Here is a 128,911-nt window from a genome sequence, read left to right on the forward strand (position 1 = left end):
TGTGGAGTAACTACAACGGTAATCAATCCTCAGTTTTCTATCACAGCCATTCAACTTTGTAACTGTTTTGAAGTCACTATCGGCCTCATTGTGAAATCCCTGAGTGGTTTCCTACCTCTCTGGCAACTGAGTTATGAAGGACGCCTGTATCTTTGTAGCGACTGTGTGTATTGCTACACCATCCAAAGTGTAATTAATAACTTCACCATGCTCAAAGGGATATTCAATGTCTGCTTTTTTTATTTTTACCCATCTACCAATAGGTGCCCTTTGTGAGGCATTGGAAAACCTCCCTGGTCTTTGTGGTTGAATCTGTGTTTGAAATGTTCTGCTCGACTGAGAGACCTTACACCAGGGCTGCCCAACCCTCTTTCTGGAGATCTGCTGTCCTGTAGGTTTTCAGTCCAACCGTAATTTAGCGTATCTGATACAGCTAGTTAAGCTAGTCTTGTTGAGCAGCTAATTAGTAGAATCAGGTATTTTAAATTAGGGTTGGACTGAAACCCCACAGGATGGTAGATCTCCAGGAAGAGGGTTGGGCAGCCCTGCCTTACACTATTATTGCACACAGCGAGTCCATGCAATTTATGTGACTTTTAAGCACATTTTTACTCCTGAATTATTTAGGCTTGCCATAACAAAGGTGTTGAGTACTTATTGACTCAAGACATTTCAGCTTTTCATTTTTAATTAATTTGTATACATTTTGAAAAACACAATTCAGCTTTGACATTATGGGGTATTGTGTGTAGGCCAGTGACAAATCTCAATTTAATCAATTTTAAATTTCGGCTGTAACAACAATGTCAAGTGGTGTGAATACTTTCTGAAGTCTCTTTCTCTCTCTCCTCAGTTTTTTCCTATCATAGCTATTAAGCTCTGTAACTGTAAATAATAATCTTAACTAATGCACAACTTTAACTGAAATTAGTCTTTACAGAGTGAGGTATATTTGTTCCTTGACTAGCACCATTCATTCTCACTGTTGATAATTATGTTGTAACTTCTTATAGTAACTTTATCCACTGGCGCATTGGGAGAGAGTGAGGTGATTGCCATCTAAGCGCCAACATCATTTTTGCGGCAGTGCTGCCTGCCAGCAGTAATCGTCTCTAATTTAATAGAGCGATTTCAAAGAGCTATCATCGTTAACTAACACATAGTAGATAAAAAGACTTGAATATTTACATTCATGCACTTCGAAATGAATTGTACCAGAATTAATTAACTGCACTGCACTCCCACGTCCTATGAAAGAATGTGCCTACCTAATTTAGGGGACACAGTGAACAGTTGCGAGTTGTGGTCAATTTCATTGTGAAATGTTTCCTTGGTGTTAAATACAGTCTTGACATTTTTTAATATGGTTCAGATTACGAGATGCCAAGATCATATTTTTCCATATTCTGTTCCAATTAAAGGGTTGATGAGATTCACTTAGATCTGTGAACCATACTTTTTTAATGGCTAGCTCAGAATATGCGCTTTCCAAAAGTTGTTAATATATTATAAAGATCAGTTCTTTCGGGAGCCCAGAATTTATTTATAAATCCTACATTGGGTGGTTTGGTAGTTGGGTATTTCATGGGACTCCATAAGCTTGCATAGCTGACTTAAGTTGTAAATATAGAAAAAGGGAGTTACCTGGTAATGTCTTTCAAATCTTGGAAGGTTCTCACACCCATGATATTGGCAGGGGTACGAATTCCACAAAAAGCCGCCCTCCAGATAGCAGGGCGTTATTGTGAAAAATGGGCATATTTGTATTTATTAAGGAGCTGCCAAGGCAGAAGCTACTCTTCCTGGGGTCCAAACCCATCAAGGCACTTACATCACACATAAAACAAAATATAAAACAGTATATCATATAACATTACACTACTACATATCTACAATACCAAATGTATAATAGAACAATATTACAATGTGCGTGTATGTGCGTCAATGCATGCTTTAAAATATGTCCAAACGGAGTACGTATTTGAGAAGTGTCCTCCATGCTCCGTTTCGCATACTTTGATTTGGACTCCTACTCCGACCCTCCTGGGCTCCAATTTGCGTGCTCGGAGCACTGTGGTATGCATTTTGAGAAACACCCATTGTCTTATGCTGAGGGCAGCATCATAGCCATAGACTAGGCTGGGTGATTGTGGATGGATAGCATACCTGAATATTAAGCCAGTCATAATGGGGTTATATCTGTTGACTCGTCCCCTTATGTTTTGGGTTTGATGTGATTCTCAAAAGTCTTGAGAACATGTATGCTGTTCTGGAAGGTCAAGAGTTGTTTTTCCGGGCAAATGAAACCGCATCTCAGATCTGGCTTGCGTAGCTGGGATCTCACCTCATTGTAGGTGGCCCTCGCCTTAGCAGTTCTGCACTCAGGTCTGGGTAGACTCTGATCTTTTGCTCCGTCTAGGTCCGAGCTCCCCGATTCTGCTGTAAGCCAAACCATTTGACTTCAAAACTGTGTATTCATACAATCCTACAGCGAGAGCCATTCAGGAGAGGACCAGCTTCTCCTGACCGAACAGGTTTATTATTATTATTATTATTATTTTTAAATGTATTCATTTTATTTAACCTTTTTATTTAACTAGGCAAGTCAGTTATTAAGAACACATTCTTATTTACAATGATGGCCTACCAAAAGGCAAAAGGTCTCCTGCGGCGTCAGGGGCCTGGGATTAAAAAAATTATAAATACAATATAAATATAGGACAAAACACACATCACAACAAGAGACACTACATAAATTGAGACCTAAGACAACAACATAGCAAGGCAGCAACACATAACAACACAGCATGGTAGCAACCCAACATAACAACAACATGGTACAAACATTATTGGGCACAGACAACAGCACAAAGGGCGAGAAGATAGAGACAACAATACATCACACAAAGCAGCCACAACTGTCAGTAAGAGTGTCCATGATTGAGTCTTTGAATGAAGAGATGGAGATAAATGTCCCGTTTGAGTGTTTGTTGCAGCTCGTTCCAGTCGCTAGCTGCAGCACACTGAAAAGAGGCAGCTTTTGGCAGCTGGGGTGAAAGGGGAGCGATTATGATAGAGGAAACCAAGTCTAGATTTAACTTTAGCCTGCAGCTTTCATAAGTGCTTAGAGAAGGACAGTGCACCGTCTAGCCATACTCCCAAGTACTTGTATGCGGTGACTACCTTAAGCTCTAAACCCTCAGAGGTAGTAATCACACCTGTGGGAGGAGGGGCATTCTTCTTCCCAAACCACATTACCTTTTGTTTTGGAGGTGTTCAGAACAAGGTTAAGGGTAGAGAAAGCTTGTTGGACACTAAAAGCTTTGTTGTAGAGCATTTAACACAAAATCCGGGGAGGGGCCAGCTGAGTATACGACTGTATCATCTGCATATAAATGAATGAGAGAACTTCCTGCTGCCTGAGCTATGTTGTTGATGTAAATTGAGAAGAGCGTGGGGCATAGGATCGAGCCTTGGGGTACTCCCTTGGTGACAGGCAGTGGCTGAGACAGGAGATTTTTTGACTTTATACACTGCACTCTTTGAGAGAGGTAGTTAGCAAACCAGCCCAAAGACCCCTCAGAGACACCAATACTCCTTGCCGGTCCACAAGAATGGAATGGTCTACCGTATCAAAATCTTTGGCCAAATCAATAAAGATAGCAGAACATTGCTTAGAATCAAGGGCAATGGTGACATCACTGAGGACCTTTAAGGTTGCAGTGACACATCCATAACCTGAGCGGAAACCAGATTGCATACCAGAGAGAATACTATAGACATCAAGATTGCCAGTCAGTTGATTATTGACAAGTTTTTCCAACACTTTCGATAAACAGGGCAAAATAGAAATAGGCCTATAACAGTTAGGATCAGCTTGATCTCCCCCTTTAAATAAAGGACGAACCGTGGCTGCCTTCCAAGCAATGGGAACCTCCCCAGAAAGGAGAGACAGGCTTGGCGATGATAGGGGCAGCAACCTGAAAGAAGAAAGGGTCTAAACAATCTGAGCCAGATGTTTTTTTGTGGTCAAGTTTAAGGAGCTCCTTTAGCACCTCGGACTCAGTGACTGCCTGCAGGGAGAAACTTTGTAGCGGGGCAGAGGGAAAAGAGGGAGAAGCATCGGGGATAGTCACATTAGAAGGGGAGGGAGATGAGGAAATGTTGTACGGGCAAGGAGGCATGGCTGAGTCAAATAGGAATCCTGACTTAATGAAGTGGTGATTTAAAGAGCTCAGCCATGTGCTTCTTGTCAGTAACAACCACATCATCAACATTAAGGGACATGGGCAGCTGTGAGGATGAGGGTTAATTCTCCAGGTCTATAACCGTTTCTCAGAACTTCTTTGGGTTAGACCCACAGAGAGAGAATTGCTCCTTAAAGTAACTAACTTTGACCTTCCGGATAGCCTGAGTGCACTTATTTCTCATTTTCCTGAACGAGATCCAGTGATCCTGAGCATGCGTGTGCCGAGCCTTTCGCCAAATGCAATTCTTGAGGTGGAGTAACTCTGCAAGATCACGGTCGAACCAGGGGCTGAACCTGTTTTTTAGTTCTCATTTTCTTTATGGGGGGTGTTTGTTAACAATACCACGGAAAATATTTAAAAAAGAAGGTCCAAGCGTCTTGGACAGAGGGGATCAAGCTAATTCTATACCATTTTACAGAGGCCAGTTCATGAAGGAAGGCTTGCTCATTAAATTTTTTTAGCAAGCGTCTATGACAAATCAGGACAGGTTGTTTCATTGAGCAGCCATTACGAACACAGGCTGTAAAACAGTGATCACTAAGGTCATTACAGAAAACACCAGACTGATACCTATCAGGATTATTTGTGAGGATAACATCGAGGAGAGTAGCCTTTTCTGGGTGTTTGGAGTCATACCTTGTGGGATTGGTAATAATCTGAAAAATATTTAGGGAGTCCCATTGCTTTAGGACTTGGTCAGGTGGTTTAAGCATGTCCCAGTTTAGGTAACCAAGCAGGACAAATTCAGACTTAGTGTAAGGGGCCAGAAGAGAGATTAGGACAGGTAGGGTACAGGCCGGTGCTGATGTAGGACGATAGCACCCAGCAACAGTCAACAAAGAGCTATTTGAAAGTTTAAAACCAGCAAATCAAATTGTTTGGGGACAGACTTGGTGGAGACAACCGAGCACTGAAGGTGATCCTTGGTAAAGATTGCCACTCCTCCACCTTTGGAAAATCTGAACACTCTTCATTAACCACGTCTCAGTAATGACCAACACATCTGGATTGGAGCAGTGAACCCACACTTTAAATTGATCCATTTTAGGTAATAAGCTTCTAGTGTTCTAATGTGCAGAAAACCCAGGCATTTACGAGAGCAGAAATGAGTGAAGCGGATATCAGAGCACAAGTCAGAATTGGGGATAGCAACAGTAGATGGGCCAGTGTGTTCATGCACATTTCCAGATATCATCAACAGTAATACAATCAAGACACGGCATAGGACAGGTAGAGCTCTGCAGTGCTGATTTATGACATCTGAATGTGCATCAGATGGCAACAAGATCATATTGTACAGCAATTTCATCAGGTAACATGAATACAAAGCCGGCGAGAGGTGGTTAGAATAGGATGGGAGGCCAAAAGTCCGTGTAACAACAGAGAGTCAGAGTCCCGAGTGTGGAAACAAACCGTCTGTCCCACGTTGGGTAAAGAAAGTTTGTAGTCAACAAAGTATGCAGGAGGCAAATAGCAAAATGCACAAGGAAAAAAATATATATATATACACACACACACACACACACACACACACACACACACACACACACACACACACACAGTTGAAGTCGGACGTTTAGGTTGGAGTCATTAACTCGTTTTTCAACCACTCCACAAATTTCTTGTTCACAAACTATAGTTTTGGGAAGTCGGTTAGGACATCTACTTTGTGCATGACACAAGTCATTTTTCCAACAATTGTTTACAGACAGATCATTTCACTTGTAATTCACTTTATCACAATTCCAGTGGGTCAGAAGTTTACATACACTAAGTTGACTGTGCCTTTAAACAGCGTGGAAAATTCCAGAAAATGTCATGGCTTTAGAAGCTTCTGATAGGCTAATTGACATCATTTGAGTCAATTGGAGGTGTACCTGTGGATGTATTTCAAAGCCTACCTTCAAACTCAGTGCCTCTTTGCTTGACATCATGGGAAAATCCCCAAAATATCTGCCAAGACCTCAGAAAAACAATTGTAGACCTCCACAAGTCTGGTTCATCCTTGGGAGCAATTTCCAAACGCCTGAAGGTACCACGTTCATCTGTACAAACAATAGTACACAAGTATAAACACCATGGGACCGCGCAGCCGTCATACCGCTCAGGAAGGAGACGCGTTCTGTCTTCTAGAGATGAACATACTTTTGTGCGAAAAGTACAAATCAATCCCAGAACAACATCAAAGGACCTTGTGAAGATGCTGGAGGAAACCGGTACAAAAGTATCTATATCCACAGTAAAACGAGTCCTATATCGGCATAACCTGAAAGGCCGCTCAGCAAGGAAGAAGCCACTGCTCCAAATTCGCCATAAAAAAAGCCAGATTACGGCTTGCAACTGCACATGGGGACAAAGATCGTACTTTTTGAGGAAATGTACTCTGGTCTGATGAAATAAATATAGAACTGTTTGGCCATAATGACCATCGTTATGTTTGGAGGAAAAAGGTGGATGCTTGCAAGCCGAAGAACACCATCCCAACCGTGAAGCACGGGGGTGGTAGCATTATGTTGTGGGGGTGCTTTGCTGCAGGAGGGACTGGTGCACTTCACAAAATAGATGGAATCATGAGGTAGGAAAATGATGTGGATATATTGAAGAAACATCTCAACACATCAGTCAGGAAGTTAAAGCTTGGGTCTTTAACTTTAAGTTTAACTTTAACTTAACAAATGGGTCTTCCAAATGGACAATGACCCCAAGCATACTTTCAAAGTTGTGGCAAAATGGCTTAAGGACAACAAAGTCAAGGTATTGGAGTGGCCATCACAAAGCCCTGACCTCAATCCTGTATAAAATGTGTGGGCAGAACTGAAAAAGCGTGTGCGAGCAAAGAGGCCTACAAACCTGACTCAGTTAAACCAGCTCTGTCAGGAGGAATTGGCCAAAATTCACCCAACTTATTGTGGGAAGCTAGTGGAAGGCTACCCGAAATGTTTGACCCAAGTTAAACAATTTAAAGGCAATGCTACCAAATACTAATTGAGTGTATGTAAACTTCTGACCCACTGGGAATCTGATGAAAGAAATAAAAGCTGTAATAATTATTTCTCTCTCCTATTATTCTGACATTTCACATTCTTAAAATAAAGTGGTGATCCTAACTGACCTAAGACAGGGAATTTTTACTAGGTTTAAATGTCAGGAATTGTGAAAAACTGAGTTTAAATATTTTTGGTTAAGGTGTATGTCAACTTCTGACTTCAACTGTATATATGGCTGATTTATAAAGCCAGGCACATTTAACAGTTAGGCTGTTGATTATAGACCTAATTAAGTTGGTTTCCTCTCTCATGTTTCTCAGACATTGAAGTCAAGGGCTGTTTTCTCATCTCGTAACTCCACTGCTGCCTCTGAATTGTTCTCAACACCAATATGCTGGGTAACATGGCTTTTATGCACATAGCAACATGGTTTAAGAAAAGGCGGCAATTCAACAGCACAATGTTTCAGAACCGCGGACAGCGACCACTATCCAATGCGGGAGAAAGCGCATTTGTTATAAACTCAGTAAAAAAAGAAACGTCCTTTTTCAGGACCCTCTTTCAAAGATAATTCGTAAAAATCCAAATAACTTCACAGATCTTCATTGTAAAGGGTTTAAACACTGTTTCCCATGCTTGTTCAATGAACCATAAACAATTAATGAACATGTACCTGTGGAATGGTCATTAAGACAAAAAACGCTTACAGACGGTAGGCAATTAAGGTCACAGTTATGAAAGCTTAGGACGCTAAAGAGGCCTTTCTACTGACTCTGGAAAAACACAAAAAGAAAGATGCCCAGGGTCCCTGCTCATCTGCGTGAACGTGCCTTAGGTATGCTGCAAGGAGGCATGAGGACGGCAGATGTGGCCAGGGAAATAAATTGCAATGTCAGCTGAGTGGCAGATCACGTGTAACAGCACCTGCACAGGATCGGTACATCCGAACATCACACCTGCGGGACAGGTACAGGATGTCAACAACGACTGCCTGAGTTATACCAGGAACGCACAATCCCTCCATCAGTGCTCAGACTGTCCTCAATAGGCTGAGAGAGGCTGGACTGAGGGCTTGCACAAACCCACCGTCGCTGGACCAGACAGGACTAGCAAAAAGTGCTCTTCACTGACAAGTAGCGGTTTTGTCTCATCAGGGGCGATGGTTGTATTCGTGTTTATCGTCTAAGGAATGAGCGTTACACCAAGGCCTGTACTCTGGAGCGGGATCGATTTGGAGGTGGAGGGTCCGTCATGGTCTGGGGAGGTGTGTCACAGCATCATTGGACTGAGCTTGTTGTCATTGCAGGCAATCTCAACGCTGTACGTTACAGGGAAGACATCCTCCTCCCTCATGTGGTACCCTTCCTGCAGGCTCATCCTGACATGACCCTCCAGCATGACAATGCCACCAGCCATACTGCTCGTTCTGTGCATGATTTCCTGCAAACCAGGAATATCAGTGTTCTGCCATGGCCAGGGAAGAGCCTGGATCTCTATCCCATTGAGCACGTCTGGGACCTGTTGGATCGGAGGGTGAGGTCTAGGGCCATATCCCCCAGAAATGTCCGGGAACTTGCAGGTGCCTTGGTGGAAGAGTGGGCTAACATCTCACAGCAAGACCTGGCAAATCTGGTGCAGTCCATGAGGAGGAGATGCACTGCAGTACTTAGTATCTGGTGTGGCCACCAGCTGCATTGACTGTTACTTTTGATTTTGACCCCCCCCCCCCCCCTTTTGTTCAGGAACACATTATTCCATTTCTGTTAGTCACATGTCTGTTGAACTTGTTCAGTTTGTCTGTTGGATCTTGTTTTGTTCATACAAATATTTACACATGTTAAGTTTGCTGAAAATGAACACAGTTGACAGTGAGGGGACGTTTTTTTGTTGTTGCTGAGTTTAAAATATTTATATTAGTGTTGCACCGTTTGTTCTTATGTAATGTAACATATACAATTTGAGCAGCACATGTCTTAAGCCCCGTTTCCATTGGCACTTTGAAGTCAACCCAGGTTGGGCTGGCCTTGGTGGGCTAGCTCAAATTGAATTTCCACTGCCCCCAGAAATGAGAAATGATGCTAGGTAGCCAATATGTGACTGCAGCTGGCTTCGCCAATGTTGCTAGCTAGCAAGATGTGGAATTTATTTCGCCCCATAGTCCTGCCAGTGCCATCCAGACTCAGAGCCATGTATTTAGCTTGCTGACGTTAGCTAGCTAAACGGTTAGCATCACTGCTAGCATAACAGGCTAGCTAGCTTAATTCCTACCTTGCTTACCATGGCATTAGCTATTAGCGAGCCGACCAAGCAAACCAGACAGGTTTGATATGATCTAGCTTTCAATATGACTGGCCAGCTGAAATTCCTGCTGGCTCACATTAGCTAGCTAGCTTGTTTCAACTCTGATTTGCTAGCTAGCATTCGAGGGCTGACTTCTCATAAAAGTTTTTTTTGTGTAGTACAAAAATGAACGAAGGATCCAGCTATGGTGGTAATTTGTGTCATGTCTGACTAATGCTGTACCGCTTGTCCATTTGTTAGCTAACAGTAACAAGCCAAGACAAGCTAGCTAACGTTGTGTTAGCATCCAGCAATGGTCAGCTGGGTGGTTGCATAGTAACTGCGTCACCACCCCAAATTCTAATTGAGCTGGCACCAGTTGTGAAACTGGGCTGCGTTGGCCCGGGTTTCCCTTGATCCAGCTCAAATTTGAGAATTCCATTTGAGCCAACTCTAATTTGGCCCAAATTTGCCCTAATTTTAAGTGAATGATGGACTGTGCCAACCCCACGACCTCCACAATGGATTAGTCCACTCAGACCGTCTTTAATCAGACAGGTGTCTTGTACACCATGGACAATTTTTTTTGTGGGGGTGGGATACTGCTCGACCTAAAGAATTCTTGGTCGACCAAACAATCGACCAGTTGACTAAATGGGGTCAGGCCTATAAAAGACACAAGAATGAAGCTATACTGTATATACAAGGAGTACCATTATCTTATCAATGTGAAGGGATATGTGGTAATAGAGGTAGATGTGTACATGTAGGCAGATGTAAAGTGACTCGGCATCAGGATGCATAATACTAAGAGTACAACAACAACAAAAAGTAGCTGCTGTGTGTGTGTGTGTAGACGTTTGAGTGCATATAGCCAGTGCAGGTAGAGTCAATGCAAATAGTCCATACAGTCTGAGTTGCTATTGATTAGCTAAGTCTTAATTGCTTGGAGATGGATGCTGTCTCTGAGCCTGTTGGTCCAAGTCCTGATGCTCTGGTACCGGTTGCCTGACAGTAGCATAGAGAACAGTCTGTGGCTGGTTGTGGCATTTTACATGTTAAAACTCATACATTTCTTTCTTCTCCAGTACCTTCCTGTACCTGAAGTTCCTGGTGGTGTGGGCACTGGTGCTACTGGCAGACTTTGTGCTCGAGTTCAGGTTTGAGTACCTGTGGCCCTTCTGGCTGTTCATCAGAAGTGTGTATGACTCCTTCAGATACCAGGGGCTGGTGAGTTTGTCTGGCTGTGTTCTGGGTTGGCCTGACCGATCTGTGGTATAGACAAGGAGAGCAGGTCTATGGAGCCTCTGCAGAACAAGATCTGAGTCCTGCACTAGTGCGGCTATGTTTTCAAAATATTTACATAATGTTATTCCCCTCCAATTCTCTAGAGGTGACTCTACTAAGTCATTGATTGGGCTTTGATGTCTTTTGCAGATATGTTGTTGCATTTAATTGCCAATTTAATCATCACACAATGAAAAATTGTGATATGTGACCCACATCTCTCTGGTTGTTTGGAGCAATGTGTTTTTCTGCCTTTTTGCAGAGCTCCTACTAACCCCACTCGTGTCTCCACTCTTCCAGGCGTTTTCAGTGTTCTTTGTGTGTGTGGCGTTTACCTCCGACATCATATGCCTGCTCTTCATCCCCGTACAATGGCTGTTCTTTGCTGCCAGTACCTACGTGTGGGTGCAGTATGTGTGGCATACAGGTAAGCTCTCCTCCTATTCACCTGCCTTTTAACAAGGAAAATACCTTAGTGATTACAGTGAATTAGTGTGTGGTTATGATCCAGCGGAGGCTGCTGAGTAACGGATTAAATGGAATGGCATTTGATTTGATTGATATTTGATACCATTCCGATCCAGCCATTATCACGAGCCCCTCCTCCCCAATTAAGGTGCCACCAACCTCTTTTGGTATGATCCCTGTATTGCACTATTTAAGCCTAGCTGTAAAGAAATGAGACTGGTGACCAGAGTTTCACAGGAGGGTGACTCTTCAGGAGGGTGACTCTCCTGTGTCATTTGGAGGAAGGATTAATGACATATTTGACATTTAAATCTTAAAGCATAAATTAGAAATAATACATTATTTTGTCATTGGAGTATTAAAGCTGCAATATGTAACTTTTTGGGCGACCCACCAAATTCACATAAATGTGTGTTATGCATGTCATTCTCATTGAACGCAGAGCTAAGAAGCTGCAAATCTGTTCTTTGTGTGCCATTTCAATGCTTCTCGTTTTTTGTATTTCTTACTTTCCGTTTTGTACACCAGCTTCAAACAGTTGAAAATACAATATTTTTGGTTATTGAAAATATATTTCACAGCGGTTTAGATGGTACAATGATTCTCTACACCATACTTGCCTTTTTGTCACATCAATTGAAATTAGGTGAACTATTAGAATTTTTACAGCCATGAAATGGTGGAGTGATTTCTGCATAGTGCATCTTTAATACACATTCATTATTCCCTACCCTGTGTTGGTGAATGGTTTGTGGTTATATCTGCCCAGGAGACAATGGACAGGGGATATCTATTCTCTATCCACTGATTCTGTTTGTCCTGCTGCTGATGTAATTATAGTTGACCCGGGACTTTTCCATGAAGCCAGTGGGTTGTTTGAATAAACTATGAGGGATCAGACATGGTAAAGGGGGCTGACTTGCTGTCTCAGCCAACAATCACACATTGAGTCATGTTAGCTCTGGGGAGCTCTTTGTTGTTTTGTATGCCTCACTGAAAAGCTGTCCTTTTGTGGTTGTGTGTGTGTCTCTCACTTTGTACTTGTCACTCAAAAGCTGATCTACCCTGTTGCTGTTGTGATGTTTGTGTTCTTGTGGGAGGCTGCTTTGCTGACCACAATGTAAAACCTTGTTTCATGTTTGGAGGAAGTAGGTCTGCATGGATATTTTTCATGAAGACGTGGTTATCATGACCATGTACCATACATTCAGAAAGTATTCACACTCCTTGACTTTTCCCACATTTTGTTGTGTTACAAAGTGGGATTAAAATTGATGTAATTTTCATTTTTTGTCAATGATCTACTCAAAATACTCTGTCAAAGTGGAAGAAATTGTAACATTTTGTAAAAAATGGATGCTAAATAAAACGCTAATAGCTGTATCTTGATTCGATAAGTTTTCAACCCCGAGTCAATACATGTTAGAATCACCTTTGGCAGCGAATACAGCTTTGAGTCTTTCTGGGTAAGTCTCAAAGCGCTTTCCACAACTGGATTGTGCTACATTTGCCAAATCTGCCAAATTCTTCAAGCTCTGTCGAATTGGTTATTAATCATTAATAGACAACCGTTATCAGGTCTGGCAATAGATTTAAGCAGATTTAGGTCAAAACTGTTACTCAACCATTCAGGAACATTGACTGTCTTCTTGGTAAGCAACTTCAGTGTAGATTTGGCCTTGTGTTTTAGGTTATTGTCCTGCTGAAAGGTGAATTCATATCCCAGTGTCTGGTGGAAAGCAGACTGAACCACGTTTTCAATGTGCTTCGCTCATTGTTTCTTTAAAAAAAATCCTGAACCTCCCCAGTCCTTAACAATCACTCTGTCAATTAGTTAGTATTGTGGAGTAACTACAATGTTGTTCATCCATCCTCAGTTTTCTCCTATCACAGCCATTAAACTCTAACTGTTTTAAAGTCACCATTGTCCTCATGGTGAAATTCCTGAGCGGTTTCCCGTCTCTCCGGCAACTGAGTTAGAAAGGACAGCTGTATCTTTGTAGTGAACCTGTGTATCGATACAGCATCCAAAGTGTTAATAACTTCACCAACCTCAAAGGGATATTCAATGTCTGTGTAACAGTATAACTTTAGACCGTCCCCTCGCCCCGACCCGGACTCGAACCAGGGACCCTCTGCACACATCAACAACGGTCGCCCACGAAGCATCGTTACCCATCGCTCCACAAAGGCCGCGACCCTTGCAGAGCAAGGGGAACCACTACTTCTAGGTTTCAGAGCAAGTGACGTAACCGACTGAAAGGCTGCTAGCGCGCACCACCGCTAACTAGCTAGCCATTTCACATCCGTTACATCTGCACCAATAGGTGCCCTAATTTGCTGGGCATTGGGAAAACCTCCCTGGTCTTTGTGTTTGAAATTCACTGCCCGACTGAGGGACCTTACAATTATCTGTATGTGTGGTGTACAGAGCAGCAGAGATGAGGTAGTCATGCAATAATTATTGCAAACAGTTAGTCCATGCAACTTATGTTTTTTACTCCTGAACTTATTTAGGCTTCCCATAACAAAGGGGTTGAATACTTATTGACTCAAGACGCTTCAGCTTTTAATTTTTAATTAATTTGTAAAAATGTATAAAACCTTATTCCACTTTGACATGATGGGGTATTGTGTGTGTAGGCCAGTGACAAAAAAATCTGAATTGAATCCATTTTCAATTCTGGCTGTAACGCAACAAAAAATGGAAAAAGTCAAGGGATGTGAATACATTCTGAAGGGACTGTATATTGACGCATGTAGTTGTGTGGTTATCGTGACCAGTAGTCTATTTTCTGTTCTCACACCTCCTTTTTTTGCTTTCACAGAGAGAGGGGTCTGTCTCCCCACAGTGTCTCTTTGGATACTATTTGTGTACATAGAGGCAGCCATCAGATTCAAAGACCTGAAGAACTTCCATGTCGACTTGTGTCGCCCATTTGCTGCACATTGGTAAGTTGTTAAAGGAAATCTCCACCCAAAAATAATATTTTGTTATTTGTTTCATTAGTCCATTGTTGATATAGTCCCAACATGTTTGCATGTCAGCAATTAAGATTTCAAGATATGTAGCTTTCAAAATACAGAAATCTGGGTCAGATTGGTGGAATTTTCCTTTAAGTCAAGTTTTTGTCCAAGCTCTGGAGGCAGGTCTGTGTATAGGCTATCTGTGAGGAAGAATCCTTCTTAGACCCACAGGCCAAGCAGGGGATGGGATTGTTCTGCCCCATTGACTCTCAGAAAACAATATTTCTGCTTGTTAGGCATAATGTACAAGTAATGACTGCTGGATATCCCCCAAGCTCAAAAAGAGAACACGATTACATGCTGGTTTCATTCAGTGTGTAGAATTATGAAGAATCTGATCTTCTAAGATTGGGTTTAGGGAATATTTCTGTCCCAGATCTGTAAGGTCATACACACCATTTATAATCAAAGTACTCTTAAAGACCTCTAAGTGGATTTAGATAGCATGTATTATGCGCTGTTATGTAGTAATGCAGGATATTAAGGCCTGTAATTCCTCTAGCTTTACATACGGCAGTGATGTTCATCTCAAGGCTTTTTTTCATAGTACCTATGCTTGTCTCAACTTGTGAACCAGTTTGTCTTGGATACATCAGGCAGGATGAGTTGTCTGAACTTTGTTCTCGATCGATCTCTCTGTAGCATTGGCTACCCGGTGGTGACGCTGGGCTTTGGCTTCAAGAGCTACGTCAGCTATAAAATGCGCTTAAGAAAGCAGAAGGAGGTGCAGAAGGAGAATGAGTTCTACATGCAGCTCCTGCAACAGGCCCTGCCCCCAGAGCAACAGATGCTACAGAGACAAGAGAGGGAAGCGGAGGAAGGTGAGGTGCACGTATGCCTTGCAACAGATGCTCCAGATACCATTAGAAAAGGATGTGGTATAGTGATGATCCAAGTGATTGTCCAATTCCTAATAAATATGCACAGTTGAAGTCGGACGTTTACATACACTTAGGTTGGAGTCATTAAAACTAGTTTTTCAACCACTCCACAAATTTCTTGCTAACAAACTATATTTTTGGCAAGTCAGTTAGGACATCTACTTTTTGCATGATACAAGTCATTTTTCCAGCAGATGTTTACAGACAGATTATTTCACTTATAATTCACTGTATCACAATTCCAGTGGTTCAGAAGCTTACATACACTAAGTTGACTGTGCCTTTTAAACAGCTTGGAAAATTCCAGAAAATTATATCATGGCTTTAGAAGCTTCTGATAGGCTAATTGACATCATTTGAGTCAATTGGAGGTGTACCTGTGGATGTATTTCAAGGCCTACCTTCAAGCTCCGTGCCTCTTTGTTTGACATCATGGGAAAATCAAAAGAAATCAGCCAAGACCTCAGAAAAACAATTGTAGACCTCCACAAGTCTGGTTCATCCTTGGGAGCAATTTCCAAACGCCTGAAGGTACCACGTTCATCTGTACAAACAATAGTACGCAAGTATAAACACCATGGGACCACACAGCCGTTATACCGCTCAGGAAGGAGCGGTATATTCCTAGAGATGAACATACTTTTGTGTGAAAAGTTCAAATCAATCCCAAAAACAACAGCAAAGGACCTTGTGAAGATGCTGGAGGAAACAGGTACAAAAGTATCTATATCCACAGTAAAACGACTCCTATATCGACAACCTGAGAGGGTGCTCCGCAAGGAAGAAGCCATTGCTCCAAAACCGCCATAAAAAAGCCAGACTACGGTTTGCAACTGCACATAGGGACAAAGTTCGTACTTTTTGGAGAAATGTCCTCTGGCCTGATGAAACAAAAATAGAACTGTTTTGCCATAATGACCATCGTTATGTTTGGAGGAAAAAGGGGGATGCTTGCAAGCCGACGAACACCATCCCAACCGTGAAGCACGGGGGTGGCAGCATCATGTTGTGTGGGTGCTTTGCTGCAGGATGGACTGGTGCACTTCACAAAATAGATGGCATCATGAGGGAGAAAAATGATGTGGATATATTGAAGCAACATCTCAAGACATCAGTCAGGAAGTTAAATGGGTCTTCCAAATGGACAATGACCCCAAGCATACTTCCAAAGTTGTGGAAAAATGGCTTAAGGACAACAAAGTCAAGGTATTGGAGTGGCCATCACAAAGCCCTGACCTCAATCCTGTAGAAAATGTGTGTGCGAGCAAATAGGCCTACAAACCTGACTCAGTTACACCAGCTCTGTCAGGAGGAATGGGCCAACATTCAGCATACTTATTGTGGGAAGCTTGTGGAAGGCTACCCAATACGTTTGACCCAAGTTAAACAATTTCAAGGCAATGCTACCAAATACTAATTGAGTTTATGTAAACTTCTGACACACTGGGAATGTGATGAAATAAATAAAAGCTGAAATAAATCAATCATTCTCAACTATTATTGTAACATTTCACATTCTTAAAATAAATTGTTGATCCTAACTGACCTAAAACAGGGAATTTTTACTAGGATTAAATGTCAGGAATTGTGAAAAACTGAGTTTAAATGTATTTGGCTAAGGTGTATGTAAACTTCCGACTTCAACTGTACTTAATCTCTCTCCTTTTTGACTTTCACCCTCCATTCAGCTGCAGCAGCTAAAGGGATATCCGAGGTGGACTCCGCCCCAGTCTCACAGAATGGAGCACTTGTCGGTAAAAAGACGCCAGCACCGCTACCGGAGCTGGAGTACAGAGAAAAAGGGAAAGAGGGCCGTGACGCCAAAAAGCAACACAATAGCATCCTGCCGTCATCGGTAGACTCTAAACTCCAGGAGATGGAGTACATGGAGAACCATATGAACAACAAGAGACTGTCCACAGAACTGGTGGGCAGCACGGAGAACCTGCTGCTGAAGGAGGAGAACTCTTCTTCCTCCTGCTCCTCCTCCTCATCCTCCTCCTCGAAAAACTACAAGAACGCTAGTGGCAACACTGCAATTAACTCCTCGCCCCGCGGACACAGTGCCACCAACGGCAGCATCCCCTTGGCCGCCCCTTCCTCCTCTTCCTCTGGGAAGAAGCAGAAGTGTGCAGTGGGGAAGGGTCCAGCAGCGGGCTCCCACAGGGACCCAACAGACAACTGCATCCCCAACAATCAGCTGAGCAAGCCTGAGGCGCTCGTACGGTAAGAGCACTAATATGCAGATGCATATACTGTATGCATCTGGTTGAGCTGGCTGAAGGTGCTCTTATGATAAGAGCACATTATATACACAGCACAGTATGTACAGCACACGCACCTGGTTAAACAAGTTTAACACGCACCCATTAGAGAAGCCTACGGCACTAGTACAGTAGAGAGAACACATCATCCATACACAAACAGCTGTGCTTGCTTGAGGCTACTCACACACACTCATACTCATACTCATTAAGGCGTCCACGTGCTTCCCAGCCGGAACAGTTCATGCATATATTATGACATTTTAGTTTGTTTTGGTCTTCGGCAAGGGTTTCTTCTGTTGTTCGTGCACATGCCATTTTTTTAATCAAGGCAATCTAAAGTTGGTAGCCAAATTCTATGCCCCTTCGTCTGTGATTGGTCAACAGTAGGGATTCTTCAATGAAGTGTTCAATGAGAGACTAATTCATTCGTTTTCATGCAAATGCTTTCACTTGAAAAATACTATTGTACTATTGCTGTGTTTTTCTTGTTTTTCAAGTGAAGGACTTTTTAAGGGAGTATGCGAGCACACTCGTTTGGTTCGTCTAGCCAAAGCATGTTGAATGTCACATCTGGATGTCACAGTTCTCATATTCTCAAAGTTTTAGTAACTTACTGATACATGATGGCTGCATGGGATGCTTCCCCTTACCAGATGTCATGTGAGTGTGGAGCCAGTCCCTGACACCTCAAACTAACCCTGCTGCAGTGCAGGCTCCAGATAGATAGGTGTTAAGTAGAGCTGTTTCCACTGTGTGGGCTGGGGTGTGAGAAACTTGGACTGTTAAAATCTATGGTTTGCCACAAAATGATGCTGGCTGAAAAGGAGAACCTTGAGTTTAAGATGGCTGTGTCAGCCTGTTTGTGTCTGTAGTTGTTCAGCTGGGTATAGAATGTGAGAAGAAAGTCAAATTTGGTGTGGCAAGTTGTCATGGTGTTCAGGGTAATACACATTCATATGTACCCTGCATTTGCCACACTCTGACAAGTGGATTCCCTGGCTTACATTATTGGTACACTGTGTTTTTGTTGTATACAAATATGGCTGAATAGACACTTGGCTAGCAGATGTTTCTTATTGGTCAGTTGTTGCTTTTTGCATTGATTGTACACTCATAATGATAACAAATCTGTGGATGTCTAGTATTTTTAGCCTTTGTTTTAAAGAACTTCTGACTCCAAAAGCAAAAGTAAACCGACCAAAGAACTGTAGGTTAAAGAAAAGCAAGCCATTTTGAAGCTGAAAGTGAGAACTTAAAGCAAGAACCGTAGTAAAGAAAACAGTTACAGTTAAAACAACAATTTGGAACATATTGAAAAAGAGAAACCACCAGTGACAATCAATAGGCAACGATCTGATCGGCCAAGGAAAACCACTGACAAATGACCGAAACCCTAAAACATCTGTCAGTGTGCCTGTTGGCCATTTCAATCTACCATCATCATCAGGAGGCTTTGACAGCAGAATAACAGGCTACAGTCACAGCCAAATGCAAACCATTCAGCAGCAGCAGAACATAAGACAGGTTAGAAATTAGCTAAGAGGTACAAAGATTGCCCTACTGAAACAAAGTATTATGAGCAGATGAAACCAAGGTAAACCTTTACCAAAGACTGGAGAAATAAAGGAACTGTGGATGATACAAAGCTACTATATGCACTATGCAGAAACATCATGTCCCGGGTGGCAGTAGCGTCGAGGTGAGAGTAGCGGGCCAGCAACTTGAGGGTTGCCAGTTTGAATCCCAGCTTTAGCAGGGCAGAAGTTTTACGAACTCACTTGTTCGAAAGGTGGTATCCTATGATGGTTCTACGTTGAAAGTCACTGAGCTCTTCAGTAAGGCCATACTTTTGTGTGTGTCAGAGGGGTTGGGAGGGGAAAGCAGAAGAGACATTTCCATCTCATATGGACTAATAAAGTACATCTTATTTTCTTAGTGTTTCTCCATAAAATTGTTTAACTCCTCTCTCCTCCCTTTCCCCTCCGCTTCTCTCTTCCTCATCATCCCTTCTTTCTCCATTTATTTCCTTCTACCTTCCAACCCTGCAGGCTGGAGCAGGATGTGAAGAAGCTGAAGGCGGACCTGCAGGCCAGCAGACAGGTGGAGCAGGACTTGCGCAGTCAGATCGGCTCCCTGAGCAGCGCTGAGCGCTCCATCCGCTCTGAGCTGGGCCAGCTGCGACAAGAGAACGAGCTGCTGCAGAACAAGTGAGTGGCACAGGTCAAAGGTCATACATGACTGGATCTGATCACCTGCTGGGACTAGGACCAGGAGCTTTTCCTTGTCAGGTCACGTAGTCAGGAAAAACTAGCTGGGACCAAAGGTCTTAAGGGTTATCATACAGCTTTTTTCATGTAAGATCAAGAGGCTAAAAACACCTGGTTTAGCTTGGAATGCCCTCGTCGAAATGACTTTGTCCAGGGTCAGGAAGAGCTAGTTTGAAATTTAGTGATAACTCTGTGCTAAGACATTCAGGAGTGGGGGAGGACTGACAGGATGGATTTTCTTAAATCATAAATAATAGTGAAGGTTACCGATGAGGATCCAGTCTACTGCTCGTCTCTGTGCATGCTTGTGAAAGCTTCAGTCTGGCAGGCTTCAAATCACAGCAGTCCAGACTGGAGCAGAGGGAGCACTTAGGCATCTGGCTGCTTTAATTGTCCAATTAAGTCATTATTGACCAAATGGGATTCCTGGGTGTCCTAGGTGCAGAATCGCATTATTGGAAACCAAGACTGTTCTCAGGGCTTGCTTGGTTGTAGCTAGATATTTTCGAGTCACGTCGGGGACAATTCTATAATTTTAGCTAACTATTTTCCTAACCTTTATTATCCTAACCTGCTACAAAAGTCACTTCTGCTCGTCAAAACCGGCAGACCTGCCCTGAGAGCAATGTGAGTATCCACTAATGTGATACAGCTTCGTAAGTGAGGACCACCCTAATAGGGCAGTTATCATGTACTTACAGACACAAACTCCAGTTGTTATGGCCAGTTAATCATGTGACGCAATTAAAGGGGAGGTGACAGCCTACCCCTAATGACCAGCTGATTCCTATTCAATCTCATCAGAGCCTGATTCACTCACTCATTCATTCTGTCTGTTGGTAGAGACTGGAGCACAAGGCTCTGTTGGATTATGTTAGTCTAAGGATTACTGAAGTACTGCGAAATGGTTGGACTGTTGGCTTGGTTACCGAACTTACCAGCCAACCTGTCATCTAACTGACCATATTCCACAATGCATAGACTCAGTGGTTACTTACACTCATGAACATGGCTAGCTTTTAGCACTATTGTTCTCACATAGAAATACACACACACACCCTGGGGTGGGATGGAGTCCCGCTGGCTCACATGGTCTGTGGCTGCTGTGTGTGTGCAGGCTCCATAACGCTGTCCAGGCCAAGCAGAAGGACAAACAGGCTGTGGGCCAACTGGAGAAGAGGCTGAAGGTTGAGCAGGAGGCCCGCACCAATGCAGAGAAACAGCTTTCAGATGAGAAGAAACGCAAAAAGCTGGAAGAGGCCACCACAGCTAGAGCCGTCGCACTAGCAGCAGCATCCAGGTAAAAGTTCCCCATAAATAAATAATCTGCTATCAGTTGTTAGCCAGTTTCAAGCTATTCCCTGCTGTTAGTATAGGTGCGATCCCTCTCTCTGTCTGCTCCACAGGGGGGAGTGCACAGATACGCTGAGGAGGCGGATCACGGAACTGGAGACTGAGTGTAAGAAGCTGACCATGGATATCAAGCTCAAAGAAGACCAGATCAGAGAGCTGGAGATGAAAGTACAGGTGAGGATCACTGTTCAGTTAAGACTCGGGTATGCAACAGTTTTGGTTAAAGTAACGCAAAATGTTAACTCATGCACACCTGCTGTACACTGGCACACAGACAATGCCACTCGTACTGATGTTCTCTCCCTCTCTCAGGAGCTCCACAAGTATAAAGAGAATGAGAAGGACACAGAAGTGCTGATGTCAGCGCTGTCGGCCATGCAGGATAAGACCCAGCACCTGGAGAACAGCCTGTCTGCAGAGACCCGCATCAAACTGGACCTGTTCTCAGCACTGGGTGACGCTAAGAGACAGCTGGAGATCGCACAAGGTCAGTGTTCAGCCTGGGTCCAGCACCTTTGCAATACTGCCTCATTCCCACATATCTCCTACTGAATGTGATTGATGTAGAATAGATTGCATGACATTATGAATGTCTAATCTGAAAGTTTCATGCTGGGTGTGTCTGTCTCCTAGGTCAGATCCTGCAGAAGGACCAGGAGATCAAGGACCTGAAGCAGAAGATAGCTGAGGTGATGGCTGTCATGCCCAGCATCTCCTACACAGCTGACAGCAGCAACATGACTCCTGTGGTCCCCCACTACTCCTCCAAGTTCATGGACACCAGTCCCTCCGGCCTGGACCCCAACGCCTCTGTCTACCAGCCCCTCAAAAAGTGAACGCTCCTTCCATCCTCTTCAGTTTTTTTTTTCAAGCCCACCTCCAGATTTGCTTGTCATGTCTGCGGCTGAGAACTTAATTTTTTTTGGGGGGGGTCTGAAGGATGTTGTATTGTGACTGTATTTGTTGTAGTTAAAACAAAAAAAGGTCTATGGGACATCTCATGTCGACTAGGAATTCCCAGTTATTTTTCTTCTTGTAAATGTCTAGTGAAACCTCACAGAATTGGGCGTGTATCTTATCTAGGGCGTTTCAGCCCCCCCCCCCCCCCATCTACTCCACCTGCTACCAGTTACTTGGTCTCTGGCCTTGGGATTGGGTAATTCCGGTGTCGATTTCATTTATTTTAAAGCTGGGATGTGGATCTCTGGTAGCAGGAGTGCTCACCCTTATTTCTATGTAATAAATTCTGATCGCTGAGCACAGATATCAGTTTATTTTTAAGGTAAGAAGGTACCATCAGTATGCCCAGAGGAATGTAGCGCAACATTGGCATAGACTCTAGCCCTGTTTTGTCAATTATTATTTTTCATTTGTGAATATGAGACCAAATTGAAACTTCCATTGGGTGTTCTTGGGTTTGTGGTATTGTTTTTTTTTATGTTAGAAAGTGGATTGTGTGGTCTCCTTTTTCACTTGTTTCACAAAAAGTTCACACAAAAAAATCACTTTGAGATGAGAACAGAGCTGTACCAAGACGTTATTTGTTTCAATAACAAGAGATGTCAAAGTAAACGATCCACAACAACCCCTAAATGTTGAGTATCAACTGCAAAATTACATTTATTTCCCTCAAAGCCCACTAATTTCCACGATCCTGTCGAAAAGAGTGTTAAGCAAAGACCGTATTGCGAAGTTCATGTATAATATGCCTCCTCTTTAAACCCAGAATAGTCTCTCACAAATTGTCATGATCACAGTGCCTTGAGACAGGGCCTCAGTGGTGGGAGTCAGTATCTGGCTATGCCAGAAAGGACTGAATTACAGGGGTTTCCAACCACAAATACAATTTTACCCCTAACCTGGACCCTAACCTTAGGTTCAGAACAGATAGCCCATCTACTTGCTCAACAGTTCTGACGATATGGCCATTTTGTCTTTTCTAGCATGGCCATGTTACTCCTTTACAGTGCGTTGATATGGTAATGTTAGCCACTACGAAGTCTACTGCAAACAAGTCCCAGGCTCCCAAAATGGCCTCTCCCCTGCATCCAACTATAACACATCTCTCTGCTGTAAACTCTGGTTCTGTTGGTTGAACTATTGTCCCTACTTATGTTTTTTATTGATTTGACTTAAATTGCACTGTTGAAAAAAAACTGTTTGACAGGGAAAACTGTTGATGGATTTTGTGCAATGTGTACAAGAAACAAGACTCTGGAAATGCCAAAACTAGAGACATCATTTATTCCCAATGAATTTTGCATAGAAAATTCTTCATCAGACTCCTTTTATTGCTGAATACTCAACTTCAGCCCATGTGCCAAGAAAGGATTGCTTGTTTTCTAGTAATATGTGCTATCCAGGAATGTACTGCAAATACATTGGCTGACGTGTTTGACAAACGTCCTCTTACTGACTTGTCTGAAGTATGTCAAGCAGGTGGGAAAACTGCTCACCTGTTTGTAGTAGACTGCTTACGTAGTTGAAAGTAAGGGACTTTATTTTTGTGAATGTTACAGTATTGGCAACTGCCTGGGCCATGGGTGTTAAGAACCGTCTACAGTTTCCTTACTCCTCTTTTTGGTATTGTTATATCCTGCAGGGAGGAATAGCTTGAGTCTGATGTGGTTTTGCGGTCATCTGAAATGGTGATTTTGTGTGTGTGGTTATGACCAACTGGATATGGAAAACGTTTTGCTCAGTGCTACGTATGTCATTGGCTCAACTGATGTTGAAAGTATAAAACGTTTTTGTTTTCTATGCCCGCCCGCAGTCACTGCTCTGTTTCTCCCCAGGTCTGACCGTGGCTCCGCTCTCGCTCTTTGAGGTTTACAAGGAATAAATTATTTTCTTGCAAATTTTCTCAGTCTGGACTTTCTTTGTCCTTTATGACATACAGTTGAAGTCGGAAGTTTACATACACTTAGGTTGGAGTCATTTAAAAAACATTTTTCAACCACTCCACAAATTTCTTGAATGATGTCATAGCTTTAGAAGCTTCTGATAGGCTAATTAACATAATTTGAGTCAATTGGAGGTGTACCTGTGGATGTATTTCAAGGCCTACCTTCAAGCTCCGTGCCTCTTTGCTTGACATCATGGGAAAATCAAAAGAAATCAGCCAAGACCTCAAATTGTAGACCTCCACAAGTCTGGTTCATCCTTGGGAGCAATTTCCAAATGCCTGAAGGTAGCACGTTCATGTGTACAAACAATAGTACGTAAGTATAAACACCATGGGACCACGCAGCTGTCATACCGCTCAGGATGGAGATGCGTTCTGTCTCCTAGAGATGAATGTACTTTGGTGCAAAAAGTGCAAATCAATCCCAGAACAGCAGCAAAGGACCTTATGAAGATGCTGGAGGAAACGGGTACAACAGTATCTATATCCACAGTAAAACGAGTCCTATATCGACATAACCTGAAAGGCCGCTCAGCAAGGAAGAAGCCACTGCTCCAAAACCGCCATAAAAAGCCAGACTACGGTTTTCAACTGCACATGGGGACAAAGATTGTACTTTTTGGAGAAATGTCCTCTGGTCTGATGAAACAAAAATAGAACTGTTTTGCCATAATGACCATCGTTATGTTTGGAGGAAAAAGGGGGATGCTTGCAAGCCGAAGAACACCATCCCAACCGTGAAGCACGGGGGTGGCAGCATCATGTTGTGGGGGTGCTTTTCTGCAGGAGGGACTGGTGCACTTCACAAAATAGATGGCATCGTGAGGTAGGAAAATGATGTGGATATATTGAAGCAACATCTCAAGACATCAGTCAGGAAGTCAAAGCTTGGTCGCAAATGGGTCTTCCAAATGGACAATGACCCCAAGCATACTTCCAAAGTTGTGGCAACATGGTTTAAGGACAACAGAATCAAGGTATTGGAGTGGCCATCACAAAGTCCTGACCTCAATCTATTAAAAATGTGTGGGCAGAACTGAAAAAGCGTGTGCAAGCAATGATACTGATATTTTACATTCTTAAAATAAAGTGGTGATCCTAACTGACCTAAAACAGGGAATATTTACTAGGATTAAATGTCAGGAATTGTGAAAACTGAGTTTAAATGTATTTGATTAAGGAGTATGTAAACTTCCGACTTCAACTGTACATAAACATCATCAGGCAGTAGAGTGATCTGTGACGTTTGAAAGGGCAATTAAATGTTACTGTAATCTCACCCCCACTAGGAGGCAGTGTCCATCTCTTTAGTGTTCAAAAGCTTCTGTAACCTCAACTCACATGTTCAGCTGAGAGGTTTCTCTATCTTAAACATGCATCAGTGTGTTTTTATTTTTACTTTTTTCCCCTACAATATATCTGAGATGAAATCAAATCACTTTAAATCATAGCTAATAAACTAGCTGCCTCTGTGCAATAGGCTGTTTAGCCAGGCTTGGTAGACATAAGGTAATTAGTGAAGGACGCAAGGCTAATATATTGATGGCCTTAATCCTCAGACCAGTCTGGGCACTTAAGCCCACCACCACTTTTATTCTGTCACCGACCCCTCTATGTATTCTCTATCCACATCTTTGGCTGTCTGAGAGCCACAGATAAATAGATGAGGCTTTAGAACAACCTCAAGGCCAATGATTTCTAAGTGATGGAACTCTAAATGGAAACAAATTATGTGCTGGCTGCATATTTTCATTTTGATCATTCATATGCATTGGGGAAAATGTAAGAGAAGAGAAGGGAGTAGCTTTGCCAGTGACAGTCTTCCAATGGTAGAAAACAAGCTTGTGTGGCAAGTATCGGGTGCATTGCATTACTGGTTCTTCAAAATTATACTCTAAATTAACCCTTTTAACATGATGCATTAAAGCACTTTACAAAGAGTTTCTTCACATGCTTTATATGCAACTATTTTTATGTGAGTATTGTTGCGGCTGTTTCTATACACCTGATCTGCATGGGCATTCCTCACTGTAAGGAATAGAGGCCTCAAACCATGCATATTTGACCACCTCACATAGAGGAACCTTATCAGGAATAAAACTGCAGCATTCTAAGAATTAATTGCATGTCATATTTAATCATGAGTGCGTTATAGCACTTGTTCCAAGTTAACATCTCCATTTGGCACATCTACCTATTCGGATTTGACACAGTAGATTATAATGGGTCTTTTCAAGCAATCCTAATCTGGCAAAGTATGCAGTAAACAAAGCATGAAGCCATTATGCAATGTAAATTTAGTCTCATCAGCATTTTGATTTGTTTAGATTATTTTGTCTGCTATGGCCAGACTGTGGAAATAAAGTTGAGGAATGACAGCATTACATTTTCTGTCTTTCGCTCTGCCTACCTAATAAACATATGCCAAAAAAGAAATTACCAGATTAAAAATACGCTCTCGGTTGCTCTGGTCATAAAATGTTGCCTTTGGAAATGAGAGCAATGCGAAACAATTACATCGATATCCTCTACTGTGCTGCCAATGATGTGAAATAGTAGAGGCCATTGGTGTGAATAATGTGGGCAGACCCAGCGGAAGAAGGGTAGATCTATTTCTCCATGAGGGGACAACCAGTACTCTTGTGGATAGACTTGCTGCTCACAACATATTAAGACAATGGCAGAGTTATGCTGTCAAACTGTATATATTAAACAAACAGGGTAAGTAGTAACTACATTATACGTGAATGCCATTACACATGAATAATTATATTTTACAGTCCCCCCTGCCAGCAGAGCAGGATTTGGCTACATTAGCATCTTATATCAAATATCTGCCTTCAGTGACTGCCTACCTACTCACCTGAACCTGTCCTGATCCACTGTGTCTCTCTCTTTCTGCTCAATTCATTGATTCTGAAAAATATAAATTCCATTCATCTTTTTGCTAGGTGTTTCTGCTATACTCAAACTTTGAACAGGGTCTTTCTCTGGAGTTGAGATTTATTGGCAGTACAAAGAACTTTTAGAACATTCCAGGCTTTCATCAAATGATGGGTTTAAGCGCAAATCATGAAACTGTTCATCTGAAGGAGATGTATGTGTTATTGCAAGAGATATATCTATTGAATCTGGGTTTTGATTTGGTTTAGTCATCACCAGAGTGAACAGAGTCCCTTGGTATTAGATGCTAGTTTTATTGATCATACAGGGGTAAAGCTTGGTTTGTTCTGTAGCATGTGATTCATGTCAAATGAGCTCTTTGTCATTTGTACTGTACTGTACATACTGTAACTCAGCTATGCTTATGCACTTAGGAAAACAATACATTGTAGTACTCTTACTATATCTGTGGCCTGTCATCTCTCCTAGAAATCTGGAAGTGCCAGATTTTTTACATTCCAAACCCCTGAGTGCACAATGTGAATAGACAATGACTGTTGATTTAAACTCAAGGAAATCCAATGTGGAAAGTTCACCTTGTGCTGAGGTACAACCTAAGGATGTTATCTATTATGGATGTTGGTTGATGAAAGATATTAGAAAAATGGAAACAGTCATCATATACTCATGTGTGGGAATCACAGTTTCATTACTCAGATTTAACTACAACCAACATTTAAATATGTATATTGAGGAAAAACAGTCACCTTTCCTTCATGAATCTAGGGAAGAAGAAAGAGTTATGGCCTGGGAGGGAGATGTATGAGTGAATGTGACACCCATGAGTCCTATCTACATAGCTCTGCCTCCAGACTGGTGAACATGTCACCCAGAGCATGCCAGGGAGGGACAGAGTAGTCTGGAGGGACCAGCTGAGGTGAGCTGGGGTCTATGGTGATGGAGCAGAGGCCCACTGACACTGTCCTGAGGAACTGGTTTGACTGTTTTTTTCACCAGCGGCTGTGGAGCTTGGGCAGAATGGGGCTTGAGTTACACAAGGGGAGGGAAGAGGGACCCGGGTAGAAATGTATATTAAATAAATGTCTAACTTGAGAGAAAATCTAAAGATTTGAAATATGTATCAAATTAATGTGTAACTTGAGATGAAATCCATCACCTATGTGCAGTGCACATCATCTCTTGATGACAAATATTGTAGCCCATCTATGATCTTTCTCCATGACAGGAGTCATGTCAATTCAGTCTTTAATAAATAAATAGAATTGATAACAAAATAATATAAGGCGACTGGGAATTCATTAATCTAGTCTACATATTCATCATGTCCATAACCTCATTATTTAACCACACTTCGTTAATGCAAATTATATTAACCCATGAAAACACATACATTTATATATTTCCCCCTAAATTCTGTTCCACGGAACATAATTTGTTGATATTTTGACAAACTATCCGTTTTAAAAGAATAACTAGGAATATTATTTCAGATGTATACATTTCATTCACTGTGAAGGCTTCGCCTGTGCAAGCCACGAGGGCAGCGACCTCGCTCGTGCGATACCACAAATACACGTCATATACATTATCCGGTTAATTTACATATAACACCGCCCAGAGTGGGGACGAACATCATAATCCATTTATTCTGGGCTGTCTCTGAAGTAGAAGACAAAAAACAGCTGGAAAAGTTTGGGAGAGTGTGTGACAAACAGGGCCAAGTGCTTCGAGAGACAAGAACCGAAGCTTGTTGGGCTCTTTGCCCCAATTTTGGATTACGGTATGGACGCTTTGAAGTCGGCTGGAAGGGCAATAATTCGGAGCCCCAGTCTCGCTAAACAGTCATGGGGTGTAGGCAGACATAAAAGTAAGTATTGGAAGCGAGTTGACTAGCTAGCAAGTGGATAAAAGGTTAGCGAAAATGGCTGATGACTAGTCTTTTCTATGTAGCTACTATTAATGCTAATAACCTAGGATCCACCTAGCTAACGTTATATACTAACGTTACTCCGTTTCCTGTACCCCCCCTCTGTAAAGTTAAGTACGTTACCTACTTGATCGTGGGAATCGTAGCTAACAGACGACTGAATGTATGTTATGCATTGCCGTTTTCCATGACTGCCAATTGATAATTTGTTAGGAAATGTGTTTAAACGTGACAATTTTTGTCAGGGAGCGTCTCCGGTGTTGGCTTGTCAAGAACCTGACACACCGTCAAATGCGTTGCCAAAATGGCCATGCATGCCAACTTTGTGTACCGGTGTTACGATACTGTTTGGTAGTAACTAACTAACAAGCTCAATATCTGACTTCGAAACACTAGTAATTTGATATTCAACTGATGATGGCAGATTATGTAATAGTCATGTAAACACCTTACTCTGCGTATCTTAATCGTCAAAATTGAAGTAAACATACGCTGGTTAAAACACCTGGTTTTCTGAACAATCTTTCAAATATTACTTGGACACCTCAATCGACGTTCCAGCGGTGTATTTGATCTGCGCATGTGCTTGCAACAACCGAGCGAGCATCCCTATTTAGCGCGAGTGAAGTGAGTTCGGAACAACTGAATGTATTGGACGTTTTAATCCAATTATTATATGAATCTGTCAATCCACAATCCTATTGTTGTGTGCATGTAACTGTATTCATTTTGAGTTCCTTTTCTTTCGGTTTAAATAATGGTAGGTAACAAACTAGTTAAGTATTTTTTTCACAGACGTGAAGAACGTCTATTCCGCCACGTCACCGTGGAGTGGAACTAGCATGCATAGTTCTGCTATTTTAGACTGGTCTCGATCATTGAATACTCTTGGAATCAGCAGGGGGTACCTGTTATCGCGCTGGTGCATACCTGCTACATTCACTTAGATTTTGGAAATCGAGCAAGTTTAGGGCTTGAAAGGTATGAGAGCTAGACGTGCACCGACCGCGAAAGTGACTCAAAACAAACCTGGCAACACGCTGTTGCTATGTGCTAAAAAAATGTGTGAAGCAGTGGTGGTGGGGGTCTTAAAGGGGCCTCGATTTAGTTTCAGTTTTGGGTAACATTATGTAGCCTAAAAACACACCAACCAAAGTGACACCTTTTAAACACATAGGATCAACACTTGGTAAATTGGCTGAAATAATTACTTATTTTATTAGACAAATCATCTTGATTTTCAAAGTCTCTTCATCAGGGCTCTAACCAGGGTTTTAGTGAGGTCCGTAAGGGGTGGGATTAATTTACTGCATTTCAATACAGTTGAAATACTTTTAATGCTATTAGAGAACAGCAAAAATGACTCCAGCCCAGCCATTGTCACATTGGCTGATGTAGGTTCGTTCACATCAGTCGCTCTACAAATACACAGTCTATTAGCTATACAATTGTAATGATATTGCCCTGAAGGGGGGGGGGGGAAATATAACAAATTATTCACACTGACAAGTAGCATCAGCGACTGTTCAGTCAGTTTGTAATGATGAATTGCATAAAATGAACAACTCTTTACATATCTCTTTTCTCAAATGACATAGCATTCATATTTGTATTCCTCAGCATTACTAATCAAGCTCCACAAAAAAAACGGCATGAATAGAGCACATAGATGATCGATCAGATTATGACATTCACATGAATTATTAGAATATTACTTACTATTCTGTTTTATCAGTGATGTAGTGGTAAACTAAACGCCAGTAGGTGATCGTGATAAGACAACCACTAATATAAATTAAAACATGACTTTTCTAAAACTGTATTGTTTGTGTTTTAAGATGTGGAGATGTTCATATTGAAACATATCATATTTTTTTAGTTCCTGACTTGTTTGATACAATTTGTACAGATTCTCTCAGGAGGCCCCAGATGGGGCCCGACCCAAAGTTTGGGGTTGTCACTAGTTACCACAGTCACAAAGTCAAAATGGGCTATAACCTATTGTAAAAATTCATATAAACAAACATTTGCTTTTTGGTCATAATTTAATGTTAGCAGTATGGTTAATGTTTAAAATCAGATTTTAAGAAGATGCATTGTAGAAATGGGTAGGTTTTAGTCATTATAACTTTGTGGCTGTGGTAACTAGGGACTACCGAAGTTTGGGAACCACTGTACCAGTGGTGGGAAAAGTACCCAATTGTCATACTTTAGTAAAAGTAAACATACCTTTTTAATAGAAAATGACTCAAGTAAATGTCACCCAGTAGAATACTACTAGAGTAAAAGTATTTGGGTTTTAAATATACTTGAGTATCAAAAGTGTAAATCATTTAAAATTCCTTATATTAACCTAACCAGACAGCACCATTATCTTGTTTATATAAAACAAATGTATTTACGGATAGCCAGGGGCACACTCCAACACTCAGACATCATTTACAAACGAAACATGTGTGTTTAGTGAGTCCGCCAGATCAGAGGCAGTAGGGATGACCAGTGATGTCTTGATAAGTGTGTGAATTGGACCATTTTCCTGTTAAGCATTCAAAATGTAACAAGTACTTATGGGTGTCAGGGAAAATGTATGGAGTAAAAGTATATTGTTTTTAGGAATGTTGTATAAAATGTAAAGTACAGATACCCCCCCAAAGGCCTGCACTGTACTAATCTCTTTGCTTGCTTCCTTTCTCTCTCCATCTCCTCTGCTTCTTCTTGCATGCATTGCAGCCTCACCACTGAGCGACCAACCACATCCCTGTCTCTTAGTAGCCTACTCTCTTTAAAGCAAAGTTGTTATGAGAACTTATTAGCCTTTTTTTTGCTCCTGTTGAGGTAGACTCTGTTTTAACTTAAGCTTTGTACTTCATCTTTCTAGCTGGCTAAATAATACTAGCCAGAGCCTTAAATGTTACTGCTATATAATTATCTGCCAACAGCTTAAAGTCTGACTGACATATCTAAAAGCCACTATTTGCCTGTTGTGAACTCAACCTCCGAGAGTCTGTTTTTGTTTGTTTGGGGGATGTCTGTAGACACGGCAGGAGCCGCGGGGCGGTTTTAAAATTGCCTTTTGTCCGGCATCTCGCAAACATACTGTCCGCAGCGTCTAGTTGCCTACTTGAGCTGCCTCCAAGCTGGGGTAGTTCATTTTACGTAAGGTTATGGCTATGCCCTCGGCCTATGCTGCGAGATGGCGAAGTAAAAAGGTGAATCCGGGGGACGTAGGCGAACATAACAAACAAATCACTGTTCATGATTCCACTCATTCAAAAGAGGCAGGCGTGATTAGAACTGTCAGATCAAGACTTTAAGCCTTCTGAGTAGTGATGCACAGATATTACATTTTTGGCTGATACCAATATCCAAAATATTCCTTGCCCCAAAAAAACTATACCGATATTTAACATTTTAGCGGCCTTTTTAAGCATTCTAGTACAGTTAAATAGTTAACACACATGGACACAGCGGTCTAAGGCACTGCATCTTAGTGCAAGAGGCGTCACTACAGTCCTGTTTCGAATCCAGGCTGTATCACATCCGGCCGTGTTTGGGAGTTCCATAGGGCGGTGCACAATTGGCCCCGCGTTGGCCGGGGTGGGCCGTCATTGTAAATAACTTGTTCTTAACGGACTTGCCTAGTTAAATAAAGGTTACACACACACAAACAAACACTGACCAAAAAGTTATTCTGTTGGCATTTACGTATGTCCCCATTACCAGTAAAACAATAATCAAAACCTTTTTCTTTCACTGACTTGCTGTGCTGTTTCATTCATTTGTTCAGTCGTTTCATTCTCAACCAGGATTTTATCGTGCATGTCAAGCAGTGAAGTTTCAGCTCTGTCTGTCCGTGGCCTCTCTTCCTCGTGCGCACTGTCACTATGTTCGTTTCCAACTTGTCCAGCTCTGTATGTAACATTTCACGTAAACCCTGTTTCTTGTCTGCATCGAAGTAGCGGTCCTTGTACATAGCATCGAGCATGGTGGTGACACAGTAAAGAGAGAATGCCACCGAATCGCTTGTTCCCAGCCTGTGTCGGCAGTTTTGTTGAGCAGGATTTTCAATGCCATGACAGAGTGTATCACGTCTGCTGCAGGCGCAGTTGATGAGTTTATTTCTCGAGTCAGTTGTTTGAATGGAGCTAGCTAGTGTGTTCATGTTTCAAACATGTTCTCACATGCCATTGAAATGGCAGCAGCGGTATGACAACCAGCACATTCATGAGCGTGAAATACGACTTTCCTTAGTAAGAAATCCTCGACGACCCACTGTCCTGTCAGGCTCCGCATGCTCATGGGGCTGATATCGCTGGTCCAAATGTCAGTCGTGCAGCTAATGGCAGTTACGCTTTTACTGTGGGCAACATCTGGAAAAATAGTGCACTTGGTAGTGTGTACCGGTGCTCTACCAGTCGGCGAAAGCCAACGTCACCCACGACAGAGAACAGTTGACTGTCAAGGGAAATTAATGCCATTATCTTGGCGTTAATGGATTTCGCCTTTTGATTTGTCTCACTGAAATTTTCGTACTCTTTCAAATGACTGCTCGACTTGTTGACTGCTCGATCCACACAGCAGACATTGTGGGCTAGGTTAGGAATGCTGTGTTGCACGTGTAGCGCAAAATTTTACATGGCATCATTACGTCATGTACTTACGTTATATAGGTGTGCACGTCAGCTTTGATATCGGGTGTGCACGTCAGCGTTAAACTAGATTTCGGGCCGATACCGATGTTGGCATTTTTAGCTAATATCGTCCGATTCTGATATCTTCACTGAAATATTGTGCATCCCTACTTCTGTGTACAAAAAAAAAATATATACACTGCTCAAAAAAATAAAGGGAACACTTAACCTCTCTGGGATCGCGGGACGCTTGCGTCCCAACAGCCTGTTAAAATGTAGAGCGCCAGATTCAAAAAAAAATCTATAAAATCAAACTTTATTAAATTACACATATAAGATACCAAATTAAAGCTACACTCGTTGTGAATCCAGCCAACATGTCAGATTTCAAAAAGGCTTTTCGGCGAAAGCATAAGATGCTATTATCTGATGATAGTGCAATGGCTACACTCTCTTTGTTGACAATTTCAACCATGCCGGCGCTACTCAAAACGCAGAAATAAAATATAAAACATGCATTACCTTTGACGAGATTCTTTTGTTGGCACTCCAATATGTCCCATAAACATCACAAATGGTCCTTTAGTTCGATTAATTCCGTCCATATATATCCAAATTGTCCATTTATTTGGCGCCGTTGTACCAGGAAAAACAGCCTTCAATTTGCGCAAAATCACGACAAAATATCTAAAAAATTACCTCTACTTTGAAATGTTTTGGCAAAGTTTACTTTTGTAATACAACTTAAGGTATTTGTAAACGTTAATAATCGATAAAATTGAAGACGGGTCAATCTGTTTTCAATACAGGATATCAACAAACTCACGGTACTTTTCAAGTCTTGCTCAACTCTCAAACATAAACACACGACGTCACTCCACTTCCGGGTCAATATCTTTCTCAGTTTACTAAGGAAAAACCTTAACCTTTTTCCATACAATTGCGACATCCAGTGGAAGCAGTAGAAACTGCGTGGATAATGATTAGAATTCTGGTGTGCCCATGATAACCCATTGAACATACAGGAACTTAACAATAAAAAAGTTAGTCCTCAGGATTTTGACTGCTATATAAGTTCTGTTATACTTACAGATATGATTCAAACAGTTTTAGAAACTTCAGAGTGTTTTCTATCCAAATCTACTAATAATATGCATATCTTATATTCTGGGGATGAGTAGCACGAAGTTGAAATTGCGCACGCTATTTTTCCCTAAGTGAAAACTCTGCACCTTATCCTCAAGAAGTTTAAAACTTCTTGGAACTATAGGGGGTGCTGTTCCGCATTAGCATATTTGGGTCTCCAAATTAAACTGCCTCGTGCTAAATTCTTGATCGTACAATATGCATATTATTGTTATTATTGGATAGAAAACACTTTCTAGTTTCTATAGCCGTTGGAATTTTGTCTCTGAGTGGTACAGAACAATATCTACAGCACTTTTCATGACAGGGGTCAGATTTCAGAAATTTTTACCCCTGATCTGGAGTCTGTTTTTAAGGCGACAGTGAATGCTATGAAGAAACCGACACTGCCTACGTCTTCCTCTGGGTGTCTGTACGTCATCACGTTTTGAATGGAGTCTATTGCACAATCACAGCCACTATAAAACAAGAAAACGTAGAAGTACCGCTCTCTTCCTGCATGCGTCGTGCGCAAGATGGGCATCAGACCTGCCTCCTTCCAAATCGTTGTTTAGAGAGTAATATTTCTCCGGTCATGTTTTTAGTCGTTATAGTTGTTAAAAACATCATAATGTAGTTAATTTGAACCGTTTTATAGCAATTTATATCCGTTTAGTGCGATTTTGAGGAATTTCTTTGTTGTGCACTCTGAAACTTTGGACACGTTTTGGGGTCCCGTTCAATCGTTAGTGGATATTTCGAAGGACAGAGGACATCTATCGACCAAAAGAAGATTACAACATAGAAAGGATACATTGCCCAAGAATCTGATGGAAGAACAGCTCAAAGTAAGCAATATTTAATATGATAAATCGTTGTTCTGTCGAAATATTTTAAACGCATATTTCGTCATTTTGTTTGTTATCGCGTCACTTGGCTAACCCTGTATTGAAAAGTAAGGATAATTTTAAAAATGTAAGTCAGCGGTTGCATTAAGAACTAATTTGTCTTTCGATTCCTGTCAACCCTGTATTTTTTAGTCAAGTATATGATTAGCTTTCGATTAAACTAGATCACTCTGAAAGCTGACGTCCCTCATTTTGATGCTTGAGTTGCTACTATTTTCATTGTATAACCACGGTTTTGTATGGCTAAATATGCACATTTTCGAACAAACTGTATATGTATGTTGTAAAATGATGTTACAGGAGTGTCATCGGAAGAATTCTGAGAAGGTTAGTGAAAAAATTAATATATTTTGGCGGTGATTACATTATAGCGCTCTTTGGCTGGAATCGATGCTCTGGTAACGTTTTCACATGTGGTATGCTAACTTATCGATTTATTGTGTTTTCGCTGTAAAACGCTTAGAAAATCTGAAATATTGTCTGGAATCACAAGATCTGGGTCTTTCCATTGCTATGCTTTGTCTATTCTTATGAAATGTTTTATTAAGAGTAAATTGGTCATACACGTTGCTCTCTATAGTAATTCTAGTCGTCTTGTGATGGTCGGTGCAATTGTAAACTGTGATTTCTACCTGAAATATGCACTTTTTTCTAACAAAACCTATCCTATACCATAAATATGTTATCAGACTGTCATCTGAAGAGGTTTTTTCTTGGTTAGTGGCTATCAATATCTTAGTTTAGCCGAATTGGTGATAGCACCTGAAGTAGTAAGAAACTGATGGAGTTAGAAAAGTAGTGTATTTTGCTAACGTGTTTAGCTAATAGATTTACATATTTTGTCTTCCCTGTAAAACATTTTAAAAATCTGAAATGGTGGCTTTATTCACAAGATCTGTATCTTTCATCTGGTGTCTTGGACTTGTGATTTAATGATATTTAGATGCTACTATCTACTTGTGAAGCTATGCTAGCTATGCTAATCAGTGTGTGGGGGGATGGGGGGTGATCCCGGACCCGGGGTAGAGGCTCGTTAGAGGTTAAAGAACACAATGTAACTCCAAGTCAATCACACTTCTGTGAAATCAAACTGTCCACTTAGGAAGCAACACTGATTGACAATAAATTTCACATGCTGTTGTGCAAATGGAATAGACAAAAGGTGGAAATTATAGGCAATTAGCAAGACACCCCCAATAAAGGAGTGATTCTGCAGGTGGTGACCACAGACCACTTCTCAGTTCCTATGCTTCCTGGCTGATGTTTTGGTCACTTTTGAATGCTGGCGGTGCTCTCACACTAGTGGTAGCATGAGATGGAGTCTACAACCCACACAAGTGGCTCAGGTAGTGCAGCTCATCCAGGATGGCACATCAATGCGAGCTGTGGCAAGAAGGTTTGCTGTGTCTGTCGGCGTAGGGTCCAGAGCATGGAGGCGCTACCAGGAGACAGGCCAGTACATCAGGAGACGTGGAGGAGGCCGTAGGAGGGCAACAACCCAGCAGCAGGACCGCTACCTCCGCCTTTGAGCAGGAGGAGCACTGCCAGAGCCTTGCAAAATGACCTCCAGCAGGCCTCAAATGTGGAGGAAACCTGGTCACCTTTCCCTCAATTCTAACTAGTCTCCCAGTCCCTGCCTCTGAAAACCATCGCCACAACCATGCTTAACTGTGGGCATGTTTTTCAGCGGCAAGGACTGGGGGACTAGTCAGGATCGAGGGGAAAGATGAACAGAGCAAAGTACAGAGAGAGATCTGTGATAACCTGCTCCAGAGCGCTCAGGACCTCAGACGGGTGAAGGTTCACCTTCCAACAGGACAACGACCCTAAGCACACAGCCCAGACAATGCAGGAGTGGCTTCGGGACAAGCCTCTGAATGTCCTTGAGTAGATCAGCCAGAGCCCGGACTTGAACCCGATCAAAATTTCTGGAGAGACCTGAAAATAGCTGTGCAGCAACGCTCCCCATCCAACCTGACAGAGCTTAACAAAGTACTGAGTAAAGGGTCTGAATACTTATGTAAATGTAATAATGAAGTTTTTATTTTAATACTTTTGCCAATGTATTTTACCTGTTTTTGCTTTGTCATTTTGGGGTGTAGATTGATTAGGGTAGGAGAAAACAATTTAATACATTTTAGAATAAGGCTGTAACATAACAAAATGTAGAAAAGTCAAGTGGTTTAAATATTTTCCGAATGCAGTATTATATTGTTTTTGTACACAATGAATGTCAATTACGGGTCAACATCTAAGTAGTGCTCCCAGCGTTGAGCAAAGCTGCAGGATTCTCACAATGGCTTTGATCTCTGGCTTCAGTGGGTTGTCATACAGACAGCAATGCAATGTTGGCGATGCGCAGTCACCCGGGCGGGTGCACATGATCACACTACTGTAGTATGGCTTGTCAAAGAAGAGGCATAGCCTTGGTTTCACAGAGGGACCGCCCCCCTCATCTCGCCTTCCTTCCTAGACCATGGCGTCGTTGGCAGACTTGGCAGCATGATGCCACATGTGCCATGCTGAGCCATCAATTCTTTGTTTTGGTCTACTTTCTCTGGGGGAATAAAGAGGCTTTCTAGAGGCCTGGTCCCAGTCCCCGATCTCTCCTGGCAGGGATGACTTGTGGAAGATGATAATACCCATGGTTACAGATATATGGCAACGCTGCATCTTCATATATTTTCTGTTGACCTCTTAACACACGTGTCATGTGGGTCCTGGCCTGTGATGGCCTCTGGTTTAGACCTGCATTTCCTCTCACCCACACACTCTCTTCACAGCAAGGTCAGGTAGTGCTTATGGTCATAACACTGAACCACTCATTATAACTGCCTCTTGTTTCCATGTGGTTATTTCAATACAGCATGGCTAGATCAGAGTACACAGGTAGCTGCCGTCAGCTGTTGATAGAAAGCAACTTGTTTCAGCTTGTCGTGACAGGAAACAGAACCACTGCTGCAAGACAGTCTGTTTCGTCGTGAAAGTGATGCATGCTGCTTTCAATGCTGAGACCACGAAACAGAAGTATTCAGGGCGTTGTTATTGAGATGTCTGGAGTCCATGCAATGCACCTACCAGTCCAAACACACCTGGATTAGATGTTAGTGTCCTCTACCCCTACATGATGTATGCTAGATATGTGGGATTCTAACGAAAACATTCTGACAACTCTTGGCGCTCATGCTTTGGTCTTGCCCTTGTAGATGCATGCCTAATTTTCTTTTGGCATCCATGCAAAGAGCACCCCCCCCCCCCCCCCCCCCCTCCCACATTCTGTCCTTTTGGTAACTTTGCCTTTATTTGTTCATAATTTATTGATCCCATTGAGATCAAGTGTTGTTTTCAAGGGAGACCTCTCAAATCTGCAGCAATTATACAATGTCACAAAAAGCATTAACCACATTGAGCATAATTCAAGGCATTCATAGTCGCAAGGAATACAAATGTGGTCTAAAAACAATTCCAATCCCTGTAACAATTCTGGAGAATGTATTTTATTATTATAATAGCACATTTTGTCATAGATTGCGCAGTCAAGCTAACATCCTCTAAAACCACAAGTCAGTTGTGTCTTCTGTTTTCCATCCCCTGCCTGACTTCAGCATAGAATAAAATGTGACACCCATGTCATTTCCCGCTGGCTTCAAACGGCTCATGTGATTTTGAAAGTGATGCTGACAAAGGCTTACACTGCACAGCTCACCATGTGTCTGAATTGCTTTCGTTTGTCAAATTATATCTCACATCAACAATTACCATCTCTTCAGGCCAATACATTTGGTTTCTTTTCTTAATACTTTCTTTCCAATTCTATATTTTACGTTTGTCTGCGCTTCGGACACGTTGCCTAAGTGCTGGCCTAGGACCGGTCTCTGCTACCTCCCTGGAGCCATTCCTACATTGGAAATACTGGACTTAGAAGCTTGACCAGTTGATCCAGGACATGCACAGATGGAGGCCTGGGGAAATCCCCAAGTGAATGTAACCTGAGGTCAAGGTGAAGCGCAAAAACCATTAGCTCTTTATGGCTCAGTTAGTTCATTTACCATGGTAGAGTTTTTTTTCTTCCTGGTGGTTGCTGAAACATCATGATCATGGTGTTATGTTGAAGAGTGTGGCCAACTGGTTATTGTGGCCTGTGTGACCAGAATATTATAGGTGACATCATGGGGAGAGCCATATAACCATAGAGAAGTAAAAGTCTGTAGGCTCTACTTTTGGTGCCCTACTACTGGCACAGGGACTGTCTTTTAAAACGGACATAAAATACACTACATGGCCAAAAGTTCGTCGGACATCTCATTCCAAAATCATGGGCATTAATATGAAGTTGGTCCTCCCCTTTTGCTGCTATAACAGCCTCCATCCACTCTTCCAGAAGGCTTTTCACTAGATGTTGGAACATTGCTGCGGGGACTTGCTTCCATTCCGTCACAAAATCATTAGTGAGCTCGGGCGCTGATGTTGGGTGATTAGGCGTGGCTCGCAGTTGGCGTTCCAATTCATCCCATGGGTGTTCAATGAGGTTGAGATCAGTGCTCTGTGCAAGTACTTCAACACTGATCTCGACAAACCATTTCTGTATGGACCTCGCTTTATGCACGGGGGCATTGTCATGCTGTAACAGGAAAGGGCCTTCCCCAACTGTTGCCACAAAGTTGGAAGCACAGAATCGTCTAGAATGTCATGGTGTACTGTAGCATTAAGATTTACTTTCACTGGAACCCAGGGTGCCTAGCCCGAACCAATGAAAAACAGCCCCAGACCATTATTCCTCCTTACCAAACTTTACATTTGGCACTAGGCATTGGGGCAGGTGGCATTCTCCTGGCTTCCGCCAAACCCAGATTTGTACGTTGGACTGCCACATGGTGAAGCATGAAGTTTCCACTGCTCCAGAGTTCAATCGCGGTGAGTTTTACTCCACTCCAGCCAATGCTTGGCATAGCGCCTGGTGATTTTAGGCTTATGTGCGGCTGCTTGGCCATGGAAACCCATTTCATGAAGCTCCTGACGAACAGTTCTTGTGCTGACGTTGCTTCAAGAGGCAGTTTGTACCTCGGTAGTGAGTGTTGCAACTGAGGACAGACGATTTTTACACACTTCAGCACTCGGCGGACTCCTTCTGTGAGCTTCAAGGTTGAGCCATTGTTGCTCCTAGACGTTTTCACTTCACAATAACAGCACTTACAGTTTCCCGGGGCAGCTCTAGCAGGGCAGAAATTTGACGAACTGACTTGTTGGAAAGGCGTCATTCTATGACGGTGCCACGTTGAAAGTTACTGAGCTCTTCAGTAAGGCCATTCTACTGCCAATGTTTGTCTATGGAGATTGCATGGCTGTTTGCTCGATTTAAAACATTTAAAAAATATATATACACCTGTCAGCAATGGATGTGGCTGAAATGGCCAAATCCACTAATTTGATGTAGTGTACTAGAGCTGTAGTTTCCTCTGCTCTGCACTGGCCAGTTTCTTTTTCTTCTCATCTACCTCTGGCCAGTGCAGTGGAATTGTGTCCCCTGCACAGTCATTCAAAAAGCACTGCCAGGTTGAAATGGAGATTGTTTCCAGCAGGATTCCATTATGGAGTTGTAAAGTCCCCAGTGATTTTATAGCCCTGTTACATCTCCACTATCGCTGGAGTCTGCTTGCGTAGGGAGCCACACGTACTGTGTTTGTGGATGGGACTGCAGGATCATGCTGTGTCACTGTTTTGTTTTTATTTTCAGATTTGGCTTATCCCTCACAGGGTTGAGTCTGTTTTTGTTAAATCATTTTTTGTTTTGTTGTCTTTGAAGAGCAGGTAGCCTAGCGGTTAGCATTTGGCCAGTAACCAAAAGGTGACAACACAACATTTGTTATATATACACACACAGTACCAGTCAAAGTTTGGACACCTACTTATTCAAGGGTTTAATTTATTTTTACAATTTTCTACATTGTAGAATAATAGTGACGACATCAAAACTATGAAATAACATATGGAATCATGTAGTAACCAGAAAAGTGTTAAACGAATCAAAATATATTTTAGATTCTTCAATGTAGCCACCCTTTGCTTTGATTACATCTTTGCACACTCTTGGCATTCTCTCAACCAGCTTCACCTGCAATGCTTTTCCAACAGTCTTGAAGCAGTTCCCACATATGCTGAGCACTTGTTGCCTGCTTTTCCTTCATTCTGCGGTCCAACTCATCCCAAACCATCTCAATTGGGTTGAGGTCGGGTGATTGTGGAGGCCAGGTCATCTGATGCAGCACTACATCACACTCCTCCTTGGTCAAATAGCCCTTACACAGCCTGGAGGTTGTGTTGGGTCGTTGTCCTGTTAAAAAACAAATGATAGTCCCACTAAGAGCAAACTAGATGGGATGGCGTTTCGCTGCAGAAAGCTGTGGTAGCCATGCTGGTTAAGTGTGCCTTGAATTCAAAATGCATCACTGACAGTGTCACCAGCAAAGCACCATTACACCACCTCCATGTTTCACGGTGGGATCCACACATGTGGAGATCATTTATTCACCTACTCTGCGTCACAAAGACACAGCGGTTGGAACCAAAAATCTCAAATTTGGACTCATCAGACCAAAGGACAAATGCCCAACGGTCTAATGTCCATTGCTTGTGTTTCTTGGCCCAAGCAAGTCTACTCTTCTTATTGGTGTCCTTTAGTAGTGGTTTCTTTGCAGCAATTTGACCATGAAGGCCTGATTCACACAGTCTCCTCTGAACAGTTGTTGACATTGTCGTTATTTGAACTCTGTGAAGCATTTAATTGGGCTACAATTTCTGAGGCTGGTAACTCTAATGAACTTATCCTCTGCAGCAGAGGTAACTCTGGGTCTTCTTTTCCTGTGGCGGTCTTCATGAGAGCCAGTTTCATCATAGCGCTTGATGGTTTTTGCGACTGCACTTGAAGAAACGTTAAAACTTTCTTAATTTTCGAGATTGACTGACCTTCGTTTCTCTTTGCTTATTTGAGCTGTTCTTGCCACAATATGGACTTGGTCTTTTACCAAATAGGGCTATAATCTATCTTCTGTATACCACACCTACCATGTCACAACACAAATGATTGGCTCAAACGCATTAAAAAGGAAAGAAATTCCTCAAATTAACAACGCTGTTAATTGAAATGCATTCCAGGTCACTACCTCATGAAGCTGGATGAGTGACTGCCAAGAGTGTGCCAAGCTGTCAAAGCAAAGGGTGGATACTTTGAAGAATATGAAATATATTTTGATTTAAGACTTTTTTTTGTTTACTAAATGATTCCATGTGTTATTTCATAGTTTTGATGTCTCACTATTATTCTACAATATAAAGAAAAACCCTTGAATGAGTAGGTGTGTCCAAACTTTTGACTGTGTGTGATACCAGTATGGTTAAGCAAGTGTTAGGCTAGACAGTTTGGCTTTCGGAGCTCTGAAAGCCAATGCATTGTTCATGGCGTCTGAGGCTATTTACAGCAAGTTGAAGGCCTTCAAATCCAATTAAAGTACAAGTTTATTTATGTAGCCTCCTGGATGAGGTGTCCCAGCTGTGGCACTGGGACTTTATCTACTTCTCTGTTCTGAGGGCTGTCAATCGAAGAATAATGTGCGAAGGGCTGTATGTGTAAAGAATGTCACGCTGCTTGCTTAGCAAGTACCACTTCCTCACGATTTGACTCATACTTGGCGTGAACTCGACCTCTGCCTTGCTAGCACACACAACTGACCTGAAGCGTCTTACCAGTCGGCTAGCTATTCGCAAGTGGGGGCACTTCAGGCTGAGGAGTTAGTTTCACACATCCCCATGTTGTACATATGCATCATTACTGAACGTGAGCCTCTGAACTCTCCAGATTGCCCTATCATCACTGTCTAGCCCTTATGCTATTTCTGTTGTCTAACCTGTCAGCAGGGCCATAAAGGCAATCTGAGGAATCTCTCAAAGGGTTTTTGGCAGACAGGCAGGTTATTAAGGAAAGTTGTCCTGCTGATGCTGCACATATTACCTGTCCTCATGTACATTGTGGACGTGCACGTAATTCAGGTAAGACTGTTCCTTCCAGTCTGAGCCGATCTCTGCTATTGACGTTGGGTAGCTTTGGCTAAGGGGTAGGACTTTGCTACACACATGTTCTGATATTGCCATATAATACTTCCTATTTGTTTTGAGTGGTAGTCCTGGTTAGATCACTGGCCCTACTCATGATGACCCATGCCTGGACAGCCCTGTAATGTGTTCTGTGACTGTATTGTAGTCTACATAATCAACGATGAGCACATGTTAACAGCACAGGCCCTAGCTAACCACTGGTTTTATCCCTAACGGCTGGGACAATTCCCCTCTTCCCCCCTCTTCCTCACTTTCCCAGTGGGTTTGATCAGTGCCGCACAGCACGTGTCTCACTGTTGGGACTTACAGGCCAGCGATTAGAGTCTTATCTGATCTGTTAATCCCTTCCTCCAGTCAGCTGGAATTGTTTTGGAAGCACACCAAATCAAACGCTGATAACTACTCTGTGTTATGCAACAATCTAGTACTTTCTCCTGTACCATTTTAAAGTAGGGTGGTTGGTCGGGTGTATAACACGAACGTCTAGCAACCCAAAGGTTGAGAGTTCAAATCTCATTACAGGCAACTCTATTTTGGGGTGGCAGGTAGCATAGTGGTTAGAGCATTGGGCCAGTTACCGAAAGGTTGCTGGATCAAATCCCCGAGCTGACAAGGTAGAAATCTGTCTTTCTGCCCCTGAACAAGACAGTCTACCGGGGAACAACTGCCATTGTAAATAAGAATAAAATAAAAAATCTGTAAGTCTGTAACTGCTGCTGTTGACAGAATATTATTTTATACGGGCTGACATTAATTTCAGAAAGAATGTTGATCATTTTTGTCAGAATCTGCTCAAGTTGGATGCTATTTGTTAGTTCATAGTTTTCACCTGATTTGGCAGAGTTTGTGGACACAGATGGCCCCAGACAATAGTCAATGAGTTATGAAGGGCAATTCTGGAGAAACAAAACATTGACATCAGGACAGATAAGTGCACTGCTTAACTAACTTAATTTTCCTGGTTCCTGGAGGAACATAGGGGCCTGTGCTAAAGTTTTCCAACATTGCAGGTCTTGGGTTGCTTTCTGCATCTAGACACCTGCGCCAGGTCATTGTTGGACATCCTCCTCTTTGCTTTTTTTGTTGAGTCCAATCCAGGGCATGTTTTGCAATGTTCTCCGGACCGTGTGACCAACCCATCTCCACTTAGGCCTCAACAGAGAAGAGGCAGTGGAAGCAGCACAACAGAGGGAGATGACACTTATAACAGGTGTCATACGGTCCTTGAAGATGAAGAGCCAGAACAATTTAGGTTTAAACCCAAACGACCTGAAGGCCCACAGTTGGTTAGTGATGAAACATACACTCCCTTACAGCTGTTTCTACTTTACCACCTCTTTACTGGGAACACTAATTAGAAATACCAACAAGTATGGGGACAAGAAGCAGCAGGGGGAAGGAAGATGTCCTGGAAACCTGTCACCATGGGTGACATGCTCAACTACATTTCCTTGGGGATTTACTTGGGACTGGTAAATGTATCAAGACTAATTGACAACTGGAGCAAGTCCCCACTCTATCGGTTTGAGTTCCCCACTCATCATGAGTGAAAACCGATTCTTGGCCATCAATCGTACTTTTCACATGAGTGACCCACAAAAGGATCAGGAGAATGACCAGACGGGGACTGCAGGGTATGATCGTCTTGCATGAGTCAAGCTCCTTTATCATGACATGGTGGAGGCATGCAAATCTTACTTCCAGCCTGCGCAAAATATATCTATAGATTAGCGCACGGTTGCCTCAAAGGCTCGAATTGGCTTGAAGCAATATATGAAAAATAAGCCGACCCAAATGGGGCTACAAGCTCTTTGTGCTAGCTGATTCTGCCTACACGTGGAACTTTTTCATCTATGAAGGCAAGGCGATCACACCCACTGGGGAGGCCTTAGTTATGACTTTATGAGCTTGTACCCTTACTTGGCAGTGGGTACAAGCTCTTTGTGGACAATTTTTATACTAGTCCCATGCTTTTCATAAACCTTGAAAAAGAAAATAGGAGTTTGTCACCATTTGTCCTAACAGAATCGGTTTCCCCAAGACCAAGGTAAATGACATGACAAACACAGGGGAGAGGGGGACCATACGTTGGATCAGGACTAACAAGCTGCTTTTTGTGAAATGGAAGGACACTAGGGAAGTAACCGTGCTCACCACACAGCATAAGGCATTCATTAACGACCATTTCTCAAGGAGGTTGAAAAATGCCAATGGGTCAGGAAGAATGTTTCTATGAACTACTACCATGCCAGCATGGGGGGTGTCGACCTATCTGATGCTCTGATAGCCTACTACCAGGTCCTCCACAAGACCAGGAAGTGGTATAAGACTTTTTTTGTGGACATTGCTACAGTAAATGCTTTCATTCTCCATAAGCAGATGGCCAAAGCAAAAGGTCAAACCCCTCTCTCCTAGTTGGCCTTCCGAGAGCAGCTGGTGGTGGAAATGGCTGAATTGGGGGCCCAAAGCAACCTCCCAACCATCAAGACCCCCCCCCCCCCCCCCACTCAAGGGGTTGAAAAAACACTTGGATATTTTTATACTGAATAAATAGCATTTTGGGATTGCAAATATGTAATAGCACTGGAGTATGTAATTATATGCCACTTTGGAGAGGTTTAGGGACACTTGGAAAAGCCCCGTGTTCCCACCTGGCACCACTAAAACATCTGCCCATTTCTAGTTATTAGGTCTATCAATCCCATTTTTGTTTCTAATATTGTTCACATGTTGTGGAAGCCATCGTATGTGGTTCCAGCTCTGGGAATCAATAATTCACTTATAGCTTGTCAATGAAAGATGACTTTACAAAACAAAACGTTATTTTGTGTGTGCTTGATCTTGTGTATTCTGAAGTATGTAACTCCTATCTTCTGATCATTTCCTCAATCTCCCAGATGTCTTTCCAAATCTATGAAGATTTTGCTTGTCAGAATTATGTAATTACACATGAATAGCAGTTACTTTTGGGTATGTCTATTTAGGTGGAAATCTACATTTTGCCATTACATTTAAGAGGTTAACAGGGTTTGATACTGTGACCAAAACGTCGCATTTGCGACCGTTTGACTTGGCAGTGCTACTTACTTTTTTGGGTTCACAATCATGATTTATTCAAACAATGTGCAATTGATAAAAAAATAAACGGGAATGCCCCTGTCTGTTTGTCGTCTTGACATACAGGGGTGGTTTTGAAAACCCTCCGGGCCAGTAGATCATCCCCGTCAGTTTCCCGCTTGGGCCAGTGAAAAAAAATTATTGTAATAATGCTATTTTCATCTAGGCTATACATTAGAACACATTCCTAATATTGAGTTGCACCCTCTTTTGCCACCAGAACAGCCTCAATTCGATGGGACATGGACTTTACAAGGTGTCGAAAGCATTCCTCAGGGATGCTGGTCCATGTTGACTCCAATGCTTCCCACAGTTGTCAAGTTTGCTGGATGTCCTTTGGGTGGTGGACCATTCTAAATACACATGGGAAACTGTTGAGCGTGTGAAATCCAGCAGCGTTGCAGTTCTTGACACACTCAAACCGGTGCTCCTGGAACCTACTACCATACCCCGTTCAAAGGCACTTAAACATTTTGTCTTGCCCATTCACCCTCTGAATGACACACACACACACACACACACACACACACACAAACACATGTCTAAATTGTATTAAGGCTTAAAAAGCCTTTAACCGTTCTTCTCCCCTTCATATAAACTGATTTGAAGTGAATTTAACAGGTGAGTTCATAGTTTTCACCTGGTCAGTCTGTCATGGAAAGGGCAGGTGTTTCTAATGTTTTGTACACTCAGTGTATAATTGATTAAAAAATAGATTGATTCCCGAAGCTGTTTGTTCCTTATGTCGATTTGATTTATCACGCGCGCTGAACACATATAGCCTATAGATAATGTCGGGCAGAGAGAGGGCGCAACTCTCAAACAGCTGGTTGTTGCTTGGAGCAAAGAGCGGTAGGAAAGATGTTCCAAGTTATATCTACCAGTAAATGCTAAGGCCAGAATGGGTATTTAAAAAGTTCAGTCTTGGTTGATTATTTGTGACGCACAATTCAGTCATGGAATAGTCTACATTGAAAATCTATGCTCTATGCTCTTTCGTCCTTAAAGTCAGTAAGTTATGGTATCAAATTTAGACGTTCGACTGCTCCAATATAATTATTCCGTGATTTCATTTCTGATCAGTTTTGTTGATGTTGGCGCTTTTGTTTGTTTCCTGCTGTTTCAATTTAAGGGTGTTGCACTAGCCTGTTGTGGTTTTTATGAGCAAGAAAACATTGAATGTTGGCTTCAACTTGGTTTTCCATACAAAGCGTTCCATTACGAAGGGAACAGTTTTTGGTCGCTTTCACGTTTTAAAACCTGTTTCAGAATCACCTTTTTATTTGCCAAGTACATTTACACATACTCAGAATTTTACTTGGTGATATGTTGCTGCTAGTGAGACAACATTTAGAGACCGAATACAGACAGCGGAGTTTAAACAAAGTTTACGTACACTACCGTTCTAAAGTTTGGGGTCACTTAGAAATGTCCTTATTTTTTAAAGAAAAGCTACTTTTTTTTGGTACATTTTTATATCAGAATGTCATAGTGTAGACATTGTTAATGTAAATGACTATTGTAGCTGGAAATGGCTGATTTTGTTTATGGAATATCTACATAGGCGTACAGAGGCCCATTATCAGCAACCATCACTCCTGTGTTCCAATGGCATGTTGCATTAACTAATAAAAGTTCATAATTTTAAAAGGCTAATTTGATTATTAGAAAACGCTTTTGCAATTGTTAGCACAGCTGAAAACTGTTGTCCTGATTTTAAAATTAAATCTTGAATCGGCCTATTTCGCAACAAAGCTTCCTTTACTCACGCTGTCAAACATACCCTCGTAAAACTGACTATCCTACCGATCCTTGACTTCGGCGATGTCATTTACAAAATAGCTTCCAATACTCTAGACTGCATCCAGTTTGCTGAGTCACAGTGCCATCCGTTTTGTCACCAAAGCCCCTTATACCACCCACCACTGCGACCTGTACGCTCTAGTCGGCTGGCCCTCGCTACATATTTGTCGCCAGACCCACTGGCTTCAGGTCGTCTATGCTAGGTAAAGCTCTGCCTTACCTCAGCTCACTGGTCACGATAACAACACCCACCCATAGCACGCGCTCCAGCAGGTATATCTCACTGGTCATCCCCAAAGCCAACACCTACTTTGGCCACCTTTCCTTCCAGTTCTCTGCTGCCAATGACTGGAATGATTTGCAAAAATCGCTGAAGTTGGAGACTTATATTTCCCTCACTAACTTTAAACATCAGCTAACCGATCACTGAAGCTGTACATAGCCCATCTGTAAATAGCCCACCCAATCTACCTACCTCATCCCCATTTTTTTTATTTACTTTTCTGCTCTTTTGCACACCAGTATTTCTACTTGCACATCATCAACTGCTTATCTATCACGCCAGTGTTAATTTGCTAAATTGTAATTATTTCGCTACTATGGGCTATTTATTGCCTTACCAGCTCACGCCGTTTGCACACACTGTATACAGACTTTCTTTTTTTCTATTGTGTTATTGACTGTACGCTTGTTTATTCCATGTGTTACTCTGTGTCGCACTGCTTTGTTTTATCTTGGCCAGGTTGCAGTTGTAAATCAGAACTTGTTCTCAACTAGCTTACCTGGTGAAATAAAAAGCAATAAAACTGGCCTTTAGACAAGTTGAGTATCTGGAACGTCAGCATTTGTGGGTTCGATTACAGGCTCAAAATGGCCAGAAACAAAGACTTTCTACTGAAACTCGTCAGTCTATTCTTGTTTTGAGAAATGAAGGCTATTCCATGTGAGAAATTGCCAAGAAACTGAAGATCTCGTACAATGCTGTGTACTACTCCCTTCACAGAACAGTGCAAACTGTCTCTTACCAGAATAGAAAGAGGAGTGGGAGGCCCCGGTGCACAACTGAGCAAGAGGACAAGTACTGTACATTAGTGTCTAGTTTGAGAAACAGACGCATCAAGTCTTCAACTGGCAGCTTCATTAAATAGTACCGCAAAACACCAGTCTCAACATCAACAGTGAAGAGGCGACACCGGGATGCTGGCCTTCTAGGCAGAGTTCCTCTGTCCAGTGTTTCTGTTCTTTTGCCCATCTTAATCTTTTCTTTTTTTATTGCCCAGTCTGAGATATGGCTCTTTCTTTGCAACTCTGCTTGGAAGGCCAGCATCCTGGGGTCGAAGTTGCAGCCCAAATACATGCTTCACAAAGTTCAAGTAACAGACACATCTCAACATCAACTGTTCAGAGGAGACTGTTAATCAGGCCTTCATGGTTGAATTACTGAAAAGAAGCCACTACTAAAGGACACCAATAAGAAGGAGAGACTTGCCTGGGCCAAGAAACACGAGCAATGGACATTTTAGACCGGTGGAAATATGTCCTTTTGGTCTGATGAGTCCAAATGTGAGATTTTTGGTTCAAACCACCGTGTCTTTGTGAGACTGAGAGTAGGTGAACAGATATCTGCATGTGTGGTTCCCACCATGAAGCATAGAGGTGGTGTTGTGGGGATGCTTTGCTAGTGACACTGTCTGTCATTTTATTTATTTAGAATTCAAGGCACACTTAACCAGCATGGCTACCACAGCATTCTGCAGCGATACGCCATCCCATCTGGTTTGCGCTTAGTCCCATTATCATTTTGTTTTTCAACAGGACAATGACCCAACACACCTCCAGGCTGTGTAAAGGCCATTTGACCAAGAAGGAGAGTGATGGAGTGCCGCATCACATAACCTGGCCTCCACAATCACCCGACCTCAACCCAATTGAGATGGTTTGGGATAAGTTGGACCGCAGTGTGAAGGAAAAGCAGGCAACAAGTGCTCCGCATATGTGGGAAGACTGTTGGAAAAGCATTCCAGGTGAAGCTGGTTGAGAGAATGCCAAGAGTGTGCAAAGATGTAATCAAGGCAAAGGGTGGCTACTTTGAAGAATCTAAAATATATTTTGATTTGTTTAACACTTTTCTGTTTACTACATGATTCCATATGTGTTATTTCATAGTTTTGATGTCTTCACTATTATTCTACAATGTAGAAAATAGTAAAAATAAATTAAAACCCTTGAATAAGTAGGTGTCAAATTTTGACTGGTACTGTGTATATATAACAAAATGTTGTGTTGTCACCTTTCGGTTACTGGCCCAAAGCTGTCATCAAGGGTGGCTATTTTGAAGAATCTAAAATATATTTTGATTTAACACTTTTCTTGGTTACTACACGATTCCATATGTGTTATTTCATAGTTTTGATGTCTTCACTATTATTCTACAATGTAGAAAATAGTAAAAAAAAATAAGAAAAACCCTTGAATGAATAGGTGTCAACTTTTGATTGGTACTGTATATGAGTGCAAGAAGTGGAGGACAACTGGAAATAAATCCACTCTTATTTCTATGTGGTGTGAGTAGGTGGTATACAGGTGGGCAGAGCTAAGTGTTTTTATTTAATTATTTTACCTTTCTTTAACCAGGTAGGCTATTTGAGAACAGGTTCTCATTTACAACTGTGACCTGGCCAAGATAAAGCAAAGCAGTTCGACACATACAACAACAGTTACACATGGAATAAACAAACATACTGTAGAAAAAGTTTATATACAGTGTGTGCAAATGAGGTAAGATAAGGGAGGTAAGGCAGTAAATAGGCCATGGTGGTGAAGTAATTACAATATAGCAATTAAACACTGGAGTGATAGATGTGCAAAAGATGAATGTGCAAGTAGAGCTACTGGGGTGCAAAGGAGCAAGATAAATACAGTATGGGGATGAAGTAGTTGGATGGGCTGTTTACAGATTGGCTATGTACAGTGATCTGTGAGCTGCTCTGACAGCTGGTGCTTAAAGTTAGTGAGGGAGATATGAGTCTCCAGCTTCAGTGATTCTTTTTTTTTTTATTACTTTTTTTTTTTAGGTTAGTTCCAGTCATTGGCAGCAGAGAACTGGAAGGAAAGACGGCCAAAGGAGGAATTGGCTTTGGGGGTGACCAGTGAAATATACCTGCTGGAGTGCGTTGGGCTTGCTCTAGTCTAAACAATGCCTCTTTGACAGGTCTGCATTCTGCTGGGGATCAGAGTGCTTAGTTACTGCATGGACAAGTAACTCTATGCAGGGTCATTCATTCAGCTTCAACCAGCCAGGCAGCATTCAGCTCTGCTCAACAAGACACTGTGCAGGGAGCTCTCAACTGTCAGAAGCTTGTTCAGGCTCTACAAAGGCAAAACTGTTGATACAGCAGGCTTGACTTGCTGGAGATGGAGGGGTTGTTAATAATTGACCTGAAGGTGTTTGTTTGTATGTAAACTGGAGCAGCAGAGTACAGCTAGCAGAAGTCATTCAGTCAGCCTGCCAATGGAATGAGGAAGTGTAACTAACGGACTATTATTGACTAACTGATTTAAAACTTTTATTTTATTATTTCTTTTAAACTCACGTCCGTGTGGCTTTACAGTTACTTGATTTGGCGTTGTTGCAATGATGGAGAACTTGAGAGGCTATTTTAGGTGACATGTTTGTCTCTGCCCATGTGTAAATTGAGTAGGTTAACCCACGTCAGCTAGCACTCTGCTACACTCGCTAAAGATATAGTAACCTGATCCGCCTTGTCACCACATAGCCTACATGGTGTAGAGTAGGTGGATCTCTGAGAGGGGCGGGTTTGTTTTTTTATTTATTTTCTATTTTAATGCTCTTATGGGGGGACAGCGTACCCCTATCAACTAGTGAAGATTCTGTCTTGAGATTCTTAACGCCCATGTCTAGAACACCAAAATAGAAACGATAACCATCCTCTAGGCTGTCACACTGTGGAAATACACAGCCATGATATGCGTTTTCATTCTCTATCATTGAATGCTTATGTCATTCACTCGCTCTGTGTCTTACTCTCGCTGCATTCGCTGAGAGCCAGTGCACATTTCCACAGTCATTACATTTGGGGTGTATTCAGACCCTTTGACTTTTTCCTCACTTTGTTATGTTAAAGTCTTATTCCAAAATTGCTGAGGATTTTTTTTCTCCATCTGTCTACACACAATACCCCATAATGACAAAGCGAAAACAGGTGCTCAAATGTTTGCAAATGTATTAACAATCAAAACAGATGCCTTATTTACATAGCTATTTAGACCCTTTGCTATGAGACTCAAAATTGAGCACAGGTGCACCCTGTTTCCAATAACCAATAACCAGTGGTGTATAGTTGAGGCCATATGCAACCAAAATCAACTTTATTTCTCATTATTTAAATTCACAAGATGGAATGAACGTGCGCATCAGCCATCGAGACGTGATCTTTGGCAATTCTTGAGCTTGGACACTGCCATTGGACGGGATGCAACGTTATGAGCGCAACATGGGCAGTATAGCAGCTTTCACTGATTTCAAAGGAAGCATTTCCTCTGGCTGATGGCAATAGTATTTGTCTGTAAGTCTTTGTCTTTCCCTCTCTCACCCCCTCCTCTCTAGTTCCAGTGCAGAGGGTAGACTATGCTGAGACTAGAGGGATGGATTCCTTTCCTCCTTATCTGCTGTAACTACAGGTTGTTGACGGAGGAGACGGCCGTGATCTGACGTGACCCTTTGTCTCCCGTCTCTAAATCTCCAGCCTTATTTCCTCTGTTGGCACAGCACCTGGCAGTGTCTGCTTAACTACTGCCACCGTCTGTACTCTCAATGGGGTCAAGCCTACAATGCTTTGGATTCCAATCCCCCTGTAAAAAAATAAATTGGCATCTCTTTGCGTTAGAGGTTGATGGTCTCTGTGCCATACTGAATTTGGTATTCTTCAAATTTCTCTTCAGAAAATGTAGCCTCAATTTAATATAACTGTAAGGCAGGCTAATGGGTTTCCAAGGCAGTGATCCTCTGAACTCCTAACGCCCATTGGTCAATGCTACAAGGGAGGGAACGGCCGCTGTGTGTTTGGATGAACCCAGGGTCTCCATGCTGTTATTGATGTTCAGAAGCAGTGCATCTGTGGCACGTGCAGCTGAGGTCAGGAGCGATGTGAGGACAAATGACCTGACTGAACTGGGAGGAGTATTGGCAGATGCTGTCAGTGTTGCTGCTGTTCTAAACACTAGATCTCTGCCCTGTTCTCCGGTCCCACATCAAAGGTGTGTTACAGCTACAGAAGCTCAAAGGGCGGCTAAGGGCACTTATCACTGATGCTTCCCACTAGTACCGCGAGACCTCCGATGGGTGGAATTTCCACACACTGTCAACCAACCACCGACTGACACACAGGCCTACCGGTAGACCGTTTGCAGCCGCTGGCAAAAAAATCTGTTTTGATATTCAGAGCCATTCACTGGTTTTCTCTCAATGCTGCCAAAACGGCAGCATCTTCCACACGATCCAGGTACCAGACAAGCTCTATTTCTGCTGTGACGGGAGACACTCTGGAATTGGTTCAGACTTCTAGCAGCTATGACATGCACTTAGTGTACAAAACGTTAACTTTCCATGACGTAGACTGACCAGGTGAATCCAGGTGAAGGCTATATGGTCATTTACTAATGTCACTTGTTAAATCCACTTCAATCAGTGTAGTTGAAGGGGAGGAGACTGGTTAAGTATTTTTAAGCGACGATACAATTGAGACATGGATTGTGTATGTGTGCCATTCAGAGGGAGACAAAAGATTGAAGTGCCTTTTAATGGGGTATGGTAGTAGGTGCCAGGCGCACCGGTTTGAGTGTCAAGAACTGCAATGCTGCTTTTCACGTTCAACAGTTTCCTGTGTGTATAAAGAATGGTCTACCACCCAAAGGACATCCAGCCAACTTGACACAACTGTGGGAAGCTTTGGAGTCAACATGGGCCAGCATCCCTGTGGAACGCTTTTGACATTTTGTAAAGTCCATGCCCAGATGAATTGAGGCTGTTCTGAGGGCAAAGGGGGGAGGTGCAATTCAATATTAGGAAGGTGGTCTTAATGTTTTGTACACGCAGTGTAGACTGAGTCTTTGGGAAGGGAAAGGGGGATACCTAGTCAGTTGCACAACTGAATGCATTCAACTGAAATGTGTCTTCAGCATTTAACTAAACTAAGAGAATCAGAGCGGTGGACTGCCTTAATCGGCTCCTGGGGAGCAGTTGTTGTTTGGGGTTAACTGCCTTGCAGATTTTCCCACCTTGCTGGCTTGGAGAACCTTTTCGGTTACTGGCCCAAAGCTCTTAACCGCTAGGCTACCTGCCACCCTACTGTTTGAAGAATGTCTGTACATTCAGTGGGGTTCTATATTTTGTATTCCTGCAACTGTTTTCATTGTTAATTCATGATGGTGGTGCCTGGTAATTCAAGTAGGATCTAGTTTTAAATTTTTTCAGAGGAGCATATGGTGTATCGCCTCGGGTTTGCACACAGGAATGTATCTTGGTTGCTTTAGGGGAATTTCTTCTCCTCCTTTCTGTTTTGCCTGTTCAATGGGGTTTCCTCCATTCTGCCCATTTCCCTTGCAGAGTGAACATGCCTCGGTCAAGTCATGTGCGTGCACTGTGCAGCGGCTGGCTTTGGTGTGAGATTTTTGGACTGTTCTTAATCAAGCCCCCATCACCTCTGTCTCTTGTCTGTGTAGACCAAGGTTTGATGTGGCCTGTTCTTAATGTCGTCCCATGAGAGCAGAGGTAGACACCTACCCCACCAGTGCCTGAGAGCAGCTTCCATACATATACACACCGACATCTACTGTTTCATTATCCAGGCTTGGCTTTGAAGATCACGGGCTGAGTCTACTGTTTTTATGGCCCCTGCTCTGGGAGCAGCTGTGGTCCTCTGTGTTGCTGCCAAACAGCATGGGCCTCCCAGCATGCAGCAGTGTTCCAGCGCTCTGCTCATTTACAGGCAGTGCTGCTGACCAGACAGCGTAGACAGCCTTTTGAAGAAAGCACTAATCACCGCGAGGAGAATGTGGAGCTCTGGTACAATATGGAAAGGGATAATTATCCATACGAAGCAGCTCTTTGAGTATAGGCTAGTGTATAAAAATAGAACCAGCTCACTCACTACCCCGCTCTCATGAACATTGAGTTTGGCTTCAAAGGGTAGATGTACTTTAATGTAGCTATTTCAGGAGTAATTGGCACACGTGGAAAATTGCCCCTCCATTACTCTGTTGCTTTTAAGCATTAACATTTTAATTTATTTTTGTGGTACATCATTTTGCTAGATAGTTGATTTATCTCCTGCAGTTTTCTATAAGAAGTACGGAGAGTGTGAGGGGAAGAGCGAGGGAGGGATGGAGCAAGAGCAAGAGCAGAGCCATGTAGATGTATGGTTCTGGGGGGAGGACCATGAGAAAAGGATTACACTGAGGTTCTGTATGGAGAGTGAACTGTTGGTCAACCCCCCATGGCCTCTACTAGGAATTGGAGATTAAAAAGAAAAATGTAAAAGGAAGAAATTCCCCTAAGGTCTTAACTGAACCTCAACTGGTTGAGTCTTCATTGCATGTTTTTTTTGGTCTGACCTGACAGCTGCCTGAGTAGGAAGAAACAGCTGGTGGAAATGTCTTCTTTAGGAGGATATTTGTAATTTCAGACGGCTTGATGCCCTTTCAGGGACTAGCTTTTAGGACCCTTGTGGTCGGATCAATGCGTAATTGTAATGTAGCTTTACCTATCTTGGAGACCATAGCCATTGCCTTGCCCAATGAGCAGTGGTGCAGTGAATTCAGCCTACTGTATAAAATAACATTTACATTTTAATCAGTTAGCAGATGATCTTATGCAGATCTACTTACGTAGCAATTAGTGTTAAGTGCCTTGCTCAAGGGCACATCTACTTTTTTTTTTTTACCTGGTCGGCTCGGTGATTCGAACCAGTGACCTTCCGGTTACTGGCACAACGCTCTTAACTGCTAGGATACCTGCCACCATTTAAAGTTCACATCAGCTGTCAAATTCCTATCATGTATGAGACTCGACTGGCATTTCACCTATAATACACTAATAAGCCTAAGTGACTATACCTCTGCTTGTAAAACTGAAAGCATCACTCCCACAATGGCCATATCCGTCTGCTTAGCAACCTAATAAGGGAGCATAATTAGCTTTTAGTGGTTTCATGCTGTAATGTCTAGGAACATAGTCTCTTTATGTTCCTAGTGTAAAGTGCATTGTCGGATCAGTGGAGGACCCACGGTCAGATTCGCGTTCACCAGCCCGGTGGTTGTGGGCTCTTGACCTCAATCATGGGCGTTTACCAGACTCTCCTATAAGGTAAGTCTAGGTTCACATTAAGACCATTACAGACCATTAAACCTCCCTTAGTCACTTAGAAGCCCTGGTTACGGTTAGCTGGACTGCAAAGGCTGGGTTTATGATGAGGTTTGGTTAGCATAAAATGGAGATATGGATGGAGGAGGTTGAAAAGGACGAAGCCTGTGTTTACTGAGGTCTGGTCGCCAAGGGTGGGGACTAAAGAGATGGGTATTATAGATTGCCTTTTTGAAATGTTAGTTTCCAGTTACTACTCCTCCCCCACATTCAGAACAGGGTGTACTGTACATGTGAAGATTTATGCACTCACATTTTGTTCCGTTTTAAAGGAAAGTCACGTTGTTGCACTTTTCAAATCAGTGACCTTGAGTGCGTGTGGTCTCAGTTGGGAAGCTATTGGCTCTGAAAAAAGTAAAACTGGCATTACCTTGAGAGTTCTGTTCTGAGTAGCAAGCTAGACCTTAAGGCATTTTACATTGCTAGAATATAGGGCTGACCCCCATTTTAGTCGACTGGTCGATGTTTGGTCGATAGGCTGTTGGTCGACCAAGATTTCTTTGTCGAGCAGTAGAAAAAATATACACATTTTCCATGGTCTACAAGACACCTGTATGATTTGCTCCTGTGGACTAATCCATTGTGGATGCCGTAGCGATGGCAGTCCATCACTGACGTGCTACTGAAATTGTATATGGTTGAAGACAATGGCGCAACACTAATAATTAAAATGTTATTTTATAACAAATGTGCTTTCTCCAGCGTTTGATAGCGGTCGCTGTCCGCGGGTCTGAAACATCAGTGCGTTGTTGAATTGGCACCTTTGCCTAGACCATGTTGCTATGTGCATAATAGCAAAGTTAACCAGGTTATTGGTTGTGCGAACAATAAGGTGGAGGCAGAGTTAGGAGACGAGAAAACAGCCCTTGCTTTAATTGTCTAAGAAAGGTGACTGGAAGCCCAACTTAATTATGGCTATAATCAATTTCCTAACTGTTAAATGTGCCTAAATCACCCATATATATCTACAGACATGAGACATATCCTGCTTCTGTTGCCGGTTTGAGTGTTTAATAGCCTACTGATTCCGTGCGCACTAAGCCTCGCAACCACATGTCGGATAAACAATTTAACTAATTTGTCTGTTTTTAGTCTTTGCTATGCTGTAATAAAAGCTTTACACTTCTTTTTTTCTTGTTAGAACAGCCTCGTATTACTTATAATTAATTTAGTGTTGTTTATACTGTTCCAAATACTGTTGATGTTCTGTGGTGGTACAGTGGTTCCTCCTTTAAAAGTTGCGAGCTTGCACCGCTGGACCCAGCGTCACGGCTTCATTACTCCAGACCACCACAAGGGGGAGTTAGAGCACCCATTATGCATTTGGGTCCCAAGGTTTTTATATGACCAATCATATCGAGTGGTTACAATGACACATTTTGACGCGAGCCACCCGTCCCTGGTTGAAGATGGCTGACAAAATGTACAATTGAGAGGAATATGTTAGTTAATGGAGAGACAAACGTTTGTGCATATTTTTGCCATAAAGTTAATTTACGAAAACTTGCTAAATAGTGATTATCTGACTAGCTAACATTAGCCAGCTAGCTTGTGTTGGGAGAATGAATTTGTAATGTGTTTTAATGTTTTAGGGACCCCTGAGAACCAGCAAACCATGCTGTTGTCTTGTGAAACAGTGGATGTAAAGAATCCAGCTAGCTAAAGCATTTACTGCAAATGTAATTGTACAATTGTGTAAGCTTGTCTTGCAATGCAGCTGAAGTAACATAGATAACTATTTACTTGCTTATTGTGTAGCGGAGGATAAAAATAACTGTATGCCTATGGATGTGTAGCAAGCTACAGTATGTAGCCGATCTGTGTATGGACTCTAAAACGTTAGGTTCTGAACTAATATTCATACCAATCTATGAACCTCAGCTATCATAGTTGTTGTTTCAACTTCAAGTCTGAATGGCATTAATGAAGCCTATGTGTAAACGGTGTGAAATGGCTAGCTAGTTAGCGGGGTGCGCACTAATGGCGTTTCACTCGCGCTGAGACCTTGAAGTAGTTGTTCCCCTTGCTCTGCAAAAGCCGCTGCTTTTGTGGAGCGATGGGTAACGATGCTTCGAGGGTGGCTGTTGTTGATGTGTGCAGAGGCTCCCTGGTTCGAGCCCAGGTACGGGTGAGGAGAGGGACGGAAGCTATACTGTTACAAATGGATAGAGTAGAATATAATAACTTTATTGTGCCAAGGATGCAAGTCCTATATACAGTTGAAGTCGGAAGTTTACATACACTTAGGTTAGAGTCATTAAAACTCGTTTTTCAACCACTCCACAAATTTCTTGTTAACAAACTATAGTTTTGGCAAGTCGGTTAGGACATCTACTTTGTGCATGACACAAGTAATTTTCCCAACAATTGTTTACAGACTTATTTCACTGTATCACAATTCCAATGGGTCAGAAGTTTACATACACTAAGTTGACTGTGCCTCTAAACAGCTTGGAAAATTCCAGAAAATGATGTCATGGCTTTAGAAGCTTCTGATAGGCTAATTGACATCATTTGAGTCAATTGGAAGTATACATGTGGATGTATTTCAAGGCCTACCTTCAAACTCAGTGCCTCTTTGCTTGACATCATGGGAAAATCAAAAGAAATCAGCCAAGACCTCAGAAAAACAATTGTAGACCTCCACAAGTCGTTTATCCTTGGGAGCAATTTCCAAACGCCTGAAGGTACCACGTTCATCTGTACAAACAATAGTACGCAAGTATACACACCATGGGACCACACAGTCGTCATACCGCTCAGGAAGTAGACGCGTTCTGTCTTCTAGAGATGAACGTAATTTGGTGCAAAAAGTGCAAATCAATCCCAGAACAACAGCAAAGGACCTTGTGAAGATGCAGGAGGAAACAGGTACAAAAGTATCTATATCCACAGTAAAACGAGTCCTATATCGACATAACCTGAAAGGCCGCTCAGCAAGGAAGAAGCCACTGCTCCAAAGCCTCCATTAAAAAAGGCCAGACTACGGTTTGCAACTGCACATGGGGACAAAGATCATACTTTTTGGAGAAATGTCCTCTGGTCTGATGAAACACAAATAGAACTGTTTGGCCATAATGACCATCGTTATGTTTGGAGGAAAAAGGGGGATGCTTGCAAGCCGAAGAACACCATCCCAACCGTGAAGCACGGGCCAAGCTAGGTAGCTGAGCTAGGTGTGAAAACCCCCCCTACTATCACAGACCAGATTTGCCCTAACGACCAAGGGGTAGCTTGCTACTCAATGTAATAAAGTAATGGCTTTTCAAATAAGTTACGTTACACGTTATGTTGGCTGACAATTTGTTAGCTACGCTGTCCTTACGAACCACATAGCATATCATTACAGCAGTATGTACCGGTATGTTAGCTACCTAGCTACCTAACGTTAGTAGTTATACATCAAACTTGCCAGTATATTATCTATAGGCTATCTAACTACCCAACGTTTAGTGACTTGATTATTCTCATCATTCTTAACTTAGCTAAATGGTGTAGTTGTTTTGCTTTCTCAATGGACATTTGGGGGCTTTCGTAAATTCGCTCTGGCTATCTATAGGCTGGACAATAGGAGTCAAAATTCACCCAAGGCTGAAAAACGGCTAAAGAACGTTGGCTAAACTGGAAAACTAGCACGAGCCCATAGCAAATGAATGGAATCGAACATTTGCAGAGTCTGTTTTGACTGGAGTGACGCTTAGAATTCCATTAAATGTATCCCTTTTTATTTTACTACTACAATCTGTTCGTCGGATGAAACTGGGGAAAAAACAACTTGTGTAGAAAGTAAACATCCGCACCTCGATGGTGTCAACTGTGCTTATGTCTGCGTAATGAACAAGTAGGGAAAAAATAAATGTATATTTCTGGTCTAGCGATCAATGACAAACGAGCTCACTGCCCAGACTTACATAATTACAAAGATTAGATTCTCCTGATTTTAAAATGGTGCCAGTGTAACAGTTTTGCTTCCATCCCTCTCATCGCCCCTACCTGGGCTCGAACCAGGGACTCTCTGCACACATCGACAACAGCCACCCTCGAAGAATCATTACCCATCGCTCCACCAAAGCCGCGGCCCTTGCAGAGCAAGGGGAACAACTACTTCAAGGTCTCAGCGCGAGTGACGTCACCGATTTGAAACGCTATTAGCTTGCACCTCGCTAACTAGCTAGCCATTTCACACCGGTTACACCCGACTTGAAAAAAACTAAATATACACAGTGAGATATTTGGCGAAATAGACAGGCAGGCCTCTCTGTAGGAAAACAATAAGGGGGAGCTCAGCATTCCAAGGGCAAAAAGTATTTTGGGGCTGGCATTTGATGACAACCGAGCTAGCTGCCCAGGCTTACATAATTAAAAAGAGGAGATTCTCGTGATTTTAAAATGGCGTCCGGCTTGAAAAAAATCTAAATATACACATTGCGAGATATTTGGCGAAATAGACCGACATGCCTATATTTCCCCCATAGGAAACAATGGGAAGACTGCAGAGTTCCAATATTATTTTTGTTTACATTTCAACTGTAAACAACGTGAGCAGGTCTCATTGCCAACAATAGCGAAGCAGGCATTGTGACGTTGAACAATAAGCTGGGAATAGAACGTTCGGAAGGCGAGTTGGTGCCACGGTGCTCAATAGAACTAATAGGAGCTGGCAGGATGAAAAATGCACTAAAATAAGGCCTGTTTTTTTGCGATTACTTCAAAACAACGGCAAGCAGCTGGAAAATATGGTATATTATTATGAAACTGGGCTCCACGGCGGATGCAATGAACTGATTTCATCAGAAAAGAACGTTGTTAAAAATGTAATGTGTCTAGCCTACTATCAACACGGATTTCAGAACACTCTCGTCTGAGTGTACCAGAGCGCAGAATACCAGAGCACAGTAGCCTAATAAACAAATAACCACGTTTCGCTAATAAAATAAAGATTCAAAAATAATCTTTCAAAATGCACATGTTGATTTAGTTATGGATCCATAATGAATTACTATGGGAATAAATATCACTGATTTACAGAAATATTGGAACAGAGTTGTCTAATGAAGGCAAACGATTTAGAATCCTCCAATCCTGTAGCCTACTCCCGACAATCAAGTTGTACAGCGCCATATTTTATTTTCCATCTTAACGGAAACCCTTAAGGTTTCTGTTTTCTCTGAATGGAAACACCATAATATTAATCAAATTAATTAAGCCAAATTTCTTGAAATCAATCGCATATACTATGTTATTACAAAAAAGGTTTTAAATTCTCTGATAATGCCAATATGGAATATTATCAAATGCAGAGCGTCACTGCTATTGGCTTCACAACATAATATAGAACGCCGTTTGGGTCTTTGCGTGTCAAAAAAGATGCATGTCAAATAACACTATTTTACCATAACACTATTTGACGCGTTAAATAAGCTTTTAATTTGTCACTTCAAATAACAGTTCTATTATAGAATGTTGTGTGTAATGAATTTGCACATGCAAGCCAAGCGCCACCACAACTATCAGTAGCACTGTCAAAGCTGTACAAAAAAGTCTGCAAAGGCCACGAACAATGTGTTTACAATACCGCGTTGGTAATAAAGCATTATTTGTTCGACCGCAATTTCTGGGGTAGATAGCTAGCTTTAGTTTGGTACCTAGCTAGCACCAATACAACCAGCCTGAAAACAATGACCAGTAGACACTGCAGTCATTTTCATTATTCTTAGCAATGATTTAGGAATCCTTGTGAGTAAGTACTGTTTGTTTGCCTATTGAAGTTGAACTTCAGTTCATGAAAATAAATAGCTAGCCAGCTACTTAACCCTGTTGCCCAAAGCTAACGTTATAAGCAGCCAGCTAGCTTCATGTGGAAAGTGATGCTCGACTGGACTGGGTTATGTTGTGAAGCTAGCCACAATAAGGATTAGGCACAATAGTGGAATTTGCGGTTTGCCTTCAAAATAAAAGTACCTATTTAAAAGTGATGCAGAAGGTTACAATTGGTGGAATCATGCCATATTTAGATTAGATCATGTTAAACCAGGTTGGAATGTGAAGCAACGAAATGGGGTATGTCTACTCTGTGACACCCACAGAACAACTGTGAAGAGTTTACGCAAATATTAGCGTTGTCGCTCTTATCGCGGGACTGTGACTGTGTGAAATTACCTCCCCAGTCAGCCTATTTGTTTGTATTGACATTCATATTGCACTGTACAGCTTTACCTAAGGTTTGGGGATCAATGAAATGGGGTATCAGTGTACTAGAATGCTTAAAAGGCTGCAAAACATTTAAATATCAGGGGGGTTTTTTGGCAAGGAAAATATCGATATCGGCCCAAAAAATGTCATAACGGTGCATCACTAATTAAAACACCTATGATTTTTCTTTATGTGGAAAAATACACGTTTCAAACTGTAGACCAATCGATTGGTTGAAAGAACAGAACTCTCGGTCAACCAAGATTTTTTTTTTTAGTCGGGGACAGCCCTAGTAGAATGTGACTTTAGCTCAATAAGGGTGAAAGCATAACAATCTGAACCTTTTACCTTTTGCATTGAAGAATATAGCCTACATGGATTCCAATCCTTGGGTTTACCTTTGAAGGTCTGACCATGATTTTAACCTAGTGACCTTTTCCAGTTGGCTGAATGGCTCTGTAAGAACATGGCAGCTGTAAAAACAGGATTCTCTGGCCAGATGACCTCAAGATCAACAGGAAATATCACTGACCGCCAGAGACCCGCCGTGGCTATGTTTCATGGTTGTCTCTGACAGAATGGAGCACCCCTGGTGCTTGTGAATTCTCCTCAGAGAACACTGTGTCACGATCAACTGTAATTTTCTTCCATTTCTTTTCTGGTACAGATCTTTTTCATGTTAACATGTTACTGATTTGAGGAAGGAAGTGCAGGATGATAAAAAAAAAAGTCAGAATGAAAGCTGTGCAAAACAACCCCTGTCATTCCTCTTTCGTCTCTGAAACATGGATTGGGCTATTTTAGATACAGCGTACTGTCCAGCCTTGCAGAACTAGGCCTGTAAGACTGCTCATTAAGTCAAAGTGTAGTTGAACATGGTGCGCTTAAAAGCATTTTGTGAATACGAAGCCTGTTAAGTCCTGCACAGCTACTCTGTAGTGAAGCCAGAGGGGGAGGGGTGGGCCGTGCCCCTCTATTGCTGGGCTATTGCGGTGGTCCCTCATGGCCTTGGCTGATACTGAGGTCTCATGGGAGAGGGGGAGTATGGGTACTAGTAGTCCTGTGTTCTGCTCCGCGCCATCTCTGCTGTAACTAACTGTTGTTCTGTGCTGTGACTAAATGCCTCTGGCTATCTGGCGTTATACAGAGACTGAGAGAGAAATCGCTCTTGTACTGCTCACAGCGCATTCTGGAGATAAAAGATGAAAGAAATGAAATGGCAGGGCTCCTATTCAACTCGCAATGTTATATTTGATTTACTGAATGTCATCGTTATGCGGAGCGGGACCCGTGCTCTTTGGAAAGGACACACATTGAATTTCAAAAAAACTTTTGAAGGGAACAGCTACAGTATACACAGTGTGTACAAAACATTAGGAACACCTTCCTAATATTGAGTTGCACCCACTTTTGCCCTCAGAGCAGCCTCAATTCACCGGAGCATGGACTCTACAAGGTGTCGAAAGCATTCAACAGGAATGTTGGCCGATCTTGACTCCAATGCTTCCCTCAGTTGTCAAGTTGGCTGGATGCCCTTTGGGTGGTGGACCGTTCTTGATACACACTGGAAACTGTTGAGTAGTTCTTGACACACTCAAACCGGTGCGCCTGGCACCTACTACTATACCCTGTTCAAAGGCACTTAAATCTTTTGTCTTGCCCATTCAACCTCTGAATGGCACACATACACAATCCATGTCTCAATTGTGTTAAGGCTTAAAAAGAAAATCCCCTGTTTCCACCCCTTCATCTACACTGATTTGAAGTGGATTTAACAGGTAAAATCAATAAGGGATAATAGCTTTCACCTTTATTCACCTGGTCTGTCATGGAAAGAGCAGCTGTTCCTAATGTTTTGTACACTCGGTGTATGTAGGGAGAGCAGCCTTTTGACAAATTACTCTGATTCTTACTGTTTTGATAAGGTTATTAAATGGAGAAGACAAGCTTGTCCTGTTGTATTTGCCCAATGTCTGGATACATGACTGGTTTGGGAGACACTCACATTAAGGTGACTTTACAAAGGCTGTATGATAAACCTTGGTCAGAGACAGTCTGCTTCTCTACTACTACCCCCCCCCCCCCCCCCCATCTAACAAAAAGGTCAAGCAAATTATAGTGCAGTTCAATGGCCTTTTGTTGTTACCTTTCAGCTATGTTGTAGATTGAAGAGTGTTGGGCCATCTGTTTGACCTGTCACCTGTACCGGTCTCCTCTGACCTGTGCCCTCTCCTCTCCATAGAGCTGCCAGAGAACTGGACAGACACGCGGGAGACCCTGCTGGAGGGCATGGTGTTCCAGCTCAAGTACCTGGGCGTCACGCTGGTGGAGCAACCCAAAGGAGAGGAGCTCTCCGCAGCCGCCGTCAAGAGGATCGTGGCCACGGTCAGCACCACACACACTTGACCTTCCCAGGCGTTCTACACCCTATCCCCCCCAAAAACACAAACCTCCCCTTCTAAAGGGTCTTTTGACAACTTTCCCTAACAGAGTGGATTGATCTATTCCGATACCCGTACCACCACAGTATAAAACGGTCCCATTTACTTTCCCATTAAGTTGTCGCCTTCATGAAAGCCAACCTTCTGCAACAGCCATTTAACCCAGATGCAATTAGTTGTGATGCATCTGAGGGTTGCTCTGGCCAGGTGTATTGTACAGTAACAGGAAGGTTTACTGTTATTAAATCTGGCAGCTCCACAGTAATTAAATTGGGGAGAGTATATAGGGCCCAGAGCACACAGTACAGAGTCTCAGAGGTGACTGACACTTATTTCTTTCCAATTTTGTGCATGCATTTGTTTACATCCCTGTTAGTGATGATTTCTCCTTTGCCAAGATAATCCATCCACCTGACAGGTGAGGAATATCAAGAAGCTGATTAAACATCATGATCATTACACAGGTGCACCTTGTGCTGGGGACAATAAAAGGCCACTCTAAAATGTGCAGTTGTGTCACTCAGCACAATGCCACAGATGTCAAGTTTTGAGGGAGCGGCAATTGGCATGCTGACTGCAGGAATGTCCACCAGAGCTGAATTTAATGTCTACCATATGCCAAACTCCAACGTAATTGTTGAGAATTTTACAGTATGTGCAACTGGCCTCACAACTGCAGACCACGTGTGTGGCCGAGGGGTTTGCTGACATCAACGTTGTGAACAGAGTGCCCCATGGTTGCGGTGGGGTTATGGTATGGGTAGGCATAAACTATGGACAACAAACACACATACATTTTATTTTTTGGCAATTTTAATGTACAGAGATACCGTGATGAGATCCTGAGGCCCATTGTCGTGCCATTCATCCGCCGCCATCACCTCATGTTTCAGCATGATAATGCACGGCCCCATGTCGCAAGGATCTGTACACAATTCCTGGAAGCTGAAAATGTCCCAGTTCTTCCATGGCCTGCATACTCACCAGACATGTCACTCATTGAGCATATTTGGAATGCTCTGAATCGACGTGTACGACAGCGTGTTCCAGCTCCCTCCATTGAAGAGGAGTGGGACAACGTTCCACAGGCCACAATCAATATATTTTAGTTCACTATAGATGTGTACTTTTAGCACATACTTGCACACTGGCAAAAGTCACACAGGTTTGAGATTGCATGAGTATCATTAACCTATTCGGCCTCTCACGCTCTCACCCTCTCTTTCTTCTAGGCCAAAGCCAGCGGCAAGAAACTCCAGAAAGTGACATTAAAAGTGTCCCCTCGAGGAATCATCCTCTATGACTATGCCTCTAACCAGCTGATCGAGAACATATCCATTTACAGGTTAGTCTCACTCACTCACAGAGAAGGGGTGCCCAAATTTGAAATTCTATCAGGCCAAGGTCTTCATTTTCAACTTACAATAAAACAAAAGTTGTTTTCCCCCCAGAATCCCCCTTCCAAACCCTCTCATCCATCACTTTGAGACTGAGTGTTGGGATTTGCGGTGATGAAAAAGGGCGGAGGGGTGGATAGAGCTTTCCATCAATGTCCTCTCCAACAACAGCTGTGTGTCTGAGCTTTAACCTGGGGTGTGAGCGCTCAGAAACAGGCATGCGCGATAGCACATACCCTCAATTTCACCTTTCAAAAACAGTGTGACTTGTTATTGCTTAGGCCAACAATCACTTGTTTAATATTCCACATTTATGAGAAGTGGAGGCTTCCAAGCACTCCATCTCGACGTCTGCCCAGGTCTTACCTAGTGGCATAGACAGTACATGCGACTGGAATATGTATGCCCGCAGGCTTTTTGCCTAAACACTCCCAAGGTGCCTTCCCCCCTGTGAACAAAAATAGAATAATTACTAATGTAAAGTGAGCAGTTTCAATAATCAAAAACACAGTCCCTTTGACATGCACATACCTCTGCAGGACCGGCTACAAAATACTTTACAACAAATTATACAGACCAACAACAAAACACAGGACATACAAAGAAGCTCTCTCCTCCTAACATAGGAACACTGGCTTTTCAAGCTGCAGAAGGAGTCGGTAATTGCAGACAGCTGTAACCCCTGACGAGAGGGCGGGGTCAGAGCTCCAATCTGCAATGGGGCCGACCAATCAGCTGCTTTGGACTTCAGGAAGCCATTTCCTGAAATACACATACAAACCCAAAACACAGAAACTGGGGAATGTAACAGTAACTGAGGGGTTGGATCACTCTCACAGTAACTGAGGGGTTGGATCACTCTCACAACGACCGTGGAGGGGTTGGATCGCTCTCACAACAACCGTGGAGGGGTTGGATCGCTCTCACAACAACCGTGGAGGGGTTGGATCGCTCTCGCAACAACCGTGGAGGGGTTGGATCGCTCTCGCAACAACCGTGGAGGGGTTGGATCGCTCTCGCCACAACCGTGGAGGGGTTGGATCGCTCTCGCCACAACCGTGGAGGGGTTGGATCGCTCTCGCCACAACCGTGGAGGGGTTGGATCGCTCTCGCCACAACCGTGGAGGGGTTGGATCGCTCTCGCCACAACCGTGGAGGGGTTGGATCGCTCTCGCCACAACCGTGGAGGGGTTGGATCGCTCTCGCCACAACCGTGGAGGGGTTGGATCGCTCTCGCAACAACCGTGGAGGGGTTGGATCGCTCTCGCAACAACCGTGGAGGGGTTGGATCGCTCTCGCAACAACCGTGGAGGGGTTGGATCGCTCTCGCAACAACCGTGGAGGGGTTGGATCGCTCTCGCAACAACCGTGGAGGGGTTGGATCGCTCTCGCAACAACCGTGGAGGGGTTGGATCGCTCTCGCCACAACCGTGGAGGGGTTGGATCGCTCTCGCCACAACCGTGGAGGGGTTGGATCGCTCTCGCCACAACCGTGGAGGGGTTGGATCGCTCTCGCCACAACCGTGGAGGGGTTGGATCGCTCTCGCCACAACCGTGGAGGGGTTGGATCGCTCTCGCCACAACCGTGGAGGGGTTGGATCGCTCTCGCCACAACCGTGGAGGGGTTGGATCGCTCTCGCCACAACCGTGGAGGGGTTGGATCGCTCTCGCCACAACCGTGGAGGGGTTGGATCGCTCTCGCCACAACCGTGGAGGGGTTGGATCGCTCTCGCCACAACCGTGGAGGGGTTGGATCGCTCTCGCCACAACCGTGGAGGGGTTGGATCGCTCTCGCCACAACCGTGGAGGGGTTGGATCGCTCTCGCCACAACCGTGGAGGGGTTGGATCGCTCTCGCCACAACCGTGGAGGGGTTGGATCGCTCTCGCCACAACCGTGGAGGGGTTGGATCGCTCTCGCCACAACCGTGGAGGGGTTGGATCGCTCTCGCCACAACCGTGGAGGGGTTGGATCGCTCTCGCCACAACCGTGGAGGGGTTGGATCGCTCTCGCCACAACCGTGGAGGGGTTGGATCGCTCTCGCCACAACCGTGGAGGGGTTGGATCGCTCTCGCCACAACCGTGGAGGGGTTGGATCGCTCTCGCCACAACCGTGGAGGGGTTGGATCGCTCTCGCCACAACCGTGGAGGGGTTGGATCGCTCTCGCCACAACCGTGGAGGGGTTGGATCGCTCTCGCCACAACCGTGGAGGGGTTGGATCGCTCTCGCCACAACCGTGGAGGGGTTGGATCGCTCTCGCCACAACCGTGGAGGGGTTGGATCGCTCTCGCCACAACCGTGGAGGGGTTGGATCGCTCTCGCCACAACCGTGGAGGGGTTGGATCGCTCTCGCCACAACCGTGGAGGGGTTGGATCGCTCTCGCCACAACCGTGGAGGGGTTGGATCGCTCTCGCCACAACCGTGGAGGGGTTGGATCGCTCTCGCCACAACCGTGGAGGGGTTGGAGCGCTCTCGCCACAACCGTGGAGGGGTTGGAGCGCTCTCGCCACAACCGTGGAGGGGTTGGAGCGCTCTCGCCACAACCGTGGAGGGGTTGGAGCGCTCTCGCCACAACCGTGGAGGGGTTGGAGCGCTCTCGCCACAACCGTGGAGGGGTTGGAGCGCTCTCGCCACAACCGTGGAGGGGTTGGAGCGCTCTCGCCACAACCGTGGAGGGGTTGGAGCGCTCTCGCCACAACCGTGGAGGGGTTGGAGCGCTCTCGCCACAACCGTGGAGGGGTTGGAGCGCTCTCGCCACAACCGTGGAGGGGTTGGAGCGCTCTCGCCACACCCGTGGAGGGGTTGGAGCGCTCTCGCAGCAACCGAGGAGGGGTTGGTACATTGAGGACAAAATCACAATCATGTCGCTTAACTCTCTATCACACTGGAGTACAACAGTTTTCTCTAAGGCTGTGTGATCTTCAACACTAACTATTTAGCTGTGACTCAATGTAAGGATGTTGGTTAAATTTAAAGCAAACATTGTCATTCACTGGGGTCCTCCTCTCCAGTCATCTGCTAGAGAAGATGGATGAGCAGTAAATTAAATGTATTTACCTAGACGCCCAATTTCACAATGCTCTCACTCTTAACATCTGTCGTAAATCTCACAGCGTCGCGCTGTGCAGCTGTTGGCTTTTATAGCAGAGAAATGTTTTTTTACATGTTGCATTTTATATCACTGAGTCATTAGTTAACTAGACGTGTGATCTCTGCAGAGTGATGTTCAGAGTTTGAGCAGCAGGGTGCTGGTGTAGAGGAACAGGGAGGGCAGGTTGCGGTCATTCATTATCCAACCCACCTGTCAATCAGGTCTCTGGGTGATATGATGTCATGTCTCAGAACATTTGCAGAACAAAGCCTGTTCCAACGTTAGAGTAGACCTGCAGTTAAGAGGCAAGGTCCAATCCAATAATACTAAATCACCACAGGGCTGGGCGGACAGACACAGCAGGGATCACACAGTCGTCTTGGCTAAAACTAATGGAGCCGAGGTACACTGGGGACATACCACAGACGAATGTCCTTAAGTTAAAATTCAAAGCCTGGATCTTTTGATTGGGTCTCCGCCTGCACGCTAGTGTGTGTGTGTGAAATGTGATGGGTTTATTTAATGTGGAAATGAAAGATTTAAGTGTTTAAATCTGATTGTGGTGGGCTTAAAGGCTTAGTGAAGATGAAGTTGCGTGATAGCCCTGCCCAATCCGCAGGGACACTTTTTATTAAAACTAGTTTGTCTCTGTGACTCCCCCTCAGGATATCCTACTGCACAGCAGACAAGATGCACGACAAAGTGTTTGCCTACATCGCCCAGAGCCAACAGAATGAAACCCTGGAGTGTCACGCCTACCTCTGCACCAAGAGGAAAGTGGTGAGTCTGTCGTGTGTGTGTGTGTGTGTGTGTGTGTGTGTGTGTGTGTGTGTGGCCCCTCTTCCAAATAGTATCTCTCCCAGGGGGTGGCTTTGTGAATGAGTGTGCCACTCCCTCTCTTTCCTTCCCCTTGCTAATTTAGCTCTGGTCCAACGGCCACACTTCCTCCCAGCTACATAAACAACTAGTAAGGAAGAGGAAGTTGATCTGAGTAGTAGGGACCAACACGGTCACGTGGGTTAATGTTCCCTTATTAAGTGTTAGTTGAGGAGTTTCCTCTGGAGGCCGGCGACCCCTCCCTCTGTTAGTCTCTAGTTCTGCTCTTATCTGTCTTCAATGGGTTTTCCTCTCCCATCTTAAAACACTTAGCCAACATCTTGTATGTCATACTTACTGTGCTTATTTTCCTCTACCTCTCGCTCTCTCTCTCTCTCCCTCCCGCTCTCTCCCCCTCCCTCAGGCCCAGGCAGTGACGTTAACAGTGGCCCAAGCCTTCAGAGTGGCGTTTGAGTTCTGGCAGGCCGCCAAAGAAGGTACGCGTGGTCACCCCGGATGACTGGAGAAGTGTGACGAATGTCTCATTCTTTGAGTGTAACCGTTCTTATCCTCCTCTTCTCTCTCTCACCTCCCCCTTACTCTTTCATTATTTCACTCTGTTGCCTCTCGGCCTATGTTCTCTCTCAGTACACACTTAAAGGGAAACTTTGAGATTTAGGTAGGTTTTCTACTGACCCAGAGTCAAACGAATCCATGGATACCATTTGTGTGTCTCTGCAAGCAGTTTGGAGATTATTGAAGTTAACATATCGTTAGCTCAGTGCAATTGCTGGAAGTCTCTCGGTACAATGGCCATCTCCTCTCAAAATCAGGGAAATAGACACAACTACTCCAACTACTGGTCATTTCAACATTGTATCGGTCTCAATGGCGCTGCCCGTGTGCTCAGATGCCACAATGACCAAATTACCATCCACCTAGCTTCAAAGTAGTTAGGTCTATTTCCCTGATTTTGAGAGGAGCTGGCTACTGTACCTGGAGACTTCAAGCAATTACGCTAGGCTAACGATATGCTAACTTCAATCATCTCCGAACCGCATGCAGAGACATACAAATGGTGTCCATGAGTTTGTCTGACTGGGTAACTACAAAAACGACCTAAATCTCAATCTCGCAGTATCCCTTTAAGTCCCTCCTGTTCCCACGCACTGCATGTAGATGTTCTGTACAGCAGCTGAATGAGGGAGGATAGAGTGCGTTTGCTCAATCCCACCATAGTTCCTCTACAATGTAGCAACATAAATTCCCCTGTCCTCCCCGGCCTTGGCCCTGACCCCTCAGAGGCATGTGAAATGGTGGATCTCTGCTAGGCCGCTCCCACCTTTCAGTTAGCTCCCCAACAGGAATGTCCACATTGATTAAAACAGTTCCTCTGTGGGAACAACCAGGCCAGAAAGGGAAACTTTGTTTTGTTCAGTAAACCCACTTAATTTAGGGCAGATTACTCTGGTTAAAGGCTAATATAGATATTGACAGGAGCTCAGTGAGTTGTAGCCTGAGGCCTAGGTGAGAAGGCTTGTCAATCTGCCGTGTTTTTACTGTGAAAACATGAGGGCAGAAAAGGAAGTCACCAAATAGATGAAGTCTACTCCTTAAAACTGACTGGAAATATTTAGATTCAAGTAAATTTAAATTATTTACTAAGTACACCGTTTTTTGTTGTTGTTGAACACACACACACACACACACACACACACACACACACACACACACACACACACACACACACACAGATTACTGTAAAGACAGACATACAGCCCCTAGGGTACTCGCTCAGGCTAAATGGATGAACACTGAAAGTGCTGTGTAAGGAAGGTTGTCACACACCCATGTATGGTTCTCACAGGTCAGCAGAACATGTCTGTCATTTACTGCATGTATGACTTGTATGTAAATGAAAACTCCTGGGGGTATACTATACATGTGGGTGTCAGTATAATTCTCCCTCTTCAGTCCTCCATATAACGCACCCTCTCTAACTGTTGTCTTCTGAACATAGCACCTTAGAATCAGTTCTCGTTTGATACAAAAGAATGGCTCATTATCAGGATTTAGTTGCAACAAGCAGTTTTTTTTTGTTGCTAGATTATTTTTTTTGTGACTGGTCTGGCACCTAGATCCTTGTAAAGTTTCTGCTTTCTTTTTTGTCAAAACCCTCCACCCATTCCCCTCTTTCTGTTTGTCACTGTCGGAGAGGAGGAGGGAGAGAGAAGGAGAGGGGAGGAAGGACAGAGTCTGTGACAATGGTAGGTCAGTCCTGTCTGTGACAACTGGATCCCTGTGCAATTGATCCAGTCTCACTGAGAGTGAAGGAGAGGTTATCTATTCATTCCTTTACACCTCCCACACTTTCATTTACGCCCCCGTTTTTGTGGTTTTGGACAGGTTGTTTACGGCAGAGCCTTTTGATAGGGTTTTAATTCAGATGCATTTCCATTTGATTGTATTATTTTCCAGAGATCAAGGCAGTGGACTATTTCCTCTTTTCTGTGTTCCGTTCCGCATTTCAGAAATGAATATTAAAGCTGAAAATGAGGAGTGCAGGCTTTCCCTCGCTCGCTGCCCTCGTGCCTCGTCAGAGTTCAGACTCAGAGCCATAAGGACTGCTAACCCCTCTGATTTCCTGGGCTGCCTTTTTGTCTTGTTCTACACAATGTGGCTGATGAGGGAGTGGAGGAGAAAGAAGTGATGCTTTGGGGAGCTATCAAAGGGAGTAGTCGTGCTCTCTTGTGGCAGAAGGAGAGCGAACTAACAATCATAGTCTGCTCTGTGAGTTACATGTCCCCTGAGGATTGTGGGTAGGAACATCAGTGTGGTTGTCTCTTTGCTGTACATCACTGCATCCATCCCTCTGCCCCAACCGACCACACTCAACCCCACCATATTTCTCCAAACTGCATCTGTGACCCACATCCTTATAAGATCTCATCTCTATGCATGAGAAGCAATAATTTGAAGTGTATTTACAGTAGACACAACTAGCTAGTATAGCTTTGATATTGACTGTGTGAAGTCTCTCAATATTTTTGGGCGTTGTTTCAATGCCTGATGGCATTCTCTCACACCCTGTCTGGGGGTTATCCCGTGCAGTGTTGCCACCGGAGGGGAAAGAGGGCACAGCCACCCAGGGAATAGTTTGGAACCCAGCCACCACTCAGCCACCTTGGCTCTCCTGGGGAATGGGACTCACGGGGGGGGGGGGACTGCATGTTTTTTTTTATGCTTCTGCTGGACAATGTCTAAGGAGTCCTAAAAGGGACTTAATGTATCCATTGCCCTTGGGGGACAAGCTGACATGTGCTTTTAATCGCCACAGAAGTTAATGGAAGCATGAGTTACAGTAGGTCAGCAGCCAGGCCTTTTGACGAATGATCAAACCTGCAGACAGACTGTGTATGGTCAGACCTGCAGACAGACTGTGTATGGTTTGCTTGAGAGCATCAGAAGTATGTGTGTATGCTTGAGTAAGAACCTCCCCTTTCACCGTGGGGGCAAGAAAACATGCATGCAATGCATAAACATAGTGCATACTGAGGTGTGTGTAGAGACCCACCTAATGTGAACATGTAGACCAGTGTTTCCCAACTCCAGTACCCCCAACAGCAGCACACACTTTTATTTGTAGCCCCAGACAAACTCACACGATTCTACTCATTGAAGACAGGATGATTAGTTGACAAGTTGAATAAGGTGTGTTTGTCCGGGACTACAACAAAAATGTGTGGTGTTGGGAGGACTGGAGTTGGGGTGTTGGGAGGACTGGAGTTGGGGTGTTGGGAGGACTGGAGTTGGGGTGTTGGGAGGACTGGAGTTGGGGTGTTGGGAGGACTGGAGTTGAGAAACAATTATTCTCCAGGAAAGCTCTGTCTCTTTGGGTCAGTGCCTCACGCTGCAACCTGAGCCCTGCTCCTGTTCAGGTAAGGATGTTAGGAGAGGAGACAGGCTTTATCCACGTGACCCAGATGCTCCTTATTAAAGCAGATGAGGAACTGCCTGCCTGATTGACTGGTTCCTGAAGCTACAGACCTGACCACTGTTTGGTTCTACTCGATTTAAATCTCCTGGCCCAAGGCCACTGACTGGCATGTTTAAGTGTAGCCGCTACAGAAGCTTTTGGTCCTTGTGGCGTCTTCAACCCCTCATGTCTAAATATTTAGGTGCATTCGTAAATTCAGTCTGGCTATTTACTCTGATTTCAGAGCACTCTCGTCTGAGTGTGCCAGAGTGCAGAATAACTGATGAATTTACGAACCAGTGTTAGTTGAATATTACCGGCGTTAGTGAACATTGGCACAAAAAAAACGTAATTCAATTGTTTCCAGCAGCACAGTTAGCCACCGACGCTCTAGATAACATGAAAACAGCCTAACCAGCTCTGCTAGGGTGAGTAAAATAGTCAGAGGTTCTCTCATTTGTGTCTGAAAGTAGCTAGCAAATTTAGCCAGTTGGCTTGAGCGCTTGACTCCCGCTGTGAGGTCAGAACCCTTGGATCAACGCTACTCATCGGCCTGAGTGTCCAGTGTGCGCTCTAAAGAATCTCAAATATTTGCGACGCTCCGAATTTACGAGCGGACAATCTGACAATGCTCTGCATTTACGAATGCCCAGAGCGCACTCCAGAGTGAATTTACGAACACATCCATAGTGTTGTTTGGTCAAGTGCCCGATATCTGCTGAGAATGATGAACAATGGTTTACAGACATTACAAACATGATCAGCTAGACATGAATATTCTAGATGATTGTCCCTCTTTTCCCTCGGTCTTTCTATCTCTCTCCTCCACAGACAAGGAGAAGCGTGTGAAGTCTGGGTCGGATGGGGAAGGAGCCAGTAGTAGCCAGTCGGAGAGCTCGGCCAGCCTGGGCAGTCTGAAGGGAGGAGGTGAGTCACCAACCATAACGTCTCTCTGCCTCAGGGATGGAAAGATATTCCAAAGGCAAGATATTCATATAGCCCAGGGGCAGGTGATGATAATCTTGTGCTTGTTGAGTCCTTTGTCTAGGAGTCCATTTTAGCCTAAATCCACCATCACGCACTTATGCTGGTTACTGTCTTTGTTCTTCTGTAGATACTGGCTAGATCAATTCTTCCTTGAGAACTAATGGGGTCTGTTTTTCTCAGAATCTTGTCTCTCTGGTTTTATTTTATATTTTAAAGATATTTGGCACAGAGGAATGTTAAGGAGAAAGGTGAACTCTGGCATGTAAGCTTGAGTCCAACAACAGGAAACCGTTTGTTTGAAAAGCTTGAGGGATCTACATTCTTTGTGGCTGTTCGGTTCCTTGTCCATGGAATTCTGTGAGCCAAGAGATTCTAGTCCCTGTGACCGTTTCCTCAAATCCTGCTGGTGAGGCATATTTAGCTTTAGACCCTGAAGTGCTGTGTTGCCCTCTCTTCTGAGGGACCTGAGTTCATATCCGTTTGGACCTAGTATCTAGGTGTATGGCAATAATAAACTATGTAAGCAGGCAGTATGTGAAAATGAGTGTGTGGACTGGGGGGGCCAACCATAAATAGTGCAGAGCCTCCACCTAGTGGGAATATACCCCTAAAGTGTGAGTGTGTACAGTACCGGTCAAAAGTTGGGACACACTTACTTATTCGAGGGATGTTCTTTATTTTTTTTACAATTTTCTACATTGTGGAATAATAGTGAAGACATCAAAACTATAAAATAACACATATGGAATCATGTAGTAACCAAAAAAGTGTTAAACAAATATTTTAGATTCTTCAAAGTAGCCACCATTTGCCTTGATGACAGCATCAGATATCTATCCATCTATCGATATATATATATATATATATACACATATACACTGCTCAAAAAAATAAAGGGAACACTAAAATAACACATCCTAGATCTGAATGAATGAAATATTCTTATTAAATACTTTTTTCTTTACATAGTTGAATGTGCTGACAACAAATTTACACAAAAATTATCAATGGAAATCAAATTTATCAACCCATGGAGGTCTGGATTTGGAGTCACACTCAAAATTAAAGTGGAAAACCACACTACAGGCTGATCCAACTTTGATGTAATGTCCTTAAAACAAGTCAAAATGAGGCTCAGTAGTGTGTGTGGCCTCCACGTGCCTGTATGACCTCCCTACAACGCCTGGGCATGCTCCTGATGAGGTGGCGGATGGTCTCCTGAGGGATTTCCTCCCAGACCTGGACTAAAGCATCCGCCAACTCCTGGACAGTCTGTGGTGCAACGTGGCGTTGGTGGATGGAGTGAGACATGATGTCCCAGATGTGCTCAATTGGATTCAGGTCTGGGGAATGGGCGGGCCAGTCCATAGCATCAATGCCTTCCTCTTGCAGGAACTGCTGACACACTCCAGCCACATGAGGTCTAGCATTGTCTTGCATTAGGAGGAACCCAGGGCCAACCGCACCAGCATATGGTCTCACAAGGGGTCTGAGGATCTCATCTCGGTACCTAATGGCAGTCAGGCTACCTCTGGCGAGCACATGGAGGGCTGTGCGGCCCCCAAAGAAATGCCACCCCACACCATGACTGACCCACCGCCAAATCGGTCATGCTGGAGGATGTTGCAGGCAGCAGAACGTTCTCCACGGCGTCTCCAGACTCTATCACGTCTGTCACGTGCTCAGTGTGAACCTGCTTTCATCTGTGAAGTGGCGAATTTGCCAATCTTGGTGTTCTCTGGCATATGCCAAACGTCCTGCACGGTGTTGGGCTGTAAGCACAACCCCCACCTGTGGACGTCGGGCCATCATACCACCCTCATGGAGTCTGTTTCTGACCGTTTGAGCAGACACATGCACATTTGTGGCCTGCTGGAGGTCATTTTGCAGGGCTCTGGCAGTGCTCTCCCTGCTCCTCCTTGCACAAAGGCGGAGGTAGCGGTCATGCTGCTGGGTTGTTGCCCTTCTACGGCCTCCTCCACGTCTCCTGATGTACTGGCCTGTCTCCTGGTAGCGCCTCCATGCTCTGGACACTACGCTGACAGACACAGCAAACCTTCTTGCCACAGCTCGCATTGATGTGCCATCCTGGATGAGCTGCACTACCTGAGCCACTTGTGTGGGTTGTAGACTCCGTCTCATGCTACCACTAGAGTGAAAGCACCGCCAGCATTCAAAAGTGACCAAAACATCAGCCAGGAAGCATAGGAACTGAGAAGAGGTCTGTGGTCACCACCTGCAGAACCACTCCTTTATTGGGGGTGTCTTGCTAATTGCCTATAATTTCCACCTTCTGTCTATTCCATTTGCACAACAGCATGTGAAAGTTATTGTCAGTCAGTGTTGCTTCCTAAGTGGACAGTTTGATTTCACAGAAGTGTGATTGACTTGGAGTTACATTGTGTTGTTTAAGTGTTCCCTTTATTTTTTTGAGCAGTGTATATATATATATATATATATACAGTGGTCCCCACTGTATATATATATATATACAGTGGGGAGAACAAGTATTTGATACACTGCCGATTTTGCAGGTTTTCCTACTTACAAAGCATGTAGAGGTCTGTAATTTGTATCATAGGTACATTTCAACTGTGAGAGACGGAATCTAAAACAAAAATCCAGAAAATCACATTGTATGATTTTTAAGTAATTCATTTGCATTTTATTGCATGACATAAGTATTTGATACATCAGAAAAGCAGAACTTAATATTTGGTACAGAAACCTTTGTTTGCAATTACAGAGATCATACGTTTCCTGTAGTTCTTGACCAGGTTTGCACACACTGCAGCAGGGATTTTGGCCCACTCCTCCATACAGACCTTCTCCAGATCCTTCAGGTTTCGGGGCTGTCACTGGGCAATACGGACTTTCAGCTCCCTCCAAAGATTTTCTATTGGGTTCAGGTCTGGAGACTGGCTAGGCCACTTCAGGACCTTGAGATGCTTCTTACAGAGCCACTCCTTAGTTGCCCTGGCTGTGTGTTTAGGGTCATTGTCATGCTGGAAGACCCAGCCACGACCCATCTTCAATGCTCTTACTGAGGGAAGGAGGTTGTTGGCCAAGATCTCGCGATACATGGCCCCATCCATCCTCCCCTCAATACGGTGCAGTCGTCCTGTCCCCTTTGCAGAAAAGCATCCCCAAAGAATTATGTTTCCACCTCCATGCTTCATGGTTGGGATGGTGTTGTACTCATCCTTCTTCTTCCTCCAAACACGGCGAGTGGAGTTTAGACCAAAAAGCTCTATTTTTGTCTCATCAGACCACAGACCTTCTCCCATTCCTCCCCTGGATCATCCAGATGGTCATTGGGAAATTTCAGACGGGCCTGGACATGCGCTGGCTCGAGCAGGGGGACCTTGCGTGCGCTGCAGGATTTTAATACATGACGGCGTAGTGTGTTACTAATGGTTTTCTTTGAGACTGTGGTCCCAGCTCTCTTCAGGTCATTGACCAGGTCCTGCCGTGTAGTTCTGGGCTGATCCCTCACCTTCCTCATGATCATTGATGCCCCACGAGGTGAGATCTTGCATGGAGCCCCAGCCCGAGGGTGATTGACCGTCATCTTGAACTTCTTCCATTTTCTAATAATTGCGCCAACAGTCGTTGCCTTCTCACCAAGCTGCTTGCCTATTGTCCTGTAGCCCATCCCAGCCTTGTGCAGGTCTACAATTTTATCCCTGATGTCCTTACACAGCTCTCTGGTCTTGGCCATTGTGGAGAGGTTGGAGTCTGTTTGATTGAGTGTGGGGACAGGTATCTTTTATACAGGTAACGAGTTCAAACAGGTGCAGTTAATACAGGTAATGAGTGGAGAACAGGAGGGCTTCTTAAAGAAAAACTAACAGGTCTGTGAGAGCCGGAATTCTTACTGGTTGGTAGGTGATCAAATACTTATGTCATGCAATAAAATGCAAATTAATTACTTAAAAATCATACAATGTGATTTTCTGGATTTTTGTTTTAGATTCCGTCTCTCACAGTTGAAGTGTACCTATAATACAAATTACAGACCTCTACATGCTTTGTAAGTAGGAAAATCAGCAGTGTATCAAATACTTGTTCTCCCCACTGTATATATACACTAATTAGTAAAGATCTGGTACCAGGGTTTAGTGCCTCAGAGTGCTCAAAGCTACTTTAAAATGTGGATCCCTTCCTTTCAACACAATAAAAGAAACAAGAAAACTGCTCAGTCCCAAATAAACTTAAGGTCCTGTGTCCAAGAATCTGTTCCAAGCTTTACTGGCGCCTGACCTGAGGCGCAGCGCGCGAATGGAAACGGTCAACGGACCTGTGGCTGTCCCAATAAAACACCCTGGAACAGCTCGACACAGTTCCTTTTGTGAAAACACAAACTAAATGGTGCTCTTTCATTTAAACGGGACCACTCGAACTATTAACTCCTCTCACTTTTACCACAACCAATGGCAACTCACGACCGTGGCAAAGCTGTCTCAGTATATCGGTTGAGAGAGCTTAAGAGTAGCCTGTTGATGACAGTTGATTCTCTGTCGGAAAAAGTACCACCTACAAATCCCTCACTGTCCTCACGGTGATCAAATAAATGTTTGTCATATTTAGTACTTTTATTTTCACTGGTGAACGAGTTACACAACTTTACACTGCTTGAAACAACTAATTAGCAAACGTTGATGTTTTCAATAGTCTTCCCTCACTCGCGTTGCACAGTTCCCTAGCAACCGCTCAGTCTCCCAAATATGTCCCACATGCAACAATACCAGTACATACTTAAGGAATAAGGCATGAGGGGGTGTGGTATATGGCCAATATACCATGGCCAAGGGCTGTTCTTATGTACGACGCAATGCAGAGTGCCTGGATACAGACCTTAGCCGTGGTATATTGGCCACATACCACAAACCCCCGAGGTGCCTTATTGCTATTATAAACTGGTGACCAACGTAATTAGAGCAGTAAAAACAAATGTTTTGTCATACCCGCGGTATGCGTTCTGATATACCACGGCTGTCAGCCAATCAGCATTCAGGGCTCAACCCACCCAGTTTATAATAAGTAATACAGTCTGTGCAAAAAAACAACAAAGTAACCAGGGGGGTTACAGCTGCATTCCAGATCCAGAGCCTGAGAGGGAATGACGCTGACCCTACACCATACAGTACCTCTGGCACTCTGACTTCTCCCTCTTCTCCCCTCCTCCTCATAAAGAGCATCCTTAAAACATCAGCTTAGCCACGCGTCCCCGTCTTCTGGCCAGTTGGACCCCAGCCAGCCAGAGTGGGATCCCTCAGCTGACACTGTTAACATTGGCCGGGACTGGATCAGCTCGAGATCACAAAAGGATCAGGGCCATTTGAGTTCAGAGATTTATAGATCCTCTCTAGAGAGGAGGGTAAAACCCTTGACCTGGAAATTATATTTTTGTAACAGAGGGGCTTTGGTGTAAGGGGATTGCAGCCCTGTCACTTTATTTTTGGCAGTACTTGAGCTATGACTCACAGAGGGATGTGTGGGTTAGACCCATAATGAAGTGGTATTGACAGGGATGCAACGTGCTCACAGTAAGTATACACCACCTGGGAGCCTCAGGAAGGCGTGTTGCTGGAGCCCCTCCCTCTCTGATAGTTTCCTGCTCATCACACAAACTAATGTTTGTGTGCTGACGTGTGCATCTCTATGCACATGCTCCCGTGTCCCCTCTACTTGGAGATGTAGTTTCTTAGAGGCCTGTATCATGATACTCCTGTTTGCCGCTCACTCCCTGGGGCAAGCCTGCCAGACGATGCCCAGACCCCAGCCACACTCCAAAGCATGCAAACATTTAAAAATATGTTGCTTATGCTTTTTATCTATCAAATGTATTGCACAACTAGCTACATTTAGTTTTTTTTATCACGTTATACATTTATTTGGGGATTCCACCCTGTAATTTGCCTGATACGCGATTGGAGAAGGAGTCTCATTTCATACATGGCCGTTTGTCTACATTCCCTCTTCTCGGTTACCTTTGACCTTTTTCGAAAGGAGGACAGAGAGGACCCAACAGTTGAGCAAATCTAATTAAGAAAAGGCCATGGTCTTCTAAGGATAAAGAAGGATATGAGGTGCTTAATGGAGCCAAGTACAACTTTGAGACGGGTTTAGAGAACTGAGATTTCACCTTCTCTTCTCAAGGGACCGGCGACAGTTAGTCTGACCAGACAATCAATGCTCAGAGAATTAGGCCATGGTCCTAAAGATTCCCATAATGGCCTTTGTGTGCATGATTCCGGTTAATGTTATGTTTGCATATGATGATTATAAGTGTGCATGAGTATTGGTGCAAGAATGCTATGATAAATTACTTGGTAGACGTCTCACTTGTACAGCTTGTAATGTCATTTAGGCAATACTTTTCAGGTTTGTATATGTCTCTGAGTTCCATTAAGTATGTTTGCTTTCCATTGTTTTACAGAAGTGGCCACAGGAAACCTTCTAGACTTGGCAGAGGGGGCGAACATTGCGCTGGTCCACTCGGGGACAAAGGAGAGCGAACCGGACCCCTTCATGGTGCGCAACCACTCCACAGAGAACAACAATACTGTATGGGTAAGAGAATGGGGGCTAGAATAGTACTACTGGAGCTGCACAGGCTTGATAAGAGGGGCAATGCTTTATGGATGACAACCAAAGGCTTGGAGGGCATATGTTTTGCTACAACTAGCTGTATGGGTTAGATAAAATGGACGGAACAGCAACAGTACACTGTACGGGTAAGATGGAAACAATACACTATTGGCAATAGCTCCTAGCATACACGCTTTATTCAAAGGCAGGGTATTTATACTAGAGCAGTGTTTCCCAACCCTGGTCCTCCAGTACCCCCAACAGTACACCGTTTAGTTTTATCCCTGTACAAACACACCTCATTGAGACCTTGATGATTAGTTGACAAGTTGAATCAAGTGTGCTTGTCCAGAGTTGCAATAAAAATGTGTACAGTAAGGGGGGTACTGGATGTGTACAGTAAGGGGGGTACTGGAGGACCAGGGTTGGGAAACACTGTACTAGAGTATATGTATGGGTTGAGTTAAGCTCAGGACAATGGTGCATTGAAAAGGGCAATACTTGTCAGATGGTTCCCATAACAGGGGAGGGTGTGAGGTTGTTACTCTACAATTATATACTTATTTGGATAGAGGTGTGTGTGTGTGTGTGTGTGTTAACTTTAGCTGCTCATAACTCAAAGCTACCTTTTTAAATCTACTGTAAAACCATAAGAGCAGTTTGATGCCATTTATCTTTATTGGAGATCACTTCCTGTAGTGTACCTACTTGTAAACCTTTTTCTAACTGTTTTTAACAGTATTTAAATTACTTTGACATTGTCTTCTTTCACTGACCTTGTCTGTTTTTTTTCTGGTAGGAGCTTGAGGATGGTCTGGATGAAGCTTTCTCAAGGTGGGTGATGTTACTGTACCTCGTACAGTCCCCCTCTGCAGTAACCCACCACACACACACACACTGTTCTGGAAATAGCCGGTGGTTAGGGCTCGTCTCATAAATGCTGCCACTCCCTCCTCCTGGCTCGTTGCGCTTATATCTAAGAAACAGGCTGTGTTTTTAGTTTACTGGCGTCAACACCACACTTAGTCGTCATCTGCTTTCTCAGCCTCTCTTTCTTTTGGCCCCCACATGCAGTGATTTAACAGTAAGTTTTCAAGTTGGGATAGATTGAATCTGGCAGACAAGAATGGTTGTGGTTGAGGGATAAATAGAGAGCATTGGTTTTCGGTCACACAACTAGCAGGTTCAATGTTGACTGGACATGTCCTTCAGTGTATTCCTTGTGCTTTTGCACAGACGGGGATTACTCAAGGGCTCATTTTAAGCTAACCCAACTCATGCAGAGCTCAAAGGACGCCATTTTGTTTCAATCAACCCTGATGGGGTTTTGAGGCCTACTGTGGAGTTTGGGGAGCTGAATTCCCAATATTTATTTGTTTTTATATTTATTTGTTTTCTAATGTCTCCACAGAGTAAGAGTCTAATTCCAGTCTTGTCAGTGCTTTAATTTCCCCCAGGACTCTCTTAATTTTCTCAGTTGAAACTGACAGTGGCCGCCTCTGTCTGTCTAGAGGTAGGGACAGTTTGCTTCATCGACTGGTAATCAAGCCATCTAACGCTGTTATCAGATAATTATTTGTCTGCGCACACAGTAATTACTCACTAAGCTGTTAATATCTGCTGCGGTGTCTGTTGCTGTGATTAACGAGGGGACTCTGGTGAAGTGATTGTCTTAATTGAGGGAAATTTAGGAGGTTCAAGCCTTTGAGGAGGCAGAGGATCTGGTGCAAGCCTTTGAGGAGGCGTTGAGCCAATGGTGAAACGAAGTGTCATATGGACTGACCTGGATGTCCAGCCAGACATGACCTGGACGATCTGCTGATGTCAGTACTTGTAGACTCATTTCTCTTTTTTATTTTTTTAGTTCCATGCCTGTTGCTGATATATGTGTATGGAGAGTTTTTCATTACATAGGCTGCCACTTCAAAGCCTCTGTCACTGGACTCAAACAAGCTAGCTCTTTAGTATGAATTTTCTAAAAAAGACCCAGTGATGACAGAAACATTAGATTCTGTCTGTGAGACCTTAGTCTTCCTCAAGACTGGGCTGTTTGGCCACACGCAGGGAGTTTATAATCAGGTATATTTTGTTGTTGCTAATGCTTGTTCTTTCCTTTATTTTCCTTGGGAATGGGGTGGAGTGAGGTCAGACTTTTCCTCTGTGTTTGAGGAAAGAGCTTTCAGTAAAAGGCAGTTAATTGGCAGTAGGGCTTTGGTTCCTCCAAACATGCTGTGGGTGGTAGAATGGGGTAGCAGAACTCTGGAAGTCAAAGGACGCATGTAATGTAGACAGTGGTTTTCCTCCTTCGGGACTTCTTGTGAATCCAAGAACAGTTTTAGTGTCAATCCTCCATCCTTGTATGTTAGGTTTTAGAACTAGTAAAACACTATAGTGTTGACATTTCTTCCCTTCATTCTCTGCGTGAGTGATTTTAAGTTCAGCTGTATGGTCATGTAAACCTCTCCCTGTACATCCCTTTAAACAATGGTATGTAGCAAAGTTGAGCCCAGGGCTTTTTCTCAATACTGATACTGACCTTGGACTGATGAGCCATTGCTCTATCTCGAGGGATTACAGTGACACCTTCTGGCAGTTCCTCATTATGACTATAGGGGACTGATTTTCTCATCTTTTAGTACTGGTATGAGGTTCTAAACAGCTGTCTGACATTTTACATTTCCTTTGCACCCCTCAGCCACAGTCTGGATAGCTTTGAATCATACTCAGGTAATGACGTCATCCATTGGATGTGCCGTGTCGCCCCCCCCCATTACTTCCCCCAGTCACCACCACTCTCATCCAAACTGTGACCCCCTCTGTCACTCTCTTGTCCTCACCGAACCCAGCCCATCTGTCTGAGCGTGGATGTGTACATTACTGCCACCATGTAGTTGCATATCTCGATGTAGGAGTGTTCCATTACCACAGCTCGGAACCCTGTCCTATTGATTTTCCCTGTTGACGATGCTGAGGTAACGAAGGGCTCAAACCGAGAAGTACCCATCTGATTTAAGTTTGGACTAGAGGATCCTACTTAAAAGCAGCAAAGTGCACAGAGGCTGGGAAGGCTGTGCTGTGTATGCAAGGCAGGGTTTTATGCTAAAGTGTTGATTTGTTATTTATTCTAATTTTGTCCATGTTTCGGATTTGTGTTTTTCTTCTTTATAATCATCAGCCATTTCACCGTTGTTGCCACATCACTAAATGAGTGATGACATGGTGAGCCAAGTGGTTACTGTGGTAGCAGTGAAGTGTTGAAAGTGTTTGGCGTGTGTTGAAACATTGTCTTGTGTCAGGTCTGAGAGCTGTAGTCGTGTGAAGAGATTGTCTTAGATGACCATACCTCACTGTTTGATAATTTCACACAACATGCCTCTACTGTTTAGTACTGGATACTGTAACACGAGACCAACACAGTATTTGTAGTTACACTTACTCAAATTTGACACATTTGTGTATAGTATATTTAATGTAATGTTCAACAATGTTTGCTAGTAGCCAATACACACATTTGACAATTTAAATTGTACTACTGCCCAATGCTTTTCAATGTTAATGCTACCACATCTCCATTCATTTCAATGTATTGAGTGTTCACATCCCATCTGTTATATGGTGTCTTTTGCCTGATGAATGTGATAAGTGAAATGTCTTTCCTTCTCCCCGTCTAGACTCGCTGAGTCTCGCAATAACCCCCAGGTCCTGGACATTGGGGTAAACCCTCAGGACTTCAACACCGAAGAGTGCCTGTCCCCAACTAACTGGGACAAAACAGACGCAGACAACACCGAGAAAGACGATATGTTTGGGTTCTAAGGGTGGAGCCACTGCGGACGCAAGGCATCGAGGAAGGGAGAGAAAGATGGAGGGATTTGAGTGAAAGCAGTAGAGGCAGTAACGATATCTGTGAAATAGTAGTGCCATGGAGTTTGTACCTGATTCTCCCTGAAAGTCCACTCAGTGGTGCCATCTTGAGGGATGTGACTGTTTGTGCATCTAGCTGACCAACCAGGTGAGACCTTCCTGAGCAGAGAGCCTCCAGAACTCATACCAAAGCAATGTAACCATTTTGTTTCTTTTAATTAAATGTTAAACATGCAGTCATCTGGTGTTTGTTAAATTCAACTGTGCATTAATTTTTTATTTTTCTATTTGCCCACTGTATATGTATCTACTGGTATATTTGAACTGTGTGTGTGTGTGTACCAAATGTAAGTATGTATCTACTGTATACATAAGCTGATAGAAAGAGCTATATTTTATCATTTTTTTAGCATTTGGTGAAGGCGCAGTTAAGCATTTAGAGGCAGAAAATTGATAAAACAGGTTAACACCTATGGTCAGTGTTTGATGTGGAGTCAGGGAACATAACAACCATGGCATTAGCCCTATGTTAATGTACCTGTGGATGGAGGGGAAACTTCACAAGTGATGGATTGAAAGCCACCAGCTGAACTCCAGCCCCGATGCCAAATATAAGAATAAAGAGTGCGGGTGACTCACCTCTGTGCTCTAATAATTGGGCAAACAGGCTTGATCAAAATTGACTTGCATATATAATGTGTGAGTTGTGTGTATATGGATTCATCTTTTATTCTATTGCTAGATCTATTTTTGCACTACTCATCCCTCTCCAAAGCACATACTTTCATGTTGGGGATTGTTATAACATCAAACTCTTACATATACCACTGTAATGTTGTCTATGACCTTGTTTGTGCTAATAAAGATTTTGATAGTTTACTCATCAGTTTGGGGATGGTGTATGAGGATTTGAGGTCAAGTCTCAGTGTTAATGTCTGACATTTTTCTTAGTTTTAAATGTATTTAAATCATTTCCGGTATTATGTTACTCCTATTGAATTCAATAAAATGTATGTATCAATGTGAGGCTGTTTTAATAATATACTGTACATGTACACACACACACACCAGTTACAAATATTACAGCTCAGCTTTCTCATAGGCCACCTGTGGTTACATTCTAGTAACTCATGAGTCATAACATTGGCATTAAGCATGTTATTTGTGGGTAAAACCATTAGCCAACGCCATATTAAACAAATTCGATGGTATCCAAATAAAATATTTTTGGTGCATTTGTCAAATTGACCTGATATCCATAACGTGATTGAACTCATTGACCTTTCTTGAGCACGCACCTGCTAAGCCCCCAAAGTTTTTTTGGGGCCGTGCAGTGGCTAATTTCGCAAAAGTGGTGAGTTGGCTAGCTAGCTATGTTTGACACCGTTCAGCTAGTTATTAAAAAAATATCAAACCATACAAACAACTATTTTGCGTTAGATCGATAAACATTTTTCTGATGGGAGGGTGAGGCGAAGTGCTAACGCGGTAACTTAGCTAACTAGCTTTAACATTTCACTTCTTTTCCCCCCAACTTGGAAAACATAAATGATGCTAACTAGCTAAGGTCATTTTTGAAGCAGGTCACCTCTTTCGATAACAGTGAATAAGATTTCAAATGTTAGTGTGAGATGCATAGGCATGATGTGATGAATGCATTTTCCAGCTGTAGTTTTCTACCTCGCTACTCTAGTACCTAAGGGATGGATCGAAATTTACAGAATCGGTACATGCTTTTAATTTCTGTCAAGGGGAGAGTTAAGTATTTTTAAAATCTAGTCTAGGGAAGGGTCACGTAATTGATGTAATTTCAATATTTCTGTGTTTTAGAATGAGTTGCGTATTAGGCTATATACCTGTGTGCCCAATGCAGCCCCTCGTCTCTGGTTCTCTGCTGGGCATGCAATATCAAATGCATCTATAGGCTATTTAGTATGGTCTCAATCAAATGTTCCATAGGCTACGAATTGCATGCTTGGAGAAGCACAGAGCAAAGTTATATTTCTAAGATAGCTGCTGGGATGGTGTAAATAAAACTAGGCTGCATTACACACGGCAATGGATATTCCAACCCTGACCCTGTTTTGATCTTGCTGATCCAAATATTTTTTGTGTGCTGCCTAACCAATGCTGTGCTGGGTGTAGTGCTACAGTGGCAGGTCAGGAGGAGATTCAAAGAATTCTTCTGAAAATAATATTTGATTAGGCCTAGTCCAAAAATATGCCATATCTCGCACACGGACTAGCTTATGTTCTGCTCAGTTTGAGAAGGAGGACGAAGATGAGGTCAAAGAGGTCAAATTTGATAGCTTGCTACTACTATAATTAATTTGAATAAAAACAGTTTTTGGGCATTATGTATTTATGAGAGTTATTGACCTCACAATAAGCCAGATTCTAGTTACTTACATTGTGGTGCTGAAACTTGAACCAGCATCCAGTTTGCTGAGCAGAGTGTTGGGGGCTATTTTGTAAATTACATCGCCGAAGTCAAGGATCGGTAGGATAGTCAGTTTTACGAGGGTAAGTTTGGTGGCATGAGTGAAGGAGGCTTTGTTGCGAAATAGGTTGCCGGTTCTAGATTTAATTTTGGATTGGAGATGTTTAATGTGAGTCTGGAAGGAGAGTGTACAGTCTAACCAGACACCTAGGTATTTGTAGTTGTCCACATATTTTAGGTCAGAACCGTCCAGAGTAGTGATGCTAGTTGGGCAGGAGGGTGCGGGCAGCCATCGGTTGAAGAGAATGCACTTAGTTTTACTAGCATTCAAAAGCAGTTGGAGGCCAAGGAAGGAGTGTTGTATGGCATTGAAGCTCGTCTGGAGGTTTGTTAGCAGTGTCCAAAGAAGGACCAGATGTATACAGAATGGCGTCGTCTGCGTAGAGGTGGATCAGAGAATCACCAGCAGCAAGAACGACATCATTGGTATACAGTGGTCTCCAAAATTACTGGCACCCCTGACTGGCAATGCACAAACAATACTTTAAAAAATATAAACAATATAATTATAGAGATAAACTCAAAATACCAACATGTGAAAGATACTGTACTTTATTAATGTTTCAATGGAACCCATCAAAATTATTTATTGATTAAAAAATAAATAAAAAATCAATGTCCTCCAAATCAAGGTTTCACAATGAATTGCACCCTTAAATATTATTGTAAATAACATCTACCAAAATTAAACCAGGAATTAAATTCCACTTATTTAAGTTTATCTAAGTGTTAAGGAACTATATTGAGCCATTACATCACTTCCTTTGTCACTAGGGTATAAAAATGAGGTAACAGGCATGCAATATCTCTTTGTCATCAAAGACCACGAAGAAAAGAAAAGAACTGGCAGTTCAAAAGGGACAGATGGTCGTAGACCTTCATAAATCTGGTAATGGCTACAAGAAGATCCACAAACGATTGAATATACCACTGAGCACTGTCAGGGCAATTATTAAAACGTTCAAAAGATATAGAACAGTTGAAAACGTCACGGGTAGAGGACGCAAATGCATTTTGCCCCACAGGATAGGGAGGAGGATTGTGAGATAAGCAACAAAATCCCCAAGAATCACTGTGAAAGAATTGCAGGCCTTGGTGGCATCTTGGGGTCACCAGGTTTAAAAAAGCACCATCAGACGCCACCTCCACAACCAAAGGCTCTTTGGAAGGGTTGCCAGAAGAAAGCCCTTAATGACCCCAAGACACAGACGCAAGCGCTTGGAGTTTGCCAAACGTCATTTAAATTATGATTGGAAGAAGGTGCTCTGGTCAGATGAGACCAAAATTGAACGTTTTGGTCAGATACAGCATCGGCATGTTTGGCGTCGAAACAGAGATGCATACAAGGAGAGGCACCTCATACTCACGGTGAAATATGGTGGTGGGTCAGTGATGTTTTGGGGCTGTTTTAATTCCAGAGGTCCAAAGGCACTGGTTAAGATTGATAGCATAATGAATTCCACCAAGTACCAGGCAATTTTGGCTGACAATCTGGTTGCCTCTGCCAGAAGGCTGGGACTTGGCCGTATGTGGACTTACCAACAAGACAATGACCCAAAACATACCTCAAGATCCACACAGAAATGGTTCTGTGACAACAAAATCAATGTTCTGCCATGGTCATCTCAGTCGCCGGACCTCAATCCAATCGAAAACCTGTGGGCTGAGTTGAAGAGGGCAGTTGATAAGCGCAAACCCAAGAATGTGAAGGATCTTGAAAGGATCTGCATAGAGGAATGGTCCAAAATCCCTCCAAATGTGTTCCTTAACCTTGTCAAACATTACAGGAAAAGACCATGCTGTTATCCTTGCCAGAGATGGTGGCACTAAGTACTAAATGAGGAGTGCCAATAATTATGAAACCTTGATTTTGGTGAAATGTATTTTGTAGTAAATAATTGTATGATTTTGGTGGGTTCCATTGAAACGTTAATAAAGTACAGTATTTCTCAAATGTTGGTATTTTGAGTTTCTCTATAATTATATTGTTTATATATTTTTAAGTGTTGTTTGTGCATTGCCAGTCAGGGGTGCCAGTAATTTATGAGCCCACTGTATACAGAGAAAAGAGTCGGCCCGAGAATTGAACCCTGTGGCACCCCCATAGAGACTGCCAGAGGTCTGGACAACAGGCCCTCCGATTTGACACACTGAACTCTATCTGAGAAGTAGTTGGTGAACCAGGCGAGGCAGTAATTTGAGAAGCCAAGGCTATTGAGTCTGCCGATAAGAATGCGGTGATTGACAGAGTCGAAAGCCTTGGCCAGGTCGATGAAGACGGCTGCACAGTACTGTCTTTTATCGATGGCGGTTATGATATCGTTTAGGACCTTGAGCGTGGCTGAGCTGCACCCATGACCAGCTCGGAAACCAGATTGCATAGTGGAGAAGGTACGGTGGGATTCGAAATGGTCGGTGATCTGTTGATTAACTTGACTTTCGAAGATTTTAGAAAGGCAGGGCAGGATGGATATAAGTCTATAACAGTTTGGGTCTAGAGTGTCTCCCCCTTTGAAGAGGGGGATGACCGCGGCAGCTTTCCAATCTTTGGGGATCTCAGACGATACGAAAGAGAGGTTGAATAGGCTAGTAACAGGATTTAGAACCGTTTCTAAAATCACATTTATTTATAAAGCCCTTTTTACATCAGTCGATGTCACAAAGTGCTGTACAGAAACCCAGCCTAAAACCCCAAACAGCAAGCAATGCAGATGTAGAAGCACGGTGGCTAGGAAAAACTCCCTAGAAAGGCAGGAACCTTGGAAGAAACCTAGAGAGGAACCAGGCTCTGAGGTGTGGCCAGTCCTCTTCTGGCTGTGCCGGGTGGAGATTATAACAGAACATGGCCAAGATGTTCAAACGTTCATAGATGACCAGCAGGGTCAGATAATAAAAATGGCATATCAAAGGCTCTGGTCTGTCCAAGAAGTGAGGGTAAACAGTAAGGATGTTCTGTGCTATACACTATGTTTTAATTATTATTTTGGGTATAGGGGAGGGTCACTTTTTTTTCTTCAAGCGTTTAGGGAGGGTTTAGGTAAAATATATTTTGCTAAAGAGAGGTACGATTTTCTCCATGTAACCCTTATTACACTGCTCAAAAAAATAAAGGGAACACTAAAATAACACATCCTAGATCTGAATGAATGAAATATTCTTATTAAATACTTTTTCCTTTACATAGTTGAATGTGCTGACAACAAAATCACACAAAAATTATCAATGGAAATCAAATTTATCAACCCATGGAGGTCTGGATTTGGAGTCACACTCAAAATTAAAGTGGAAAACCACACTACAGGCTGATCCAACTTTGATGTAATGTCCTTAAAACAAGTCAAAATGAGGCTCAGTAGTGTGTGTGGCCTCCACGTGCCTGTATGACCTCCCTACAACGCCTGGGCATGCTCCTGATGAGGTGGCGGATGGTCTCCTGAGGGATCTCCTCCCAGACCTGGACTAAAGCATCCGCCAACTCCTGGACAGTCTGTGGTGCAACGTGGCTTTGGTGGATGGAGCGAGACATGATGTCCCAGATGTGCTCAATTGGATTCAGGTCTGGGGAACGGGCGGGCCAGTCCATAGCATCAATGCCTTCCTCTTGCAGGAACTGCTGACACACTCCAGCCACATGAGGTCTAGCATTGTCTTGCATTAGGAGGAACCCAGGGCCAACCGCACCAGCATATGGTCTCACAAGGGGTCTGAGGATCTCATCTCGGTACCTAATGGCAGTCAGGCTACCTCTGGCGAGCACATGGAGGGCTGTGCGGCCCCCCAAAGAAATGCCACCCCACACCATGACTGACCCACCGCCAAACCGGTCATGCTGGAGGATGTTGCAGGCAGCAGAACGTTCTCCACGGCGTCTCCAGACTCTGTCACGTCTGTCACATGTGCTCAGTATGAACCTGCTTTCATCTGTGAAGAGCACAGGGCGCCAGTGGCGAATTTGCCAATCTTGGTGTTCTCTGGCAAATGCCAAACGTCCTGCACGGTGTTGGGCTGTAAGCACAACCCCCACCTGTGGACGTCGGGCCCTCATACCACCCTCATGGAGTCTGTTTCTGACCGTTTGAGCAGACACATGCACATTTGTGGTCTGCTGGAGGTCATTTTGCAGGGCTTTGGCAGTGCTCCTCCTTGCACAAAGGCGGAAGTAGCGGTCCTGCTGCTGGGTTGTTGCCCTCCTACGGCCTCCTCCACGTCTCCTGATGTACTGGCCTGTCTCCTGGTAGCGCCTCCATGCTCTGGACACTACGCTGACAGACACAGCAAACCTTCTTGCCACAGCTCGCATTGATGTGCCATCCTGGATGAGCTGCACTACCTGAGCCACTTGTGTGGGTTGTAGACTCCGTCTCATGCTACCACTAGAGTGAAAGCACCGCCAGCATTCAAAAGTGACCAAAACATCAGCCAGGAAGCATAGGAACTGAGAAGTGGTCTGTGGTCACCACCTGCAGAACCACTCCTTTATTGGGGGTGTCTTGCTAATTGCCTATAATTTCCACCTGTTGTCTATTACATTTGCACAACAGCATGTGAAATTTATTGTCAATCAGTGTTGCTTCCTAAGTGGACAGTTTGATTTCACAGAAGTGTGATTGACTTGGAGTTACATTGTGTTGTTTAAGTGTTCCCTTTATTTTTTTGAGCAGTGTATAAATAACGTTCAATCCCTAACGTTAGTAAAAACAATATAGCTAATTGTCATTTTGTGATTCTTAAGGTTAGCCAACTCAAATATCTAGGGCTAAAGTTACTGCCTTTAAGGAAGTAAAATGTTCAGCCTGCTGTATAGAGTTTGTGGATTGTGTATCGGAGCATTTTTAACTCTCCATGGTTAAAGTAGGAACAAAAATATGTATGAGTGTGCTACATTTACTATCATCATACAGTGCCTTCGGGAAGTATTCAGACCACTTGACTTTTTCCACATTTTGTTACATTACAGCCTAAAATGTATTAAACCGTCCCCCCCCCCCCTCATCAATCTACACACAATAACCCATAATGACAAAGGAAAAAAACGTTTGGACATTTTTACTAATTTATTGAAAATAAAAACTGAAATATCAAATTTTTATAAGTATAAAGATCCTTTACTCAGTACTTTGTTTTAGCACCTTTGGCTGTGATTACATCCTCGAGTCTTCTTGGGTATGACGCTACAAGCTTGGCACACCTGTATTTGGGGAGTTTCTCCCATTCTTCTCTGCAGATCCTTTCAAGCTCTGTCAGGTTGGATTGGGAGTGATGCTGCACAGCTATTTTTATGTCTCTCCAGAGATGTTTCATCGGGTTCAAGTTCGGGCTCTGACTGGGCCACTCAAGGACATTCAGAGACTTGTCCCAAAACCACTCCTGCGTTGTCTTGGCTGTGGGCTTAGGGTCGTTGTCCTGTTGGAAGGTGAACCTTCAAATCAAATTAAATCAAATTTTATTTGTCACATACACATGGTTAGCAGATGTTAATGCGAGTGTCGCGAAATGCTTGTGCTTCTAGTTCCGACAATGCAGTAATAACCTAACAATTCCACAACTACTACCTTATACACACAAGTGTAAAGGGATAAAGAATATGTACATAAAGATATATGAATGAGTGATGGTACAGAACGGCATAGGCAAGATGCAGTAGATGGTATCGAGTACAGTATATACATATGAGATGAGTAATGTAGGGTATGTCTGAGGTCCTGAGTCTGAGGTCCTGAGTGCTCTGGAGCAGGTTTTCATCAAGGATCTCTCTGTACTTTGCTCCGTTCATCTTTGCCTCGATCCTGACTAGTCTCCCAGTCCCTGGCGCTGAAAAACATCCCCACAGCATGATGCTGCCACCTCCATTGCATCACCGTAGGGATGGTGCCAGGTTTCCTCCAGACGTGACGCTTGCCATTCAGGCCAAAGAGTTTAATCTTGGTTTCATCAGCCCAGATAATCTTATTTCTCATGGTCTGAGAGTAGGTTCTCTGGTCTGAGAGTCTTTAGGTGCCTTTTGGGAAACTCCAAGCGGGCTGTCATGTGCCTTTTACTGAGGAGTGGCTTCCGTCTGGCCACTCTACCATAAAGGCCTGATTGGTGGAGTTCTGCAGAGATAGTTGTCCTTCTGGAAGGTTTTCCCATCTCCACAGAGGAACTCTAGAGCTCTGTCAGAGTGATCATGAGGTTCTAGTTCACCTCCCTGACCAAGGCCTTCTCCCCCGATTCCTCAGTTAGCCGGGCGGACAGCTCTAGGAAGAGTCTGGGTGGTTCCAAACAACCTTCTATTTAAGAATGATGGAGGCCACTGTGTTCTTGGGGACTTTCAATGCTGCAGAAATGTTTTGGTATCCATCCCCATATCTGTGCCTCGACACAATCCTGTCTAAGAGCAATTTCTTCAACCTCACGGCTCGGTTTTTGCTCTGACATGCACTGTCAACTGTGGGATCTTATATAGACAGGTGTGTGCCTTTCCCAATCATCTCCAATCAATTGAATTTACCACAGTTGGACTTCAATCAAGTTGTAGAAACATCTCAAGAATGATCAATGGAAACAGGATGCACCTGAGCTCAATTTCGAGTCTCGTAGCAAAGGGTCTGAATAATTACGTAAATAAGGTATTTCTGTTTTTTATTTTTAATCAAATGTGCAAAAATGTCTAAAAAACAGTTTTTGCTTTGTCATTATGGGGTATAGTGTGTAGATTGATGAGGGGAAAAAAGCAATTTTATAAAAATGATAGAATAAGGCTGTAACGTAACAAAATGTGGAAAAAGTCTAGAGGTCTGAATACTTTCAGAATATTTAGTTAGGTATGTTATATTATGTTAATTTCTCTGTGGTGCACAAAACGTGTTACTATAGTACACAAGTTTGCATTTTCAGCACATTATATTGAATGGAATTACACACTTTTTGCTTTAGATTGTTTAGTCATCACGAATACATTACCTCGATTGCTTTAAACATATTAATATATTTGGTTTGGTACCATTGATTTTGTTATATGCGCCTGTCTGTGGCAGGATTTAGAACGTCATTAGCTATATTTTTTTCACTCATGGCACAGATAATTCTGGGCGCTCTGTATAAAAGTCGATGGCCGCACACCAATAAAAACTATCATTTAAATAACATCCAACCCTTCAGTGTTGATATCCTATGCCAGGTCGTGATTCGTTGAAGTTAAATAACAAAGTCACTGATTTGTTTCTGCCCAACCTGGTCTGAGCATTTCATATTATTCTGTACATAAATCTGATACTCTCCATTTAGTATGATATGTTACATTTCGTATTGTATGTATCAATTTGTGGATGTCCATCATCCATTTTGTATAATATGTTACGAATTGCAATTTGTACAATATGTTGCGATTTGCAAACGTACAATATGTTACGAATTCCAACTTGTTGTGGCTAGCTAGGTGGCTAAAGCTAAAGTCAGCTAGCTGGCTAACATTAGCTAGGCTATGGGTTAGGGTTAAGGTTAGGTTAAATGGTAAAAGTTAGGGGAAAGGTTAGCTAAAAGGGTTAAGGTTAGGGGAAGGGTTAGCTAACATGCTAAGTAGTTGTAATGTAACTAAAAAGTATTAAGTAGTGGCAAAGTTGCTAATTAGCTAAAATTGTCTGTGATGAGATTCGAACACACAACCTTTGGATTGCTAGATGTTGGCGTTATACACCTACCCATCCACCCCGACTAACTGCCCTACTTTCATTTTTGCCTTATCATTTTTGCCTTAGTTAACCTTCTGTCTTATGTAACCATACCAAACGTAACATATCAAACTAATTCAAGTGTTCTGGATGTACATTTACTATGTTACATCTAGTCTATGCGACCAGGCCTGAAGGTCTGCTCAATGACCACACTCCCACGGCGCACACAGGCATTCTGCTCTAGGTCTGCAGCTTGCAGGGCACCATTATCTCATTTGGAGGAGAACTGAATAGAATGACTTCCAATTAATGTAGTTATCGCAACTTATCTTTGGCCTCTGGATCTTGATGTGGCAGCCGTCGAATGCTCCAATGACGTCGTCTATGGCAGACTCTGTGGAAAAGCCAGATGTTGACCTCTTCTCGCAGTCTGTAGGCCAGGTGATGTAAACCGGTGCAAGTTTGCATACCAATGTCAGGACCTCCATGATGGCACTGTGGGCTGCTCCTTGGGAAACATCAAATTTGTCTGACATCTCCAGGAAACAGTTCTGATTGGCAAGGTACCATACAAACATCAGAACTTTCTTGATCAGAGGAACTTTAGGGCAACCTCCAGGCTAATGTGCTTTATCCCTGCTGCTTCAGTTGGATGGTAAGATTGTCAAACTGGGTGTGGGTAACTCAGAGATGTCTCCTGAAAGTGTGGTTATCCATTTGCAGCATGATAGAATGATAGATCCCAGTTGGAAGGCTATTGCATTCCTAAGGGAAATTAAATGCAGTTTCAGTGATGACATGAATTTTGAGACATTGTTTTTTAGCTAAAATGTATGAATTTGAATTGTTTTGTTATTACAAGTACACGTAACATGTCAGAGAATGACAGTAATCATGACGAAATATGAATGATACAGATGTAGCCTAATCCTATGAATGTCACTGCAGTAGGCTGTAAGCAGTATTCTGTAAGCAGTAGGCTGTAAGCTGTAGGCTGTAAGCAGTAGACCTGCGAGTGGCTGCAATAGAGGCAGCCCCAAGGGCCAGCCGAGGGCGCTATTATTCCGTTTATATATTTTTCTTCCAACAAAGTAGCTTGGTTTCCATCCAAATGGCGACAGATTTCCATGCGAATATTCGAAAATCAGCATAAATAAAATATACACATTTTCCCACCAGAGATGTTTCATCAAATTGACTTGTTGACTTGTGCACATAAAAATAGATTTTGGGGTTAAATTCCCATGTACTAAATAAAAAATGCAAATGAAATGGGTTTCCATTGCATTTTCACCTCTACTGATGGTTTTGACACTAAAGCAATTGCGTTATTTGTGTGCCCACTCTTGTATCGGCACCTGCGCTCTGGCCAATAACTGGCAGATACAGTGCGGGTATAGCCTACATGATGAGATTATTTTAATTTGTCAAACGGCAGGCAATCATCGATCATCATGTCACCAGAATAAGACCCTCGATATTTATTGGAAAGGAGCACCAAGCTCATCACATGGCACTTTCACCACCCTGTGAAGTTCATTATTTATTTCTTCTGTAGCCTAATAAACTGTATGTTTTCCCGAGTCGTAGTGGGATGACCACACATGTCATCGCGTGACGGAAACCACATTTACTTTGATATGATGGTTATATCATAATACATTTTATCGAAACAAAAAATCCCACCTTTTCTAACGTATTTTGTTTTGTTGACATTTGGAAACTTCACCGACAAATTTGCAGTTTCCATCAGGCCTGTCGCGACACTTTTGTTGTTGTTGTACTTTACGAGCATAAAACTGTTGGGTAGAAAACGGGTTACTGTGAGAGGCTGTAGTTTAAAATTAGATATAGTCTACACACTAGAGGTTGACACGGGGGTTAACATTAATTCATGCCGCGTCTTGTCCTGTCAAATGTTCCCCCGTACGGTCCTGATCATGCAACAGTTATATAAACCCGGAACGTTCCTGCCCCATCCCTATAAAATTTACTCTCGGCCCGTCCTCATTTTTACGCGCAGAAATCATAATCAATAATTTCCTTCATTAGCTGCTAGTCTGTCTGTCCCCGCTCTGCGGCAGCATCGCATTAGAAACCAAGCCTGATTGTAGCTAGCTAGCTAGCTAGATAAACTCAGCAAAAAAAGAAACGTCCTCTCACTGCCATCTGCATTTATTTTCAGCAAACTTAACATGTGCAAATATTTGTATGAACACAACAAGATTCAACAACTGAGACATAAACTGAACAAGTTCCACAGAATTGTGACTAACAGAAATGTAATAATGTGTCCCTTAACAAAGGGAGGGGGTGTCAAAATCAAATGTAACAGTCGGTATCTGGTGTGGCCACCAGCTGCATTAAGTACTGCAGTGCATCGCCTCCTCATGGACTGCACCAGATTTGCCAGTTCTTGCTGTGAGATGTTACCCCACTCTTCCACCAAGGCACCTGCAAGTTCCCAGACATTTCTGGGGGGGAATGGCCCTAGCCCTCACCCTCCGATCCAACAGGTCCCAGACGCTCAATGGGTTTGAGATCCGGACTCTGCTGGCCATGGCAGAACACTGACATTCCTGTCTTGCAGGTAATCACGCACAGAACGAGCAGTATGGCTGGTGGCATTGTCATGCTGGAGGGTCATGTCAGGATGAGCCTGCAGGAAGAGTACCACAGCGTTGAGATTGCCTGCAATGACAAGAAGCTCAGTCCGATGATGCTGTGACACACCGCCCCAGACCATGACGGACCCTTCACCTCGATCCCGCTCCAGAGTACAGGCCTCGGTGTAACGCTCATTCCTTCGACGATAAACGCAAATCCGACCATCACCCCTGGTGAGACAAAACCGCGACTCGTCAGTGGAGAGCACTTTTTGCCAGTCCTGTCTGGTCCAGCGACGGTGGGTTTGTGCCCATAGGCGACGTTGTTGCCGGTGATGTCTGGAGAGGACCTGCCTTACAACAGGCCTACAAGCCCTCAGTCCAGCCTCTCAGCCTATTGCGGACAGTCTGATCACTGATGGAGGGATTGTGCGTTCCTGGTGTAACTCGAGCAATTGTTATTGCCATCCTGTACCTGTCCCGCAGGTGTGATGTTCGGATGTACCGATCCTGTGGAGGTGTTGTTACACGTGGTCTGCCACTGTGAGGATGATCAGCTGTCCATCCTGTCTCCCTGTAGCGCTGTCTTAGGCGTCTCACAGTACGGACATCTCAATTTATTGACCTGGCCACATCTGCAGTTCTCATGCCTCCTTGCAGCATGCCTAAGGCACGTTCACGCAGATAAGCAGGGACCCTGGGCATCTTTCTTTTGGTGTTTTCAGAGTAAGTAGAAAGGCCTCGCATGTTCATTAATTGTTTATGGTTCATTGAACAAGCATGGAAAACAGTGTTTAAACCCTTTACAATGAAGATCTGTTTGGATTTTGATGAATCGTCTTTGAAAGACAGTGTCCTGAAAAAGGGACGTTTATTTTTTTGCTGAGTTTATGTTCGAGTCCGGTCGGTTACAACTGTAGCTAACCTTAACCTATTTATCCTAACCTGCCACGTAAATTCTCCTAACCTGCTACGAAAAGTCGGCAGATGTGCCCTGAGAACAGTCATGGTTTCCACTAATGCGATTCAGCCGCTCTGCGTGTGAGTAGCCATAACAACTGCTCCGTTTGGCTGCTGTGCTGCTCAGAACTCACGAGACATTTGCTACACAGCTAATAACAACATTACGAGATGTAATCAATGAAGGCAGCGGTTGTATTTACCAGAGCCGGATGAATGCATGAATAATTGGCGCGTTGAAAACAACTGGGAACTCGAAAAAATTCGAGCGCCGACTGGGAAAAATCGATTTGAACGGTCATCCAACTCGGAATTCCAACTCAGGGCTCTTTCGAGAGCTCCTTTTTTCTTCTTCTGTGACTAGTTTTTTTTTTCTATGTATTATTCATAATACAAAAATCAACTTACATTGCTTGATTGCTTGTCAAACATGTCTAACAAAACAAAACTGGTATTAACAAGAAAATACTCAAACATACTTTAATGGCATGGAACATATGTTTCCTGCACTATTTTTCCCCACATAAAACTCTTTTGTGGAATAATTCAGACATAACTATAAGGAATAAGTCATTGTTCTACCCCAGCTGGCATGAGAGGAATATTGACTTTGTTCTTGATATTTTCGACAACAAGGGTAATATTCTCACATATGAACAATTTATAACATTGAAAGAGTTTCCAATACCTTTCAGAGAGTTTATTTATGTGATCAAAGCCGTTCCCAGTGGTCTAACTACACTAATGAAAACTCATCTTGGCTTTGGTAATGATCACAAAGTTTATCCAGAACTCAGATTGGAAGGCGTGGGCTTACTTGAGAGATCTTGTTAGGGGCCTCCCGGGTGGCGCAGTTTATTAAACAAATTATTTGGAATGAAATACCATATTGAATCAGTATTGATCAAACATTTTTTCAACCAGTTTATCTTGAAAGTGTTATTTATGTCAACAAAATCCAACACTTCTAGACCGCCAGATTTTTTTAGTTAGTGAGACTTATTTTTCCAGATGAAGTCAAGAAAGGTCTTATTGATCTCTTTACAAGTAGCAGGATTTACACATAACGATAATGAGGGGTACACAAAACGAGAGAGTCCCTCTGCCTTGGACAGAAGTACTCTCCAAAGTATAGAAAGATCTCTTTGTAGCCAATTATTACATATATTTTTAGTTCTCTTAATTTTAGGAGAGAAATTCAAATGTTGTCTGACTTAGTGTTTTTTTGACAGATATATTCCTAAATATTTAACACAGTTCTTTACAGGAATATTTTCTATTTCTTTATCATCAGAGTCAAATAAACATAAGATTTCACATTTAGAAACATTCAGTACTAATCCTGATGCAATAGAAAATGCAGTTATAGCATTAAGGGCATGGGTGACCTGGTCTTTGTCTCTTAAGAAAAGAGTAGTATCATCAGCCAGTTGGGAAATTTGGATTTCTTTGTTAAAAATGGTTAAGCCATTCAAATTTGCATTATTCAGAATATCTAGAGATAGAAGTTCCACAACCAAAATGAATAAAAATGGCGAAATTGGGCATCCCTGTCGTACACTTCTGTTGATACCGAATCTTTTGGAAGTATTACGTTTTAGTAGCACAGGATTATTTATATCTTTGTAAAACATGCGAATTACTTTCATAAAATTTTCACCAAATCCAAAAAGTTTAAGAGACCTAAAGATAAATTCATGTTTAATTGTGTCAAAGGCTTTACAGAAGTCCAAAAATAGGACAACTGCATCTGAGTCAATAGCATCTGAATAATCTATAAGGTCCAAGACTAAACGAATGTTAGAGTTTATGTGACGGCCCTTCATAAATCCTGTTTGAGTCTCATTTATAATGGTATTTATTCCTTTTCCGACTGGGAAAAATCGATTTGAACGGTCATTCAACTCGGAATCCCAACTCAGAGCTCTTTCTAGAGCTCTGACTTCCCGAGCTGAAGATCACTGACGTCATGATGTAATGTAACCTCGTAATTTCAGAGTTCCCAGTTGTTTTGAACGCGGCAATAGACATGTGTCATTGTGGATTCCACCGCGTGCATCTCACCCTGCTAAATTGAGGCGCCAATTACCACAAGTGGTTTTGGCTGTGCAGTGGCTGATTTGACAACAATACAAGTGGTGAGTTTATGAACATTAGCTACTGTTCAGTTAGCTAGTTATACAACCAACTATCAAACTCTTTTGTGTTGGACCCGATAAACATTTTTCTGATGAGGGGGAAGCGACGCGCTAACGTTGTTAGCTAGCTGTCAGTATCTTTGTCAACGGTTAACGTTAGCATGTTTTTAAAACTTTAACTTACGTAAAACAATACCTATCTAAGATCATTATTGAAGCATGGCTCCTTCACATAACAGTGAATGAGACGAAATATGCCAACTTGAGTTAGCTAGCTAACACATGTTTTTGTGTGAGATGTGTCGTGATGAATCGCATTTCCTAGCGAGCTACAGTAAATTGGCTAGTTAACGTTAGTAGAAAAATCAACATAATGGTAATTTTGTGAGGTTAGCCAACTGCATGTTTAACAGTATGCATTTGTGTTTCTAGAACCGTATCATATCGATAATCTAGTCACGTTTAGATGGTGTTCTGACAGAGCCAGTCTACCTCAAAAAATAACACACGGTCCTTAGGCTAACTGTAACGTTCGGCTCCTTAAGAGTACATCTTGGGTTAGGACAGGGTCTGAAGTGCATCTATAACTGGAGAAGCTTCATAGGGTGGTGCGGCATGTTCCAGGTCATCAGACTGGGCCTAGAGTATGTGAGCGGAGCGAGGAATTGCGGGTGCCCAATTTGACTGAAGCGTGGAGCAAGTTACCCAAAGGCTTTTTTCATAATATTTTCATAAAGAAACGGGCAAAATCAATTTGATTTATAAAGAGTAAGAGAGGGAGTGCGGTGATGTAGTGTCCACAACTAAAGAGTCATTGTGGAATCTGAGAAGACACGCCTCCCGAAACATGATGGTGTACTACATGCTAACAGAAAGGAACGAGGTGGGTAGCTAGCTAAGTGTATCATTGTTGCAAATTATTTAGAAACAAAAAATCAGATCGCTTAAAAGTTCAGTTAATTTTCGTTCTATTGTCTATGCAATAGACTATCATTGATTTTGGTCCAATAGGCCTGACATATTACCTCTTCCAAGGAGCTTATTGTTTTGATGGGGTTATTTTGCCTAAAAACCTTTGAGGAACTATAGATTTAATATATAATTTGAAATGGATGTTAAAAAAAAACACTTAAGTACATTTCCTGCGCAGCAGGCCAGGTTCTTCTATACCTGCGCTCCCTCAACATTATCAGGACAGAGAAACCAGACACATACTCACATGGAGCACTCCAAACAAAAGACAATGAAAAAATATACTAATCTCCTACATGATTGTTATGAAATAAAGCAAAACTTCTTTCTCACTTCTTTCATAACACAAAAAAAGTGTCTTTGTTACATTACAGCTTTATTCTAAAATTGATTAAATCATTTCCCCCCTCAGAAATCTACACACTACCCCATAATGACAAAGCAAAAACTGTTTTTTAGAACTTTTTTTAACAAAAACTGAAATATCACATTTACATAAGTATTCAGAACCTTTACTCAGTACTTTCTTGAAGCAGCGATTACAGCCTCGAGTCTTCTTGGGTATTACGCTACAAGCTTGGCGCACCTGTATTTGGGGAGTTTCTCCCATTCCCTACTCTCAGGTTGGATGGGGAGTGTCGCTGCACAGCTATTTTCAGGTCTCTCCAGAGATGTTCGATTGGGTTCAAGTCCGGCCTCTGGCTGGGCCACTCAAGGACAATCAGAGACTTGTCCCAAAGCCACTCCTGCTTGTCTTGGCTGTGTGCTTTGGGTCGTTGTTCTGTTGGAAGGTGAACCTTCGCCCCAGTCTGAGGTCCTGAGTGCTCTGGAGCAGGTTTTCATCAAGGATCTCTCTGTACTTTGCTCTGTGCATCTTTGCCTCGATCCTGACTAGTCTCCCAGTCCCTGCCGCTGAAAAACATCCCCACAGCATGATGCTACCACCACCATGCTTCACCGTAGGGATGGTGCCAGGTTTCCTCCAGACGTGACGCTTGGCAATGCTGCAGACATTTTTTGGTACCCTTCCCCAGATCTGTGCCTTGACACAATCCTGTCTCGGAGCTCTACGGGCATTTCCTTCAACCTCACAGGTGGACTCCAATCAAGTTGTAGTAACATCTCAAGGATGATCAATGGAAACCAGATATACCTGAGCTCAATTTCGAGTCATAGCAAAGGGTATGTAAATAAGGTATTTTTGTTTTTATTTTTAATACAATTGCAAAATTTCTAGAAACCTGTTTTCGCTTTGTCATTATGGTGTATTGTGTGTAGGTTGGTGACCAATTATTATTTTTTAAATATACATTTAGAATAAGGCTGTAACGTAACAATGTGGAAAAAGTAAAGTAGTTGGGAATACTTCCCGAAGGCACTGTATATGTATGTTACTCCTCGACTAAAACAATCTCGGTCAACCAATAGCCTAACGACCAAATAATCGATCCGTCGACTAATTGGGGTCAGGCCTAATTCTTTGGCAACAGCTATGGTGGATATTCCTGCAGTCAGCATGCCAATTGCACACTCCCTCAACTTGAAACATCTGACAATGTGTTGCCTGACACAACTGCACATTTTAGAGTGGCCTTTTATTGTCCCCAGGACAAGGTGCACCTGTGTAATGATCATGCTATTTAATCAGCTTCTTGATATGCCTCACCTGTCAGGTTGATGGATTATCTTGACAAACACTAACAGGGATGTAAATACATTTGTGCTTAGAATTTGAGAGAAAAAAGCTTTTTGTGCGGATGGAACATTTCTGGGGTCTTTAATTTCAACTCATGAAACATGGGACTAACACTTTACATGTTGCGTTTTATGCTTTTGTTGTTTTTACCAAGTGTACAGGACGTGACTCTTATTCTGAAGGATTCCAAAAATCTGTGATCCAGAAGTGCTTAGTTATTCTTTCCTGCTTCACAACTGTAGCTCAGAGAGGGTCTGAATTGGAATTGAGGCAAAATAGTTGTAGAAATATTTTTTTTTCTACCCGTAGGAAACGTTCTAGAAGAGTTCCTGATCCTGGTATCTGTTTAGCCCCAGCTGGTTGACCACTGTATCAGGGGCAATGGAGAGGCCTAACCAGCCTCTGAAGACAATATTTCATAGGCTAAGTAGTGCAAAACCAAGAGGAGATAATAAGAGTTTTGGGCACTTGAGACCGCTCTCTCTTTATTCTAGAATGATAACTTGTGAAAACGGTAGGGTTAGTCCTAGCGGCACTAACCAGTCATGGAATTCATCCAATCCATTCTGCAACTTGAAAATAGAGATTGTGAACAGCAATGCCCCTACAAGACACAAGAGGCAATTGGATGACTCCTGCCTTGATGACACGTACGAGACTAAGTACAAAAAGCCCTGCAGTCCTAAGGCCATCTCCCCAGACCTGGCTTGTGTTGTAGTTTCATGTAACACCCTTCCAGATGTAGCCACTGTCTCCCCCACCACTGACCTCCAAAAAGTGCCATCTAGTGTTGAAAATACAGTCAAAGATAAAGGTACATCAGAAGCTGTGATATGTGTGCCAAACTCTGATCATATCCAGTGTGGCCAAGCAGGAGAGGCTGGAAGTAGACAAGGTGGTGCTGCAGCTCCAGGCGGCCCCGTATCAAACGAGTCTGAGGCCTGGTCTGAGACCCTGAGCCATGAGCCTGAGAAAGTCTCGATGGACCTTGGTCCTGTTTTTGACTTTGACGTTGACGACATCATGTGCCTGAGCCCCATTGACAGCGACAGGGAGAGCGATGAGGGCATTGAAGCCTTTGTCGATAGCTGTAAAAGTTTTTACGACGACCGCACCCGTAACCCCAGTGACGGCGACACCCAGCAAACTAAGCCTTTCTTAGCTCATAGTCCAACACAGGACCAGGTTTCAAGGGAGGGATATGACGTAGGAGAGAGGGAGGAGGGGAAAGGAGAGAAGATGGTGGGAGAAGGAGAAAGGGGTAAAGAGGGCAATGAGGAGAAAAACCATCAGGAGGAAGAGGAGGTTGGAAGCATTGAGGATTTTTTCTCCAGGTCCTACCTTGAGGCACTTAAAGCAGGAAAGGATGTGTCTCAGGCTGTGCCACCCCTGCAGCCCCGCATCTCGTCCAGCCCTTTGTTTAGGGGGAGGGAGGTGATGCAGAGGCTGCAGGTGGCTGTGTCAGATGAGGGGGAGCCTCCATGTCCTCCAGGGTTCCTTGATCCCAATGGGGACCAGGCTATGGTTTGCCAGCCGCACTACTCTTTCACTTCGGAGGATGTAGCTTATGGGTTATATGGGGCACCTCTGGTCCCAGTGGAGGGTGCAGATGAGGGCTTGGAGGGCACGGCAGAGGACGATTGGAGTATCGGTGCCCCGATACTGGAGTCCTCATTGTGTCACATTGCCCCAGTGGAGTTCAATGCGGGTTGTGAGGGAAATGTGGTGGAGGGGCGGGGGGGTGGGCTTGATTCAGTTCAGGAGTGCCAGGTCACACTCCTGGCCGAAGAGGTAACCGTGGAGACCAGGTACGAGAACGCCTTTCCTCTCCAAGTCCAGGTAAGCGGTCCGAACGATTACTTTTTTGTTTTCTTAATGTAGCTGTTTAGTTAAATCAATCATATTTCATCATTAACAAAAAAAAATCCTGTATTTTGTGTCCATATAGCCATATTTAGAAATGTATTTGTTTTGCCTGCTTCAACTGTTAGGATAGCTTAGATTTGGTTGTGACTGTATAGTGCTTGTGTGGATTTCTCTGGTCATATTGCTGTAAGACCTTTCTGCCGTGTCCAGGTGAGGTCAGTATTGGTGGTTCCCAGCGTGCAGCAGAGCAGCAGCAGCCAACCCTCAACGCCGCCTGAGCAGAAAGTGTCTGAGACCCGGTCTGTGCAGAAACCTTCTCCGGAGAAGAATGTTGTCAAGACAACAACAAGACCTGTCCAGAAACCTTCACCTGGACAGAACATTATCAAGAACACAATTGTCCATAAACCTTCGCTTGGGCAGAAAGGGACGAAGATAAAACCTGTCCAGGCAGCTTCAACTTCGTCTGACCAGAAAGTGGTCAATACAAGACCTGTCCAGAAATCTTCACCTGGACAGAACATTATCAAGAACACAATTGTCCATAAACCTTCGCTTGGGCAGAAAGTGACGAAGATAAAACCTGTCCAGGCAGCTTCAACTTCGTCTGACCAGAAAGTGGTCAATACAAGACCTGTCCAGAAAACTGCACCAAGGTACATTTCAGAGTCCTTGATGTTTTCTAAATCTCCCCTAGAGGGAGCAATTTGATGATTTTCTTCCCTATCTGGCAGGGCCTAAAATGAACACCCGCCAAATGCGGGCAGATTTTGGCATTGGCAGTAAGATGTCAATTTCACCAGCCATGTTGGCGGGTGGTCAAGGCTCCACAGTGCTAGCATTTCACTTGCATTTATGAATTAAAATAGTATGATTTATAGCAAAATAAATGCATCAGCAGTATTTCTGCCGTTTTTTGTTTCATAGTTGGTAAATGAATTGCACAAAGTCAAAGAAATATTAATCCTATAGCCTATCCCACCTCGCGCAGCAACATTGCCAGGCTGGGGGCTGTGCTGACGTGAAAGATTCGTTTTTAGAAGTGCTACGCATAGGCATAACGAAAGTTGACAAGTGAAACTGTCCTTGTGTTTCATGGCTATTTACTTTGTTTTGTTCACAAGCTAGGTTGTTTTTCAATGTTTGAGTTTCAACTGCTAGGGAAGAGAAGAAGTTGGCTACTAGTCAGACTCAATCTCACAGGCACAAACATGACTCAACTGGCATTACCACAGTAACCTCCCGCCCTGAAAGGGGCAGGTGAACATTTTTGTCTCATCTGATATTTTGGTTTAAAGACTTGGTCACAAAAGATAAAATTAAACACTATACCTCATTACATCTTACTAGTAATACAATTATTGATTTAGAAACATGACAAAGGATGCTCATCCCTTTTTTTGTGTCGGTGTAATTCTATCAGACAAAAATATTTTGGTTGGTAAAAAAAAATCTGAGTGGTGGGTAAATTTTAAAATCTACATGCCATAGTGGCTGTTGGACCAGAAAGTGAGCTTCAGGCCCTGCTGACTGGTATTATTTCCAGAGAGACTGGTTTATTTTTCTTCTCTGAATGTAGACAGACGGTCTGGTTATTCTCCCACTCAACCACTTCACAAATGCATCTTTATTTAATCAATGCTTTTACATGACTTGAATGGTCAAAGCATCAATAAAGCATTACTTATTCAATTCTGTCAGATCTGAGGTCTTGTGAGAGTGGAAGGAAGCAGAATAGATTTCTTGAGTGTTTGAATTGGGTGGATGTCTTTTCCAGGCCAGTGGTCTATGACAGGGAGGAGGACTGGCAGCGTGAGAAGTGGCTCTATGTGGACTCAGTCACCAGACACATAAGGGAGAACATTGGTGCAGGAGAAGGTAAGAGGTATATCTCATTATTTGGGATGTTGGGGGTCTGGTGCTAACCGGGTGCTTCAATTGGTGAGTTTAATGAAATGTTCTTGTTTTCCCAACAAATAAGTTATTTAGACTAATTTCTTGTTCTCTTGAAGTCTATTTATCGCCCCAAAACCTTACCCCATTTCCACACCAAGTCCTTATCTTATTTTGTCGTGAATCCTCTGTGGTTGGCTGTAATGATGTGTAAGGCTTTGTGTGAAATCCCGTTCTAAGTCAGACTTAATTCATGCCAGTCCTAATAACCTTGAATCCTAAACTACCTATGAATTTTGTTGTGCAGTGCACTGCCGATTTTGCAGGTTTTCCTACTTACAAAGCATGTAGAGGTCTGTAATTTATCATAGGTACACTTCAACTGTGAGAGACGGAATCTAAAACAAAAATACCAAAAATCACATTGTATGATCTTTAAGTAATTAATTTGCATTTTATTGCATGACATAAGTATTTGATCACCTACCAACCACTAAGAATTCCGGCTCTCACAGACCTGTTAGTTTTTCTTTAAGAAGCCCTCCTGTTCTCCACTCGTTACCTGTATAAAAGACACCTGTCCACACACTCAATCAAACAGACTCCAACCTCTCCACAATGGCCAAGACCAGAGAGCTGTGTAAGGACATCAGGGGTAAAATTGTAGACCTGCACAAGGCTGGGATGGGCTACAGGACAATAGGCAAGCAGCTTGGTGAGAAGGCAACGACTGTTGGCACAATTATTAGAAAATGGAAGAAGTTCAAGATGACGGTCAATCACCCTCGGTCTGGGGCTCCATGCAAGATCTCACCTCGTGGGGCATCAATGATCATGAGGAAGGTAAGGGATCAGCCCAGAACTACACGGCAGGACCTGGTCAATGACCTGAAGAGAGCTGGGACCACAGTCTCAAAGAAAACCATTAGTAACACACTACGCCGTCATAGATTAAAATCTTGCAGCGCACGCAAGGTCCCCCTGCTCAAGCCAGCGCATGTCCAGGCCCGTCTGAAGTTTGCCAATGACCATCTGGATGATCCAGAGGAGGAATGGGAGAAGGTCATGTGGTCTGATGAGACAAAAATAGAGCTTTTTGGTCTAAACTCCACTCGCCGTGTTTGGAGGAAGAAGAAGGATGAGTACAACCCCAAGAACACCATCCCAACCGTGAAGCATGGAGGTGGAAACATCATTCTTTGGGGATGCTTTTCTGCAAAGGGGACAGGATGACTGCACCGTATTGAGGGGAGGATGGATGGGGCCATGTATCGCGAGATCTAGGCCAACAACCTCCTTCCCTCAGTAAGAGCATTGAAGATGGGTCGTGGCTGGGTCTTCCAGCATGACAACGACCCAAAACACACAGCCAGGGCAACTAAGGAGTGGCTCCGTAAGAAGCATCTCAAGATCCTGGAGTGGCCTAGCCAGTCTCCAGACCTGAACCCAATAGATAATCTTTGGAAGGAGCTGAAAGTCCGTATTGCCCGTATTGACTTAAAAATCATACAATGTGATTTTCTGGATTCTTGTTTTAGATTCCGTCTCTCACAGTTGAAGTGTACCTATGATAAAAAATTACAGACCTCTACATGCTTTGTAAGTAGGAAAACCTGCAAAATCGGCAGTGTATCAAATACTTCTTCTCCCCACTCAACTTGTATTTGGGGAGTTTCTCCCGTTCGTCTCTGCAGATCCTCTCGAGCTCTGTCAGGTTGGATGGGGAGCGTCGCTGCACAGCTGTTTTCAGGTCTCCAGAGATGTTTGATCGGGTTCAAGTCTGGGCTCTGGCTGGGCCACTCAAGGAAATTCAGAGACTTATCAAATTTGATTTGTCACATGCGCCGAATGCACAATGCTTACTTACAAGCCCTTAACCAACAGTGCAGTTCAAGAAATAGTTATTTTATTTAGTTAAGAAAATATTAAAAGTAACAGAATTACATAACAATAATAAATCAATATATTTTCTATTTGAGATTCTTCAAATAGCCACCCTTTTCCTTGATGACTGCCAAGAGCGTGCAAAGCTTTCTCTCAACCAGCTTCACCTGGAATCCTTTTCCAACAGTCTTGAAGGAGTTCCCACATAGGCTGTGCAATTGTTGGCTGCTTTTCCTTCACTCTGCAGTCTGACTCATCCCAAACCATCTCAATTTGGTTGAGGTCGGGGGATTGTGGGATGCAGCACTCCATCACTCTCCTTCTTGGTAAAATAGCCTTTACACAGCCTGGAGATGTGTTGGGTCATTGTCCTGTTGAAAAACAAATGATAGTCCCACTAAGCCCAAACCAGATGGGATGGTGTATCGCTGCAGAATGCTGTGGTAACCATGCTGGTTAAGTGTGCCTTGAATTCTAAATAAATCACAGACAGTGTCACCAGCAAAGCACACGCACAGCATAACACCACCTCCTCCATGCTTTACGGTGGGAAATACACATGCGGAGATCATCCGTTCACCCACACCGCGTCTCACAAAGACACGGCAGTTGGAACCAAAAATGTCCAATTTGGACTCTAGACCAAAGGACAAGTTTCCACCGGTCTAATGTCCATTGCTCGTGTTTCTTTGCCCAAGCAAGTCTCTTCTTCTTATTGGTGTCCTTTAGTATTGGTTTCTTTGCAGCAATTCTACCATGAAGGCCTGACTCTAGGTCCAAGAGGCTTTTAAACAGCTTCTACCCCCAAGCCATAAGACTCCTGAACATCTAGTCAAATGGCTACCCAGTCTCTTTGCATTGCTCCTCCACACCACTGCCACTGCCTGTTGTCATCTATGTATAGTCACTTTAATTAACTCTACCTACATGTACATACTTCCTCAACTAACCAGTGCCCTGCACATTGACTCTGTACCGGCACCCCCCTTTATATATTGTAATTTTTTTACTGCTGCTCTTTAATTACTTGTTACTTTTATCTCTTATCTGTATTTTTTGAAACTGCACTGTCAATTAGGGGCTCGTAAGTAAGCGTTTCACTGTAAGGTCTACACATGTTGTATTTGGCGCATGTGACTAATAAAATTTGATTTGATTCAGTCTCCTCTGAACAGTTGATGTTGAGATGTCTGTTACTTGAACTCTGAAGCATTTATTTGATTGATTTTGCGTGGCTACTTTGAAGAATATAAAATATATTTAGATTAACATTTTTGTTTACTACATAATTCCATGTTTGATTTTTCATAATGTTGATGGCTTCACTTATTCTACAATGTAGAAAATAGTACAATTTTAAAGAAAAACCCTTGAATGAGTAGGTGTGTCCAAACTTTTGACTGGTACTGTAGGTGGTTCCAAATTAACTAAAGCCAGCCCTGTAACTGACACGCAATTCAGAAAGCACTTGCACGTCATTGACACGGATTTCCACAAAGTTCCCACTTCGGATGTCCCACTTCAAGCCCAAATATACCATACTTTGACTAAAATTGACCATACCATACTTTGACTAAAATTGACAATTGAGCAACATCATGGGTAAGCTCTGGGCATCATCTTTTTTTTTGCTGGTGTAGGCGCTTAAGCCGTCGCCATGTACTTTACCACACATGTAACAAATCTTAAGAGCTGCTTGGGCTAGGATAATCACCCTCACTATGAAGTTGTCTTGGATTTCCATTTTTCATTGATAGTTTGACTTTTTTTGCAGAAATACAGTTATTAGGACTTGCTCACTGACTGGCTTGTTTTTTTTTCTTAATTGTCTATTTTGTGCCCTGATTACATCCTTTTTGTTATGGACACCAGCTTAATCTAATATTATTAATACAAATAATAATGGTCATTTAGCAGACACTTATATGAAGCCACTTGTTCTAGATTACTGAATAATGCTTGTAATGACCCTCAAATGGCATTATAATTCCCAGGTTTTTTGTGCCGTTGACGCTGTATATTCTTGCTGTCCTGTATCTTCTTCTTCATAGTACTTGTTCAGCTTGTAGTGTGTGTGTGCTACCTGTATGGGTTTGTCTCCAGGGGTGATGACTGAGCTGCTGAACCTGATGAACCATGTGGCTGAACAGGGACCAGGCACCAACGGCAGGCAGTGGCAGCACCCCTCGGATCTCACCCGCAGGTACAGGCATCTACATATTTGTTTATCTACTGCTGCCCTCTGTAGAGGACATTTCAGTCTTAATTGGAGAATTGATTGCATCTTTTCTAATGCAGTCACATACTCATTTCTGAGTAATGATTTCACTTTACCCCATCCGCTTTTTTTAAACTAGAAAAAATGTGTTTTTTTTTTCCTTCAAATTTTTGTTCATCAGAAATTACCAAAGAAGATTTGGAAATGACAGAACAAATTACACTCTGGACGAATGGCAGAACCAGAACTACAGGAACCACCAGCGCTTTGCCAATCTCCCACAGATCTTTGAGAGAAGTCCGGTTCTGTAAATCCAAGCAACAAAGCATCTTACCAGAGGAACGTATAGGGCAGTACATTTTTAAATTTCGCAAATGACATCACTCAGGTCATTAGGTGTCTGTGAGATTTGAGCTCTTATATTGTAAGCCTAGAACCACGGTTAAAACTTGAATTAATCCTCTACTTCTGCTCTCATCTTTTAACAATGTCTTTCACTTATTGTTTTTTGTTTGTGAAATGTATTAATTTATCCTCGCTCAAGATTGTATGTTTATTGTTAAAGTGTCTTGAAGCCCAGAGATGTTTTTCTTTTCATTTTTTTCAATTTGATCGGTCTGAGACATTAATATTGTGGATTCTCGTGTGATTTATCTCTTTTTTTGTTATACTTGAATTTAAATTATGTTCCTTTCAGCTTACCATCCAGTATAATCATAACATTGATGACAGAAAAGGAACAAAAATAACGTAACAGCCAATCGTTTTGCCTGCCTATCTCCTGTCTGCACTTATTTTCTTTTTGTACTGTCACTCCTAGTTTGTGCTAGGCACCTTGTTTGCACAGGCTTCTTTTTTTAAATGTTTTAAAGAACTCCTTTTTGAATATTGTGCATATTTCCCTGCCTAAACTCTTATTTGTGCAGTTGAATTTCTTTCCCCATGTTGCATTCTTGCTGTTGAAGTATAAACAAATCATCCAACACTTTGTTAGTACTTGGTTCTGATTAGCCCCTTGGTTCAGTTGGAACACTTTGAAGGGACAATCAAATCATTACTGATCTACATCATTTCCAAGGTGTGGTGCCATATGTATTGTTCCAGATGCTCTTCACTTACTGCCTCTAATGGCCTGTCATTTGTTTATTAGCATATGCCTGAGTATTTGAGGTCATGTTATGGTTGCTTGAAGTTTTTGTTCCATCTTAGATTTCTTGTCTAACAAACTTAAGGGAGTTAGAGTTTGTCAGATGGATTAGGTCAACTCTTAAAGTTCTCTACTTTATCATCTATATTCTGTGCAGCGAAGTGATATAGATTGGCCTTGTATTGATGCTTGTTGGAGAGACATCTGTAAACATAATCTAGTGGGGGAATTTGGTGAGAAACCCGATTTGTAGGGATCTGTTGTGTGGCCTATTTTCTTTGACATTGTGAATCTCGGCACATTTCTTGCACAGGTTTCTGATTTCACATTAAAAGCAGTTGCCTGAAACCCTGAGTGAACTTTTACAAGGATGAATGTCTAGCCGTCAGAATACCATATGAGTGCACTCGATGACTGAGGAGATATTGCATATGGCTCACTGATGCTAATAGAATAGAGGCTTCATTTATAAGAAAAAATAAATGGAGCACTTTGGCAGTTTACAATAAAGACAACGGAATTGCAGTGCAGCCTACCTATGACCATTTCAATATGAACTACCCCATCTAAGCTTGCTTACTAATTTACTTTATCTTTTAGGTTCGTTTAGGTATAATACGCTATTCAACCTCTGATTTAAACTTATTGCTAACGACTTTAAATAGCATATGATTTAATTACCTACTATACAGTGGGGCAAAAAAGTATTTAGTCAGCCACCAATTGTGCAAGTTCTCCCACTTAAAAAGATGAGAGGCCTGTAATTTTCATCATAAGTGTACACTTCAACTATGACAGACAAAATGAGAGAAAATAAATCCAGAAAATCACATTGTAGGTTTTTTAATGAATTTATTTGCAGATTATGGTGGAAAATAAGTATTTGGTCACCTACAAGCAAGATTTCTGGCTCTCACAGACCTGTAACTTCTTTTTTAAGAGGCTCCTCTGTCCTCCACTCGTTACCTGTATTAATGGCACCTGTTTGAACTTGTTATCAGTATAAAAGACACCTGTCCACAACCTCAAACAGTCACACTCCAGACTCCACTATGGCCAAGACCAAAGAGCTGTCAAAGGACACCAGAAACAAAATTGTAGACCTGCACCAGGCTGGGAAGACTGAATCTGCAATAGGTAAGCAGCTTGGTTTGAAGAAATTAACTGTGGGAGCAATTATTAGGAAATGGAAGACATACAAGACCACTGATAATCTCCCTCGATCTGGGGCTCCACGCAAGATCTCACCCCGTGGGGTCAAAATGATCACAAGAACGGTGAGCAAAAATCCCAGAACCACACGGGGGGACCTAGTGAATGACCTGCAGAGAGCTGGGACCAAAGTAACAAAGCCTACCATCAGTAACACACTACGCCGCCAGGGACTCCTGCAGTGCCAGACGTGTCCCCCTGCTTAAGCCAGTACATGTCCAGGCCCGTCTGAAGTTTCCTAGAGAGCATTTGGATGATCCAGAAGAAGATTGGGAGAATGTCATATGGTCAGATGAAACCAAAATAGAACCTTTTGGTAAAAACTCAACTCGTCGTGTTTGGAGGACAAAGAATGCTGAGTTGCATCCAAAGAACACCATACCTACTGTGAAGCATGGGGGTGTAAACATCATGCTTTGGGGCTGTTTTTCTGCAAAGGGCCCAGGACGACTGATCCGTGTAAAGGAAAGAATGAATGGGGCCATGTATCGTGAGATTTTGAGTGAAAACCTCCTTCCATCAGCAAGGGCATTGAAGATGAAACGTGGCTGGGTCTTTCAGCATGACAATGATCCCAAACACACCGCCCGGGCAACGAAGGAGTGTCTTCGTAAGAAGCATTTCAAGGTCCTGGAGTGGCCTAGCCAGTCTCCAGATCTCAACCCCATAGAACATCTTTGGAGGGAGTTGAAAGTCCGTGTTGCCCAGCAACAGCCCCAAAACATCACTGCTCTAGAGGAGATCTGCATGGAGGAATGGGCCAAAATACCAGCAACAGTGTGTGAAAACCTTGTGAAGACTTACAGAAAACGTTTGACCTCTGTCATTGCCAACAAAGGGTATACTGTATAACAAAGTATTGAGATAAGTATTTGGTCAATAACAAAAGTTTATTTTCCACCATAATTTGCAAATAAATTCATTAAAAATCCTACAATGTGCTTTTCTGGATTTTTTTCCCTCATTTTGTCTGTCATAGTTGAAGTGTACCTATGATGAAAATTACAGGCCTCTCATCTTTTTAAGTGGGAGAACTTGCACAATTGGTGGCTGACTAAATACTTTTTTGCCCCACTGTATATGTGGATATGGTAGGCCGTCATTGTAAATAAGAATTTGTTCTGAACTGACTTGCCTAGTTAAATAAAATAAAAAATACATTTAAAAAAAATTGGATATGAACACTAAACTCAAGTTCATCCCTCTCAATTACCATTGTTGGAATCCTGGAAGAAAAATATTTGACATGGTCTATTGGTACTGTAGTATTTTGAATCCAGCTGTGAGAAAAGGAGCAAACTAAAATAACTTTATTTAATAATGTTAAATCACTTATTTTATTAACCGTACACAAGTAAGCATACACCATAATCCACATTATAGACAGTGTAACCATGCTATCCCTCATTAAAGAGCAACATGCACTTTCTGATTTGGCCTTGTTTTAGATTTGGTTCATGAAGAAATGCTAGATGCTGTGACTGAATTCAAATGTGGGTTGGTTTCTGGGTGCGGTTTAGATGCTGTGACTGAATTCAAATGTGAGTTGGTTTCTGGGTGCGGTTTAGATGCTGTGACTGAATTCAAATGTGAGTTGGTTTCTGGGTGCGGTTTAGATGCTGTGACTGAATTCAAATGTGAGTTGGTTTCTGGGTGCGGTTTAGATGCTGTGACTGAATTCAAATGTGAGTTGGTTTCTGGGTGCGGTTTAGATGCTGTGACTGAATTCAAATGTGAGTTGGTTTCTGGGTGCGGTTTAGATGCTGTGACTGAATTCAAATGTGAGTTGGTTTCTGGGTGCGGTTTAGATGCTGTGACTGAATTCAAATGTGAGTTGGTTTCTGGGTGCGGTTTAGATGCTGTGACTGAATTCAAATGTGAGTTGGTTTCTGGGTGCGGTTTGGATGCTGTGACTGAATTCAAATGTGAGTTGGTTTCTGGGTGCGGTTTAGATGCTGTGACTGAATTCAAATGTGAGTTGGTTTCTGGGTGCGGTTTGATGTGGGTGTCTTGTGTGTTTGCAGGTGGAAATTATTTAGCCAATTAGCTTCAGCTGGCTGGTGTGCAACTGGCAATATTGGTTGGACTTTGGATAGCCTATCTCCGGGGCTAGTTAGAGACCGTCAATTAATTACACAATGAAAATGAGAATTTTCATGTTGCAAACATTCTTAGTTTTCTCATTAAATGCTTTCAATATTTGTGTATACATTTATACAATTTATAGTTTGGTTTGAGTCATTTAAATTTGGAGCTACAGTACCAGTCAGAAGTTGACACCTACTCATTCCAGGGTTTTTCTTTATTTTTACAATTTTCTACATTTGTAGAATAATAGTGAAGACATCAGAACTATGACATAACACATGGAATCATGTAGTAACCAAAAAAGTGTGAAACAAATCAAAATATATTTGAGATTCTTCAAAGTAGCCACCCTTTGCCTTGATGACAGCTTTGCACACTCTTGGCATTCTCTCAATCAAATAAAATTTTATGAATCATATGCGCCGAATACAACCGGTGTAGACCTTACAGTGAAATGCTTACTTACGAGCCCCTAACCGACAGTGCAGTTTCAAAAAAGACGGATAAAAGTAACAAGTAATTAAAGAGCAGCAGTAAAAAATAACAATATATACAGGGGGGTGCCAGTTGAGGTAGTATGTACATGTAGGTAGAGTTAATTAAAGTGACTATGCATAGATGACAACAGACAGTGGTGTGGGGGGGGGGGGGGGATGCGAGTAGCCATTTGACAAGATATTCAGGAGTCTTATGGCTTGGGGGTAGAAGCTGTTTAGAAGCCTCTTGGACCTAGACTTGACGCTCCGGTACCGCTTGCCATGTGGTAGCAGAGAGAACAGTCTATGACTAGGGTGGCTGGAGTCTTTGACAATTTTTAGGGCTTTCCTCTGACTGCCTGGTATAGAGGTCCTGGATGGCGGGAAGCTTGGCCCCAGTGATGTACTGGGCCGTTCGCACTACCCTCTGTAGTGCCTTGCAGTCGAAGGCCGAGCAGTTGCCATACCAGGCAGTGATGCAACCAGTCAGGATGTTCTCGATGGTGCAGCTGTAGAACCTTTTTGAGGACCCATGCCAAATCTTTTCAGTCTCCTGGGCGGGAATAGGTTTTGTCGTGCCCGCTTCACAACTGTCATGGTGTGCTTGGACCTTGTTAGTTTGTTGGTGATGTGGACACCAAGGAACTTGAAGCTCTCAACCTGCTTCACTGCAGCCCTGTCGATGAGAATGGGGACGTGCTCGTTCCTATTTTTCCTGTAGTCCACAATCATCTCCTTTGTCTTGATCACGTTGAGAGAGAGAGGTGGTTGTCCTGGCACCACACGGCCACGTCTCTGACCTCCCTATATGCTGTCTCGTTGTCGGTGATCAGGCATACCACTGTTGTCATCTGCAAATTGAATGATGGTGTTGGAGTCGTGCCTGGCCGAGCATTCATGAGTGAACAGGGAGTACAGGAGGGGGCTGAGCACGCACCCCTGAGGGGCCCCTGTGTTGAGGATCAGCGTGGCGGATGTGTTGTAACCTACCCTTACCACCCTTGGGCGGCCCGTCAGGAAGTCCAGGATCCAGTTGCAGAGGGAGGTGTTTAGTCCCAGGTTCCTTAGCTTATTGATGAGCTTTGAGGGCACTATGGTGTTGAGCGCTGAGCTGTAGTCAATGAATAGCATTTTCACATAGATGTTCCTTTTGTCCAAGTAGGAAAGGGCAGTGTGGAGTGCAATAGAGACTGCACCATCTGTAGATCTGTTGGGGCGGTATGCAAATTGGAGTGGGTCTAGGGTTTCTTGGATGATGGTGTTGATGTGAGCCATGGCCAGTCTTTCAAAGCACTTCATGGCTACAGACGTGAGTGCTACGGGCCGGTAGTCTTGAAGCCAATGACAGATGTGGTGTACTTCTCAATGACATTGGAGGAATCCCAGAAACTATTCCAGTCTGTGCTAGCAAAACAGTCCTGTAGCTTAGCATCTGCTTCATCTGACCACTTTTTTTTATTGATCTAGTCACTGGTGCTTCCTGCTTTAATTTTTGCTTGTAAGCAGGAATCAGGAGGATGGAATTATGGTCAGATTTGCCAAATGGAGGGTGAGGGAGAGCTCTGTATGCATATCTGTGTGTGGAGTATAGATGATCCAGAGTTCTTTTCCCTCTGGTTGCACATTTAACATGCTGATAGAAATTTGGTAAAGCTGATTTAAGTTTCCCTGCATTAAAGTCCCAAGCTACTAGGCGTGCCGCCTCGGGGTGAGCGTTTTCTTGTTTGCTTATGGCGGAATACAGCTCATTCAATGCTATCTTAGTGCCAGCCTCTGACTGTGGTGGTATGTAAAACAGCTACAAAGAATATAGATAAACTCTCTCGGTAGGTAATGTGGTCTGCAGCTTATCATTAGAAACTCTACCTCAGGCGAGCAATAGCTCGAGACTCCCTTAGGTATCGTGCACCAGCGACTCCGTGAAGCATAAGATGTTAGTTTTTAATGTCCCGTTGGTAGTTTAATCTTCCCAATAACTCCTCCATTTTATTGTCCAAAGATTGCATGTTTGCTAGCAGAGTTGAGAGGAGTGGGGGTTTATTTGATCGCCTCCGACTCCTCAGAAGGCAGCCCGCCCTCCTCAGAAGGCAGCCCGCTCTCTTTCTCCGCCGCCTCTTCACGCAGATCAATGGGGTCGGGGTCTGTTCCCGAGGGAGCTGTATATCCTCCACCTCGGGCTTGTCAAAGTCGTGAAAGAAGTAAAATGATTCTGCTGGTGAGTAATTGCAGTCCTGATACCTAGAAGTTATTTTCGGTCAAAAGATACGGTAGCGGCAACATTATGTACAAAAATAAGTTACAAACGACGCAGATAAACGAACAAAAAAACACAATCAGTTGGGGACACGTAAAACGTCTGCCTTTTGCTCCGGCGCCATCTCAGCTTAATGAGGTAGTCACCTGGAATGCATTTCAATTAATAGGTGTTCCTTGTTAATTTGTTGAATTTCTTTCCTTAATGCGTTTGAGCCAATCCATTGTGTTGTGACAAGATAAGGGTGGTATACAAAGATAGCCCTATTTGGTAAAAGACCAATTCCATATTATGGCAAGAACAGCTCAAATAAGCAAAGAGAGAAACAACAGTCCATCATTACTAAGACATGAAGGTCAGTCAATACAGAAAATTTCAAGAACTTTGAAAGTTTCTTCAAGTGCAGTTGCAAAAACCAGCAAGATCTATGATGAAACTGGCTCTCATGAGGACTGCCACAGGAAAGGAAGACCCAGAGTTACCTCTGTTGCAGAGGATAAGTTCATTAGAGTTAACTACTCCTCAGATTGCAGCCCAAATAAATGCTTCACAGAGTTCAAGTAACAGACACATCTCAACATCAACTGTTCAGAGGAGACTGTGAATCAGGCCTTCATGGTCAAATTGCTGCAAAGAAACCACTAATAAAGGACACCAATAAGAAGAGACTTCTTTGGCCAAGAAACACGAGCAATGGACATTAGACTGGTGAAAATCTGTCCCTTTGGTCTGATTTATTTCAAATATAAGATTGTTGATTCCAACCGCTGTTTCTTTGTGAGACGTAGAGTAGGTGAACAGATGATCTCCGCATGTGTGGTTCCCACCGTGAAGCATGGAGGAGGAGGTGTGAGGGTGCTTTGCTTGTGACACTGATTTATTTAGAATTCAAGGCACAATTAACCAGCATGGCTAACACACCATTCTGCAGAGATACACCATCCCATCTGGTTGCACTTAGTGAGACTATAATTTGTTTTTCAACAGGACAATGATCCATAGGGCTATTTGACCAAGAAGGAGAGTGATGGAGTGCTGCATCAGATGATCTGGCCTCCACAATCGCCCGACCTCAACCCAATTTGAGATGGTTTGGGATGAGTTGGACCGCAGTGAAGGAATAGCAGCAAGAAAATGCTAAGCATATGTGGGAACTCCTTCAAAACTGTTGGAAAAGCATTCCTCATGAAGCTGGTTGAGAGAATGCCAAGAGTGTGCAAAGCTGTCCTCAAGGCAAAGGGTGACTACTTTGAAGAATATAAAATATATTTTGATTTGTTGAACACTTTTTGGTTACTACATGATTCCATGTGTTATTTCATAGTTTTGATGTCTTCACTATTATTCTACAATATAGAAAATAGTAAAATAAAGAAACCCTTGAATGAGTAGGTATATCCACACTTTTGACTGGTACTGTATTTTAACATTGTGCCTTTGGGAAAGTATTCAAACCCCTTGACTTTTTCCACGATTTGTTACGTTACAGCATTATTCTAAAATGGATTAAATAAATACAAATATTCAGAAATCTACACACAATATCCCATAACGACAAAGAGAAAACAGATTTTTAGAAATGTTTGCTAATTTCTATACATCCTTGAGATGTTTCTACAACTTGATGGGAGTCCACCGGATGATAAATTCAATTGATTGGACATGATTTGGTAAGGCACACACCTGTCTATATAGGGTCCCACAGTTTACAGTGCCTGTCGGAGCAAAAATCAAGCCATGAGGTTGAAGGAATTGTCCGTAGAGCTTCGAGACAGGATTGTGTCGAGGCACAGATCTGGGGAAGGGTACCAAGACATGTCTGCAGCATTGAAGCTCCCCATGAACACAGTGGCCTCCATCATTCTTAAATGGAAGAAGTTTGGAACCACCAAGACTCTTCCTAGAGCTGGCAACAATCAAGGGAGAAGGGCCTTGGTCAGGGAGGTGACCTAGAACCCAATGGTCACTCTGACAGAGCTCTAGAGATCCTCTGTGGAGATGGGAGAACCTTCCAGAAGGACAACCATCTCTGCAGCAGTCCACTAATCAGGCCTTTATGAAAAAGTGGCCAGGCGGAAGCCACTCCTCGGTAAAAGACACGACTGCTTGGAGTTTGCCAAAAAGGCACCTAAGACTCTGACCATGAGAAACAAGATTCTCTGGTCAGATGAAACCAAGATAGAACTTTTTGGGCTGAATGTCAAGTGTCACATTTGGAGGAAACCTAGCACCATCCCTACGGTGAAGCATGGTGGTGGCAGTATCATGCTGTGGGGATGTTTTTCAGCAGCAGGGACTGGGAGACTAGTCAGGATCGAGGCAGAGATGTGCGGCGCAAAGTACAGAGAGATCCTTGAGGAAAACCTGCTGCAGAGCGCTCTGGACCTCAAACTGGGGCGAAGGTTCACCTTCCAACAGGACAATGACCCTAATCACACAGCCAAGACAATGCAGGAGTGGCTTCGGGAAAAGTCTCTGAATGTCCTTGAGGGGTCCAGCCAGAGCCCGGACTTGAACCTGATTGAACATCTCTGGAGAGACCTGGAAATTGCTGTTCACTAACGCTCCACATCCAACCTGACAGAGCTTGAGAGGCTCTGCAGGGAAGAATGGGAGAAACTCCCCAAATACAGGTGTGCTAAGCTTGTAGCGTATTACCCAAGAAGACTCGAGGCTGTAACCACTGCCAAAGGTGCTTCAACAAAGTACTGAGTGAAGGGTCTGAATACTTATGTAAATGTGATATTTTGAGGGGAGCGATTTTTGTATACTTTTGCAAACATTTCTAAAAAACAGTTTTTGCTTTGTCATTATGGGGGTATTGTGTGTAGTTTGAGGGGGGGGGGGGGGGATTAACAATTTAATAGATTTTAGAATATGGCTGTAACGTAAGATGTGGAAAAGTCAAGGGGTCTGAAAATGAATGCACTGTGCATTGTGTAATTTACTGATGGTCCCTAACTAGCCCCATAGCTATAACCCAAATTTGACACGGACAATATGATTGGGTCGCGTGCTGCTGCACTCCGAATTGATGATTACCTGCGTGCTGCCAGCTGTGGGCATGTGGGCAGGATTGAAACAAACCCAACCTTCATTTACGTTGTGATGCAGTCACGACCTCAAGTCTCACACAACTCTGTTTTGGACGAGACTGACTTCATGAGCAATGTTCCTATTTACACTTTTGTCAATTTTGACATTAGATAAATGTTTTTTATCGATGCATCATAGGCTGTTTTTTAAATGAGAATTCGTTTTTTAAGGGCAGTTGCTCTTTAAGCAATGACTTGTATAATTTATGCATGGAATATAAATATGATGGCATTGATAAAGCATTTCATATTTTCTTAACCATGCTTCTTTGTACATCCCTTTGCTGTATTACAAAGAACCAAAGTAAAACTAAATGGGCTGAAAACAACTACAATTTAGTATGACATTGTTTTTCTCTTTTTCCTTGCCTGATATTATCATTAGATTAAACCTCAAGTTCTATCCCCTACTTTTCATCCTATGAAGAGAGCAAATCAACCCTCCCAAGCAAGCAAACATCATTTTTCAGCATTCTAAAAAAGTGTGGGTTCCCACAAGACCTAAGTAGAATGTTGTTCTTACAGTAAGTATGAAGAAACAGCTAATTTCCCCCTCAGTAATTCCAGCTGGGATCTATTAGGCCCATCTGAATACTGTACTCTTTCATTTTTTTTGTATTTCCACTAATTGGTCTTTTGACCAATGATATCAGATATTTTCACATCAGATCTTTTTCAGAGCTGATCTGATTGGTCAAAAGACCAATTAGTGAAAAAAATATCAGAATTGGTCTTCCTGGATATTGAAATCTCTGACAGTAGTTATTTTACAACTTTAAAGAGCCTCTATCTTCCAAGGCACTAAGATCCAAAGAAACCAAAAGGTTACAGAGAACTGTTGGCCATAGAAATATAATTATTTCTATGCTTTGCTGTTGGCCTTGCGCGGATGACTCATCAATCCCACTGTATCCTTCCTATGACACGAGGGCATGTTGATACTGGAGACAGAGAGCCAAGTGTCAGGCTAAGCTCCTCCACAAAGCCCCCCCTCCTGTCTGACAGTAAAAGGCTGTTCGCTTTTGATATGTCTTGGTCACAGCCGCCTCTGATGTTTATTCAAATAACACAGCAACAGTCATGTTTACAGCCAGCCTCCGACTGCAGGGAGCTGCTCCCAGAGCCAGTCAAGCAGATGATAATGCATCAATGCAGAACTGCAACCGTAGACTCTTCAAAGCATGGTTGGACCACAACTTGGCAACATAACAACTTGCTTTACAGTACATTAGCCCTAAAATGCATTAATATTATTGAAACCGGAATTTAAAAAAATTGTATTGACATTGGCAACATTGGGTAAATGGTGTGCCATAATGAAAAGTTATGGTACGCTTAATTGAAAAACTTTAAGCAATTTTTAATAAGACTTGAACACTGTATTGATTATGTTTGGCCCTGACTATTAATCTCAGCGTAACAGAAAGTTTAGAGTTGCCCAATCTAATGCGGACAGTAAAATGCCCATTTTAAAAACTGCAAGGAGGTAGGTGAATGAGAAATAAGCAGTGCTTGGGTGCCTTTGAGAAATGTAGTGCTGGCACACTGCAAACAGACAAGGCCCCAGTTCAAAGAAATCATCCAGGGAGATGATCATCATTATCCGTTACTGAGTCAACGGATACCTATCGATTGCAATGAGCTACCAGTTCCAACAGTCTTAAGGACAGATGGTTTCAACCTTCAGCATAGAAACTTTTGTGAGAAGTGCTGATGGGGTAATGCAGCAGCACAACGTTAGGAGACCTCGCCAGCAAGTTTGTTCTCCGAACATCCATATGTCTGTATTAATCCATCAGATGGGCCTCCTCCTTTCTCCGTCTCCCTCCTTTTTTCTCTCTCTCTCTTTCCTCCATCTCTGCTTAAAGCCTGCTCTTGTCCCTGACACGAATCACTGCTTATTGGAGAAATGGAAGCTGAGTTCTGCTCCCCTCTTTCTCATTAACGGTGGAAGTAAGGAGAAAGATAAAAACCTTTTATATTTTATTAGTCATCAGTCAACCCCCTCCCCCCTATTTATACATCGCTGTGCTCTGCCTGTCATTAGTCTGCCACTCCCCCACAGCCAAGGTTAATCACCTGCAGAGAGGTCTGTTCACCGCGACAGGTACAGGCGAAATTACTGTGTGTGTTATTTCGGTGTGTGTGTGCAGTGGGAAAGTGGAGAGTAACAGAAGGTTGTTTGATGTGTTTTACAGTGACAGTTCATTAAGGGCTAGTCTGACACAATGTGATGCGTCATAACAGAACTGGAGTAATCAATGAGAGTAAAATACAGAATAGTCTACCTTCCTGCCTCCTCCCTTGGCTGTATATTTACCTTTCTCTATTCCTCTATATGCACATTTTAACAAGATTGTTGTACATTGGATATAGGTTAAATAGGACAGCCATAGAATGTTAGAAATACATTGAAAGCAAAGTGTCATGAACAAATGTTCAGTCTCTCCAATAACATTTACATTGCCCGTAAGACTTCAAAAATCTTTGCCTGAAGACACATTTCTCTTACCAATACCACTCTTTACAGAATGTGAAAAGGTTGACACATTTCTCAAATAATAATACTTGTATGTAGCATTTCTAGAAACCACATAACTGATGAGAAAACGTATGTACACATTTCTGTCATGCTCTTTATTTAGCATTACATTCGCCCATCCCTTAGAAAATAAATCAAATTCTAGTTTACCTCCTATTCCATCTCATAATGGATACAGACAGACCACAGATGTTTAACATAACATACTGCAGCCTCCATGGGCCAAGTGGCAGGGAAATACTAAATGGAAAAGGTGGAACAAATTGGACCCTTACCATTCCATCCTATCAAACAAAATTGAATATTTAGGTGTTTAAGGCAGTGCTTTTTTAAATCAGACCTAAAACACATTACCACAGCAATGTCCCCTTCATGGGGATGTGGAGGAGGTTGTTTAGCCCATTTGAGAATCTCCACAGCATAGTCTCTTCATACAGCATGTCAACACCTGCCTGTGATACAGTAGATGGGGTGGGGAGGATGGACGCTCACACTGAAGATGATTCAGTGGAAGCCCTTCTGTGAAGATGACTACTAATGATGATGTCAGATGGGACTGAATCAAAGGGGTCAAAGTTTAGAACGAACATATGGAGCTCATTAGTGATGGGGGGAAAAATCGATACAGTTACATATCGGGATATTATTTTTGACAATGTATCGTTTTGACTATCGCAATATTATATTTGCGCCAGTTGGCTGTACCTGCAGCAAAACTTGTTTTCCATCATCTTTTTAAATAGGGAGACAATTTGTTTTCATCATTTTTATTCCCATGACTGATCAAAACTTGTTTTCTCATGGCTATCTTTTGTTCCTCTGCAGCATACATATGGTGAGCAATATGTTTGGAACATCGAATCGTAATAAAATCACAGTCGAATTGGAATACATATAGAATCGTGAGAATGGCAATGCATATCGTATCGGCACCAAAGTATCGTGATAATATCGTATTGTGAGGTCTCTGGCACTTCCCAGCCCTATAGCTTGTGATCACGTCGTTGATTAGATCTGGGAAAGTTGGGGGTGGCAGGTGTTTCATAGAAAGGTCTTTTCATAAACAAGGATACTCATAAAATAGGACTTTAAACTTATTTAATCACCTTTTAAAGTCCCCCTGCATTAAGTGTGGCTGGGAGGTTGAGTGTAGGTGGACAGGTGCTTCATGGCCTGCCGGTGTGTGAGATGCTCCACTGCTCCACTCAGGGCTGTTATTGCTGTCATGGGGAGGCCTGTTTAGCCCTTCCTCGGAGACACATCCAGTCCATGCACATGAGTCAGGCCCCTCTGAAAGGTGAGTCTATAAAATCTCTTGAAAGTTCACTAATAAAAGTAGGTGATAAGAGAAACGATACACAAAAAATATTTGAACAGTAGCATTTTAGTAAATCTACTTATAAGTCAAATATTTATTTTTACTTAAAGGGATAATCCACCACCAGAAATAAAATTCATGAAACTCCAGTCAATTTGGTGAAAGCCTATGTTCTATCAGTGGGTAAAATAAAACAATTCCCCATGATTTAACATCTAAGTGGTCTATCTGTGAAATCAGGAAATGGTGTAGGAATGCGGCATAGCCAAATGGTTCTCGTCACCGAGATGGGAGATAACGCACTTATCACATTTTATGACGCTTTTTAAACAATTACCTGCACTCCAGATCGCCAAGTCAGCCAATAGATGGTATGGCATACTAGTCTGGAACACAACCATCTGTTTATATCGTCATGAAAAGGTATATATTTTGCTTAGATGTCCTCAATCTAAAAAGTGTACCAAATGATTAAACTCAGTTTCTCCTTCAAGTACCATCTCACCATAGAGTTCGCCAGGTTTTAGTCCTAAAAACAGGAAATGAGTTACCTCTGGTTCGTTTAGCCATTCCTATAGACGGGTCGGTTGTTTAGCAACAAAACTGACACGTTTGCAACTATGGGGCAAAACAGACAGGGTTGGCTTGGATTGTTGATAACATGTATGCTATATTTCCTCTCCAATGTTTTATTGAAAACATAAATACATTTGCACAATGAGCACTTGTCCCTCAAATACGTCATTACAGTTGTTGGTTAGCTAGCTAGCCATATCAGCATTGACATTAAATCAGTCAAAACACCTCAAAACAAGACATGGTATCAAGAACAAGATGAAACGAGCCCGTTACGATTCCCCACATGGCAGTTTCTTGTCATTCTTGCTAACAATCTGGCCATCCAGAATCACAACATGCTGACTTCTGCCCCATGGAGGCAAGCACATCGTTTTTGTGACGTTCTCAGCTAACCTATCTATGGGGAAAAGGAATGGGGAAAGAATAGGGTTTTGGGATAAACGCCCAAAATAAGGTCTGAGGTTAACACGGTTTAGGAGATCTTATACGTTTTGTTCAATGCGATAATATCAGTCAATTAACATTACCTTTTTGAAATATGAAGCCTTTTATGTGTATTATGTGCTTTTTTTATTACATAAATGCTTCAAAATTCTCATAGAACAAAACTTCCTAAATCTCCTAAGCCCGTGTTTATCCAAAAACCCTACAAAAAGGCCATTCATTTCCCCATATGCTTTGGCTAACGAACCATGGTAGATTTAGTGCCCTCAAAAAGACGCCATTACTATTTATCTCTATGCTCCCTATGGGAAAAGGCCGTTGTTGCCATAGCAACGTACCATTTCTGCACGCTTCATTGCAAGTTGATGAACTGTAATTTTAACTCGGTGAGAGACTCCTAAATTGATAGTGCAGTTTGTTTAGGCGATTATACAGCTAGCTAGCTACTTCACATGCTGATATTGACTTTGGTATTATTGTGTATAGCTATGTTTTCTAGCTAGCTAGCCAGCCAATTCAGAAAGAGCAATGCATTGTGGGTTTTGTTGCAAGATATTTCCACAATGCTTTTCACATATTTCTAGCAACCTTGTTATAGCAACAAAATAAAACATTTGTTAAGAAATATATTCACATATTAGTGTTATTTAACACTGTTAATTGTATGAATTAGCCATTTGGTGTGGATTATCCCTTTAAAGGTCCAGTGCAGTCAACGTGATTTTCCTGTGTTTTATATATATTTGCACACTGAGATTGGAATAATACTGTGTAATTGTGAACATTTGGATAAAGCCCTTTTATTGTAAGAGCAGTTTGAAAAGACTGCCTGAAATTTCAGCCGTTTTGGTGGAATGGAGCTTTGGGCTTTCCATGGTGACATCATCATGGGGTAAGTTAATAGTCCAATAAGAAAGATAGTTCCAAACCTCTCTGCCAATAACAGCTAGTTTTCAGTTTTCCCCTCCCCACTCAGACCACTCCCAGATGGTCCTAGCATAATTCTTGCTTGAGAAATTGCTCTTTGCTAAGAAGCAAATTTTTTCTTCTTTTTGATCATTTTAACCAAAAACAAA

The 128,911-nt window shown here is 42.9% G+C and overlaps 3 protein-coding genes across 7 annotated transcripts in view; all 3 read left to right on the forward strand.

The window, feature by feature from the left end:
- The window catches only part of LOC139530721 (macoilin-2-like), a 25,403-nt gene extending 3,353 nt beyond the window's left edge, over nucleotides 1–22,050 (forward strand). Inside the window, exons 2-11 of the mRNA XM_071327372.1 lie at nucleotides 10,606–10,747; nucleotides 11,105–11,231; nucleotides 14,101–14,224; nucleotides 14,942–15,120; nucleotides 16,869–17,406; nucleotides 19,496–19,654; nucleotides 20,832–21,014; nucleotides 21,121–21,241; nucleotides 21,380–21,554; nucleotides 21,701–22,050. Of these exons, the coding sequence (XP_071183473.1) occupies nucleotides 10,606–10,747; nucleotides 11,105–11,231; nucleotides 14,101–14,224; nucleotides 14,942–15,120; nucleotides 16,869–17,406; nucleotides 19,496–19,654; nucleotides 20,832–21,014; nucleotides 21,121–21,241; nucleotides 21,380–21,554; nucleotides 21,701–21,903 (1,951 nt within the window). The 3' untranslated portion in view covers nucleotides 21,904–22,050. The remainder of the gene's footprint in view (nucleotides 1–10,605; nucleotides 10,748–11,104; nucleotides 11,232–14,100; nucleotides 14,225–14,941; nucleotides 15,121–16,868; nucleotides 17,407–19,495; nucleotides 19,655–20,831; nucleotides 21,015–21,120; nucleotides 21,242–21,379; nucleotides 21,555–21,700) is intronic.
- A 6,347-nt stretch (nucleotides 22,051–28,397) lies between these two features.
- On the forward strand, nucleotides 28,398–87,321 carry LOC139530722 (low density lipoprotein receptor adapter protein 1-B-like). 4 transcript variants are annotated; one of them, XM_071327373.1, is made up of 10 exons: nucleotides 28,614–28,743; nucleotides 50,312–50,520; nucleotides 65,371–65,513; nucleotides 66,802–66,914; nucleotides 70,724–70,838; nucleotides 71,299–71,371; nucleotides 75,682–75,777; nucleotides 82,280–82,413; nucleotides 83,231–83,265; nucleotides 86,103–87,321. In XM_071327373.1, exons 2-10 carry the CDS (start codon nucleotides 50,316–50,318, stop codon nucleotides 86,245–86,247), a joined length of 1,059 nt encoding a protein of 352 aa, XP_071183474.1. In that variant the 5' UTR covers nucleotides 28,614–28,743; nucleotides 50,312–50,315; the 3' UTR covers nucleotides 86,248–87,321. The 4 variants fall into 4 exon arrangements, with proteins under 4 accessions (XP_071183476.1, XP_071183478.1, XP_071183474.1 ...); XM_071327374.1 differs by having other exon boundaries at nucleotides 82,280–82,374; XM_071327375.1 differs by lacking the exon at nucleotides 50,312–50,520 and having other exon boundaries at nucleotides 28,398–28,743.
- A 14,697-nt stretch (nucleotides 87,322–102,018) lies between these two features.
- Nucleotides 102,019–114,175, forward strand: LOC139530723 (uncharacterized). Of its 2 annotated transcripts, none has more exons than XM_071327378.1 (6): nucleotides 102,019–102,151; nucleotides 105,129–106,658; nucleotides 106,896–107,341; nucleotides 108,463–108,563; nucleotides 112,566–112,665; nucleotides 112,862–114,175. In XM_071327378.1, the coding sequence occupies exons 2-6, from the start codon at nucleotides 105,201–105,203 to the stop codon at nucleotides 112,989–112,991; spliced, it is 2,235 nt and encodes a 744-aa protein (XP_071183479.1). In that variant the 5' UTR covers nucleotides 102,019–102,151; nucleotides 105,129–105,200; the 3' UTR covers nucleotides 112,992–114,175. The 2 variants fall into 2 exon arrangements, with proteins under 2 accessions (XP_071183479.1, XP_071183480.1); XM_071327379.1 differs by lacking the exon at nucleotides 102,019–102,151 and adding an exon at nucleotides 102,192–103,034.
- The last annotated feature ends 14,736 nt before the right edge of the window (nucleotides 114,176–128,911 follow it).

The sequence above is a fragment of the Salvelinus alpinus genome, chromosome 9, assembly GCF_045679555.1.
Source record: "Salvelinus alpinus chromosome 9, SLU_Salpinus.1, whole genome shotgun sequence".
Taxonomy (NCBI): domain Eukaryota; kingdom Metazoa; phylum Chordata; class Actinopteri; order Salmoniformes; family Salmonidae; genus Salvelinus; species Salvelinus alpinus.

What these genes read in the sequence shown, in the direction of transcription:
- LOC139530723 (XM_071327378.1), top strand. Translation starts at nt 105,201, where the DNA reads ATGGAGAGGCCTAACCAGCCTCTGAAGACAATATTTCATAGGCTAAGT. An exon ending in GTCCAGAAAACTGCACCAAG is followed by an intron (nt 107,342 to 108,462) that starts GTACATTTCAGA and finishes TGTCTTTTCCAG; the next exon opens with GCCAGTGGTCTATGACAGGG. An exon ending in GAACATTGGTGCAGGAGAAG is followed by an intron (nt 108,564 to 112,565) that starts GTAAGAGGTATA and finishes GTTTGTCTCCAG; the next exon opens with GGGTGATGACTGAGCTGCTG.
- LOC139530722 (XM_071327373.1), top strand. Translation starts at nt 50,316, where the DNA reads ATGACCCAACACACCTCCAGGCTGTGTAAAGGCCATTTGACCAAGAAG. An exon ending in CTGGCAGGCCGCCAAAGAAG is followed by an intron (nt 71,372 to 75,681) that starts GTACGCGTGGTC and finishes TCTCCTCCACAG; the next exon opens with ACAAGGAGAAGCGTGTGAAG. An exon ending in GGGCAGTCTGAAGGGAGGAG is followed by an intron (nt 75,778 to 82,279) that starts GTGAGTCACCAA and finishes ATTGTTTTACAG; the next exon opens with AAGTGGCCACAGGAAACCTT.